Source organism: Lampris incognitus, chromosome 2 (genome assembly GCF_029633865.1).
Source record: "Lampris incognitus isolate fLamInc1 chromosome 2, fLamInc1.hap2, whole genome shotgun sequence".
Taxonomy (NCBI): Eukaryota; Metazoa; Chordata; class Actinopteri; order Lampriformes; family Lampridae; genus Lampris; species Lampris incognitus.
The window spans coordinates 114,629,940-114,747,219 of record NC_079212.1 but is presented as its reverse complement, the minus strand read 5'-3'; the positions used below and the strand labels follow the sequence as shown (position 1 = coordinate 114,747,219).

Here is a 117,280-nt window from a genome sequence, read left to right as displayed (position 1 = left end):
AGAAGACCATAAACTGGCATTAAACGCTGATGATATTTTGATTTATTTAAGTAAAACCCCTAACTCATTTTCTGAATTAATGAAACTTCTAGAAACATTTGGTAGATATACAGGATACAAACTAAATGTAAAGAAAACAAATTTTGGCTTTTAATTATACACCCTCAAAACACCTTGGGGAAAAATTCCACCTTAATTGGGATCAGAACTCATTGAAATATTTAGGAATATTCTTCTTCTTCTTTCGGCTTGTTCCCTGTCTCCCAGGGGTCGCCCCAGCAGATTTGATAGTTTCCATTGGTACCCTGTGACGGCACAGCACCGATGGCGGTCTTGTCAATCCGCATAATAATTTGGCAAAATGTTAGGTCGGATGCCCTTCCTGACAACCACTATACTTACAAAAAAAAATCTCAATACTGGCAGAGATAAATTAATGGCCCCTCTTAACAAAAATTAAAGATGGCATAAACAGATGGAATGCTCTCTTCCCTTGGTCTCAGTCACAGAATTGAATCTGTAAAGATGAACATCCTTCCGAAATATCTCTACTTATTTCAAGCACTCGCTGTAGAAATTTCCTCAAAACAATTCTCTGAACTGAATACGATCATTTTCCGATTTATTTGGCAGGGGGGAATAAAAACAGGGTTAAACTCAAAACTCTACAACAGGGTTTGCCCAACTCCAGGCCCCGAGGGCTGCAGCGTCTGCAGGCTTTTGTTCCAACCATGCACTACACAACCTGACTTAACTAATTAGCTCACCTCTTGGACCAAGGAGGGAAAGGAATTAGTTAAATCAGGTGGTGTAGTGCATGGTTGCAACAAATACCTGCTGACACTGTGGCCCTCAAGGCCTGGACTTGGGCACCCCTGCTCTACAACTACCAAGGGAGGAGGGAGGACTGTCATTTACTCTGTTTTAAGGATGATTTTTATGCAACCCTGACTAAACCCTAATCAACATACGTAACCCAACATTTCATGCCAGGTAGAAAGATATTAAACTCCACTGGTAAAAAAGCACTCACAGGGCGTTGGTTACTTCCTGAACCCCTCACAATACAGGAGTGGATAGCTGCGGCAAACAGTCAGGGCCTTCTAGGCCTTCGGTGAAGGCCCAAGACTCCACAGAAAAAGGAAAACACTTTCATAAATATAATACAATCTTCTAATCAATTTGTTAATATCGCATTACATTTCGATTTCGACAACACGTACGAATTCGGGAGGCTCTGCTTGCAGTCTCTCGGCCAAAAAAAATCATCCAATCAGCTTTTTCCCTCTGTTGTAACCATGTGAGAAGACTACTCCTGCCAGCGCCTTCAGCATCTCGAGTGAAGGTCTCCGCTATCTAAATAAATTAGGCGTTAATACAGGATTGACAGATTACTCAACCAATCAGTTTTTGATGTGTAGCGGTTGGGCGTATTCTTTTATACTTGCACAGCGTCACAGGACCTTTACTGCATACAGCCTACGTGACCGATTGTTCAGCCAATCAGCAGCAGCACCTAGGTCGCGGTAGTGGGTGGCTAATGTTAGCAAGCATTTGTGTTTTTGATCTAGTTAGCTAAGCTAGCTAGCCGTGAATGAGAATAATGTCTCAAGGAGAACTCGTGAATGATGTGGTGGCAGATTTATTAGTCACACCATTTTCAAGATGATCGCTTGGGGAAAAGCAAAGGATTGTGGAGATGGGCAGATCAACCCCATAGTTAGCGGCTCTGACCCAACCGGGGAAGACGTATGTGCAGCATTTCCAGGCAAGCACCTATGAAAGGTCCCCGTGGCTCACTGGATCCGAGCAAAGCGGAAAATTTAACTACTGGGCGTGCTTGCTTTTCACGTCAGAGAAGGGGTCATGGAACTACACAGGCTTCCAAAACCTGGCTTGTCTCATTTAAAAGCCAAATGAGTGCTCTATGACCGTATAATCGACCGTTTCATCCAGAAAGAAAGGAGAATGGATTTTGTCTTCAAATAGACAACACTGGTGAGTCAAATGTATTTTTTGTACAGCTATTTGATTTGCTTAATGTTTGATTGCTTTTATGCCCAGCGGCCCGGCTGGGATGTGTTTGTTGAGTTTCTTGATAGCATATTTATATGCCCAGCGGGATTACTTCCAGTAAGGCTGTACGTTACACCATGTTGCCACACGATGTCGCTTTTTTGAAAGTGAAAAGTGTCAAATAACGATAATGGGGATGATTGTGATGATAAACACTTTTGCGACTAAAGCATTATAACACGGCGATATGACGGCTGTCTTTGGGTAATAATGAGGAGGTGACGTCTCACCGAAGGCCTAGGTCTGAAATGCATGGTCCGCTACTGGTGGATAGATATAGTAAATGACATTTATGTTATGGAAAATATAACTTTTTCCCTCTGTCTTCAAAAAAACAAGTTCGTTAAATTCTGGACCAAGTAGGTCAAATATGTAAGGCCCTTATGGCCAGATTTTGTGGAGATCAGGCACGGCTCCAGGATTTCAATTTTGGGTGGGCCAGGCCAATTATGGATGGACCTGGAATTCCCTAGGGGGGTCCGGGGGCATGGCCCCCCGGAAGAAATTTTTTCAATATTGACAATTTAAATGCATCAATTTGGTGCATTTTGAGACCAAAATCGAGCTAGATAGAATAACAAATGTAATCACAAAAACCCCTCATAATTCATGCAACATTGACAAAATTAGCCAAAATGGTAAAAATTACTCAGTGCAAAATATATATTGCTTGAACAGCAGCAGTACCATCACTTGCCAACGTTGAAAGCCAGTGAGTGACCATTTTGAACTATAATTCTATCACTGACCGACCAATAGAGGGCGCAACAGGTATGTGACCAAGCAACCACAGCCCAATCAAAGGCCCTGTCCCTATACCCACCCTACGCGCTACCTAGAGTGATGCAGTTTAGTATTGCAGCGTTGCGTAGGGCATGCAAAGTCCCCTTTGGGAAGGAGGTTTAAATGAATTGAATTGGGACGCCCGAGTAACGCGAGCAGAGCAGCGAGCCAGTATTCAGAACTCGCTCATAACGTTATCTGTCATGTAAAGACATGCTACTAGAGTTAATTATCAATCACTATCAATCACAGTCTACAAATCTCTATGATCACAAGACAATGGGCTATGCTAGATGATTTCATTAACACCGTTTTTTTTTCGATTTCATAAAGGCACATAGAGAAGATGCATTAAAAATGTATTGTCGTCACAGATTAGGCATCCTGTAGTAATGAACATCGGCCTTTCTTTTTTTACATGGTTCAGCCTCAGACCATCTAGCAACAAAGTCGGCTGCATTGCAAATGTAGCCGGGTGGTAAATCTGTTAAATATGTTAAATGATTTTCCACTTAAATTTAGTATAGTTTAACTGTTAATATATGTAATTGTTACACTGTCAAGCCATGTAAAATGTCATTTGATGTAGTTAAATTGTGAAGCAGATTGTGAGTGTATTTTTATAGTTTTGGTTGTCATTGCATGTTTTGACCAGTAAGTGGCAGTGTTGCGGACTTTTATTGTAACTCCGTGCAAGTTATCCAAGTGCATCTTGGGTATTCTTTCTTTTTTTTTTCTTGTGTGGAGCGCCTGAAGATTGCGGTGTGACGGTGCTCTGACTCTGCAGTAAGTAAGGACGCTACTGGAGTTGATGTTCGGTGATTTTGGGCGCGAGCCGTCGACCACTGTTCGCCATTGCAGGCATGACAAGGTAACTGACAGAGTGAGAAGTTGCGCGATCTACAGGAAGTTCCACATGTCTTTGTTAAACCCTGTTTAACGTACATAGTCCACTGCCGTATTTTGCACCGTATTTTGTATTTATTATTTCCCTTTTTAAAATCTTTTCTGTTAAACTTGCCACATCTGTGAACATTTATGAGCTGTTTGCTCGAAAGACACAGGAATGTATGCACTCAGTAAAACGATCTGCATGCGAAGGTTCAAACAATAAAATTAAAGCTACAAGAACCCCGGAAGTAATTGTGTCCTGTGTGGTATCTAATTCCACGGGCTACATTTAGAAAAACTATTTTTAGCACAAAATCATGCGATTATTGGCTGATTTCGAATCATTTATGAGTAAATGAAAATTTGTAAAAAAAAAAAAAAAATTTGGGTAGGAAAATTGTAGGGTGGGCCTGGTGAAAAGTGGGCGGGCCTAGGACCGTCAGGCCCACCCATAACGCCGTGCCTGGTGGAGATATTGGATTAAATACATTTTAATACGCCCTCTCTCTCCCTCTACCCTCACACTCCTTTTCCCTAACACATATTGGGAACCTTCACACTTTCCCTACCATAAACTGAGAATCCTCATATCACCTCTCTCCCGTAAAGTCTTATGTACACACTTTATCTCTCCCAAATTGTATACAGTTCTTACAGTTTGCTTATATATATATATATATATATATATATATATATATTACTTTCTCTTGTAAGTTTAAAAAAATAAACCTGAACGTCAGAAGATAAAACTGTTTTTGTTTTGATATAAATTTTGTAATATATACTGCTGTGAAAAATAAAGAATCATAAAAAAAATGATTCCAACTTAAAGGCAATGCTTTTGATGGCACAACAGCAGGACGGCAGCAGATGAACTTTCTGTGCTCTGAATGTGCTGAAATATAACCTCCTGTGTAGCTGTCCCCACCTCCGCTACTGCCTCCTCCTCTAGGGGTCGGCGGATCGATCCTAATATATTGATACTAAAGATACTACGTCTCGTTTTTGAAGATCAAGGAGGAGAAGAAGAGTGTGCAGGCAGGTGGAGTGGGTGGAGAAGAGTGTCAGGAGTGATTTGCCACAGAAGAGTACCAACAAGAGTGAAAGGGAAGGTTTACAACATGGTATTGAGACCAGCTATATTGTATGGTTTGGAGATGGTGGCACTGACGAAAAGACAGGAGGCAGAGCTGGAGGTGGCAGAGTTGAAGATGATAAGATTTGCATTGGGAGTGACGAAGATGGACAGGATTAGGAATGAGTATATTAGAGGGACAGCTCAGGTTGGACAGTTTGGCAAAAAAGCAAGAGAGGTGAGATTGAGATGGTTTGGATATGTGCGGGTGAGAGATGCTGGGTATATTGGGAGAAGGATGCAGAAGATGGAGCTGTCAGGCAATAGGGAAAGAGGAAGACCAAAGAGGAGGTTTATGGATGTGGTGGGGCAGGACACGCAGGGGGTTGACATAACAGAGCAGATGACAGGAAGAGATGGAAATGGATGATCTGCTGTGTCAACCCCTAACGGGACCAGCCGAAAGAAGAAGATCCAAAGTGATTCCATTCATTGCACATTATATAACCCAGACCCAGTCAGAGTTGATGCAAATTACCTCTCGCGGTGTAACATCTAGATCTTCTCCGGATAGGTCCACAACATTCAAGTATTTCCTGGTAGCGTCCAGCACCATCTTGATTCTTTCCAAGTTCCCCCTTATTTCAGCAGCGCAATTTATGAAAATAACAAAATAAAATATATCGGCAGAAATACAAATCAAATGGAAATAATGAATGTGTTTTGCAAACTCTCTGTTACAACACAATTAATAACTAGTCCATGTTCGAAAAGGGTGTAGGATGAAGTAAAGAACTTTTCTGGTCCAATAAACATAAAGGTGCCTTTCATGACACTCAGGGTCACCTTACATCAAATACAATAAAACAAAGCAGTAAAAAAACATTAGTGCAATCAATAATAAAATACGCAATAAGCAATAGAGCATACATCAGCAGGGGTTAAAAAAACAGATGAGTTTGATGATGTCAGCACTGTTAAAGTGAGCATGCTAGATTAAATACACATAGTACACATGGCCATTGAAACCCTAGTTAATGGTCAGGCCTATTTGGAGATGAAACTGGTTGTTGGTTTCGATTATTATGCAACTGTATTGTTTATAAGGGCTAGGGATACCTGCAGTCAGTTTAGACTGAAGCGGTCACTTAGATGAGTGATGAAACGTATCTGTCGATAAACGTATCCAGATGAACTGATTCATCCTTCTTTGAACTGCAGACGAACGTTTCGGCCTGCCTCAGCAATGCAAAGGCTCCACCGTCCAACATTAAGTAGAGATGAGAGGAATGCTCTCATGACTCTCAGTAAGGAAAATAACATCTTCATCCTTCGGGCAGACAAAGGCAGAGGCACTGTTGTATTAAACCAGGCAGACTAGCATGAGAAAATTATGATGTTACTTAGCGACATGAATACTTATGAGATCCTGAAATGAGATCCAGGTAGTGGTTACAAGAAAAAGGTGATATATTGTCTGAAGCTTTTAGAACAGGACAATGCTATTGACAGAATTTTGTACCATTGATTATACCCAGGGGAAGCTACACCTAGTTTGTGTGGTTTACCCAAGTTACATAAACAGGATGTGCCATTATGGCCTATTGTTTGTATGATTAACTCAGTGGCATATAACATCTCTAAGTTTGCAGCATCTATTCTTAACCCGTTGGTAGGCAGTAACGAACATCACATTCAGAACACTATGGATTTTGTGGATAAGGTGAGGGACATCATTATGGAGGAGGATGAAACAATGGTCACTTATCATGTTGAGTCTCTCTTCACGTGCGTTCCTGTTGATGAAGCAGTGGAGGTAGTCCATATGAAATTACAAAACAACCTCAACCTTAGCAATAGGACCACCCTTAACACTAAGCAAGTGTGTCTGCGCCTTCCGCTGTGCCTTCAGTCCACGTACTTCACATACAGGAGGTAATATTATAGGGTGTGCTATGGGTTCCCCAAACTCACCTGTAGTGGCCAACTTGTATATGGAGGAAGTGGAAAGAGGGCTCTGATGTCCAATCCAGGGACACCACCTAACTACTGGTTCAGATTTGTGGATGACACCTGGGTTAAAAAAAAAATCTCAGGATGTACCACATTTCACCAACCACATTAACTCTGTGGACAACCACATCAAGTTCTCCAGGGAGGATGTCAAAAATGACAGGTTAGACTTTTTAGACTGAAATTGCAATTGGTGATGCGGGACATTTGATTGTTGATGTTAACCATAAACCAACACATACTGACCAGTACTTAAGGTTTGACTCTCATCAGCCACTGGAACACAAACTAGGAGTCATCAGGACACTTTACCATCAAGCTGACAATGTCCCCCATTGACACTGCAGCCGGGGAAGGGGAGAAATTCCACATTAAACACGCCATGGTTAAGTGTGGTTAACCTAACTGGACATTTATCAAAGCCAGGAAGACGCCCAAACAGTCTGCCAGCCGATCAAAGAGAGAAGGACAAAGCTTCCTAAGCGTAAACGAGTGGTGATTCCGTATGTGGTGGGAGTGTTGGAAATGTGAGATGCATATTTTCCAAACATCGCATCACAGTTGCTTTCAAACCCCAAAACACACTGCACCAGAAATTGGTCCACCCCAAGGATCAGGTCCCCCAGCACAAACAGAGCAATATAGTGTATACTGTTAAGCGCCAGGAAGATTGCTATGACTTGTACATTGGAGAAACTGCACAGACGCTGGCCAAGAGGATGGCACAATACAGAAGAGCTAACGCGTCAGGCCAGGACTCCGCAGTCTATACCCATCTACAGGCCAGTGGCCACTCTTTCAAGGATGAGGATGTGCACATCCTTGATAGGGAGGAACACTGGTTTGAACAGGAAGCAAAGAGACCATCTATGTGAAGAGGGAATGACCATCCCTGAATGGGGGGGGGGGCTAAGAATACATCCGTCGCCATCTTACAATGCTGTGATTGCAAACATTCCCAAATCCTCTGTGAATAGTACACATGGCCATTGTAACTCTAGTTAATGGTCACGCCTATTAACATACGAAACTGATCATTGGTTTCAGTCATTATGCAACTGTATTACTTATAAGGATGGAGATACCTGCAGTCAATTTAGACTGAAGAGGTCACTTAGATGAGTGATGAAACGTTTCTGTCAATAAACATTGTATCCAGATGAACTGATTCAACTTTCTTTTGAGTCCTGCACAATGTTTTTTTATGTCATAGTCTATCTAAGGCCACCTCACACTGCCTTTAACTAGGGCTTTCATTAGGCAGATGCCCTGGTGTTCTGCATGCAGGTCCTTCAGTAGTCTCCATCTCTGAGCTGGAGGAATGACTACCCTAAGTCACCACACGATACACCTGTGGTCTTCTGACAGCTCCAATCTTTTCCTGTAGTAAGACTTTAATGGCTTCTCTCTAACATCATCTGACCAGCCATTCAAGATGTAACCCCTCACCTTGCAAAGAATGGCATCCTTCTTTGTGCTTTAAGCTATTTCACTAGCTTGCATGGGCAGCTCGTCCACATAAGAAAAGTCAAAAATTTCCTGCTCCACTGCTGTGTCATCTTTATGTGCTCTTGACAACCTTGACAGTGCATGAGCATTGGCATTGTCTTTTGATTGCCAATATTCAATGACATAAATGTAAACCACCAGGATCAGTGCCCAGCACTGCATCTGCAGTGCTGCCAGTGTGGGGATGGCTGACTTCGGTCCTAATATGCCTAACAATGGTTTGTGGTCAGTAGTCAAGATTAACTTTCACCCATACGGGTATTTGGGAAACTTCTTGACCCCAAAGATGATGGACAGCGCCTCTTTTTCTTTCTGTGCGTATTTTCTTTCAGCCTGTCAGCATGCATGACATGAATGCAACTGGCCTTTCCTCACCATTCTCTAATACATGTGAGATGACTGTTCCCATACCATAGGGAGAGGCATCACAGGTTAACCTCACCTGTTTTGTTGTGTCATAATGCTCTAATGCTGTTCTTTGCAGTAGCTGTTCTTTTCCCTTTTTTAATGCTGCTTCACGGGCTGTTGTCCACTGTCATGGTGCATACTTTTGCATACTTTTTTTTTTTTGCAAAATCTTTCAAAAACTTCCCATAATAATTTAGGAGGCCTAGCCAGCAACACAGTTCCCCTTCATTACTGGGCCTTGGGCATTCACTATGGCTGTGACTGGATTGTTCACCATGCATCAAGACACTATGGCAGTGATTTTTTTCTTCTGTGGGGTGCAACCCCTCTCCATCAATGAGATTCCCTAAGTACTCCACCTTGTCTTTCAAAAACTGACATTTGTCTGATTTCACTCTTACTGTATATTTCTCTAACCTGCTTAAAACCTCCTCCTGTCTCATCACGTGCTCCTCCTTGGTGCTTGCTGTTATAAGGATGTCACCTAGGAAGCATGTGACTCCCTCCAACTCTTTTAGGATTTTGTTCATTACTCCCTGGAATATCTACGGTGCACTGGAGACTCGATATGAAAGGTGATGGTACCAGTATAGACCTCTGTGAGTATTAAATGTCATATACTTTTCTGCTGGTACACATGTGACAGGTCTAGTTTGGAGAATAGTTTGCTTCCTGCCAATGCTGCAAACAGTATTTGGCAGTAGGTAAGTTTCTTCCTCCACAGTCTGATTAATGGTGACTTTGTAGTCTCCACAGATGCGGATACTTTGGGTGATGCCCATTCGCTACAGTCAACCTTAGAGATATGCCATACTTTCCAACCCATCTAGCCCCTTATTCACTGGTTCTTTTAATGCATAGGGCAGGGGTCTGGCCTTTTTAAAAATAGGCTTGGCATTAGGTCTGACTCGGATGAGAGCTGTGAACTCCTTTTTGGTACTAGAGCCTTCCTCAAACACTGACTGATGTCGTTGCAGCACAGCCTCCATGCCAGGTTCCATTATGTTTCCCAGTTCTCACCACAAAGATGTTTGCCCAGTTTAGCGTAATTTTCTTCAGCCAATTTCATCCAAACAGATGTCGCCCTTCACTATAACTAAAGGCAAAGTCTCTCTCTGTTGTTAGTACTTTACTTCCCCCAGCAAGGGAATCGGCTTCCCTGAAAATGTTCATAATTTCAAGTTGCACTCTTTAATGGATAAATGTGCTAGAGCCTCTAGCCTGACACTAATGCTACAGCCACTCCTGTGTCTAACTGCAACTCCACCGCTTTGCCTTCAAAATTCATACAGTGGAATACCACTGTTCTCATCTGTAGCTGTGTACACTGTAGCCTACACACAAAGTTCATTTCTGTCTTCCCAGCTTCTACTTGCAACTCTTTTTCGACATACTGAATTTTCATTACTCTCTTTTTGTTTCTGCAAATTTGTACAAGGTGTCCAATTTTAGCACAACGATAGCATTTTTTATTTTTAAATTCGCAGACATTTGCCGCATGCTTGCCACCGCATCTATAACAGGGCTGCCGACTTACATCTGCCTTATCTTGTCCATAATTTCTCACGTGGTTTAGCACTGGAGCTCCTGGGCTGCTGCTGAGTTTTCTGACAAAACACCGTGTTCACATTTGCTATTTTTCTTTCCTTTCCATAGAATTCAATTGTTTTCTTCAAATCCATCTCCATCGACAGAGAAATGTCACAAGCACCCTTGACCGTGCGTTACCGTTCAGTTAGCAGTTTCCTTTGGATTGCTCCGAGACCCCTTTTCCACTGCATGGTACCGGCTCGACTCAACTCTACTCGCTTTTTTTTGGTTTTCCATTGGGCAAAAGTTAGGGATAGTACCTGGTACCTTTTTTTTCTTTTTTTTTTTGGTACCACCTCTGTCGAGGTTCCAAGTGAGCTGAGACGATACTAAAACGTGACATGAAAATACCACTATAGATAAATAACTAAAATATAAATAAATATAAATATATGTATATAAAATCTTATAAAATTAATAAATAAAAATATTTAAATTTAAATATAAATAAATGAATAAATAAATATAAACAAAAATATAAATAAAATCTGACCACTGATTGGTCAGAGAGAAATTTCTACCGGAGATTCATTCGCAACTACAGCCAGCTGGCAGAACCGCTTACTGCGTTGACCTCCCCAGCCAAACCCTTCATCTGGTCTCCTGCTGCCAGCTCTTCTTTCCAAGTCCTCAAGACAAGGTTCACCTCGGCCCCAGTGCTGCTCCATCCTGACCCCAAGAGACAATTCGTGGTAGAGGTTGATGCCTCGGATTCAGGCGTAGGGGGGGTGCTCTCCCAGCGGTCGGCTGAGGACCAGAAACTCCATCCTTGCGCCTTTTTCTCCCGCCGATTTCTGCCGGCCGAGCAGAATTATGACGTTGGAAACCGGGAGTTACTGGCTGTAGTGGCTGCTCTGGAGGAATGGCGCCACTGGCTCGAGGGCGCTGAGCACCCGTTTCTCATCTGGACGGACCACAAGAACTTGACTCACCTGAGGGCAGCCAAACGTCTCAACAGTCGTCAGGCTCGGTGGGCTGGCTTCCTTAGTCGTTTCAACTATGTTCTGACTTACCGTCCTGGGACACGCAACGTAAAGGCTGACATCCTGTCTCGGCTACACCCGAAGGAAGGCGCGTTTGAAGAGCCTGAACCCATCCTCCCTGCGGCTAGAGTGGTCGGTGTGGTCACTTTTGGTCTTGAGTCGGCTGTTCGCACTGCCCAACGTGCTCAACCCGCTCCGAGTAACGTGCCACCCCGTCGCCTCTTCGTCCCAGATGCTGTTCGGTCTAGAGTTCTTCAGTGGGGTCATAGCAGTCGTTTCTCCTGTCACCCAGGAGTTAGTCGTACCCAGTCGTTCATCGCTCGGCGCTTCTGGTGGCCAACTATGCGGGAGGATGTCAAGAGCTTTGTAGCGGCCTGCACTGTTTGCGCCCGCAGCAAGGCCTCTCACCAGGCGCCATCTGGTCTGTTGCAGCCACTCCCTATTCCTAGCCGCCCCTGGTCTCACGTGGCTTTGGATTTCGTTTCCGGACTACCACCTTCTCGGGGAAACACTGTGGTTCTCACCGTCATAGACCGTTTCAGCAAGGGCGTCCATCTGATAGCCCTTCCCAAACTTCCTTCGGCTGCTGAGACCGCGGACCTCTTGATGCAACATGTCTTCCGGCTTCATGGCCTGCCATCAGATGTAGTCTCCGATAGAGGTCCTCAGTTCACCTCACAAGTGTGGCGTGCATTTTGTAAAGGCATCGGAGCCACAGTAAGTCTGTCTTCGGGCTACCACCCCCAAACAAATGGTCAGACCGAGAGGGCAAACCAGAGCATGGAGACAGCGTTGCGTTGTGTATGTAACAGCAAGCCCTCCACCTGGAGTGACTACCTACCGTGGGTAGAGTACGCCACCAATTCCCTGGTCAGCTCTGCATCTGGACTTTCTCCATTCGAGGCATCCCTGGGGTATCAACCTCCCCTGTTCGACCCACAGCAGGATGAAGTGGCCGTTCCCTCCGTACAGCTCCACTTGCGACGCTGTCAGCGTGTCTGGAGGACCATCCGGACAGCACTGCTCAAGGCTGGGGAGCGCGCTCGCAGAGGGGCTGACCGGCGACGTACCCCTGCGCCGGAGTACAAGAAGGGACAGAGGGTCTGGCTGTCCACGAAGGACGTTCCCCTACAGACAACCGACAAGAAACTCTCGCCCCGCTTCATTGGTCCTTTTGAAGTCCAGAAAGTCCTGAGCCCGGCAGCTGTTCGGCTGAAGCTGCCTTCCTCCATGCACATTCATCCTGTCTTCCACGTCTCTCGAGTTAAGCCCGTCTCCAGCAGTCCTCTTATGCCCCCGGTTCCTGAGCCTCCGCCTCCGGAGTTTGTAGATGGTCATCCTCAATGGAAGGTCCGCCGGCTGCTTAAAGTCCGGCGCTGCGGCCGCGGGTTCCAGTATCTCGCGGACTGGGCAGGTTATGGACCTGAGGAGCGCAGTACGATTTCGCGGAAGCTCATTATGGATCCCTCTCTCCTCGCCGACTTCTACCGTGCCCACCCGGGGGCGCCAGGTCAGTCGCCAGGTGGCTCCCGTAGAGGGGGGGGTACTGTTACGTCTCCCCGCTCCACACCCGCTCTGCAGTGTAAGCGTACCCGGAGCTCTGCCAACTCCACCTGATGCCTGTTTCCTCGTTACCCCTCCACTCACCTGTTGGCAATCACCTCCCTATATCTGGCTGTGTCACTCTCAGCTTGTTGCCAGTTCGTGCCGTTCCCTGGGAGAGTACTTGTGCTTGTCCTGCTCATCGAAGTTTGTTTACTTACCTGGATCTTCCCTGGAGATTTCTCTGTTGGACCTTCCTCGTTGCTCCCCTTCCCCTGTGCGCTGTTTTCCGTTTACGAAGAGGATTTCTTCACTCCAGCGTTGCTGTGATTTTCCGTTCTCCTTTGGTATCCTCCTGTTTACCCCCCCCCCCTCCTGCCTGGATTAAGGGCCGACTCCACTGTTCCCGGATTAAAGGGCGACTCCACGGTTCCCGGCTTAAAGGTGGACTTCGCGTTTCCTGGTGAGAGGGGACTTCCTGAGTTTTCTCTTCAATAAATTAGCCTGTTGGTCCCGCTATATTGTGCCTTCTGTGTTTGTGCTCTTGGGGTCGGGTGCAAACCCTAACACCTGAGTTTCTCGGAGACCCCAGAAACATACGGGATGACTGTGCTATTCCTTCTGTTCCTTTTCTCCTCGTCGCTCACCTGGTTGGTCTTTTTGGAACGTGTTGCAGTTTTCACAAAGGTCCAACTGGGGTAGCCGCAGGTTTTTAAAGCTCCCCTCAGGTGTTTGTGTTCTTCTCGTTGGGCCTGAGTGCTGCTGGGCACATTGTCAGCTCTGTGTTGCAAAGTTCTGATGATGCTCAGTTTGTGTTCCAGCGGGTGGTGTGAGTGGAAAAGTAAATATTGGTCTGTGTGTGTAGGTTTCCTGTAAACCCCAATGTGGAGGCTCCTGTCTTCCCCAATGTGGACGTCACAGTCCAAGAAGGGCAAACTGTTGTTCTTTACGTCTTCTCTTGTGAACTTAAATGTTCTTGTCCACTGAGTTGATGTGTTTGATAAATGCTTGCACCTCTTGTGTTTGGATTTTGACCCATGTGTCGTCCACATATCTGAACCAGTGGCTCAGAGGTGTTCCTCTGAAGGAGTTCAGGGCCCGCACAGGGCTTGCGGATGTCTGCTTTTAGTCCGCCGCTTCTCATGAACCGGCGTCTTACCATGGCCTTTGATCGCCTTCATCCTGATTATGAAAATGAGATGCACCTCAAGCAAGAGGTGAGTGCAGAAAAGCTTCAAGGCCCAAACCGATGTTTTAGGCCACAGGACATTGTTTACATGAGGAGCTACACTGGGGGACACAAATGGGTCCTTGGCGTGATAGCCGATCCTACTGGCCCAGTTTCATATAGAGTGCAGACTCCTGATGGGCAAATGCATCAATGCCACGTGGATCAGCTGCGTGGTAGAGCGACTGCACACACGGATGTGGTCGCTGGAGAATCCATTGTTCCTGATGAGCAGTCACCTGAAGATGGGCCGCTCGAGTCTACCTCGTCTGAAACGCCACGACCAGAGACCAGCAGGTCTGTTGAAGATCCCTCTGGTCCTGTGTCCATTCCTGTGCCCACTACCCCTCTACAACATCCGGCAAGAGACCGGCACCCTCCTCGCCACTTGGCAGATTTTGTTGACTGGGGGAAAGGGGTGTAATGTATTGGGACTTATGTTAATGCGCATGCTCTCTGGTTAGTCTTTGATGAGGGGGCTCTCACGAGACGAGACTAGGAAGTAATGTTAAGTATGAGCCGAACTGGAGGAAACGCAGATGTAGCCTGATGGCTGAGTATCCTAACTTTGCTAAGTTCTAAGTAAAGAGTTCATTTACAACCAATGTCTCTCTCATCTCTAAGTTGAATCTTACAAATGGGACCACCGAAAACGAATTATCGTAACACTAAGTACAATTAGATTTACATCTGAAATGTATGGTGCCTCTCTAAAACAAAAAAAAAACACCAGACAGGCACACTTAGATAGATTTTCTCATATTTTAATTCCAACGGTTTAACATTTTTGTCAATGTCTCAAAAGATAAAAATGCCATCAAATTTTCTGTCAGAGATAAACAGAGAGAAATAGTGCATTGGGGTAGGAATGCCAGTGCTAACTACTGATTACTCAGTAATCAGTACATGAGTTGTCAATATAAAAAAAAGACATAACATAAATAAATTAAATAAATCTTCCAAAATTAACTTCCACTCCTAAAACTAGAGACGGAATATGCAAAGTCTGGAACTCAATGTGTAGTCTTTAGTCTTTACTTCTGCTCCATCCCACCGCCTCACATGTAAATCCATTTGTTTGGACTGTAAATGGTGGTTTAGGCTTTCATCAAACAGCACTACATATGCCTTTTGTTGGGACACTTCTGTAAGATTCTTTTAAAGTGCGGAGCAAGCCCAAAAGTACAGACATAGGCACACTTGTTCTCACCACAGGTAAATTTCGCTGCAATCTGGCTGTCCGGGAACATGGCGGCGAAAACACGGGTCGTGTCCTTGGATGACTTGAATGAGTAGTGTGAATTCATGATTTTTAGTGCCCGCAGTATCTCCGCTTTGAGGACTTCATTTTTTGCAGAAACGTCCAAAGTTGTATGCTTTGTTGCTGTGGAAACTGTAGTAATGTTGCTGGATGTCCTCACAGCATCCGCGTTCATAAACTCACCTATGGGTATTGCGCTGCTAGCAACTGCGGCTACAGTCTTGTGTTTTTTTTCCCTTCAAGTGGCTAACGAGCGCTGATTTGAAATGTCAAATGTTTTACAGCACAGTTTGCATTTAGCACGTCTTAGGTCAGTGTCTTTTGCCAGCCATAATTGGTATTTACCCTTAAAAAGCCATGTATTGTTGAAGTTGCACTTCCCTGGCATTTTGTTGAAATCATCCGTTTGCTAGCAAAAGCAACTGCAGGCTAGTGGGCGTGCCTGCAGTTCCTAGGCGCTTGCATGCCGCATGCCCAGTAACACAGACTGAGCCAGACTGAATAAACTTTTCACACCACCAAAATATCACGACGGTCCGTGGCAATTTACATTTTATTATGACACATCGATTTTGTTTGGATTAATTGATGAAACTTTAGATATATTTCCATGACTTTTCCAAAACTTCTGAAAAAATATTATTTTCCATAACTTTTCCAGGACCTGGAAATTGCATTTTAAAATTCCATTATTTTTCCAGGTTTTTCATGACCGTACGAACCTTGTCAAGCTAGTGTTTGCTAACTAGCTCAGTGCTCACAGTGCAGCAGACAAGTCGACCTGTGTTGCAGGCGGCAGCCCAGTGTTGTCCAGTGTCGGCCGCCTTGGTTTGCCTGGACAGAAGGCAGAGGCTAGGGAAGCCAGGTTACCAACCCAACAGCACTCGGTACGTTTGGTGCTGGTTGACTAGTATGTTTATTCAATTGACCTTATTTAATTGCAATGTTTTATCACTTGTAGCGACTGTCTCCGAGCATGACTGAATGCATAATGCATCAATGAAGACGGGTTACGAACCCAGCAGCTCTGGGAACGTGAATTAGTCTAGGCTACACATAGTTAATACTAATAGTGAATACTGATGATGCTTTGTGAATTGTGCAAATCGCTAATTTTAATCTCTGGCCACAGGTAGTGTCCAGCGACTGCCACTGTTTTTCCCAACCTTAGTTTTCCTAATTTGCTTTGCCTTTGTGCCTTGCCCTGTTTTGTTTGTTTGTATGTACGTGGGTCTGCGTGGGTTGATTTGGAGCCACCGCTTGCCAGAGCCTTATGCCTGGCTTGTTAACCATAGGAGAAGTGTGCCACTGATTGCAGTGAGTGTGTCTATTGATTCTATGAACAGACAGCATGATATTTGATATTTGGTGTGATATTCTACTATTCTAATGTTTGCTGTGATGTACTATAGCGAACATGATATTTCTTATTTATTGTAACACTTGCTCTGAGGTAGCCTAGACCTCAGGTTAGGAGCTCACCAAGCTAAGGAGCCCTCCAAGCCAACAGGCCCACAATCACATGCTCTACCCCTGCCTTAGTGTATGTTATTTTTCTGATTGTGTCCATATGGGAAAATCTGTGTCATTTTAAAAACAACTGTATGTAAATAAACACTGTCGTACATTTTTGATACCACAGCCTCTGTCTAGGTTCATTTAGTTGGACAGGACGTGTGTAGGCAACCCAGCCTTAAACTACTTGATGTATTTGAGGGTCTCTCACCCCTGTGTGTGAGAGTGGCATTGTCAAACAGCTAGCATATGGTCGTAACTTGCATAGTAGTAGACATAACTTTCTAATATACTATACTCATCAATTCTTCTCCCCGCCACACTTTAAGGATTTGAGACTCATGGACTGTGAGTACGCTGACCCAGATGACATGTTGATTGACACCATAATCACAGGAGTTAGAGAAAAAAGGGTCTCATAAAGACTGCTGGACAAAGGTGAGGACCCGACACTACCTAAAGCTATAGAAATCTCTCAGCAGTTTGAAATGTCATAGAAACAAATAAAAATCGTCAGAGAGGACGATTCACAAGTATCAATAGTATCTGCGAAGCAAAGTACCCAGCACCTCATAAGTTAACATACAGTTAAGGACAGTCAAAACTCACACATCAGAGGCAGGCATCAGTCAACCAACCCAAAAGCTGCCCAAGTTGTGGAAAAGACCCCCAGCACAAGTAGCGCAAAGGAAAGTGCCCAGCTAAAAGCTCAGTATGTTCCTACTGTAAAAAAAAACAAATCACTGGGTGGCTGTGTGTCGCAAACGTGCAGTAAATTCAGTGAGTGTTGAACCAAGTCAGGATTCGCTAGATGAGGACATTCTACACATAAATCTGACACAGACTGATAGTCCTGCAGATGACAAATGGAAAGTAAACTTGGAAATTATGTCTCAGGAATTACATTTCAGGACTGACACAGGTGCCAAATGCAATACACTGACCCTAGACAGATACCAGTTCCTCATACACACAGGGGAGCTAAAATGCTCTAGCACAGTACTTCGCTCTTATTCCAACCACAAGCTAAAGCCTTTCGCTGCAGTTGATCTACTGATCAAACACAAGAACTGTGAAGTGAGCGCAGAGTTTGAAATTGTGGTGGACATTGCACAGGAAAATGTGCAATGTGTTGGTACAGCTGAGGTTTTAGGCCTGATTGTTTGTCTGGACTCACTAAAAACCACTACTGAAAAAAGAAAAAAATCGAGCAGTACTGATGTCGCCATTCCAACACAGAGTGTACCAGCTGGACTTGATGAGTTCCCAGAACTGACACGCACCACCGGAACCCTCCCAGGTACATACACAATCAAAATTGATCCAGATGCAAAGGCCATGGTACATCCTGTCTGCCGCCAACCAGCTGCATTCAGAGAAAAGATAGTGGAGAAACTACATGAGATGGAGAAAGATGGCTACATCACCAAAGTTGACCAACCTACAGAGTGGGTGAGCTCTATGGTAGCCGTAGTGCGTAATGGTAAGATAAGAATCTGCATAGATCCAAGTGATTTAAATAAAGTCATAAAGAAGGAGTACCACCCCATGCGCACCATAGAGGAGGTTGTTTCCACCATATCTGGTGCCAAAGTCTTCTCAGTCCTGGATGCTAAATCTGAATTTCTTCAGATAGCGCTGGATGAAGCATCATCCTTTCTCACAACCTTCAATACACCGATTGGAAGGTACAGATGGCTGAGACTCCCATTTGGACTAAAATGCACACCGAACATTTTCCAACGTATCATGGACGAAATGCTCGAGGGCATCGGTGGAATCATCAGTGTGATGGATGATATTCTCATAGTAGCCCCCACAGTGGAGGAGCACGATGCAATCCTGCGCAGAGTAGTCAAGACAGCAATCTGAGGCTCAACTTCAACAAATGTCACATTTGTCAAGCAGCAGCGCACAAAAGAAGAGCTAAGCTGTCTCCAACAGACAGTTCAGCATGGTTGGCTAGAACACAGACAGGAAGTGCCAATTCCTGTTCAGCCATATTGGGACTCGAGAAGCCAGCTTGTGTTATCTGATGGAGCTGTATACAAAGGACTATATATAGTAGTGCCCCCCAACATGCGAGAGCACATGCTAACGCTTATACACCAATCTCACTTAGGGGTATTGAAGAGTAAACGGCGAACCCATGAAGTGCTATACTGGTCAGGCATGAGTGCTGAAATCAAAGAAATAGTCAGAAATTGCAGCAAGTGTGCTGATTTCCAAAATAAACTGCCCAGACAACCACTCAAGCCAACAGAAACGCCAGAGCTGCCATTTGAGCAGGTGGCATCAGATCTGTTTGAGTTTGAAGGCAAACAGTATATTCTCCAATGGATTACTAATCAAAATTTATTGAAGTTAATGAACTGAAAGACAGGCACAGTCACACCACCATAGAGACTCTGAAAGCTCAGCTCAGCAGGCATGGCATCCCTGTCACTCTACAGACAGACAATGGTCCGCAGTATTCTTCAGAGGAATTTAAAGACTTCTGCAAGAGTTATGGTATGTCACACAAGACATCTTCACCACACTCACCACCTAAAATACCTTTGAGCCCCACTCAAGCCCGGCCAGCTGAACAGCTTACTACTAGGCAGGGCAGAGTCGTGAAGCCTCCTAATAAACTGAATCTATGTGTTTGAGTTTGAGCTGAGTTTGATGTTTTGAGTTGTTTTTCTCACCTTGATAAAGTGACGCGCTGGTAAACACTCCTTCCAAGTTATTGTGTGTAGAATCACATTTAGACATAAAACAGGTGGTTTGTTTATTGACACAAGTAAATTTCCGTAAATGTTTATTTTTGTTTAAGCGGGGAGATGTAACATATTGCGTTTGCATTCTGTAGCTGCAGTGTAATGGAGGATTGATAGCTTGGACTGTAACTGTAGCTAGTTGGGAGTATGTGACCACTGTGGTGCATCTGCAAGAATGCAAAGATGTTATCTTCAACGATGTTTATTGACGTGTGTGTGTGTGTGTGGTTCTGAAATGAAACAATACAAAGTAATCATTGGCAACATTATACATAAATTACAACTGGTAAATACTCTCGGAAGCATAAGCACAAATGTGAAAGCTGTTAGCTGCTAACCGTTAGCTCGGTGCCTTTCTACTACTCATTAATTACAGAAACCTAACAATGCAGCGACGTTACATCCGGTACGTAAACAGCACAACTTGCATTTCTCTGGACGCACACGAACACAACAGGTCTTTCGGGAGACAGGAGGGAAATATAATCGAACTCTCCCTTAACTTCTACGGTAATCTACGGTAAACAGGTCCGACGCTCTTGTAGAAGTTAAAGGAAAGTTCCGCCCCACCACGGGAGGCGGTAGCAATGGGGATCGACACACACACCTATCTGGAACCTTTCTAAACTGCGGTCTGTTCTGTCCCTACACAGCACCCGTACCGCTGTTCACATTTCGCAATAAACAAGATGGCTCCCAACTGAGACATGTGTCCCGTTTTAAGTACATTATAGTTCATGGAGCAGCGCGATGTTGCTCTCGCTGTTGGTTGAGGAAAAAAAAAGACACACGCGTTAGTATAGTCAGTGAGACAGATTGTCCGTCTCTAATTTACTGCAACTTCTACATCGGTCCAGCAGACGTTCTGGACGTTTCCAGAAACTTTCAGAACATGACGACTAATGGAGTTTCTCTCGAGCTGCGCCGGAGTTCTGGGAGAGGTCACGTCAGCCTCGGCTTGGTTCGCCCAGACAGAAGCGCAGTTCGCATTGCGGGAAATCACCGCCGACGCCACAAAATACTATTATGTGGTGTCAGCTCTCGGCAATTCAACAGCAAGCAACCAGAGTGGTGAGCCTCCTCAAAAATCCTCCGCAGCAGGATAAATACGAGACATTCAAGACTCACCTGTTGAAAACTTTTGAACTTTGACGCTGAGCGGGCCAGTCGGCTTTTCTCTCTACAAGGCCTCGGTAACAGTAAGCCGTCTGAACTTATGGACAGGATGCTGGATCTCCCTGGAGACCACAAGCCCGACTTCCTCTTCATCCAACTGTTCCTGCGACAGCTGCCTTCAGGCCCACGGCCTGCGTTTTGACCACTCAAAGTTTGGACCCAAGGCCAAGCGGTGCCGATCTCCATGCATTTTCAGCGCGGCCGGTGTTAAGTGATATTAAATATAAACCGAGTGTATTTGTATTACTCTGTATGAAACCAATGTATGTAACCAGAACAGAGGGTGAAGAAGACACATTCATGTAGACGAAATATATTGCATGCCTCGCACTGAATGTGGGTAGGGGGTTGCCCCCCCCCCTGGGGCCTTGGGAGAGATACCGTGTCTGGTGCAAGGAGGGCCCCCGGCTAAGAGCTGCAGATCCAAACAGGATGAGCACTCCCTAAAGCTCAACCATGAAAGGGTGCATTGACCAAGCATAGTGGACAGGAAAATCAAGGCCATGTCTGATGAATGAACAAGGGAGGTTTAGCATATAAAGAAGCTCACACACAAAGAAAGTCAGACACACACGACGGATTGGCAGTGTGTCTCCAGATCTGTACTCAATAAAATCATTTTAATCTCCTAAGACGTGGTGGCTGTTTTCTTCACATCAACGGACTCGGGAACGAGGACCACGAAGGTGATTCTCGACAAATTGGGGGCTTCGTCCGGGATGTGAAGAAGCGGTCCTAATTGGACAGTGTGGCTGCCCGCCGACACCTCCCGAGCTTGGGGTCGACCCATAACACGAATAAGGTAAATGTAATATATTCGCTATATTATCTGGATGTATCCTATACTGCTAATATATCCATAACAGTGATTTGAGCCGAAGACCAATTCCCAACGTCTTGTCCTCTTTATTGTAGCTCTCCGACTGTCGCAGCCGTCAACATCCGGGGTATATGAGAGCCTAGCTTAACCACCACTAGGTAGCGCTGTTGGTCTACTACAGTAAGCAGAACCTGTTTTAACGAAATCTGCATATTGGACTGAATGACTAAATTGTACTAAGCTCGGGAAGGAGAAGGCGGCCAGTTTAACAAAAGAGGAGGGGTTGAAGTCCCCTACGGTAGAGTAAAAAGGAGATAATCGGTAGAAGAGGTTAGAGTCCTCTGTCTAAGATCCTAGGTAGTGGCGCACCCACTCACTCTCTTGACGAGGGGGTGAGGTTAAGGCTGGGAAAACTCTCCCAAAGGAGGTACACGTCAAATAGAGTAAAGGGTTGGAGTCCCTAAACAATAGGTTAAATAGAGTAAAGGGTCGGAGTCCCTAAACAATAGATTAAATAGAGTAAAGGGTTGGAGTCCCTAAACAATAGGTTAAATAGAGTAAAGGGTCGGAGTCCCTAAACAATAGATTAAATAGAGTAAAGGGTCGGAGTCCCTAAACAATAGGTTAAATAGAGTAAAGGGTTGGAGTCCCTAAACAATAGGTTAAATAGAGTAAAGGGTTGGAGTCCCTAAACAATAGGTTAAAGAGTAAAGGGTTGGAGTCCCTAAACAATAGGTTAAATAGAGTAAAGGGTTGGAGTCCCTAAACAATAGATCAAATAGAGTAAAGGGTTGGAGTCCCTAAACAATAGGTTAAATAGAGTAAAGGGTCGGAGTCCCTAAACAATAGATTAAATAGAGTAAAGGGTTGGAGTCCCTAAACAATAGGTTAAAGAGTAAAGGGTTGGCGTCCCTAAACAATAGGTTAAATAGAGTAAAGGGTTGGAGTCCCTAAACAATAGATCAAATAGAGTAAAGGGTTGGAGTCCCAAACAGATAGACAGGAGACGTAAAAGGTAGAATGGAAAAAGAAGAAGGAGAAAAAAGCGGGGGCGGACCGCAGTGGAAGTCCCTGCAGAAGCAGAGCGACATACTGATACAAATGATGACGAACCAAAAAAAATGAGGGTCCCAAGGCAAAGGCGAGACGAAGGGAGGAAGAACAAAGGAGGTTAGAAGAAGCTATTATAAGGGGAGAGAGAAAGGCGGAGGACGCCGTTCTGTTGGGGAGGTATCTGTGGAAGCAGGAAAAAATTTGTAAGGAAAAGCGAGTAGGGGCAGAGAAAAAGAGACAGACATGTGGGTTGATGTCACAGAGGAAATGGAATAAGACTATAAGGCAAGCTGAGGAAGATCGACTAAGATGGTATAATTATGCCATCATGTGGCAAGGGCTTGTTCATTGCATGAAAGAGGAAAAAGAGAAAAAGACAGGGGGACCCCAGATAGAAAAAAATGATCCTCCTCCATACGAGGTGGGAAGATGTAGCCCACAGCCACAGGGACAGTGTGAGGGCGGATTATATCCGGTATTAAACATTACGGATGGTAAATTTCAAATTGAAACAGCAACGGTGCCCAGCGCCCCCAAGATAGCAACCCGATCACGGGGGAGAATAGAGACTGTGAATGAAGGGCCTAGCTCCCCGGAGGAGGAGGACGAGGAAGAAATCCCGTTTAAACAGTGATTAGCCAGACAACGGGGAGCTAGAGGGGCGCGGCCGAAGCCGAAACAGCGGAAAAAGGGGGAGAGGCCAGTGGTCATCACAGGCTCATTGTGGGGGTGTGTGAAGATGATAATGAGATATTAGATACCTACCATGTGGGAGCAATGGGCGTAGCCCAGGGACGCTGGGAAGACGAGGGAGAGGGAGGTAGAGAGAGAGGAGTGTGTGGCGGGGGCTTTACTAACCTCCGCCACTGAAGCAATGAGAGAAGCAGAGTTGTTGTTATCCCCAGGGAAAGAGAGGGGGGGCAGGGCCCCCTCCTCAGACACGGGCTAGGTCCCGATTGCAGTGTCCACTCGTGCAGTCGCATAGGGGTCAGGGGAGCCGATATAAACCATGGAATTTGGGTGATGTACAAGCCCTAGTGGATAAGATGCCCCCGATAACTGATGGAGGGGGCATATGGTTGGGAGAGTTGGATAAACTCACACAGGGAAAGACATTGGCTACTAAGAAGTATGAGAAAATATAATTGTATTGTGGCATACCATGCAATGAATGTGTTTCACATGTAATGTTTAAAACACATAGAGAAACACCACAAGGGAAAGAAAATAAGTGTCCTAGTTTAGTACAGCAAAACCATTTGGACAAAATAAGACGTAATCAAAAGAACGAGTCTGGGACCGTCTTTTTCTTTCCTGTAAAAACGGAGAGTTGTCGCAAATTTAGGAAGAAATAAGTAAGAGAAAGAATAAGGACACAGGGAAAGATTTGTTGTTTTTCACAAACTGTGGGGTGGTTTCCTGGTTTTCGAGACTTTTCTGCCTGTGTGGAAGTTTGAAAAAAAAAACAAACACACACACACACACACACACACACACCAGGCTCCGAAACCAGTGTGTTTGCTTGTCAAATGGGGTAGGCCTAGAAGAATATAAGGGATAAGAGATAAGGTCAGGGACCTAGAACACTGTATAGTGCCTCCAGAGTAAAAGGGGGACACTCGGGGAGTGATACCTGAGCGAGATTTGAAGTGAAGGTACAGCCGCCCCGTGTGGGTAGAAGCCTGCTGTATTGTTCTCGCTCGAGGTGATCAGAAACCCGGCGGTTGACATTGGGTGACCCGACAGGGCCCCAACCTCTTCCGTAGCTGAGTTCCCCGCCCTCCCCCGGACCTAGAGTCCACTTGGTTGGCGCGTCAGTGTATGTGAACAAAGTGTGTCTTGAAAATGTCTGATAAAATTAAAGCAGTGATAGATCTGGCAAAAACTACCCCATTACACATTAGGCAGGGTCCTGCACAAAGCCCTAATGTTAAGAGTATACAGGACTCTGCCCGGAGAAATAAATAAATTGGCAAAGAAAAATTAATTAGTGATTTGGGCACATGAAATGCAGGAAGAAGGCCTGCTAGGGGCGTGGACTGATCCACCACCCAGCGCACAACTACTAGAACAATATGAGGCACAAGCCCACATTAAAGCGGCTAAGGTGGGAGAAAAAGTTGGACAGACGGGATGTCTAACAAAGAAATCACAGATACGAAAAGCAGAACGAGAGGCAGACAGACAGGCCACCATGGCCGTCTGGTTTTTCGAAATGTTACAGACTATGCCGAAAACGCTGAAACCAACTCAGCCAGAAACAACGCAGAAAAGCAGAAAAGAGCAGGATAAAGCAACCAAAGTAGAGGAGGAAGAAGCTGAAAAAGGGGGGCCCAAACTAGGGGACAAGATATACAGGCCCCTCTAATGACTGTTAAAAGCGGGGTCATAGGTGTAAGCATCGCCCCAGACAATGCAGAAGACACTCCCATCACTCAAGCAGACCTGGAGCAGAAACTCGCGCTGATAAGCAAACACATGAACGAGACAGAGAAGAAAAAAAAGAAGATAAAGCAAGAAGCAGCAACTAAAGCTAAGACTGGGAAAAAGAAAGTTGTACAAAATGTAGACAGTAAGAGTGAGGATAATACAAGTGATTCAGAAGGAAACAGCACAGGAAGTAATTAAATGGCTGGTTAAAGAACTCATGCCCAGATATGGGTTGCCAAGAACCATCAGATCAGATAATAGTACCCACTTCACAAGTGAGGACCTTCAGAAGGTTGAGGAAATGTTTGGGATCAAACACAAATACAGCTCAGTCTATCACCCTGCCTCCCAGGGACTGGTGGAAAGAGCATATAGGACAATCAAGGAACAATTGGGGAAAAATATGTAGCGAACTAAACCTGAAATGGCTAGACGCCATACCATGGGTACTGTTCAACATGAGATCTAACCAAATGCAGCACATGGGTTAACCCCTCATGAGGTGCTAATGGGTAGAAAAGTGCCATGTCCATTCACCACTTGCCCTACCACAGACGGACACACTCTTATAGGACAAAGAAAAGAGATTGGTGATTATGTAACAATGCTTAACATAGCGGTGAAGTGTTTGTCCTCACAGGTACAGGAAGCACTTCTGCATGATTCAGACGACGTCGTCCCACCACCGGTGGAAATGGGGGAATGGGTGTTGAGGAAACAACACCGAAGAAATTGGAGTGAACCACGTTGGCTCGGCCCATTCCAAGTGGCCCGAGCTACTGACTACTCCCTAAAAGTCTGGTTGCAAACAGACAGACTAAGCAACTGGTGGCACAAGACTCAGTGCAGCAAGACAGACGCTCCGACCGAGCTGACACTGACTGACATTAGAAAAAACCTGAAGGACCTCGACAGTGACTATGACAACCCCGACGAGACCTAGACATGACACAGGAAATCCATTTAGGCAACTCGGATGTGACAGACTCCAGGGACTGATCACCCTATGGTGTCTCTCACTGATGATAGCAGGACCACTGTTGTGGTGGAAAATGGCTCAGGCCTTACGAGAACGATCTAACCTAGAGTCAATTCATATTAAGAGACCTGGAACCCCACTAACTGATATCGCTAATGATACCAATCTGACCCAATTACACCACCACATAACTAAAAGAGCAGTCAACACAGCCCTAAGGGATAAATGTTTATCAATTTACGGGGGAATAGAACTAAATTGTACTACAGGGAAAAGCTACACTTTCCAATTCGACCTATGTGATGTAATTAACTGTGGGGGGAATCCCCAGGCATGGAGGGGTTATGACATATACCTCTGTGGAATGACGGGGCGGCACCCGACATTCGGGAGGTGTGTGTGCAATGTTCGGCTCTCAGTGTTGTACTTTTATCCCAAATAACACAGTGCCTGATGGCACACTTACCAGGGCATTGACAGGTCTAAAGATGCTCTCAGACGAGCTCCAGGAACATTCGGGAGTAAATGACCCATTTGGAAACTGGATGTCAAAATGGTTCGGCAAATGGGAAAATTGGCTGTCCTCTCTGGCCGGACCCATATTGGTCATAATATTAGTGTTGATTATTGGAGTTTGTTTCTGTATACCTATGTACAAGGCCTTATGCATTCGATGCATGGACAAACACATGAAATCTAGTATAACATCCCTCCCCCTGCCCTACCAGATGACAGAAGTAGAATTGCTCAGGCCTCTCAACCCAGAAACCCAGACGGAGAGAGCCTGTTAAACGGTGAGATAGGGACTTTTAGGGAGGATAACCACTCTCTCAACAGTTACCATTCTGGGATGTTCGGTATGGACCATCCCCCACGAGACGAAGGGGGCCTAGAGGGACTGGACCTCAGCGAGTTGGATTCGGATGACCCAGACAGCCCACTGGACAGCCCTGTCTGAAAGAGGATCCGTAAAGCATGCATTCTGCGTTTATGTCTCTATGCTTGTAGAAACGACCTAGCCTCCCTCAGTTAACTACACTTTGTTTACTTATATACATCTCTGCTGTGTGCAATGAAGAAATGCTTGCTGCTTGTATTTCGCACCTATGTACCCACACGCTACACATAGGCCTTGCAGGTCATTGAGGAAGCCACAGTGGTGCCTTGCAAGGATGCCTGGGGGACATCCCACCCTGGGGTGGAACCAATGACCGAATACTGATATAGATACCCATGCACCACACTTAAAATATTATGTGAGGTGATAAATCACCTCAACAGGGGGACTAAAGGAGCTGGGCCTGAGAGTAGGAACATTGTACACCGGCCTGATAGAGACGGCCTTGGAGTAGAAACACTATGTGCACCCACCTCATTAGGACGGCCTTGGAGCAGGAACGCCATGCACATAAATCTGATTAGGACACGCGCTACACCTGCAAGACATATAGGATGATCTACAAGAAGCGTCCACCTCTTCGGATGGACTCGAAGGTTCACCGATCCTCCCCAAAGCCGACACTGTTAGCAGAAGTCAGGGTGAAAGTGCTGGTAACCTCTCCCCTAGGTCATAGATGAACTAGCCGGACGATCACAATTCCCGGCCAGAAGTAGACGTAGACGGAGAACTGAGGGGCGGACAACTAGACAGACCAACGTATTAACAGATATAACTACGAATGTCAGTCATGAAGACAAGGGGAACAAGGGTTATAATGGGGATAATGACTATGATGGTATGCCTTTGTTTAGGGTTGTGAGCCCTGGATCAGTCCCTTCTAAGAGCCAAAAGAGATGAAGTGAAAAGGGGGGAAGAGTTCAGATGCAGTCAGTGCCCAGGCGGGAAAAGGGGGTGGTACAACTCGTGGGTTAATTGGACCCATCCAGTAGGCACCACTGCCACATATCAGGTAAGGCTTTGCAACCTGTTCCCGTGTCCAGAAGGTCAGGAAGATTATTGGAAAAAACAGCCAGTCTACATATGCCGGAAGGTGTTGTGGCCCAGCTGTTATAAATGGTCTTATGTAGACGCATACACAGGGGACATAGGGAGTCACCGCAAAGAAGATTACGGCAAATATATGAAAGTTCAATTAGGAGGAGATGGTAAGACCATTATGGTCTCAATAGAAAAAACAGTTGACCGACAGAAAGCGATATAGTTCGGATTGGCGGGGCACACTGCCAGTTCAGGGTATAACGAAGGGCCTGGCCTATTAAAAATGTGTCCGCGTAAAGGAGTCAATGACACCCTGTATACCATAGGCCTAGACCAAGCAGGGTTGGATACACAGAGTTTTTTCCGTGTCACATGGGTTGCTCCCCAGGAAAGCCAGCACGCCAACATCACTGGTGAAGGGGCGGGGCCAGACCAATATGATGTAGTAAAAAGGGTCGACCCCGAAAAGATAGACCCGTCCGACATAGTCTACTACGCCACGGGGTACGCGGGTAAAAATATGTGGTTGGAATGGCTGGCCGCAACAGCAGCAGAAAGAGGGATGGAGGGTTGCGTGGCCTGCTCTTCGGCCCGTCCTGTGCTGATTGCGGTTCCCACGCCAACTTATATCCATGATGCCATGGGTTTCTATTGTCTGATTGCCATAATGATGAATGCAGCCCCTGACAATTGTTCTAGCCTGAACCGTGTGTACCCATTGGTCCAGGCAAAAGGCAATCAGGATGTCATACCACCCTCCTTCGTTCCGGTAAAAAGTAACTTCACCTGTTTTCTAAATCACAATGACTCAGGCACTAATGTCGGCGAGATCCCGATAGACTGGTGTAAACGCCTCATTAATATGATGGGATGGACCAACGTCACCAACATGCACTATCACCGGGCCGATTTGTTTTGGTATTGTGGAGGCACCGTGCTTAGGCCCCAACTCCCAGCCGATTGGGTCGGACAATGCGCCCTTGCCCGTCTCTCTCTCTACCTGTGACCCTGATTGGGCCGAGGCAATAGAGGGGACGGTGGGGGAGGCGACGGAGGCAAGCAACGGCCCATAGTTTTGACTTATCACAAGGGGGCCCCATGTAGTATGTTGACGCAATAGGTGTCCCCCAAGGAGTGCCGGATGAATATAAGCTAGCCGACCAAGTCGCTGCCGGATTTGAGAGTATACCCATCATCAGTGCCCTTTTTCCCGTCTCTCCTAATAAAAATGTTGACTGGATCAATTACATACATTACAATATACTCCGCCTGGCCAACTTGACGCGAGATGCTGTGGCCGGGTTGTCGGAACAATTGGAGGCCACTTCTTTGATGACTATACAAAATAGAATGGCTTTAGATATGTTGCTGGCTGAAAAAGGGGGCATATGCTCAATGTTCGGAGATCAGTGGTGCACCGTTATCCCCAATAACACGGCCCCCGACGGTTCAGTGACCAGGGCCCTAGAGGGTCTACGTACCCTTTCAAAAACTATGCACGATCATGCGGGTAGTAGCAATCCTTTTGAAAAATGGATGACTCACTTCTTTGGAAAATGGAAGGGACTGATCATGTCATTATTTGTATCCCTAGCCGTTTTTATGGGAATTTTGGTTACCTGTGGCTGTTGTTTCATATCATGCTTTAGATCGCTCATTAACCGACTAATGGTTACAGCAATTGAACGTTGAGAGGGGGACTTTCCACCTCCCATGATGCCCCTTCTGGTACCGACACCTGTGGAAAGGTACCTAGATGAAGATATTAAACGTAGTTAGTGATCTCCTTAGAGGAGATCAAAAGGGGGAATTGTTAAGTGATATTAAATATAACCCGAGTGTATTTGTATTACTCTGTATGAAACCTATGTATGTAACCAGAACAGAGGGTGAAGAAGACACATTCATGTAGACGAAATATATTGCATGCCTCGCACTGAATGTGGGTAGGGGAGGGGGTTGCCCTCCCCTGGGGCCTTGGGAGAGATACCGTGTCTGGTGCAAGGAGGGCCCCCGGCTAAGAGCTGCAGGTCCAAACAGGATGAGCACTCCCTAAAGCTCAACCATGAAAGGGTGCATTGACCAAACATAGTGGACAGGAAAATCAAGGCCATGTCTGATGAATGAACAAGGGAGGTTTAGCATATAAAGAAGCTTACACACAAAGAAAGTCAGACACACACGACGGATTGGCAGTGTGTCCCAGATCTGTACTCAATAAAATAATTTTAATCTCCTAAAACGTGGTGGCTGTTTTCTTCACATCAACGGACTCGGGGACGAGGACCACGAAGGTGATTCTCGGCGTTCAGTAATGGTCATGTGCGTCGGCCAAACTGGCAGGCTGCTCTTCATCAAAGACACAATTTCTGGACGGCGGTACCTGTGCGACACGGGCGCGCAGAGGAGCGTCCTGCCCGCATCGAGAATAGACATCCTGTCCTGCGGATATGCCCCCCAATGAAGCTGCTAACGGCAGCCCCATCCGTACTTATGGCACTAGGTACGTGGAGCTGTGTTTCGGAGGACAGCGGTTCGGTTGGGATTTTGTCAGGGCAAAAGTGGCCGCCCCCTCCTCGGCCGGATTTCCTATGCGCCTATGGGCTGCTGGTGGATGTCAAAAACCGCCGCTTGATTGACTGTCACTTTCTGCTCGTATGGGTGTACTCTCAGCGAAGCGGACTCCATCACACTGTCTAGCATGCTCTCCGCCCCAGACAATTTTCTCCGGCTTCTCACTGAGTTCCCGGTCCTCACGCAGCCCACCTTCTCGTCTTCCACCGCCAAGCACGGAGTGGAGCACCACATCGCCAGTCTATGCTCGCCAGTCTATGCTCGGGCTCGGCGCCTCGACCCGGCCAAGCTCACCGCCGCCAGGGAGGAGTTCGAGAATATGGAGCGTCTTGGCGTCATTCGCCGCTCCAACAGCCCGTGGGCTTCACCCTTCCACATCGTCCCGAAGCCTGTCGGCGGGTGGCGCCCATGCGGTGATTACCGCCAACTCAACAATACAACGACACTGGACCGCTACCCAGCCCCACACATCCAGGAGTTTTCCACCCACTTGACAGGAAAAGTCATCTTTTCCAAAATGGACATCGTGCGCGGATACCATCAAGTGCCCGTCCACCCGTTGGATGTCCCCAAACGGTGGCGATCACTCGATTTGGATTGTTCGCGTTCCTGCGCATGCCGTTCGGCCTCAGGAACGCCACGCAGACATTCCAGCGCCTCGTGGATTTGGTGCTACGGGACCTGCCTTTCGTTTTCGTCTATCTAAACGACATCCTCGTCGCCAGCACCTCCAAAGGGGAACACCTGTCTCACCTCTGGACTCTTTTCGGGCGGTTCAGCCAGCATGGGCTGATTGTCAATCCAGCCAAGTGCCAATTCGGGCCGGCAGCCATCGACTTCCTCGGACACCGAGTCACCAAAGAGGGGGCGGTACCCCTCCCGTCAAAGGTGAGCGCCGTCGTGAACTTCCCGCAACCGCTCACAGTCAAGTTCCTACAGGAGTTCCTTGGCATGGTGAACTGTTACCACCGCTTTATCCCCCGAGCTGCTCAACTCATGCGACCACTGTAAGAGACCCTGAAAGGCAAGGCCACCGAACACACTGTGGACTGGTCCGCGGAGAGAGACAAGGCGTTTGTGGACGCTAGGACTGCTCTGGTTGCTCTGGGTCTCAAAAGCACAGTGCCCTTTGCACAATTCTGTGATTGCATCACAGAATTGTTGTCTCACAGACATTGACATGGGTGGACTAGATGAGGAATGTGGAGTTGTGGAGATTTCTCAGTTCTCTAGAACTAGTGAATCACCGCAGTGAGGACAGATATTGCAACCACATCCTCCTCCACATCTCTTTAGCTCATAGCAACAAAGATGTTCAGAAGGGACATCCAGAGGATTGGCTGCAGTAGCCAGTCCTTTTGGCCCTTCCCCTCTCCTCTGTCCCATTTAGACAAAACTGGAGAATGCTGAGTCATTGCCTCAAAGACAGCCTTGTAAAACCCAGCAGTCAGCATGGAGGAGGTCAAATCAACAGGAAAGATTGTGTATAGTAAGGACCAAGGTTCGAGGATGGTGCCCCAGGAAGGGGTAGAAAAATTAATCCATCTGTCCCTACAGGCTAAAGAGCATGCCTACTGCCCCTATAGTAAATTCAGGGTAGGAGCAGCTCTCCTGGCCCATGATGACAGAGTGTTCACAGGTAAGGTGACTATATATTAGATATGTCAGTCAATTGTGGTTTATTTTTTTTGCGATTTTCTTATTAACTCTACTATTCCTTCCATTCTTGGCTATGTAGAATTATGTAAATCCAATGGGATATACATTGGACTGTGTAGAAAAATCTGTTAAAAATTACACATAACACATTGTTAATATATACTGAAGTCACGCTGACCAGTTAAAGCAAATGCATACTGCAGCTATGAATCAATGAAGCAAGAAGGCAAAAGAAATTGTGAGTTAAAGAATTATGTAAGGTGTGTTTGAGTCACATTTGATCTTGTTTTGTTGTAGAAACTCCCAAAGAAATGAATTGAATGTGTCAGAGAATGTTGTTACTAAGAATCACCAGTGACGGATTTTCTTGTCTGACCGTCATAAAATGTTTTTCTTCTATAAAAGCTACATAAAAACGTACCTTGATCTGATGTTGTTTTTGCACTATGTTAATGATTAGCAGATAGCAAGCAAACCAACCACTGACCAACCAAATGACTGAACACAATACCAAATCCCTGCCTGCATAGGTTTTTGTGGCTCAATTGTGGATCAATTTCTTAAGTGTTGTTGCCTGCACCCATACGTGCCATCTTGAAGAAGATCATTCATCATTATTTCTATTGAATTTACAAAATCATCGTCCTCACTGTCAACACATTTTGGTCTCCGGATGAACCCTTTAACTGGCGGTGACATTTTCTCATTGCGTCATTCTATGCTAGCAACACTTTAAATCTGTGACACTGGCGGGGGGCTCCAAAGGTTGTCAACAGCGGACCAAAAAAAGCAAAGCTATCCCATCCGCCATGGGATGTGTAAAGTTTAGAACTACACTTGGCATGACACATGTCATGCAAGAGACAAATCTCTGTCTGGGTGACAAACATCCCCGAATGCAAAGGGACCTCCCAAAGAAAATGGTCATCTAGTCAGGACTGGATAAATAAGTAGACAGGATGTTTGCTCTGTGAACCTTTTGCATGATTGTTGCAGTTAAATAATTTTCTCCAGTAGGAAAACCTCATTGCAGTGGCAACCAGCCATGAGGACGAGAAGTGGGGAGCTGAGAAATAAAGATGTCTGGTTTACCTAACTCACCATGTTGTGTAACTTGGCAGGCTGCAATGTGGAAAACGCCTGTTACAACCTAGGGGTGTGTGCAGAAAGAAACGCCATTTCAAAGGCGGTGTCCGAGGGCTACAGGAGTTTCAAGGCCATTGCAATCGCCAGGTAAAGTCTATCCAGGAGAGAAACTGCCTTTCTCTCCTCCAAACAGGAGAAAAAAAGCAGGGCAAACTTTGAAGCAACGGCCTGATACACCCTTCTGTTGAAATTCCATATGTACCCCAAGTGTTCCTCCCGGCCCACCACAAAGCACACCTAATCACATTAACATCTACCACCAAAGACATGTTTCCTCCACCTTGGTGCTGAGGCTGCTTTCAACCCAACACAAGCCAATCTTCCCTCCATTAACTAATAGTTGAAACAAGTATTTTTCCAACCTCCCTCTAAAACAAAGCTTCTCACTGTCAGAATAACAGCAAACTTTGAAGAAAACCAGAAGATTTTTTTTTTTTTTGCTCATAGCTCAGTGATGAAATAACCACACGACAAACTAGGGAGGGGGGAAATTGAGAGAGTGTGCCTCTGTAAAAGTGAAATAAACATATCTCTGTTTACGATGTACTCTGTTTAACCTGTTGTGGTGCACTCAATTATGAAAAATTGCAATGACTCCTTGGCTATGCCACATGTGGAACAGAGTAAATCTACAGAGGAAATTGGTAACAGAGTGAATATATTCCCAGCAGGAAATGGCAGGATGCTTGGCTGAGTTGGAAAGAGCAACTACATCTATTGGCATCTCCAGCTTAGACTGGCTGTTGGGGCAGTCTGTGATGGAGGCCCATCTCAGTCACTCCAAAACCTCAACCAGTGGCTTGGCATAAGCCTTTCATTTTCCATGTTCCCCATGTACTGACGTTCACATGTCAGCTACCTCAGACAACACTGACCCCTGGCTTCAAGTTAAATGACTGCATATCACATCCATTCTTTAATTATATATAAAACAGGCTGTCTCTTTAATAATGTATTATGATATAATCTTTGCAGTGACATGAATGACCAATTCATCACCCCATGTGGTGGCTGCCGTCAGTTCATGAGAGAGGTAGGCTACATGATCTCTGTTGCACCATTCATTTTAAATGAAAGTTCAAATGAATATTTAACTGAAACCCAAGATTTGTCCTCCGTAAAAATTTGTTCCTTTTCAATTTGCTACTTAAACAGTGGTCACAGTTAAGGGATAGCTTGACCATAGGAAAAATACACACTATTTGATGTAAATATTTCAGGACAATTTTCAAAGAGGTTTGTTATATGGTGTCATTGTTCCCTGGATTGCTTCAACATTGCTATCTATATATGTCCATAAAAGACCCCCCCCCCCAAAAAAAACTTCTCACAGAACCTCAAGCATCCATATGTTTTGAATCGGTTGAACGTCTTGACATCCTGCATCTTCTCTTTGCTCTTCATGTATTCCCTTACAGTTCGGGTCTAGCTGGGATGTTTATCTATCGAAGCCTGACGGCTCCTATGTTAAGATGAGTGTGAGTGAACTGCTGCCGGTGTCTTTTGGCCCAGAGGACCTGTCACTGCAAAAAGTCTTCAACACTCCCAATACCTTTTGAGACACAACCACCCCTACCAAGTTACTGATATTGAGACACTTGACAAGCATTTCATTTGATGTCTGTAGTAAAGAGCTTGCCAAATATTTCCTGTAAGCAATAGTGACTGTTAATAAGGTTACATGAAATATTTAGCAGGTTGGTTTATATATTCACACATGCCAAGTTAACTGCATTATTGTTACTGTGCAAATAATTGTCATGATTTCACTTGACTGGCTCATTTTCTACACTGAAACTCATGTTGCAGTTAAAAAGAACAAGGATTTATTAGTTTTACAAAACGTGAGCAAAATGAAATAAATATCTCTCGCAGAACTTTTTGTTTACGTAATTTCATAAATAAACTGCAAATAAAAAGCATTTCCAAGCAGTTCCTTTTCATGATCATTTCAATTCCTCCCTATTAAGTATGACATTCCAAGGACATACAAGCAAGATACATTGTTAAGAGCTTTAATCTACTACAGCTATTTGCTGAGAACCAACTTTTTTTCCCCAATACGTGACAAAAACAAGAAGTGTTTAGAAGCACTTAAGTGGTGAAAAGTCGAGTACAGTTGCCAGCGCAGTTAAACTACTGGTGTTCAGTTAACCCATGCATTAAGATGTACAGTAGTTCAATGGCACAGACCAGGAGACTAGGACTAGTAGGACATGTAGGGATTAGTTTGCCCCCCCCCCCCCCAGAAATGGACGGTGAATAAAACTAAAATAAAAAGACAAAAGGAGAATACAGTAAAATTAAAAAAGTAACATCTGAATGGGTATAAAAGCAGATTTCTTAAATTCTGCATGTCACTTCTCTAAATCTAACCTATTTGGAACCTGGCAGTATACAGTTTGCTTACTTCCTTAAAGGCAGCAGACATGGCACGAGGGCTGAGCAGCATGGGAAAACATTTAAAAGAACCCCATTCAAATGTAGATCATAGAAAACTGACTTTTGCAGATCACTGTTTTAACATATGTCTGTAACTTTGAAATTCAAAAACAGATGTATTGGTGCTTTTCATCTGTGAAATTAAATTATTTGTCTGAATGGGGTCCTAATATACATATATATATATTTAAAAAAATACTCAGTGCAATAGGTTTAATTTTTCCAAGATGTGAGTCTTAGTTATTTGCTTCTTGTGAACTTCCATGGCAAGATCAAAGCATTTGAACCAGTATGATCACTCAAAAGGCTGTAAAGATATGACAAATGATAAAAGGCTCTCATCTGTTTGTTACCTAGCTTCAAGTTCTCCCATCATTCAATATTACAATGTTTTATACTTAAATGTTGGAAGACCAACATCAAATTTTGATAAAACATGACTAGCAATTGGGTAACAATAGCCTCAAATTGTTCAGTGGGCTATCATTAAGAAATCCCCAACATTGTTTAGATAAATCCAATGCATCTTGCCAAGGAAAATAAAAAAACTTTTACAGAATATCTTGTTGGTTCCATACTTTAGGTGTTATGGTACACGTTGAATCTCTACAGTAGCTTCCTTCTTCCTCTACATTATCAATGTTTAATCTTCACTACTCAAGCCTACAGAAAAAAAGATGACATCCTGTAGAGACCTCTAGAATTCAGTGTTGTAAACCTATGTGTGCATTAGAGATTGGATGAAAACACTGAAAAACCATTAAGTTACACTGCAAAGTTCTTACCGAGGAATCTGATGGGAAAGCAAAACTAAAATGACTACCCTTCCCTTTCACACTTTCCGAACTTTTACTTCAGCTGTCTGTGGAGGCATTGTTAGTGGCTGTATCAAGAGAGGGCCAGGTGGGGACATGCAGCCTGGGCAGGGTGCCCTCCATCAGTCTCTCCATCCAAAGTCCCAGCCTGTCAAGCTTGTGGTGGACCTCTAAGCTAGTGGCCCTGGTGGATCCTCTCTTTCTGCTGTCCCCATCCTCCCTGGAATGGGATCGAGATCGAGACTGGGACCTGGACCGAGAACGCGACCTTCTTCTGGTGAAGGAGATGGACGAGGACTCGAAGGAAGAGGCATCACTGGGATCATCCCCAATGAAGACTGGTCTGAAAAGGCAGAAGTATTTCTTGTGGCCATTGAGGGCCAAGACGTGGCCCGTGTATTCCGGGGACTCATCATCATCATCGGAGTGGCCCAGACTATGTTCTGTATCGGGGGTCAAAGTCAGGAGCGAGGGCATCCAATGTGGGTGCTTATTGGCATTGAGGAAAGAGAAGTGAAGTGTCTGAGTTCTATAGGTAAAATAGCACAGAGATGGGGCATCAGCAAATAAAGTAAGCAATGATCATTTAAAAATATGCCACAAAAAACAGTATATCTTGCTAAGCTATAATAGCAGCAACTAACTAATGTGATGATATGAATATTGAAAAGGACAAAATAAGAGACAGCAATATCTGACATTCAGAGCACCAAGACACCACATCAACAGAGCTATTTTTCCTCAAGCACATATGCAATTTATGCAGGGTTAAACTTGGAATAGGCCTTACCCTGAGAAAGAAAAGACCTCTTTGGCAAACTTCCTCAGCAAGGCATTCTTGGAAGCATCAGTGAGCACCAGCACAACATTGATGTGACCAGGCCTCAGCTTGACCAGGTTACTGGTGTATGTGATGTCCGTCAGTTCAGTCACCTCCACAAAGTCCTTCTTAGGAGGTCGGCTAATGAATTAGGCCAATCAGATTGTTGAGAGATGGATAAAAAGATGAAGGTTAGACAATGTTGAAGATAGAAAAATCGAATTAAGCACAGCATAACCCAGAGGGATATCAAAGTGCTTTGCTAACCACACTGAACCTGTTTCCCCTGGACATGGTTACAGCTGCAACCAAGGATTCTCTTAGCACATTAATTATCACTATGTGAAAACAAATCCGAGACTCCAAGCTGAAAGATGAAAAATTCCCTTCCAATCCTAAAATACAAAAGGATTCCAATGGTTGCAAATAAAAATTTGTGACCCTTACTCAGCAAACCATACTTGGTTGTCATTAAAAAGTACAAATATGGATGTCTTAGCATTCTGTCAATTCATTCAGAATGAAAAAGTGTCATTAATCCAGTGTTTTGTGTTTCACTGGCCAATTTTGTGGTTTGGTGACTGGATTAAAGATACTACAAATAAATTCAGATTTTGTTCCTTTGTTGTACGCAAGTCAACTACAAAAGGATAGAATAATATATCATCATAATTGCCTTGAGGTGCTGGCTCTACTTGAAGCATCTTCCTCTGTTTTTGGCGACTCCTTCTGTTTTGGTTTCTGGGGCTTATCTTCAACTGACTCACTGAGGATAGAAAAAATAAATCCTTAATAAATCCCTCGAATTCAAAATCAAACTACAGTCTGAACATCTTAAGAGATCAGCATCAGGCTCATGTTTTATAAAAGTTGACACAATGAACAAAAAAATATTTTTTTAAAATGACCGGTGAATGTCTAAAGCTAATTTCTGCAGTATATACACTCAGGGTTGGTTGATAGGTAGGTAAAACATGAAAAGCAAATAACTGAAAAGATACTTGGGGGAAGAGTGGGTGGGTGCAATAATACATCTCACACCTGAAGGCCTGGATGATGACAGTGCCGAAGAGAATGAAGAGAGCCGAGAAGATCAGTGACAAGATGGGCATCATCTCTCGCCTGGAAGACAGACAGTTTAAAATCATAAATTTGCTGGTTTCACCTCTCATCTCCACAACAATTAAGAAAAATGTTAATGTAAATGCATTTCATCATCCAGGTGGTAAAATATCCAGAGGAGGTTCCAAATCTGTTCACTAAATACTAAGGTCCAGTAAACAGATTTAAACCTCTTCTGGAACCAAGAAAACATTGTGGAAAAGTAAAAAGGTAAGTTACTAATTCAACTCAAACACTTCCAAATAGATGTACCATAATACATCTATTAATACGCGGCAAAGGCATCACGTGAACTACCTGACTGTCATAGTCTTGCCTTACCAGTTTGAATAGAGAAGGTCATCGTATATTTGAAGTAAGTATTCATAAGCAGAGGTCATCCACTGGATGAGAAACATCTGGGGATTGGAAGATAAGACAGTTAAAAAAATTTGAAATTAATAAAACATGCTCGTTAGAAACATGCTCATCCCCACACACTGCGGTTTGTGTGTGTGTGTGTGTGTGCGCGCTCCCCAAAGAAAATGAGAACCTGTCTGACTTGGCACCTTGCTAGGCATATGCATGTGTCTTTGTGTCTTACAGGGGCCAGCTCATTGTTGAGTTCAGGCAGGGTGGTGTCGGAGGTCAGGTAGGCTGGGTCTCTCTGAAGGAGCTCCAGCTGCTGGTGGAGGTGCAGTTTATCCTCCTCACTGCCGTTCCAGCCGCCAGTTACAGAGCGGTACAGGACCTTGCCAGCTTGGCTACGCCTCTCGAGAATCACTACCTGTCAGTCATCGGTGTTCAAAGTATTGTAAATAGCAAGTAAAAAGGATATGCAGAATCTCAGAAAGGAACATGTTGTATTTAAAAACATTTACCACTTATAACATTTTATAACTGTTACCGTTTATTGATTAAACTTTTCACATCTATGGAAAAATGAACAGAGAAGGGTTTTAAGTATACCAAGTGCATATTATTCTTGATGTTTTGTTAACATGAAATTAAAGCTGATGTGTTTATGGTCCAGGGTAGGGTTTAGCCTATTTTTCTCTTCATTAAAAGGGCCATATATATTTATGCTTTTCATCAGCTTTCAGGGGCATATTTGTGGGTTTTTGTGTGCAATTATATTAAACTATGAAAAATAAGATTAAAAAAATAATGAGATAATCTAAAAATTGAGGCATCTAAAAATAAACAAAAATTAAATACTGATGATAGACTCATACTAAAATAGTTGGAGACAAAACATTTTTAAAACCTGTTCAGTGCGTGTAAGTCTGACAATGACCTTTTCTTTAAACAATTTAAAAGGAAATACACTTTGCAACAGCTGCATTTATTAGCTGTTGCAGGCAACATCAACTATGTATTTTACAAGTGCATCTCAAAAAATTAGAATATCATGGAAAAGTTCAATATTTCTGTGAAAATTTTATATATTCTAGACTCACACAGTCCTGAGAAGAGCTCTAATCAGCTAATTAACTCAAGACACCTGCAAAGGTTTCCTGAGCCTTACATCTCTCAGTCTGGTTCAGTACACACAACCACAATCATGGGGAAGACTGCTGACTTGACAGTTGTCCAGAAGACAGTCATTGACAACCTCCACAAGGAGGGTAAGCCACAGAAGGTCATTGTTGAAAGGGCTGGCTGTTTGCAGAGTGCTATATCAAAGCATATCCATGGAAAGTTGACTGGAAGGGAAAAGTGTGGTAGGAAAAGGTGCACAAGCAACAGGGATGACCGCAGCCTCGAGAGGATTGTCAAGCAAGGCCGATTCAAGAACTTGGGGGAGCTTCACAAGGAGTGGACTAAGGCTGGAGTCAGTGCATCAAGAGCCACCATGCACAGACGTGCCCAGGAACTGGGCTAAAGGTGTCGCATTCCTAATGTCAAGCCACTCATGAACCAGAGACAATGTCAGAAGTGTCTTACGTGGGCTAAGGAGAAAAAGAACTGGACCGTTGGTCAGTGGTCCAAAGTCCTCTTTTCAGATGAAAGTAAATGTTGCATTTCATTTGGAAATCAAGGTCCCAGAGTCTGGAGGAAGAGTGGAGAGGCACAGAATCAAAGTTGCTTGAAATCCAGTGTGAAGTTTCCACAGTCAGTGACGATTTGGGGTGCCATGTCATCTGCTGGTGTTGGTCCACTGAGTTTTATCATGCCCAGAGTCAACGCAGCCATCTACCAGGAGATTTTAGAGCACTTCATGCTTCCATCTGCTGACAAGCTTTATGGAGATGCTGATTTCATTTTCCAGCAGGACTTGGCACCTGCCCACAGTGCCAAAACTACTAGTAACTGGTTTAATTACCATGGTGTTACTGTGCTTGATTGGCCAGCCAACTCACCTGACCTGAAACCCATAGAGAATCTGTGGAGTATTGTCAACAGGAAGATGAGAGACACCAGACCCAACAATGCAGGCGAACTGAAGGCCGCTATCAAAGCAACCTGGGCTTCCATACCACCTCAGCAGTGCCACAGGCTGATTGCTTCCATGCCACGCCGCATTGATGCAGTAATTCGTGCAAAAGGAGCCCAGACCAAGTATTGAGTGCATAAATGAACATACTTTTCAGAAGGTCGACATTTCTGTATTATAAATCCTTTTTTTTTCAATGGTCTTATGCAATATTCTAATATTTTGAGATACTGGATTTTTGATTTTCATGAGCTGTAAGCCATAATCATCAAGATTAAAACAAAAAAGGCTTGACATATTTCACTTTATGTGTAATGAATCTGGAGTATATGAAAGTTTCAATTTCTGAATTAAATTATGGAAAATAATGAACTTTTCCCCAATATTCTAATTTTTTGAGATGAACCTGTATTCCTTTGTAAAGTTATATTTTGGTGTGCAAAAGACAGTGTGTGTGTGTGTGTGTGTGTGTATGTTTGGAGCTGACCTGAGGTGAGAGCACACCCTGGTTGCGAAGTAAGGCCTGACACAGATGCTGCTGCTGACGTTGATAGACGTATGCAAAACGCAGTACTTCTTTGGAGTTGACTGAGGCAAAGTCCAGGAAGGCCTTATTTCCTGCAACAGAGGCTTCCTCCTCACCTGTGATCAGCAACACACAGTACCTGGGGACAGCATTCATTTATCGATGTCAGATACAACACTAAAGGGGTCGGGATCGTCTTCTTAAACCTCTACCAATGGAATGTGGTCAGAAGCACATTTATGCTTATATAGCATATTAATTCTGTCAAGAAAGTTCTCTCTCACAGTTCCTTTAGGTCTCTGTCTTTGGTTGGAGAAGGAATATGACTGATACACAGAAAGGATGATTTACTGGCACAAAGTTGCAATGATCCAATCAATGTATCAATAAATCAAATTAAATGCAAAGCTATCATTTTGAAACTCATCAGTAAGGTAGAGATTTGCAGCCCCTTCTCATTGGATACTTAGTGCTGATGTATGATGTTATTAAACAAGTCTAAGTCAGAATCCACTGGACTTGAACATAATTTTCCTTTACACTCTGCACCATCTCTACCCGAATAGATAAGCAGAAATTGGGCAGAAGGCAGGCCTAATTTGATCTTGTGGTGTTCATGTGAGTCTGAGAGGCTGGTGCTAAAGGAAGATGAATCTCTTAAGTATAAAGGACAGGACCAAGGACTGTTGCTCTGCCCGAATTAATTCTTACTTCCTGCGTCGGTGGATCTGCTTGACAGGACACAGTTCATCAAACAGCTGCTGGTTGACCAGCCGAGGCACTTGCAGGAACTTGTTGTTGGAGACAAATTCATCCATGATCTGTCGCTTCATTCCTCTGGCCTGGGACGGACAGAAGATATAAGGTTGTAAATAGGGACAGAAAATAAGTAAGGCAGACAAATAAATTGTGCTCAGATTATTGGGGCGTCCATGACTAAAAACCAAATAAAATTTAGCAGAACAGAGGTTTCACAGCAGGTTAACTGTTATGAGCTATGTTAACCATCATGTCATACTTCCATAACAAAATTAAGACTTAGAGGTCTGTGTCAAAATTGGTTATTCCTGTCTGACAAATGTAAAGTGGATATTACACTAGCACAAATGAATCTCCACCTTTGACCTGTACATACCATCAAGCTAAGATACCAATAATGTTTCGGGCCCAATTTAATGTCACTTAGAAAATAAGCATTACTGCTATTCAACCAGACTCCATATGCGGAGTCAGACGCTGTATCAGAAGAGGTCCAAGCTGCCGGTTGCGTTTGACGTACCTGGATGACATCAGCAGGCTTTTCTGTATTCTCTTTGAACAGCAGCATGCTGGGGGCATAGGTGTTAATATTGAACTGACGCAGAAGTCGTGTATTGTACGTCTCACCCTGATCCACGTAGCCAAAACGCACATAGTCCCTGAAGGCAAACGCTGTTAGCTGAGGAGGGGTGTTAGAAAAGTGGGTTAGATGGTGGCAAATCCAACATAATTTTTGTAAGCAAACAAAGTGACAGTGCAAAAAAGTTGTCTAAATCAGCAGATACTTCCTTCAAAGCAAACCTAGCCAGTGACCTTTTCATGGGCTTGTAAGTGTTGGCTAATTCTGACACCCTATCATGTTTAATGGCTTTTTCACGTTACCTTTGTATAATGCATCCCCTTGGTCCATTTCACTTCTTTTTTTGGCTTTTTTTCCCCTCTTTTTCTCCCCAATTGTTCTTAGCCAACTACCCTATTTTCTGAGCCATCTCGGTTTTTGCTCCACCCTCTCTGCCAATCCGGGGAGGGCCGCAGACTACTATGTGGAATGACCAGCCTCTTCTTTTCACATGATAGTGAGGAGTTTCGCCAGGGGTACACAGCGCGTGGGAGGATCACGCTATTCCCTCGAGTTCCCACTCCCCCCCGAACAGGCGCCCTGACCGACCAGAGGAGGCGCTAGTGCAGCGACCACGACACGTACCCACATCCGGCTTACCACCTGCAGACACGGCCAGTTGTGTCTGTAGGGACGCCCCAACAAAGCCGGAGGTAACACGCGGATTTGAACCGGCAAGTCCCATGTTGGTAGGCACCGGGAAAGACCGCTACGCTCCCCGGACGCCCTCCGTTTCACTTCTTTAGCATTCATTTTTTTACTCAAATTGTGATTTGATGGCTTTGTAAAAATTTATCACCATCCAATTTAGCTGTGATTGTGTTGTGTGCTCCATCCCAAAAGCTCTTCCAAAGGAATCCATCCATCCATTATCCAAATCGCTTATCCTGCTCTCAGGGTCACAGGGATGCTGAAGCCTATCCCAGCAGTCATTGGGCGGCAGGCGGGGAGACACCCTGGACAGGCCATCAGGCCATCACACACACACACACACACACACACATTTATACCTAGGGGCAATTTAGTAATGCTGGTTCACCTGACCTACATGTCTTTGGACTGTGGGAGGAAACCGGAGCACTCGGAGGAAACCGACGCAGACACGGGGAGAACATGCAAAATCCACACACAGGACGACCCCCATGGTTGGACTACCCCAGGGCTCGAGCCCAGGACCTTCTTGCTGAGAGGCGACCATGCTAACCACTACGCCACCGTGCCGCCTCCTCCAAAGGAATACACTATCCAAATGTTGAGCAAGTTATAAGTCAATAGTGTGTGAGTTGCTGTGTGTGGGCCCTGTGATGGACTGGCAACCTGACCAGAGCATCTGGTCAGGTTGCCAGTATAGCTAATGAATGAATGAATGAACGGAATTTTCTTACTGTCTATACATAAAGATTGATATAACATATAGGCGGTGGGCCAACGGGAGATTTCGTTCATTTAGATAATCCCTATTGAGGGAGGACCCAATTTTTTGGTAACAACTTCAACAGTTCTCAATAAATTTAAAAGAAAATTTACCACTCGTACTTCTTGCACATTTTTTTTGTTAAATCAGTAACTTCGTCCAAGTTACTTTTTCTGGAAAAGAGAGCGGGCAGCTATGTTTGGGGGTCCGACATACATGACGTATTTGTAGTTATCATCCAATAGCGTGCTTGAAAAAATGCCGGATTGAGTTAAATGCCTCAATTCCAGTTATTAAATCAATGAGTGAACTCAAAAGACCGCACTAACAGGTGTAGTTTGTATTACTGAACATTTTGAAATATACAACCACATTTTACTGTCAATGAAGCTAAGATAAAAATATATTTGCATTTCAACCACAGACTATAAAATGCAACATTTCGTATTCAACTTTTGTCGTTCTAAACATTAGCTTCATTGCACTTGTTTGTTGTGACATCTTTGTCCTGGGGATTTTAAACTCACATGTTCCCTGAAACTTCAGGGTTCTGTAAAAAGAGCCAGAGGAGAAAATTAACACAAGTTAACAGTCTCTCTACTTCGTTATTCAGCTTGATAAAACACAAAAATATTAAGTATTTTAGCGGTAGTCCTCACTGTCATCCTTACTATTTTATGCGAGAACTTACATCTTCTGTCGTAACATTACTGATGTCCTCAAAAGTTTTTTGTGAGCTTTTCACATAATAAATATCTGAATTCATAAATGTGAGGTCAAATCATTTTGTCAAAATTATGATTATAACGTCATAAAAATGAGCCACCCACTAGACTACCCACGCTTGCTAGCAAACATCACATCTATAAAAATAAATTAAGTGCTGTATGCATGTAGTTGAGAAAAATGGACCCATAAGTCCTTTTACAGACACAGGAGGAAAAAAAATTAATTCAGTGTTTCTATGGAAAGATCTTGAAAATAGAGTCTTGTACATGAAGAGGCAGTGCAGATTCAACTTGGAAATCCAGGAACCTGCAGCTATACCAGCTAACACTCGCTACCACAGAGACTGCTACAGCCATTTTATTAACATCACAAAGATATATCAAGTCTAGCTAGCAAGCGCTAGCTATCGTCAATTGTGTATCACCAGAGTATCATTATTTGTAAGAGCTAACGTTACCTTTAGTCTTACAAAAGGTTGCCATACGTTTGAACAAAATGTTGTAAAAAAACAAATTGCATAGCTAGCATTTCTCAATAACATGAATACTTACCCTCACATGTCCAGTGGTGCTGCTACCATGTTCTAATGTTTTCCGTTGTGTGCATCAGCTGATTCCTCAGTTCCTCATAGGCCAAACAGCTGTGCTCAATGTAGCTAAATCTGATAGGTTAATGATATCCCTCCATCAGTATCTTAGAGCTATTGGTACGACTGATACAGTAGGCTGCAGCATTTGCCTGCAAATTTAACGAACTTTAGACTATTATTTTGGAAAAATGTGCAAGAATCGAGTTGCAACTAAACCGAATCTGATTAAGAATGAAATAATCTTCAAAACTTTAGAAATCCAAGTCCTCCCTCAATGGAGATCATTATTTTCTAAAACTAAAGCAGATACGCAACCTCCATCCACCACCCAGTACCTTTGTAGAGAAGGTATGTGTGTGAGGATTTGTATTGTGTGTGTATATGTATGAATGTATGTAATATATGTTTGAAAGAGAAATTCACCTTGTAATGCAAAAGATGTGTGTGTGTGTGTGTGTGTGTGTGTGTGTGTGTGTGTGTGTGTGTGTGTGTGTGTGTGTGTGTGTGTGTATGTACGTTCAAAAGAGAAGCTCACCTTGTAAAGCAAGGGAATCACAGGTACTTGGTCAAATAAGAGAACACTTGGTTTGTTCTCTATTTGCCATCTACTGAGAAAAGGCAGGCAGTTGTTATCTGTGATCTGCAGAACACGAAACACATTAGCTTGCAATGTATCGATCAAAATAAAATGTCAGCACATTTTCAAGTAAACAAGAAATAACGGATGCATGAGAACTATGACTGCTATGCCCACTGAGCTAAACAGCTTGACACCTCAAAAATATAACTATTTTCAAACGCACTTTGAAGCAATATTAATTCTCATTCTCTATTGTTTGATGAAATACACAACAGCAATGACACATTAAATAGCTGAAGCATTCGCTGTTTTATGTTGATGCAATTTTTATATGATCCATTAGATAATGGGACACAAAACAAAAAATTAAGGCCAGCTTCAAATACCTTTTCCACCAGCCTCTGGGGCAGCAGGTCTTCAATGAAGTGCCGTAGGTACTCCCTCACTATGGCCTGGTGGAAGAAAGTCACCCTTCCATTCACCAGCCCAATTATAGAGGGTGCACGGTGAGCACCAAGCTGGTTGGCCAGTCGACGCTCATAGCCCAGATCCACAATGCCAATGCCAACCCCTGGTAGTAGCACCCAACAGCATATCAGGTTAGAGCCAATGCATTAGCCCTTGTTATAGCCAAGCAACTATGTAACAGTTCCAGTCCAACTTCAAAGAACCGAGCCTGAGAAACTCTCCAAGATGAACTACACTGCGCGATTTTCAATCTTTGAATTTTGTTTGAGATTGACTAATTGAATAGGTTCATAAAAGACGCATGCATCTGTTTGTAAATGTCTCAAAACTTTGCATACCAACTTCAAAAGGGTTAACATTGCAGCAAGTTAGAAAGAGCAGCGAGTTGGCTTGTTAACTGAGGAGCTTCATCTATGGCCTTGATGTATCTTGAAGAAAATATTGAGGCAAGAGATGAAGTTCGAATTTGTTTTGATACTAGTTTTGCAGTGGCTTTGTCATTACAGAAGTGTTCATTGAATGCAGTATCTGTGATAATGGCAAGCTGCTAAAAGTACTCTACAATATCTATCAATCAATCATAAATTGAGCCTAATTGCTCCCAAGCCTTCAATTTTCCTAAGCAACAACAATGAACAAGCAAATCACAATTAATAATTTAAGAGACTGGGCCTCCCACAAGAATCTTAGCTCCTAGCAATAGAGACAACATGAGGCTCAGTCATGCTTGAAGGACAACCATATTTTCAGGAGTTGCTTAAGAGAGAGACCATGGAGAGGAGACAATGTAAAGTATACATTTAGCAACCACATCAACCCCCAAAGACAGCAGCCTTACCAAGGGGCTCAAGCTCCTGGACGATCTCCCTCCACACTGGCTCAATGTGGATGCATGCAAAGCACCAATCAGACATCACCTTGATTAGATATGGCCTTCTGTAGCTGTCCGGTAGCACATCACTATTATACTGTGCATGATGGAGCAGGTACTTGCTATCTGCAAAGTCCCTGGACCTGGAAGAGGTGCAGAGGGAGAAAAATAAGCGGCTTTTGAGCCATTACAGGCCATAGCATAGGGCCTCTCTAATAAGCCTGAATGGGCCAATTTAAGAAAATGGCCTACCATAAAATTAAGGGGTTTTATTTAAATCACAATTTCATTAAAGTTCTCATAATCAAATAAAGTGCCAATTCTGTAATATAAAAAAAACTACAGTCATTGACAGCTTAATTTTTCTGAGACATGTCTCTCAATTTTTCTTTTTTACCTTTTTTTTAATCATTGCTTTTTTTAAAGCAAGTTAGTCTAACTAGATGTATAACAGTCTACACGTTTCCTTTTTTTTGGGGGGGGGGGTTCTCCCTTTTCCTCCCGAATTGTACTTGGCCAATTACCCCACTCTTCCGAGCCCTCCCGGTCGCTGCTCCACCCCCTATGCTGAGCCAGGGAGGGCTGCAGACTACCACATGCCTCCTCTGATACATGTGGAGTCACCCGCCGCTTCTTTTCACCTGACATTGAGGAGTTTCGTCAAGGGGACGTGGCATGTGGGAGAATCACGCTATTCCCCCCAGTTCCTCCTTCCGCCTGAACAGGTGTCCCAACCGACCAGGGGAGGTGCTAGTGCAGCAACCAGGCCACATACCCACATCCGGCTTCCCAACCGCAGACATGGCCAATTGTGTCTGTAGGGACACCCGACCAAGCTGGAGACAACATGGGGATTCGAACCGGCGATCCCCGTGTTGGTAGGCAATGGAATAGACCACTACGCTACCCGGACGCCCAGCCCATACATTTTTTTTTCCAAAATGAGTTTACTTTTTATCCAGGGACCCATTAACACTTGTACAACAGAGAGGAGGGTAATTGGGCACATCAAATCAGCTCTAAAATATAATGAAATTAGCTTTGTTCAATCCATTTTAACTAATTTAGGATAAAATCAAAATACAGCTAATTTAGCAAATATTTTGGGAAAAACATACTGATCTCTAATCTTTGGCCAGTTGTCATTCACCTTCGTCACCAATTGTGTGACGAAGGAAGCTGAGGAATGTAGAATGGACACATGCAACCTGTGCACCTTCACCTTTTCAGTAAATAGAGTACATACACAAGATGCACATTCTGAACATAAGTTATTCAATAATTTAATACACACAAAATGCTAAAAATAAAGATGGGGCTGTGAAATCATACTTCATCACATTGTTGTATGTGGGTGGGCTTTACTACTGTATTTTTCTTTGCCTTTGCATATATGATATGCAAATTAATATACTGTAACCTATTTCGGTATATGATGCCGTATTACATTATGGCTTTGGGTTATTTCAAATTAAGTTAATATATTTTTCAAAATCTTTGAAGTGTCTTCACATACACAATGTAACATTTTACATACCAGGTGCAGTTGACACAATCTGGACAGCATGTTCTATATTTTCAAGTTGTATTGCTTTGCAAAAGACATTGTGGAAGAATGACTAGTCGGAGACCTCATACCCACATTACCTTTTACACAACATGCCCCTAATGTTACAATGTTAGTAATGTAATATTATAAATTCTCTTTGCCAATTACTATTGACATTTTGACTTATTGTCTTTATTTTCTCCTAGTCATATGCCATCGTATGCTGCTTTAACAACTCGCTTTCTCTATGATGATCATGAAAATGTTATCATCAGGCATGCCGTCTGTTTGGACGGTTTTGTGCTCATTTCTCTGGAGTATCACAAACTGCTCCATCCCTACTTCAGCTCTGGCAAAGCAATCGCATCTATCGTTTTTCCAAACAACTTTACATCCAGTTTCCATGACGCGTTCACATGCCTCTGATTGGCCAACCCTAACTCCACCCTAAACTTAACCTTAACCAGTCAGAGGCAGAGTTTGCTGGTTGAAATAAAACATATCACTTCCAGAGTTCCAGCGCGGGAATGTCGCCCCAGGCACCAGATTTAAAACTCTGGTATACTGCGAAATACAAAGATTTACCAGGCACTGTTAGACTTGATCAGCATTGTGTGAACCTGTTTGGCAAGGGCTTGAATGTAATGGGCGTTCATTTATATGTAAAAGTCCCGCATTCTAGCTTTAACCTAATCCATTATAAAACAAGTGGGGTAATGAGCTCTCACTATAATATAGCTATTTTTGTCAAATAATTGCGTTTGTGCGAATGACACATTAACCAAGGTCGTGTGTGGAGCTCCGTTTACCTGGGGAATTGGAAGAAGGATTCCTCGAAATAGAAGCTGTTGTGGAAGTTGCGGAAGCCATGGTGCTGTGACTGACCAAATGCTTGGTTCTCATCCATTTGTCCATAACGGTCAAAATTGGCCCGCCGTTCCTCATTAGACAGAACCTGTGTGAGAGACAAAGATGGAGAGAGACAGAGATGGGACAGGTAAATTAAGCATTTTAATAAGGACAGGGGGAAGCAATATAAGAAGTCCTATCTCTTCATAGGTCAAGTCAAGTCAATTTTATTTGTACAATATCACAAATACAAATTTGCCTCAGTGGACTTTACAGTAACAAAACATCCTGTCCTTAGACCCTCACATTGGATAAGGAACAACTCCCTAAAAAAAAACCTTTACAGAGAAAAAATAGGAAGAAACCTCAGGGAGAGCAACAGAGGAGGGATCTCTCTCCCAAAATGGACAATGTGCAATGGATGTTGTGTTTACACAATTTAGAGAAAACAACATTGAAAGAGGAGAACAGAATTATAATGGAATTATAAAATATATGTATATATATATATGATGCGCAGGATGCCAAGCAGTGTCCAGATGCCACTGGAACAGCCCAGGACCCAAGCACGCAACCAGCATCACCATGTAAAATAAATAATAATAATAATTAATCACACATCTTAGTGAGAGAAGGATATAACATTGAAACAGGATAACAACATTTATGGATTTATAAGATATATAAAAAGAAAATGTGATGAGGGGAATGCCAAGCAGAGTCCAGTTGGCGACCACCGTCACCACGGAGACCTGGGAGGAGGGCCGACTGCACGTGCACACAAGGGAGACTCACATGACACCATTCACACGCAGAAAAAGAGAAAGGAGAAAACATCATTCAGAGAGAGAGAGAGAAAACGTGAGAAGAGAGCAGTTTGAAAAAGTCATTAGTCATAATCAGTTAAATCATAAATTAGTCATAAGCTATACGTTATAATCTCCTCGGTGAGGTGAATCCTTAATAAGTTGTGAGGCAGGTTGTTTTACTGAATATGTCTGTGTTGAATACAATTCACCAACCTCATAAGACTTTGTTATTTTAATGAACATGTCCTCAGCTCCGGGATCCTTGTTCTTGTCTGGATGCCTGCAAAAAGGTTTAGAGCACTGTAACTTACAGGTGGACTGTAATGTGTTTCGCATGTGAGAAAGAATCTATAATAATAATAATAATAATAATAAATCCAATTTATATAGCGCTTTTCTAACACTCAACGTCGCTTTCCAATATCAGCAAAAAAGAAAAAGAATACACACACACACACACACACACACACACACACACACACACACAACGCGCGTTTATATCTGCAACTATCACTCACCATTCTTTAGCAAGTTGCTTGTACGCCTTCTTGATTTCTGCTTGAGTGGCACTCCTGCTGACGTCGAGGACCTTGTATGGATCCTGTTCAGGTGCAGCTCTCACCAGCTGCTCACCCAGAATTACAAGAACGATGGCGACGAAAACTGGTGATATCCGAGACTGTCGGCAGAATCCCCGAAACGTCATTGCTAACCACTGCTTTCTCCCTTGGTGTGTGAGCAAGCTAACGTCGGCTAACAAGCTGCTGTCTTCAGTAGCGTAATTCAAATATTCTTCATTGGACAAACGACGTCACGCTATGAACTTACATGAGCGTTCAGTTGGTTTCTCGAAAAGGACGTGCATAGTTAGCCGAAACGACCATAGCCGCATCGAAAACATTACAAGCTGGTCACATTACGGGCAAGCTACCAGTATCGCTCGTTAGCTTAGTTATCGGTCACTGCGCACACTCCGACCAAAAACAGGTGACGCCCACAGCTGCCGCAACTCCAAGAGTGCCTTTTCGCCTAATTAAATGTCTACATCTAAAGTATGACAGTGTTACCCCAATCTCCCACCACTCATTACAAGCAGTTGTTGAAAACCGGGGTAAACTTTGTTTCAATTTGAATATTGGATATTAGACGTTCAAGAGAATTTAAGGAACTGTCTCCAAAGTGCGGTTTTGTATTACAAAAACTTCATCAGCTGCCCATAAAAATGTCCAACTCATAAAAAACCAAATGTGCTAGAAAGTGCATGACAGGTGGGTCAATCTACTGTAATTACATTTTTGGTAAAAAAAATAAAAAGCTTGGATTTTTCAAAATGTTGTATTACAAAAACTTCAGTAGCTTCCTGTATATAGGGCAGGGGTGGGCAAACTACGGCCCGCGGGCCACACACGGCCCGTCGGGCTGTTTAATTTAAATTAATACTATAATTAATTCAAATGACTGGTATTCGCTATTTTTTCCCCTGCAATACGTTAGGGTTGGTTCCATTAGATGGCGCGCTGCAAATACAGCCGGCCATTTCTAATGTAGAAGCCAAGAGTCACTCATCTCTTCACCTGACCTGACCTTCACTTTTGCCTCTTGCACTGAGCATCAGCGCATGCAGCAATCGCCTACTTTCACAAAATAAGCGGACCAAAGAAGTGAAAAGCCAACAGCGAGTGCCGGGTTTTTAAGAAAGAGTGGACGGCAAAATATTTTTTCACTGAAGTCCGATCAAATGCCATTTGTCTGACTTGTCAAGAAAAGTTGCGGTATTCAAGGAATACAATAGCAACCGACACTTTTACACCAAGCATGCTAACTACGCTAGTAACTTGTCAACCCAAGAAAGGGCGAGTACAGCTTCAAGGTTAGCAGCCAATTTACAGGCTCAGCAAAACGTTTCAGCGAATTCAGGGGCAGCCGCGGGAACCGTTTCAGCTGCGACGCGAACCCGTAGCTCCCGTACCGCTGGCGACAACGTTAACCAGTCAACTGAAAGATCTGATCCGATAGCCAAGGACTAAGCCAGTCTACTTGTAATGTCTCTAGAAGTGTCTGCTCAACATAAATAATATTTTCCCAATAGAATGAGCTAACTCCGTGAGTTCTTTTTAACAAGTGTAACTTTTACTGCTACTCGGCATGTTTTTATCCAGCACACTCTATTTCCGTCTACCTCAACAACTAACTGACATGCGCACTTCACGTCATGGTAATAGACTACAACACTGACACATACTGGTCATATGACTTTCACCTATCACATCTCCCCCCTTAAGATGATTTCTCCAAACTAGAATAACAACATTCTTTCTTGTACTAACACTTTAACAAAAATAGCAAAGACACCAAATATCACTGTCAAATGCACTCTATTTAACAAATTAACCCTCAACTGAGCATTCTAAATAAACAACTGAACCATTTTCATATTATTGCTACATTACACCTGTCATACCCCCCCCCTTTCAAAAAATATAATCCCACAGTCCATAAATCCACACGCCTCACAAATCCAGCTTTATAGCTGGTTTATTCACTCTCCCTGAGCGAGTGACATTTGTCCCCCGTGCAAGATTAACTGGTGTCTTTGGAGCTGGGGTGACCTCAGTGTCTCCATCCTCTTCCGGATCGACCCAGTCAGGACCCTTGCTGATGGATGTGGGTGTTTTGGGTGTGGCCAACAGATGACGCCTGTTCCCTCTGCATGTCTCACCTTGAGCTGTGTCCACTATGTAAGACCTGGGAGTGGAGCTGGGACTGTGGACGACAGCTGGCATTGTCCATTGTTTTTGTCCGTCCAATTTTGTGAGCAGTGTCCCCTGGGCTCAGTGGGGGCAGAATCCTCGCTCCATTCCTGTGGTATGCCTGCTTCTGTTTAGCTGTGGCATCGGCCTTTTTAATTTCATCTTCGTCGGGCCAGTTTGGTTTCAGATTCTCCTGCAGATAGGGTAAAGTGGTCCTGAGTTTCCTACCCATAAACAGTTCGGCTGGACTGGCTCCGGTAGAAGCTGAGGGTGTGGCTCTGTACGTTACAGAGCGAGGAGGGGGTCTTCCTGTCTTAGTATCCCTTTCGCTATCTGGACAGCCCTCTTTGTGTGTCCATTGCTCTGAGGGTAGTGTGGGCTTGACGTTACATGGACAAAATCATAGTCCTCACTAAACTTCCTCATCTCTGCTGAAGCTAGTTGGGGCCCATTATCGCTCACTAACACTTCAGTGATGCCATATCTTGCAAATATAGCTTTCAGTTTAGCCACTACCTGACTGCTAGTAGTTGTTGGCAGATTTAGGATCTCCAGGTATCTAGAGTAATAGTCAGACACTATCAAGTAGTTTTGCTTTTTAAACTCACATAGGTCTATGGCAATTTTCTGTAACGTGCATGGATAAGTAGACACGTTGGTCTTTGACTAACGGGTCGGGCCCTTTAGTCGACTGGTTAACGTTATCGCTTGCGGAGTGGGAAATACGAGTTCGGTTCCCGGGCTATCCCCCCCCCCGAATTCACTACAATATAAAGAAATACATCATATCACTGAACGACCTGCATGGAGAATTCTGTCGTCAATTCTCCGATTTTGAAAAGATTAAGAAGTCACTGCAGCTAGTTTCATGTCCCCTGTCACTCGACTATTAGACAGCACCACAGGAACTGCAGTTGGAGCTAGTTGATCTCCAGTGCGACTCTGTCTTGAAAGAGAAGTTCAACTCCACCAAACTGGATGACTTTTATGCCTCACTGAACGAGACCAAATTTCCAAACATCCAACAGATGGTACAGAAGATGCTGGTGTTATTTGGCTCTACCTATGTGTGTGAGCAAACGTTCAGTGTGATGAACATCAACAAAGCATGTCACAGAGCCCAGCTTACTGATGAACACTTGAGCTCTGTCCTGCGAATTGCCACAACAAAATTCACACTGGACTTTGATGCGCTCGCAAAAAAGGGTGACCAGCAACACTGTTCTAATTAAATCAAGCACTCGGAGTGAGTTTATTTTCATTACTTTTTCAGAAATAGATTTCACGTTCATGTAATTTATGCAAGTTAATCCCCCCCCCCCCCGCCCCATCAACTAGTATTAGTGGCCCGTCTTTCAATTTCTAAAACCTAGTGTGGCCCTTGAGCCAAAAAGTTTGCCCACCCTGATATAGGGCCTACTCATACAAAACCAAGTGTAGCCGGTCTAGGCCTGTCCCTGCTGATGGCCCGCACTACGGCTCTGCATTGTGTAAAGATGATAGGACTCTGAAGTTTCACTTCATCCAAATTGGTGGCATATTTATTCCTCTCCACAGGTGGCTGTTAGCAGACCGTGGAAGGAGAGTGCAGACTCTGCTGATGACATCATCACAGGTATAACAGGTATATGGTGATAAGACTCCAAAATAAGAAATAAAATAACAAAATGCTCCCCAAACTATTTACTGTTGAAAACGTTACAAAATAATATGATAAAAATAATAATAAAACACGAGGGATTTTTGGTGGAATGAATTTTACTTTTACTTTTTTTTATCTGCTACATTCACCCCTCCTGAATTACACCAAAATCCTGATTGAGTATCTGACAGGATAAGACATCTGCAACAGGGACAACTAACATTCCATTAAAACTGGCACAGGGACACCCTAAGAATGCTATCTTTATATTCAGCTGTATAAACTATCTGGTAAACAGGTTCAGAGAAATCAAAAGGGTGATCAAGCCTCAGTTTCTCATAGAACAGTATGGTGCCGTGTACACCAAACCACTCAACCTACTCGAGTCCCAACTCATACTCGTAAGCACATAGACACACTACTTACATTATCACACCAATGCCAGTAAAACTAAAAGAAACAAAACAACCTCTCTAAAACAGAGTAAGAAGAGACTGGGGATTTCTTACTGATTTGAGTTTGCAAACCCCCTAATGCTGAATGGCTTCTGAGCCATGGTCTCTACCAGATGGTTGACCTTAACAACCCTACCAGCACATGACCTGACTCCACTTTATGTGTCTGCTAGTGTGTGCGCTTGGCTGTCCCGGTTCTATTCTTAGTCAACTGTTGATACTGTGTCTGGAATAAGAGTTGGGTCATGGTCTCTGTCAACTGCTGGTGCTGCAGCTAAACTGTCACAGTCTGTGAGACTGTCAACATTAGTCTGAAGTCTGAGGGAATTCTGAATTTCACTATCTTTGTCACAATTCTCTGCTGTTGACTTCAGCTGATACCCGACATGACTGAGTCTGTTCTGTATCAACATCATCCCAGGATTTATGACTGATAGTGTCTCCTGTTCCACTCAATATCAAAGCACTTGTCCTGTCCTCTGAATCCTGCACCTCCAAAGAGTTGATGAAATCCACCTTCATATGAGGCTTGTCCTCTGAATCATCAAGAATGCACTGAATTTTGGCCATGTCTCCATCAGCGGACTCTATGGGCAGCATAAGATTGCGATGTACTACTTTTGTGTTCCCTCTGTCATCTTCCAACTTGTATATGTTTGTGGGTTTTTGTCCATAACTGTATACACTGTTGCTTCCCACTTGTCTGCAAGTTTCTTCTTTCCTCTCCCACCTTTGTTGGCGAGGAGTACTCTGTCCCTTTTATTCAGATAAGTTCCCTCGACTTTTTGATTGTAACCTCTGGCTTGTTTGTCCTGTTCTTTGATGGCATGTTTCTGAGCAATGTTTGCCGCCTCCTGGAGGTGGGATATAAGCGTTTTCACATAGCTGCCATATTCAACAACCACTGGGCCCTGTAACACCTGTTTGAACATCAGATCCACAGGATGTCTTGGGACGCAACCAAACATGAGGTGGAAAGGAGCGTATCCAGTCATCTCATGTACTGTTACATTATATGCAAATGTCAGCGTTTGTATTTGTTGGGGCCACTTGGCCTTCTCTCTCAGTGGCACCAAACGAAGCATACTCTCCAGAGTCCTGTTAAATCTTTTAGTTCCTCCTTTCCCCATGGGATGGTATGCGCTAGTGTGTGATTTAGAAACTCCTGATAGCCTAAGTAGTTTTACAATGACCTCACTCTCAAAACTGGCCCCTTGATCTGTATGAATACACTCTGGAAATTCATACACACAAAAGATGTTATTCCATAACTTCTTAGCAACTTGCTTCACCGTTTGATTTGTGTTTGTTTACTTGGATGACATTCTCGTGGCCAGCGCATCCGTGGAGGAGCACCTGACGCAGCTCCGGCAGTTGTTCGAGCGGCTCAGTGCGCATGGACTCATAGTCAACCCAGCCAAGTGCCAGTTTGGCCTGTCGTCCATCGACTTCCTCGGCCACCGCATCTCCCCGCAAGGAGCCATTCCGCTCCCTGCCAGAGTGGACGCCGTCACCAGTTTTCCACGCCCCCGCACTGTGAAGTCCCTGCAGGAGTTCTTAAAGTATTTAAAGTTTAAACATTTCAAACGTCACAGAATTTAAAACGACTTCCCCTGAAACTAAACTAAGATATTGATATTATATTAATTTCTGGTGTTAGGTGATGTTAGCTAATTTGCGATTGTTGCTCAGACATGTTGATAATTAAACAACTTTAATGTTGGTGAAAATTCCTCTCAAAAGCAAATGAAGACGTCTGATCCTTTTTAAAGAAGAACCAAAGTGTCAGTAACAGTTTACACATGATTAACTAAGAATGTTCTGTAATTAATCCAAATATTAATCTTTGATATTAGTGTGAGAATTATTTACAATTTAATGCCAACCCGTCCTTTTCCATTAGTGGCTCAAGAGCAGAGTTATTATGTGACATTAATGTGCTGCTACTTGTGTTGTAGTAAGACATGAGTATTATTTATAAGCTAAACTAGTCACAGTTTGTCCAACTGATTTGTTTGACTATCAGGCATCATTTTATTCTGAAAATCCTGTCCGCTGCAGCCTGAGCGGCACAGAGACACACAGACTGGCGTGCTGCAGCCTCTCAGGTGAGCTCTGATGTCATAGTGAAAGATCTGAGATCTTAGTTCAGGAGTTGAATGAAAGAAAAATAATACAACGTTTTTGAGATAGTGTGAGCATCACTGTGGGTCTGTGTCATGAAATACACAAACTGAAAGCCAGAATCTCTGGTGAGGTTAGAAAAGCTCACAGCAGCTGTTACAGAGCAGCAGATTACCTACAGGTTTCTATGCATTTATGTTTTTATAACATTTCATGTGACAGAAGTTATGTTATTTTTAAATATTAAGTGTGGTCTCAGATTTAAGTATTCTATCAAAATAAAATGTAAAAATCAGAGAAAAAGCCATGATAATTATTTAATATGCAGGTCAGCACATGCATATTCATTAGTGAATATGTTGCAAGTGAGACTCTTTATGTGCCTGGAAGAGAAAAGAGACAGAGAGCAGTTAAGTTAAAACCAAACCTACACCCACAGGACCATTAAGCATGTATTTAAATAATATAAATAATAATTTTCTATCCATACAGAGGAGGCCTACTTTAAATATATTCAAATTATAAGGTATCTTTGAGTAAACTCCGAGTATCATTGAAGTATCTCGAGGCTGGAGGCAAAGTGTCCTCTTTTTTTTGGAACGCAAAATATGGTCACCCTAAGCTAGCTAGTTGAATCCCTGCAAATTTCAGCAGCTATACTGACACTTGTTTTTTTTAGTCTTAGTTCAGGACCCATTATTCATAAAGCTTTTCTCTTAGGCCATCACTAAGAGTACTTATACATTGCACTAAAAGTTTTTAGTTTTTTCTTAAGAGTAATTCATTCATTTCTTAAGAGTAGTAATTCACTTCATATAATTTACTGTTGTTTTTTCTGGTTGTTATGAGCTCTCCACTTCCATGGAAATACATTTGGAATATTCAAAAAAGTGACATTCATGAGCTTGGTGTTTTACTGTAAAACAGATTGTAACCTGACATCAACCCTGTCGTTTGTATTCACAATGAACATGTATATGGGCTTACTGCGCATATTAAGTGACACTCCTGTTCTCGTTCAGGTCACAAGTTCTACCTGCACTAAAAAATGATGAATTAAATAAATATTTTTATTTGTATGAATTTATGTGTCATTTATCAGATCAGACCCCCGTCCCCACCCCAACCAAACCCCCACCACCGCCGCCGCCAAAATCTCACTCTGAACTCAGTTCAAAACTTGAGAGCCCTGAGGCAGAGATTTTAGAGTGCTGACGTAGGCACTGCTTGGGGTTTCCGGGGAGCCATGTTTGCAGCAGCCTCGCGGTTAGCTGGTTGCCACGAGGGATTGTGCTGTATCGGTGTTGTTATGCGTGGCGAGTAAACGGATTTGACTCGACTCGGTCTCTCCGTCTCCTCATTCCTGCACTCCCACAATAGAGATCCTTTGTCCCGTGAATTCACTGTAATGCCCTCAGGCCGGCCGCCGGCGCTATAAAGCGCCCCCTAGGAAAACGAATCGCTATTCTAGGTCCTTCATTCCTTCTGCTATCAGGCTGTTAAATGCCGAGAGTAGTCATTTTAAATAAATGCTTTATATTGTTTTGAACCCCAATAGTTGGTTTATACTCTTGTCTGTTTTTTTGCATGGCTTGTGGGCCTGTACGTTCACTGAATGTAGTGGGGGGATGTAACGTGCAATGCATCTTAGAATGCTCCATTTATTATATTATTTAACTTGTATGAATTTTTACCCTTCGCCTGGTCCTCGTGTGAGTCCGCATGCAAGGCCACACGAGGGTGACAGTGTGCATCTCTTGCCCATGTACTGATCTGTCTATTGTCTCTGACATACTGATGATTGCCACTTGTCTGTGAGTTTGTGTAAGGTCTGGGTAGATTGTAAAACTGAATTGCTCTTCTGGGATAAATAAAGTTGTCTGAATATGAATCTGAATATATATAGTATGTGTTCTAGTTTGGATATATGTGTTCTTGTAGTTTTTGGATATGTGTTTTTGTCTTTGTGTTGCACTGCTGTGGGCTGGGGGAAATTATATTTCGTTTCATCTTATGTACACAAGTACATGAAGTGAAATGACAAAGAAAGTGTTCCTAACTCCTGACTTCCTGATTTGATCCTCGGTATTGAGGGTGTACACCCGTCATCTTCCATGAGATCAAACTTTAACATTTTGGACATGACTTCTACCTTTGCCGTATCCACAGCGACCCTTACCCTTACCATCTATGATCTGGCCCAGAAACTTGACCGACACTCGCATCAGATGGCACGTCTTAGGACTTAACTTGAGATTGTGGTCTCGCAGTCGCTGGAAGATGATCTCCAGTTTCTGTATGGCCTCCTCCTCAGTTGATGCAAAAAACGAGCAAGTCGTCCAAATAACATAACAGGCTGCTGAAGTTCAGATCTCCAAATATACTCAGCATCATGTGTATGAACAAGGCAGGACTATTGCAAAGTCATTGCAGCATCCTGTTATACTCGTGTAGGCCTATTGTTATTTGTCCGTCGCAGCGACGAGGACCATGTAGTCATCCTGTGATGGATGACTGATGACTTGCGCAATGATTAAAATGAGGAAGAGTTGTGCATCATCAACCCCACTCTCGTCCGAGACCACCTACTACGAGTGGCAAGACGACTGGCAATGGAGACGGATGCAAATTTTTCCTCAGGGTTTCTTCCCGAAGCCGAGTCAAACCCCCAAACAACAACACATCCCAACATGAACCAAACATTTGAACACATAAATTAAAACAATTGCAACCCGAATATTAACAGCGCCATGAGCCCCTGCATTCCCCCAGCGCAGAGCCACCGACAGTCATAGCGACGGTCGCTACAATACTATTGTAACGTGCATGGATAAATTCGCTACACTATGTATAGCCTTTCACAGCAGTTGTGTTAAGGTGTTTTTTGCTATACTGTATAAACAGTGGAATTTGTTCCCCGTGTCATCTCATCAGACTGTCTAAAAAAATAGTAAAAGTGCACGTTTATTGGTTTTATTTTGAAGCTACACTTTTCATTTTGTCACCGGAAGTGATCATTTTCATTCGCTCTCACTGTCATCGTTAGCAATGCATGTAAGCGGTCCGCAGGGTCTCTCGATTTAACCTGCTTCTTACACTTACCCGGCGCTTCTGGACTTCACATATTTTCTTTTTGGCATATTGGACTCAGGGTGACTGACGATGTCGCACATTTGGGTCTTGAGCAAAGGATCCAGCCTCGGTAGTACACGTTCGCTTCTCAGCCGTGTTAGCTTATGCTGACACCGTCACGGTACAAAGCGTCATTCACTTAGCAGGTAACTTCATCTAAACCTTGTTTTTGACGTTGTGCACAGTATTACCCGTCACACGTCCAGACAACGTGCGGTTTAAATGCCCGCCTTTTAAAGTGGTGCCCAAAACAAAGGATGTATAATATTCACAAAGCTAACCCTGTTTGATGAAGCGCTTCATCGGCTAACGTAGTGCGAGCTTTATTAGTTTCGCTGGCTTGCGCATGAAGCAAGAATGATAAAAAGATGTGTATTGTTTCCTATTAAACATGTGCATCGTTAGGCTGTTTAAGCCTGCGGATTTTGAGAGAATTGCTTTTTTGTGCACCTCAAAATTTGGCTATCCAACATTTAAAGCAAAGTAGGTGTCTCTCTTCAGCGGATATGCGGATGTGGTTAAAAAAAAGAATCAGTTTCAAATTTGAATTCATTTATTGTTTTTTGTTATTGTTTTGTTTTTCAACTCCAGGCGCAGCACCATGAACCTGCTTCGCCTCGTGTGCCGTCATAAAACAGCCCTGGTCATTGGGAGCATTTGCGGCTTCGCTATTGTCCTCATCTTTCTGGCTAAATGTACCTCTGAGACCCTTACACAGGGCCAGCATGGTCTTCCGGGCCTAGCCCCTCGTGTCCATGCCTTTCAACCCCGTCCAGAGTACCATGACCCACCCCCCCGTCTCAAGGATTTGTCAGCCTTTTTAGTGGTCCTCATCACAACTGGTCCTAAGTACACAGAGCGCAGGAGCATCATCCGCAGTACCTGGTTGGCTAAGAGGGAATCAGATGTTCTGGCCATGTTTGTGGTTGGAACTGAGGGACTTTCAAATGAGGACCTTCAGAACCTCAACACAGAGCAGGGACGTCACAAGGACCTGCTCTTGTTGCCTGAGCTGCGGGACTCATATGAAAATTTAACGCTCAAGCTGCTGCACATGTACTCCTGGCTGGACCAAAACGTGGACTTTAAATTTGTCCTCAAGGCAGACGATGACACCTTCGCTCGCTTGGACCTCCTGAAAGATGAACTGAAGGGAAAAGACCCCAGTCGGTTATATTGGGGCTTCTTCTCAGGCAGGGGACGAGTGAAATCAGCCGGGAAATGGCGAGAAAGTGCTTGGGAGCTTTGTGACTACTACCTACCCTATGCACTGGGCGGTGGCTACATCCTCTCAGCTGACCTAGTGCACTATGTGCACCTCAATACTGGCTACTTAAAGACATGGCAGAGTGAGGATGTGTCACTGGGAGCCTGGCTGGCCCCAGTTGATGTGCGGCGGACACATGACCCACGTTTTGACACAGAGTACAAGTCGCGTGGCTGCAGTAACAAGTACTTGGTGACACACAAGCAGAGCTTGGAGGACATGCTGGAAAAACACCAAACTCTGCAGCGCGACGGCAGGCTCTGCAAGGAGGAGGTCAAACTGCGGTTGTCCTATGTGTATGACTGGAGTGTCCCACCATCACAGTGCTGCCAAAGGAAGGATGGCATCCCCTAGTCTCTTGATGTATTTTGATCTTTATTATCCCTTTTTTGGCCTTGTTTTGTGGAACCATGGTTGTGTATGTGCTCTCCTTATCATCAGTCAACAATGTTAGTGGCCAGATCCTTTCCTCTGCCTGTGGTCTATCTGCGTTAATTGGAGCTTTTAAAACACTGACAGATGTATAGGTACACCATGTCAGGTGGCCCTTTGCCATGTTTAGAGGTCGACAATGGAGGGTAAATTGATACTTGTCTGTCAAATATCTGTTGTCTGTCAGGATTCTAACATTTGTTTCTGTAATGTCTGTTTTTTTTTTGTTGTATTTATTGTTAATTTATTCTGGACCTGAGACAAAAACGCACACCCGTTCTGTGGTTGAACACAAGCACAGTGGAAGTAGTTGTTGCTTGAAAGCTGACTTTTTTAATTTATTAACATGTTGGGACAGTAGCAGTTACAAAACAGTTCTCACAAAACTAACAGAATATGAATGATCGTTTTAAATGCAAAGCCTCTGTTTAAGCTCAGTCGTATAGAGGATGTGAGACAATGGAGTGGTTACCAGGAACAAGGCGGAAATATGCAATGTTCTGCAGGCAGCTTTTGTCTTTGATGCTAATCTCATGCAGGGAGTAAACAGTTAGACATTGAGAGTCATGGTCAATTTTTTGTGTGTTTTTCCTTTCCAAACGTAGTAATTTTGATTAGACGTTATTTGTGAATGCTTGTCCCACCATAATGCAGATTCCTAAAGAGGAACCTAATATAGCCTACCAGCTGGCACTTGGTCACTTTTTTCAACAAGCGATGTATTTTTAATGTCCCTAAAAAAAAAAAATTGCTCAATTATTTTTCCTTCCATTAAGTTCTCAAGTTTAGTCTTGCCCTGCATTGTCAATAGCCATATCCCACAACTTTGAGATTTGTACAACAGCTGGGACCAGCAGGTATCCTGAGAACTGGTTGAATATTTGCAGATGCTGCATAGAAAAGCCGCTTTTATGCTCATCTTCATGACTGATGCTTTCCTTTTTCTATAGTGAACAGGTTTCAGTGTTTGTTTCCAAATGGTCCACTGCCTGAATGTTTTATTAAATGTTTTTATTTATCTTAATGCACTCTAACTTGTATTTTCATCTTTTAGGTTTTTTCGGAAACCCTTTAAATTTTTAGAGGCAACGTTATATTGCATTTTTAAGGATAATCTGACTAAATGTTGTGGAGGGGCATTATATATTTGACTCAATGTCATACGAAAAGTAGTGTCTCATCAACGGGGCTTGATCAAATACTCTTCAATATTACAGAATAGAATATCTTGCTCTCTAATCACAGCCAGCCATATGTTGTCGAGATAATAGTTATATAAAGATGGGGGACTGTTGATTTGATGTCATTACACATCCCCTAGTGCAACCAGTATAGAAAAAAAAAATTTTTTTTTTTAAGAAATACTTGGGTCATATTGCTCATCGAAATGTTCTGGGAACACAACTCAAAACAATACCAAGCTAAGAGGCTAAAATGTTTAAACTACTGGTCATTTTTGTTACCTGTGCTGATTTGAACGTCACTTTTGATATAGGACTTGTGTTTGTTGGTTGTTTTAGTCTCAAATCAAATCTATTTACTGACCAATTACAAGATGTAGGGACCCAGTAAAAGGTAATCGGTCTTTCCCTTGGTGACCGACTGGCGGCTTCATCCTGCTCTTGGTAAAGAAAACGATGCAACAACGCAAATCCTGCTCTTGAAAGCCTCTGCTTGTCTAAGATGCTCCTCCTGATAACCAAGTCACATCAAAACATGAAATGGATTCATCTGTACTCCCTGCCATTGTGAGAAAGTGTGGCCTTTATATTGCTTTTTGCTGAGAGAAACAGCTAGATATGCCTCAGGTTTCTTCTCACGTGAACAAACTCTGGAATAATCTGCAGCTTTTCTCTCTTCTTCGGCTCATCAAGTTCATACTGCAAGAAAAAAAAACCTCATTATCTGGCATCCTTCTTGAAAATAAACCATTAAATGTCCCGGCTCTCTTGGATGCTTGAAAAGTAGATGAAATTATTTCAAATGCACTGTTTCCCTAGTTGTGTACCTTTTCCTTCTTTGTTTCCAGTGAATGTACTCGTGGGTTTACAGAGCTTACGGCTTCTCTGCTGCCTCTTGTGTATCTTTGACTCAAAGTCGGAGGACGGCTATAGTGTCTCCTCCACCTTTCTGCATTGCTCCTTCCGCCTGTGTTCCATGACTCGCTGCAGCTACGGCTTCTCTCTAGGCAGTATACCACTGCTGACATATCGAGACAGAAAACATTTTCTAGGAAGGCAGCTGGAAGCTTTTCAGGTTTTTTAGTAACCAGACAATTTCTGATTATACAGGAACGTTCTTATGAAAAAGAGCAAGTCCTTTTATTGGCATACAACAAATATTGATCAGACATGGGGTTTCTGAGACATAATGGGCAAAGAAAAATGTACTACTTTTTATAGTGTGCAACTAAATGGAGAGATGCGATTACGATGCTTTATCACGGCTAGAGTCTCCCGCACGAGATGGTGAGATCACTGGGTCCCCTGTAGAGAGGATTACTGCTGATCGGTACCAAGGTGTTGTGCTTCTGACTTGATCAGTGTTAAACATCACCTAAGTACACTGCTTATCCTAATCTGATGCACCACTGGGAGTGAGTTGAGCTAGTGTAAACCTGACTGGGGAGAATGTGGCCTGGATGACAGGTGCTTGGAACATTCCTACCAATACGTCGTCTCACAGTAGACAGAAGTCCCGTCAGATTTTTTGAGATCACCTAATGGTAAGATTTGTATTTGTAGTTGAATCCATTGCTAATTTGTTGGTTGATAAACTGTTTTGGTGATGCCATGTATCTGACAGCACAGTCAAAGGGTTATGTTTTGGGAATGATTTTAGCATATCTCCCAGTAACTACAGTTGAAATCTTCAGAGTTAGTATACTTCACATACGATTAATATCCACATACGAATAACAGCTGATCGTTGCCCTTGAACTATGTCTAACAAGAAAAATTAATCTACAGCTCTGTTTCAAATTTGTTTCCAGATGGGCTTCTGTAACTACTGTACTTTGATGCTGCAACACGTAATTTAATATTGGCAAGTGACATCTTCATTAGATGCACTGGGTGAAAAAAAAACACTCTTGCCTTTTTTTACCTATAGTTATCCATGGAAAATAATTTGAGAGCTAATTGTGCTCACTCAGGAATATCCTGCTTTACCGTCACGTACCAACTGCCTAGTACATCCATCAGTACTCTACCGATGGCCATCCAACAGCTATGCTGAAAATTTGGGGTAAAATACATTTTTCAGAGAACACCATTTGTTTTTTTTTATCATACTTTCCCAGGCAACCCAGCACCGTGCCTAATCTAATGACCATTTCCCTTTAGCTTCCAGGCTACTGTTGTCCTTTGATTTGCCTCACAGTGTTATTGGCAAAAGTTTGTGTGCATGAAACCATGAGAACACAAGTGTCTCCTCACCATCTGTGGCTGAATAGCAGCTCTCGGTGAAGGGCTTGATGTTGGTGAGATGCCAGCCTCTTGGGCTTTATAAGGTCACCATCCTGCTGTTGTTGGCTCTCACTCACCAGGCAAGATAGGCCCATCCGCCAGCGATGCCTCTCAGTCATGCAGAGACACCTTCCAGTGCACACAATCACATATCCTTTCAATGCATTTACCAGAAAAGGAAAAAAAAAGTTTACCTCACCAATCAAAAGCAAGGGGTTCCAAAAATGCATTGGTTACAACCAGGATATGTGACTGCTCTAGAAAAATGGGCATGATAAATGTGTGATTCTAATTGTTTCTACGAGGAATTGTGTCATTCTCCAACATCTATTGGGTCCCCATATGACTAAGGTAGCTGTGTTTTCATGAGCTTTGGTCCAAGACCAAATGCAAAAATTCTAATGTGCCTTCTTGAGTGAAAATTTTGAACAACCTTACTCTGCCAAGTACTTGCTATAATCCAGTTTGCCAAGATCTCCAACGCCGCAGGATTTGTTTGTGCATTATGATTTTCTCTTGCCTCTCTCATTTTTTTTGATCCATTTCCTGTGATACCCAAATAGAGTGGTCAATAAATTTTAACATACCATTTTCAAAATACCTTTTAATGAAAAATGTTAATTATATACACACCCACACACACACACACACACACACACACACACACACACACACACACACACACACACACATATATATATATATATATATTAAAGAACTTAACTTAGATCTGTTATTAGAAACAATCAAAAAAGGATTTGGATAACTAACATTTTGATGCCCTAATTCATGCTAATGTTGATGCTCATTGATAAAAGATTTTCTCAAATTGTACTTGTCAGACAAAAAGGATTTCCTTATCATCTAATGCATACAAATGTATCTAACTTTGTGTAAGAGAACCCTTTTGTATTGTTCTCAGTCCTTGACTTTTACTGAAGTGGTGTCATTAAGCATTTCAAAAGGTAATTAAAAGTGAAATTAAAGAAAAAATAATAATTGGAGCAATGTTTGATTTAGCCGAAGGTTTGAAGATGTCGCCAACAGTCTGAAGGAATTGTGCGGACTAGAGAGAGTTAATGTTTAATATAATGACTCAATTTTTAAGTCTTCAAATGATAAAATTATATCTCCTTAGACAACACCTTCTCCAGAAAAAATTAACATTTTTATGTATTTTGTATTTTCCAATGCCTTTGTGTTATTTAGGCCAGTTGACCTCATTAGTAATTTTACAGGGATTTTTAGGATATTGGAAGTGATGGACTGACAGCCTGTCCAGGGTGTCTCCCCACCTGCTGCCCAATGACTGCTGGGAGAGGCTCCAGTATCCCCGCGACCCTGAGAGCAGGATGAGTGGTTTGGATAATGGATGGATGGATGGATGGAAGTTGCCTGTTCTGAGCATCATGTCAGATACAGTGAATTATAAAGATTACACACTGATAATGTCAATGCATTTATTTTATTGAGCAACTGTGTATATCGCCACTCTTTCTGCCTCAATATATGCTTTGCTGGTATTTCACAGACAGTGTCATCAAATCAGTGGCATCAGTGGAAAGAGTTTAAGGTTAGAACTGCCTTAACTGGTGATATAAATTATTTGTTCTTGTGTTAAAAAGCAATGCAGCGAGATTGTTTGTTCATATGCATATGTCCTGTATTTAAAAGCATCAAACTTCAACATCAGCCAACAAAGTTCCCCATAACGGTAGTCAATTTCATATTACACAGCTACAAACAAAAACCTATCTGTGTGCAGCAGTACAGATGCATTGCTGAAGAGCTTTTTGTACCCACATACAGGCTGAGAGAGGCAAGCTGAAGTGTTCCCACTGAGACATGCAGAACCTAAAATCCAGCAGAAGCACAGACAAGCTGCAGTTGCGGTAAAGTTGAGCAGGTGTGTTCTGCAATCCTGTGGTCAAATCTTATTAGCGGTCTAATCAACTCTTGTGTATTCTATCTCTCAGCAAAGAAGTACAACATATGGAGGGAGTAGGATAACACAGCATAAATGGAAATTAAAATCTATTTGATGCTTGGTCCGTATTGGACAAACATTGCCTCTAAATCTCACTGTACCCTGAAGACATGCCGATACTCTAATCCTCTATTATTTCTAGGTTATTTTAGATATACTTGAAGATTCTGCCCACATCATTTCAGCCTCTGCTTTAAATAACGAGGCAACCTAGACCATCCCTGTTTGGGGCCTGTCTAAGCATGAATGAAATGATGCGAGCATGTTTGAAGGACCGCTATGAAAGCTAGAGCCCCACCCTGACAGAGGAAACACCAAAAAGCCACATGGGAGCTGAACTAATGCTAACATGGCCCCACTATGACTCTGAAAGGGGCTCTTCTAATAAATATACTGTAACATAATGTTTTTGGTCAAGTCACCGCATTACAAATTAAATTCTTATGTAGCTGGTGAAAAAAATAGTGAGGCGAAAAGTTTTATTTAAAAAAAAAACACAAAAACACGAATACGTTTCTGAATTGCATTGCCCTCCCAAATTGTAGATGTTTGAATTTAAAAGTTAAATGTTCTTTCAGTCTAATAAATAAAATTATTTTGAAGGGTAAGCTGAAAGACAGGAAGTTGCTGATAATTTCCAGTGGTGGGCAGCAGAGTGGTCACGCAACAACCCGGATGCCAATTGCAATCAAATGTAAACGAAGAAGAATCAAAACTGGCGAAACCGGAAATGTCATCCATTAGTTGGCGATCCATACTGACCCGGGAGACAGAGTAGAGGGTACCAGCTTCACTTCAAAACATTAACATGAATTTTTAATAGTCAGGAAGAAACACTCACACAACAAGGACGAACACCAACCTGCGAATATGACAAATGGTATGTTTATGGGTTTCCGATACTAGTTAAGAGACTAAACGTAGGCTCGGCGACTTCTTTGGTGGCTAACGTTAGCATGGGAACTGACTTGTAGACGTGGCTCAGGGACTGTTTAGTTAACTGGCTGTATTATTGGTACTCGACAATGCTGTAACGTCAGTAGATTGTTAAAGCACTTTACGATACGATGTTACAGTGTTAGTAATTTGAGACGTCGAGCTCTGAAGAAGTGGTGGTCTGGCGAAAATTTTTGCTCGCTTCACATCACAAAATTGTTGAATTTAACGTTCGCTAAAGCTACCATTTTCTACTGTCAATTCACAACACGGTAAACAGAAAGGAGTAAAATTGTCGAAACAGACTGATCTTGCGTTTGTGTGTAAGCGGCACACTATCTTCGGAGCTGTCTTGTTTCTTTGAGCCGTCTTGTTTTTCTGCCCGTTTCCTGTCGTCATGGTTGCATTAGCGTTGAATGGCTATTGCTAGCAGAGACGACGTACAGCCTTTAAATAAAAGTGTAATATGCGTTTCTTTTCACAAGTGCATAGTTAGAATATTTCCCTTTGTGCTTGATATTGAAAGACCCGGGATTTACCTCATGGATTGGTCTCTTGCAAATCATTAATGTATCCGGGTATTTTATGGAAAAAGTTAATTAGGTTACCAGGGTTCACAATGTGTGTGTCAATGTCATTTGAACCCTTTATATACTCGTTTTGTTTGTTAATAGCAGATCCCCGACCATGGATTTCATGTAGACACACTGATGTGTTACAGCTGCTAGGGGGGTGGGGGCAAACTTTCAGTGGCCCACGCATCAGGATAGCATGCCAAATTAGATGCATTACTAGTTGGGGGCCCTACATCATACTTTGTAAGGGGACCCCGGTTTTCCAGCAGCACCCCGGGCACCATGAGCAGTAGACCACCTCTACATAACTTTCTAAAGGCAGACAGCTCTGCGCTTGGCCAAGTTGGAAAACAATTGAGGGTTTGCCGTACAGTACAGCAGAGTAAGAAGTCCTTGAGTTTCCTATTTTTCTAACAAAGAGTGGTTGGATTGTTAAAAGGTCCGATTCAGACAACTTTATTTATCCCAGAAGGGCAATTCAGTTCCACAATCTACCCAGACCATACACAACACACACAGACAAGCAGCAATCAGCAGTATGCCACAGGGGTGGGCAATCTTATCGAGAAAGGGCTGGTCTGGGTGCAGGTCTTTGTTCCAACCAAGCAGTTACACACCTGTGTCTCCTAATCAAGTTCCTCAGCAAAGACTCTACTGGTTGATTAGTGGGATCAGGTGTGCAACTGCTTGGTTGGAACAAAAACCTGCATCCACGCCGGCCCTTTTTGGATAAGATTACCCACCCCTGGATCAGCACATGGGCAAGAGATGCACACTGTCAGCCTCGTGTGGCCATGCATGCAGACTCAGATGAGGACCAGGCGAAGGATAAAAATTCACAAAAGTTAAAAGAATAGAATAAATATTTGGTATATATACCAAGTTCAGTTATACCAAGTCCAGTTGCACTTGATTCAGTTCCTTTGGATAACCATGACCTGGATGAATGAGAACATTCACAGACAAATAGAATAGATAAATAAATGAAGCATCCTAAGATGCATTGCACGTTACATTCCAGTACAACATTAAGTGAACATACAGGCCCACAAGCCATGTGGAAAACAGATATGGTATACACCAACTATTGGGGTTTAAAACAAAATAAATTATTCATTTAAACTGACTACTCTCGGTATTTAACAGCTTGATAGCAGAAGGAATGAAGAACTTAGAATAGCGATTTGTTGTCCTTTGCGGCGCTTTATAACGCCGGACTGAGGGCATTATCGTGAATTCACTGGACAGGACGTGGTCCATTGAATTCAGTCAACCCAATAGCATTCTTTTTGTTATGAGGTATTGATTTACAGTATTTTTTAAAAATTATTTTCTTGGTAGCCGTTCTAAGCTACTATATTCATAGTGATGCCGCTTTTTGATCCTTTGATGTCAGCGCTTCCTATCATTATGAAGCAAAATTCACCAAGCGTTGGATTGTTCACCCACTAATAGTGAATGTGAGCAGGGTTTAGACTGTCATGAGACAGGTTAGTTTTACTCTACTGATAGATTGTTGCAATAGTAATCCTGCTCAGTACGAAAGGTTCAGGCATTTGGTATGTGTGCTTGGCTGAGGAGCAAATGGTGCAAGGCTACCATCTGTGGGATTATGAATGAATGCCTCTTAAGTCAGAATCCCCGCTAGACACAATGATATCATGGTGCCGCGGCCTTCATTTGGACCGGGATAGCCAGCTTCAGTCTGTGAGCAGGGCAATTCGTGACGGGTTTGGTGTGCAGCCGGACGGCGGTCACCCATCTCTTGACTCGCAACGCGTGTTTGTGGAGAAAAGGGTGCTAAATCACCTGTCGATGACCTTAAAATTAAGACTGTCCTCCCTAACCAGAACAAATCTCATGCAATTTTTAAATGAAATATGTCAGTCAAGAATAGTTACAATTGTCATGCTTTAATAATAGTTACAAGGACATTCCATGTAAACAACAATATAACACATAGCTCAGGCACATAAGTGTCACTTGCTTTAAAGCATCGACATATTTCTCTGAACAATACACAGGATGTACCATAAAAAGCTAAACTCATGAGGAGAAAAATACATCTTCACAAAACAGTGAACACACATTAAAGCTTTGGCTGAAGGTTTAAAGTTTGTTTGAGAAATCATAAACCATCATAAACTCAAACTAACATTTCACTCCCTGAAATCTTATGTCCATGCAATCTGAAAACAAGAAAAAAAAATGGACACAAGCGTAGCTAAAGACAGTACAGTACAGGACATGTAACTATCTATCTGGCATACATGTTAAAAATAAATAATCCTTTCAATGAATCATCCTTTTCATGATTTAAACTAATGGTAACTGTACAGTGGCAAAGTAACAGTGATGCAACCAAAACAAAATGATATATTTTCAAGTGTAAAAAAACTAAATCTTAGCGATACTCTTAACAGATGCTGAATTTTTTTAAGTTATATGCATGTGGCGGTGGAAGACATTACACATTTGACCTGTGTGTGACATGGTGGAGAGTTGGCAATCCCATGATGCAGTGGGATTTGGGGATGCATTTTTTTGTTTTATTTTTATTTTTTATTGCTTTTATTGTTGTTTTTTTATTGAGTCATTCTGAGATAGATATTGAGAATGACATACTCTGCTGTATGAAAAATCAAGTTTATTATTTAGGTTTATTAATTGAGCATTAGAGAGGGCATGGAATTATAAGGTTAACTTGCTCCTACTCCTTTTCGGACATATATTTATTGGATTCTCTATTGAGAATCCTTTTGTTTAATTATTCTTGTTTTATTTTTATCATTTGTTGGTTTTTTAAAAATGTATGCTTGGTCATTTTTCTTTTATTTTGCATGTTCGAAATAAAGACATTTGATTTGATTTGATTTGGTTAACCACTGGTTGTGCACAATGGGCAGGAGGCTACTGATGCTGCACTGTTTCCAGAAAACATTCAGTCAGAGGAATTGTTACTGCTTAAACGAAGTGTAGGAAGGCTGGCCATATCGTATGATAAGTATTCCCTTCTTTTTCTACAGTGTACTCTTTCGACGGCATCCTGGTGTTTGGGCTGCTTTTCATTTGCACATGTGCATACTTCAAAAAGGTGCCTCGCCTTAACAGCTGGCTACTCTCTGAAAAGAAAGGAATATGGGGGGTCTTCTATAAAGGTATGCTTAACATCTTATAACAATGTCATAACTTGGCACATAACTATGACCGCTACCCAAAATAAATCCCGAGATATTCAAAAATGAAATGCTTTGCTTTTACAATGACATTTTTTGGTCAGTGTGCTATTCAAAAATGCTTTATTTTATTTCCGCCGGTCAATATTTGTGATAAAAACAAATGTTGTTTTTTTTACAACATTTAAGAACACTTCTCAAACTACAACAAATGAATAAAGCCAATTTAAGGTATCACACAAATAAGTGAGGATGTTGTCACTCTTTTAAGGGGAGGGATTTCTCCACAGAAATAAAAGCACAGATTCTTCTACCTGACATCAGAATGAAGGAGGCCAAGTGGATATGCAGCAAAACGTTTTCAGATTTCTGTTCCCATTCCAATTGAGAGTATCATTTCCTTGTGTGAACCCTTAGCTGTCTGGATGATTGAGAAGAATTTACAGATATTTAGGTATATTACAAGGTAAACACAACAGAGACAGAATAGAACATAGGGCAGTTAAGTACCAGGATTGTTATTAAGGCTTAAAAAAGTGCCCTTCTTCTAAGATGGTCCTGGGGAAAATGTTACTCTTTAGAAGAGTGCATGTAGCAATCGACCATTCATAATAAAGAGGATGCAGAATTTTACACTAGAGATTGGAGATCCTACTCTGCATTATCATCTGCCTGCCAAAGATAATGCATTGAGTCTTCACTTTGCCTTAGTTCTGCAAAATACTAAAAAACAAAAACAGTGCTTGAAACCGGTACATATACCCACTAGTCATACACATGGTTTTCCTTTTTTTTAATAGATACAGAAAATGCTGTAGGTTACCATCTATTGAATACAGCATCTTAACATTGTTGTCGAGACAAAATATGTTGCCCCATCCCTTCAAATTTTTTCATAGTGTCATATTCAGCTCAATGTGCAATTAAAGGAGTATTGTTTTTTGAACAATATAGCTAAAAGTTTGAACATGCGTTTTAGTTCTTTGGTTTTAAATTTGTGGATTTTTTTTTGTGACAAGATTTAACAAAGTGCTAACATCACCAATATGTTGTTTGCCACCCCCGTTCTGTGTTTCACATTTTGTGTTTAACTATATTGACTTATCCTCTATCTCATCTCAGCTGCAGTGATTGGGACACGACTTCACATTGCTGTGGCAATATCCTGCTTGGTGATGGCTTTCTATTTGGTCTTCTTAAAATGAGAGCGTCAGCCTGGGCAGGACTGGATGGTTATAAGCTGGGGATGGACTTTTCTGAATGGTCATGGACTAAATCTCACTATGGACACCACTTGATAATGTGACCAAGGAAGCCCCACTGCCCGCTGGACCTATTCGAAAGACATGACAGTGCTGTCCCCTTTTGGTGACTGGGTTTATGACTTCTCTTCTCCCATGTCGGTGCACATTGGACATGAAATTCATAATGAATTTGCCCAACAGATAAGATTAAAGAGAAGGGCCCGATCACACTATGATTTTAAGATTTTGTCGGTTGGATAGTCAACATTTCATTTCTTTCCTGTCTAGTTATTTTTGGAGGGCATAAAACATGCAAAGGAAAAGTCTTACTGGGGTCAAAATCTGTGGTAACACTTTATTTGAAGGGGTGTGCATAAGACTGACATGACATCTGTCATGAACATGAAGGACTCTACGAATGTTTGACCATTGTCATTAAGTGTCATTCGGTCAATTAGTTCATTTTTATTGCAAAGTTGACATCGTTTGAGATGTGTGTTTTTGAGCTACAGACACAAAATTTATCAAATTGAGCAGCTCGGTCTCACTCACTATAACAAAGACATCTCAAACAATGTCAACTTTGCATTAAAAATGACATAATTGACCGAATTAATGAAAACAGTCATAAACATTAATAAAGATTCCTTCGTGTTCATCACAGGTGTTATGCCATGGTTATGACAATGTCATGTCAGTCTTATGCACACCCCTTCATATGAAGTGTGACCAAATTGGCATACTACCTTAATCCTGTATAGAAACTAAGAGCAACATCACTGTATATATTTGAAAGGTGTGACCAACAGAGATTTACCAGAGTTTAAGTGTGATTAGATTAAATATGGTCAATACTGCTTGGTCCCAGCTATGCTTTTTTCCTGTATCAATCCCTTCAGTTGAGGAGGAAAAAGAAACAAAGCTAATATATAAAAGTTTTCTTGTCTACACTTTATATTTTCCTTTGTATTTCTATTTTCTTTAACTTTTTGTAACTGTGCTTTCAGCTTTTTCAAGTGCTGGGATTTTTTTCAGCTTTGAATGACACATTTTACGCTGGTGCACAATGTATTTACACTGGCACAATGCATTCAGCTGTATACTGGACAACATTTTAACATTTTAGATGTATGTATGGTCACTGTAAGACTGTTGAAGAAAAACTGCACAGTGTTACATGGAGAATACTGCAATAATAGTCTTGAGAACCATATCAAAATATATTAGACGCGGAATTGGGTAACTGTACGTTTTCTGCCTGGCGTTTTAAATGCAACACTAAGTGGAAGTGACGCTAATCGTATTGTCCTAATCATACACTATGTTACTCTGGGATTGAATGGCGATGAAGGGAAATAATTGTAGACGAGTTGCTAAACTAAGATGTCAAATTATTTTTTTTATTATCATCATGCTTAGAGTAAAGGTTTTTTTAGCGTTGATTTAGGGATTTCCTCTTTGTTTAGTAAAGTACAAATCATACCATTTCCGTTTTTCATGTCTTTACTGAAAATGATAGAAACTAAAAACTATATCTAACCTACTCAGTTTTACATTCAGATAACACAAAACGGTAGGGTTTTTTTTGTTGTTGTCATTGTTATGTCATAAGCTTACAGCTGAACGCCGTCCAAACGATTAGAAGTTTGTTGGAATCAACAGAATAAACAGTTTAATGCAAGAACAACAGAAATTCCCTCTCACACACACCGCCGTGAATTTCCGGGATCCTCTCCTCCTCCCCCGTGACGTAGGCTCCTAGCGTCGTGACGTTGCCGTACGCCGAGTGAAGCAGCAAGAACAACGTTTCGCACAGGGAGAAATCGGGAGAGCGCCTTGTTTTCTGGACCACAGCGTGTCCCGAGTCAGGTTTCGCCTTTAGCAAAGCCAACACGGAGCGTATTTCGGGTACAACGGCACCAAACCTGCACCGCACTACACTACACAGCACAGCTGGAAACTGGAGTCTCTTTTTGTCTTTTCTTTTCTTTTTTTTTTACACTGCGCGGGACTTTTTGTCGCTCATTGTTAGTTAACAACAGGACATCAGCCAACCACGCACCAAGCGCGGAAAAAAAAAGGAGAGGGGGAGATTAGAAGTTTCGACTCGCTTGTTTTGTCACTTGGGGCAAGGCAAGGCAGGAATGTCGCAGAAGGAGAGACCCACTTTTTATCGACAGGAACTCAACAAAACGATATGGGAGGTTCCCGAGCGGTACCAGATCCTGTCTCCCGTGGGCTCCGGTGCTTATGGCTCCGTATGGTAAGCAATTTTGCAGAGAAGTACCAGTGAGACATTGCACAATGCCATTGGCTGGCAGAACGCCTAGCTTCAGCGTTTTGCTTACAGAGGCCCGTACCACGCGGAAGAATTGCCTTTAGAGTTAATTGGCGTGCAGCGGTGACGAAATTAAGGGTTAAATTATATGCCGCCTTTGTTTGCATAACACAGTGTAACAAATCGCTTGCACGTCGTGCACGCTTCGGAGCTACTTGCATTTCTTCGACAGATGGGGATTATTTTTGTTTGTTTTTGGTTTTTTTTGCATGTTCTGCTTTCCCGTCACATTTGCAATTGCAAATTGTAAACCTTAACATAAATGTCGTCCACGAAGCACAACGGAAGCGTCACAACGGCGTGTAGATGCCTTTTATGCAAAAGCGAACCCCCCCCCCCACGTTCAACTTGACCTTTTTAGAAAGAAGGAATCTCGTCACTGGCATACGTTGGATATATATGGACTGATAATGGCGACCATGCACTTTACACACAGTCGTAACGGATTTGAACCAGAGTCGTAAGGATACATGCCCTGTGGCTTTTCGTAAGCACTATTGCACGCATTGTACACTTTCCAGTTGGGTACAGAGCACCAGAAAGTCACATGGTTTTCTGAAAACAGCCCCCCCCCCACACACACACTCATACTTTGTGGGCATTTTCTATAGGAATCCACCCGACAATGATGAGTCTAGAATGATGTCACCCCTTCTCCCTTTCTGTTATCCCCATGACTCATAGTCCCGAGATTAGGTCGTTGCTTTAGCCCTAGAGTCGTTTAGTCATCACACATTTCGTAGGACATCTGACAAAAAAATCTCTCATAGAAACGTCATTATTCTTATTTGTGATTTTATTTTCTGCATCAGTGATGAATTGCCTATCAATTGCTGCATGTGTCTTTGGGTTAAAGTTTGATTGCATCATTCACTTATTTTCTGCTGCTACCCCAGTTGTCTTTCAGGGAGTTGTAGCATTAGAAAGAACTGTCACATGTATACTTGTAAAGGGAATCTTTCCGAGGTTCCCTTTACAATGCCTTCGGGAAACGATTGCTTGTGAGCCAGCATTAATGAGGTGGCGATGTGGTGAAGGCAAGGTGGTCTAAATGGGAAGTTATTAGAAATGCACAAACAACGTCATGGTGCCAGCCCCAGTGTGTCAAGGCTTTTTGTCAGTTTGCTTTCAGTTTACTAACCAGCCAGCCTGTTCATAGCGTCTGTTGTTTTCATCAGAGTTCCCTACTTGGACTCTGCAATTAAAGATTGTATGAAGTGCTATTTTTGTTTTTTATTCATATTTCCCAATTTGCCCCTCAATAGCCACTACCACCTCCTCTATTTTTGAATTGTGTCCATTCTTGGAATATCGTGTGCAATATTTGGTTGTAATAATCTCTGCTTAAATGGCAGTTGGTTTTTGTCTTCTTTAATTCACGTTTCACAATTTCATAACAAATTGCTTACACATTCTCCACGCTTTGGAGGAATTGTCATTTTTTCATCAGAGAGGAATGATTTGGCTTTTTGGGCACAAACTGTCTGCCTAGCAAAAAAGAGCCTCGGGTTTAAAATATGTTATTCGATGGAGATTTGAGGTTGAGCTTTGAATTGCATTGAGATTAAGATGGTAGAACCACTCATTGTGCATAGAGTGTAAAGAACAGTGCTGTGTGCCCTAAAAGCATCCTAGCACACATGGATCATTTGTGCTCATTTCCTCACTCACAAAGATGGCATTGTTGAGGTATTTTTGGAAAACCCAGGTCAAGGCACACATAGCCGAAATAGAGCTTGGGTCTTTGGACCTTGCTTTTCATAGAAGGTGAAAGAGAATATTCAACTCAACTTTGTAAATCCCAGCCCTCAGGTATTTCAGGCTGAACTGGAGAAGGAAATCTTTGGAATGTCGTAATGTAGGCGGATAGACTTTCAAAGCAAAAGCCTATTCAAATAATAACATGTACATGTGCACACATTCCTAAACTGTATTTGTCATCATGCAATAGCAATAGTTTCAGATGCATGGCGCCCTAATCTGATACTGTCACAGTAAAGGAGGAAATGAGCTCCGGCAGCTCATCTTAAACCGTTCTCACATTGGGATATCTTGAACCAGTCAGCACATCAGAAATGTGTTAACGCTTGTAAGCTCCATGTTGATGCTGAACTTTTAATGTTCTTTTTACAGCCCACATTTTTATGGTTCTTCGTTATTGCACTTACACTCATTACTAGCTATTTGGATGGTGTGTGTGCTTAAACGTTCATGTTTGTTCTGCTGATTAGCAGCTGCATCACTAACACTGTGTTTGTGTTGCCAGATATATGGGCTTGCTTTCTGAATGGTCTATATGCACTTGATTATGGGGTTTTTTCCACTTATATGAGAGGAAGCTACAAGGATTTCTACAAAGCTACAGCATAGACCAAGTACTGGAACTTGTCCTAATAAAACCTTGCTGTTCTGAATGCTTTGCATTTGGGACAAAACATCGGTTTCGAACAAAAGTAAGTGTCACTCACATTCATGCATTGGGGTATTGTAAGCTGATATATCACATAGGGCTGGCTGATATTGACTAAATATTTCTATCAATAATGTGATAGAAACAGAATGATGATATTTTGGAGATGGTTTATGGTGATTTCGTAAGATGTTTACTTATAAGAATATTTCAGGAAAAGATCATTATAGTAGTCCGGGTATGATGACCAAGCAGGTGAAGGCACTCGTCCAATTCACTCAGCTAAAAATAAATTCAGAAATTTTGTTGCACTCACTTTGCCGTAATGTAGCCTTAAAGATCAGGAAATCATAACGTTTAAGTTAGTTATGTCATGATAGCCAAAATCCTACATGATATCCATTCTTGTATCATGATGTCGGTATTAGGCCTATATAGATATGTATTGCCCAGCTTTAGCATCATACAATCTGATGAGTACATGGATAGCTCAAGAAACAGAGGTTTTGTAGTTCATTTCATTTTGAAAGTTTGAAAGCTCAGATCCCTTAACCTTTTGGTAAAATTTGGGCGAAGTGTATGACTAACCTCTCTCTTGCATCCGGTGCCCTGGTGAAAGTCAACCAACCTACTGGCTGGGGCTGCACAATATATCGTTTTAGCATTGTCATCGCGATGTACACATATGTGTGCATACACATGTACACATACACTATGTGTATAAAAGTATTGGGACACACCTCTTAGTCATTGAATTCAGGTTTTTCCATTCAGACCCATTGCCACAGGTGTATAAAATCAAGCAGCTAGCTGTGCAGTCTGCATTTACAAATATTTGTGAAAGAATGGCTCGTTCTGAAGAGCTAAGTGAATTCAAGCGTAGGTCTGTCATAGGATGCCACCTTTACAATAATTCAGTTCATGAAATTTCTTCCCTGCTAGATATTCTACAGTAAACTGTAAGTGGTATTATTGAAAAGTGGAAGCGTTTAGGAACAACAGCTCAGCCAATGAAGTGGCAGACCACGTAAAGTCACACAGCGGCGTCAACTAGTGCTGGGGCTCATAATGCGTAAAAGTCGCCAACGCTCTGTTGACTCAATAACTGCAGAGTTCCAAACTTCCTCTGGCATTAATATCAGCACAAAAACTGTGCGCCGGGAGCTTCATGGAATGGATTTCCAATCCATGGCCGAGCAGCTGCATGCAAGCCTTACATCAAGCACAGTGCCAAGCGTCGGATGGAGTGTTGTAAAGCACGCTGCCACTGGACTCTGGAGCAGTGGAAACGTGTTCTGTGGAGTGATGAATCACGCTTCTCTGTCTGGCAGTCTGATGGATGAGTCTGGGTTTGGTGGATGCCAGGAGAATGTTACCTGCCTGACTGCATTGTGCCAACTGTAAAGTTTGGTGGAGGAGGGATAACGGTATGGGATTGTTTTTCAGGGATTTGGCTAGGCCGCTTAGTTCCAGTGAAGGGAAATCTTAATGCTTCAGCATACCAAGACATTTTGGACAATTCTATGCTTCCAACTTTGTGGGAACAGTTCGGGGATGGCCCTTTTCTGTTCAAGCATGACTGTACCCTAGTGCACAAAGCAAGGTCCATCAAGACATGGTTGGGTGAGTTTGATGTGGAAGAACTTGACTGGCCCACACAGAGCTCTGACCTCAACCCCATCGAACACCTTTGGGATGAACTAGAACGGAGCTTGTGAGCCAGGTCTTCTCGTCCAACATCAGTGGCTGACCTCACAAATGCTCTTCTGGTTGAATGGGCAAAAAGAATAAGCTGTTATAGCTGCAAAAGGGGGACCAACTCCATATGAATGCCTATGGATTTAGAAGGGGATGTCAAAAGCTCCTGTAGGTGTAATGGTCAGGTGTCCCAATACTTTTGTACATATCGTGTATGTGCACACGGACGATCCGCTGTGACAACCCCTAAAGGGAGCAGCTGAAGGTAGTAGATCGTGATGTGCACATGTACAATAGTGACTTGCAGGATGTAAGGCAAATTCACTCAAACATCTTTTTGTTGCTTGATACAAAAGTTAAACTCACACGGTTATCATTTTTCATGACTAATCTACAAGAGAAGTCTGTCTGATATCATTTACTCCGATTTAAGGGTTCTTGGATACACTGAATTTGTTGCTAGTCAGTGACATTCAAGCGCTGCATTCACAATCATTCTCGATCAGTTTAACAACCAAAGCAGGCCAGTCGTCAATCACGACCTGAAAATGAGCGAGGAACAGGAGAAAAACAGCGAAAAGGTTTGGTTGCAAAAAAGAAAGGCAACATCAGTTGCACGGATTTTTAAAAGTTTAAATTATCTTTAAGATCAGGTGGGGTTTTTTCTTCTCTCATTGTTTTTATTTTTGTGAAGTGCAGACTACATAGTGTGAATTTTTGACAGTGCATATTTTGGTGTTTATTTTTAAAAAGTATCAGGATGCGCGTTTGTCCGTTGTTGATCTTTCACTGTCTGCTGTGCACCAGGCACACAGAAGTTTCAGCTGTCATGGTAGGATGGCCACGTTTACACACATACACTGCGCTACTCTTAAAACTGAAATCTCTACAATTCTGGTTTCTTTATTTTTGCTTTCTATGCAGATGCACTCCCCTACATAATTACCCCAGTCATTCTGGAATGATTAATTCTTTCCAAATGGAGCTATTCAAATCATCTGGTGAAAATTCCTGCATTTTTCACAATATATATATATATATATATATATATATTTAAAAAAGCGTTTTTTTCCCCCCAGAAACCAATGGTGTAGATGAAAGTGCTAAATAAATGAGAGGAATATTAAGACAGATGTGGGGGGGGGAACTAATGCATTTCAGTACAAGCCGTTTCGTGCGTGACGCACGTTGGCAGCCGAGTGCGTGACGCACGAAACAAGCTTGTACTGAAATGCATTAAAGTTATTTTCCCCCTACATCCAACACACACACACCTCCATCCATTATCCAAGCCGCTTATCCCAACCGGGGTCGCGGGGACGCTGGAGCTGTTCCAGCAGTCATTGGGCAGCAGGCGGGGAGACGCCCTGGACAGGCTGCCAGTCCATCCTAGGGCCGAGACACACTCACCTAAGGACAATTTAGTATGGCCGATTCACCTGACCGACATGTCTTTGGACTGTGAGAGGAAACCGGACCACCTGGAGGAAACTCAGGCAGACACGGGGAGAACATGCAAACTCCACACAGAGGACGACCCCCAACGTTGGACTACCCCGGGGCTCGAACCCGGAACCTAGCCATGAGGCGACTGGACTACCACATGCCAACTCCGATACATGTGGAATCGTCAGCCGCTTCTTTTCACCTGACAGGAGTTTCGCCAGGGGGGACATAGCACGTGGGAGGATCACCGACCAGAGGAGGCGCTAGTGCAGTGACCAGGACACTCATATCCGGCTTCCCACCCACAGACACGACCAATTGTGTCTGTAGGGATCTTCGACCGAGCCTGAGGTAACACGGGGATTCGAACCAGAGATCCCCATGTTGGTAGGCAATGGAATAGACCGCCACGCCACACTGAGGCCCCTTCCACTGACAGTTAAATCAGTACATACATATTTTTATTTTCATCCAATAGATGGTTAGCAGTCATTGTAGTTGTCCATTTGGGCTGCAGCCAGATTTGTTAACCCCGGAGAAACACGGTTTATCATCATCATTGGGCTGTTTGCTCACAGAAATACAGGAAATATAACTGTCATGCGCGGGAGCAGGAGAGGACCCTAATGCAGACAGCAAGGACAGGCTGGGTTTGAACAAAGCTTTAGTTACAAAAACCACTTACAAACAGCAGGAACAGACAGCAGTGGGGAAAGCACACAAAATGGTGCAGCGATCAGGTGACCAAGAGTCTCCATAAGTGTCTCGGTAAGTGTGTGAGACAAACCGACCAAGACCCCGAGTAACCAAGGGGCATATATACCCCGGGAGACCAATCAGTGAGATTGAGCACAGGTGCACAGGACCCGTACAGCCAATCGGAGAAAGGGGAGGTGAGTGAAGCCGGGCAATCGGGGTCACTCAGGCACACGGGCGCAGGTGAACTGAAACACCAATTGGGATGAGAGAGCCTCGATGACCCAGATCACACACCCATGACAAGGTCCATCTGCCTCGCTCTCTATTGCCTTCATACTTCTTCTGTCTCTGTGTCAGGTTGAAGGTTTCGTAGTATTATATTGGTACAATCTGAATTTGATAAAAGTTGAGTTGCACATTTCGTGTTTGAGTGTTACTGTGTGTTTTCCTTCCTTTTTGTGAAGGATGGGACTGCTTTTCAACTCAGATATGCAGATAGGCCTTCTACTCTCTACATGTGTACACACACACACACACACCAGAGTAAACACAACCATGCATGCATTTCACTTGTACCACCCCAGTAGAACTGCAGAGCAGTTGCTGATTTGCGCTGGCCTCGCTCTAACGTGTTCTGTGCTATTTATAGATTTTCCACATAATGGATAATCATGCTGAAATTGGTTATTGCAGTTCAGACATATTTGAAGAAATGGGAGCAATGGGGTCACGTTGCTTACATACTGTTGTTTGTGCATTGTGTTAGCTTTTGCCATAGATCCAATTTATTCTCATTAATGGCTTCAACATTTTCAGATATTTTTTTTTCCAAATATTCTGTGTCTCATAATAAGAGTATTGTCCTTATACTGATCTTACAAGTCAAAGAATGATTTCATAAATGTAGAATAATTCACTGCTGTACTCTAGGAACTGGTACTACTGGCATTTTTTGTCTGTTGCTCTGCATGCTGTTAACTACTTTATCTTTAACTTCGATAACTAACAACTTGATAACCACTTGGTGGATTTTATTTGATCATCGGCTCCCGCACTGACTTGATTGCACTGAAACCGCCGATTCTGTAACACGGGGTCTGTATGTGGCTTTTTCTTGCCTCTGGCTAAGCTAACCAAACAATTATGCCAACTTTGCCCTGTGAGGACTGTATGCTATTAGAGAAAGCAAATGGAAAGATTGCTGACCTTGAAAAGGATGTTTGACGGCTTTCTGATGAACTCCATAAGAAAGACTCCCTTTTGACCTCCTTCATGGACATGGCTTCTGGGCAGTCCAAACAGATTGCCTGTCAGTGCAACCATCCAGGACACAGTTCTATGGGACCCCTCCACTTGTCCACAGCTTTCTTCCTGCTCAACACCTAACCACCAGTCGTCCTGGGCCGAAGTGGTGGTCCGTGGTCGCAAGAGAGGCTCAGATGGGGCTGCCTACCCCCCTCGCCTAGGCCTCTCCAGCTGCTACACGATCCTGTCTGACAACACTCCTGTCCACCCAGCAGATGTTCCTGCAGTTCTGACACATCTCGATCAGGGCCCTTTTACGAAAATGGCGCCTGCCGGCACTGCAGCTACCCCACTCGTGGCTAGCAGTATTCAGGTGACTCTCCATACCGTCCATCCATTCATCCATCCATTATCCGAACTGCTTATCCGGCTCTCAGGGTCGCGGGGATGCTGGAGCCTATCCCAGCAGTCATTGGACGGCAGGCGGGGAGACACCCTGGACAGGCCGCCAGGCCATCACACAGGGCCGACACACACACACACACACACACACACACACACACACACACACACACACACATTCATACCTCGGGACAATTTAGCACTGCCGATTCACCTGACCTACATGTCTTTGGACTGTGGGAGGAAACTGGAGCACCCAGAGGAAACCCATGCAGACACGGGGAGAACATGCAAACTCCACACAAAGGACGGCCCCCAAGGTTGGACCCCGGGGCTCGAACCCAGGACCTTCTTGCTGTGAGGTGACCATGCTAACCACTACGCCACCATGCCGCCCATTTCCACCGTGCTGCCCATTTTCCACATTCCACGTGCCCACCGTGCTCTCCATACCACTGGGAAGCCAAAACAACAGTCTTCATCCTGGGTAATGATCTCCTCTTCCCATCATAAGATCTTGAAAGAGGCCGTGATTAGACGCTCTCGAAGTCTTCTGTGCCCTGAGCTGGCGGAGAAATCCATTCTAGGACCTGATGTTGCTGACTCATTACAACAATTGCTTGCTTGGACACCACATCCCCAGTCGGCGATTTTTACACACAGTGTGGCTCGTGTACTCTCTTGCTATGAGTACCCACAGCCAACATCTCCTCGTCCCCTTTTCTCCCTAGTTACATTAATAGTTGGGGATTTCATAATCAGGAACATCCCTTTTCTTATGCTGCCACTCACTGATTCCCTAGAGCCACAGTCCTGATATCTTTGATAAGCTCCCAGGATTGATCCACTCACTCCCATCCTCCACCAATCGAGTGATTCTTCATGTGGGGGCAAACAATACAGCTCATCAGCAGTCTTGAATTAACCAAAAAGGATTTTATTGAACTTTTCAGCTTTTTAAGTACATGTGAAAGGCCTGTTTTTATTTTATCTCAAGTCCTATTCCAACCCTAGCCCGTGGAGCGGGGCGTTTCAGCAGCCTGCACACGAGGCTCATCTCCACCTGCAGAGCTCACAATAATGGTTTTATTGACAATTTTAATCTGTTTTTGGATCGTCTGTCCTTCTTCAGAACTGATGGAGTCCATCCAAACAGGTTGGGTGGCCGGATGGTAGGGGCCAACCTGCAGCATGTCGTACAGTCCTCTCCACGTGACTGACTGTTTACACCCCACACTTCTATCCCGAAGCCTCCGCTTGTGCCTGTGGTAGCACCCCATGGTACTGTTCCACCCACTGGCTCCCTCCACTGGCCTCATCTGTCATTGACCCTCTCACTGGGAGTTTTCCCAATACAGACTATTAGGCACTGTGCCTCTCATCCACACGACGTATCTAATAGTAGTAGAAACAACAACAGCCGAATATCTGGAGCAAATATCTGCAATTTGCATCTTATTTGCTGTACTCCAGTTGGTTTTAACTCTGCTTTGACATCAAATACTTTTGGCCACTTGAATGTGAGCTCTCTTGGTAATAAGTCCTTTATCATTAATGATTTTATTGTCTCTAATAATCTGGACTTTTTTATGTATACTGAGACACGGCTGTCCCCAGTGGACACTGTTCCCCTGATTGAAGCTAGGCCCCCTGATTTTGCATATTTTCATATTCCTAGGCCCTCTGGAAGAGGGGGTGGCTTAGCTGTTTTTTATGAGTTAGGTCTTAAGTGCCATCCTGTTTACTTTTGGTAATTTTATCTCCATTGAGGTTTTATGTTTGTTAATCACTGCCCCCCCTCTTTACTCTGCATCTTAATTTATAGGCCCCCTAATTCTGTTAGTTTTATTTTTGAGTTTGCTGACCTTCTGTTTTCATGGCAAAATATGACAGGGTACTTATTCTTGGGGATTGTAATATTCATGTGTGTTGTTCCTCCCATTCCCTGGCTTCACATATTTTGAATCTTATAGACTTTTTTAACCTTATTCAATCTGTTAAAGGGTCCACATATTCCAAAAGTCACATTTTAGACTCATCTGGTTTCTCTCTCGGGTGTCTTAGTCTGATGGATATGCTTGTAAGTGACCTTAAAGCTGTCGTTTTCAAAGTTCCGCTACAGCTTGCTATTCCTAGTCACTATCCTAAAACATGCTCTTGCATTCTCAGTGCTGGCTCTGCAGTGTAATTCTGTGATGCTTTTAATTCATCATCCTTTAATCCCTCTATGCTCCCTCTCAATCCAGATGGACTGGTAAATTCATTCAATGATCAGTGACTATCCATCCTTGACCAAATTGTACTGTTTAAAACTAGGAAACAAAACTCAAATAATCTCCCCTGGGTGAATGCTCACATTCGTGCCATTAGAAGACTCTGTAGAAAATCAGAACGACAATGGAAGGACAACAAGTCCGAATTAGCACATAGCACGCTTAAAAACTAAATGTTCATTTACCAGAAGCAGTTAAGGATGCGAGATCAGCGTACTTCTCTGAACTGATTTCAAGAAATAACCGCAATCCTAAAGTTCTCTTTAGTGTAATTGACTCTGTTATTAATGGTCGCTCCACTTCTTCTTCTTTTTTTTTTACCTGATGTTTTTTTTACCCAGTTTCAACCAATTTTAGAGACTACAGTCTCCAATATGAACTCCTCCCCCTGTATCTTAGACATCATTCCCATTAAGCTGCTCAAGTAGGTATTTTCAATTGTTAGTCCCGCTATTCTGCAAAATCTTAATAATTTTCTGGCCTCCACCATCCGCTGTCCTTATGTAACTACAGACCAATCTCCAAATCTTTTTTATCTAAGATTCTGGAGAGACTTATTTAATCTAAATCGATTCCTTTATGAACACTAATAGTATTTTTAACAGTTTCCAGTCTGGTTTTAGAGCACTTCATAGTACCGAGACAGCTCTAGTTCATTCATTCATTCATCTGCAGCTGCTTCTCTGGAGTAGGGTCGCAGTGGCAGCAAGCTAAGTAGGGCACTCCAGATGTCCCTCTCCCCAGCAATGCCCTCCAGCTCCTCCTGGAGGATCCCAAGATGTTCCCAGGCCATACTGGACATGTAGTCCCTCCAGCGAGTTCTGGGTCTACCCCAGGGTTTCCTCCCAGTTGGCCATGCCAAGAAAACCTCCAAAGGAAGGCACCCAGGAGGCATCCTAATCAGATGCCCGAACCACCTCAACTGGCTCATTTCGACACGAAGGAGCAGCGGCTCTACTCTGAGCTCCCTCCGGATGGCCGAGCTCCTCACCCTATCTCTAAGGCTGAGCCCAGACACCCTATGGAGGAAACTCATTTTAGCCGCTTGTATCCGCGATCTCACCTTTTCGGTCACTACCCAAATCTCATGATCATAGGTGAGGGTTGGAACTAAGATTGACTGATAAATTGAGAGCTTTGCCTCCTGGCTCAGCCTTCTGTTCACCGCAACGGTCTGGTACAACGTCCACATTGCTGCTGATGCTGTACCAATCCGCCTGTCAATCTCCCGCTCCATCCTTCCCTCACTTGTGAACAAGACCCCAAGATACTTGAACTCCTTCACTTGAAGCAACAACTCATCCCTAACCCGGAGGGAGCAATCCACCATTTTCCAGTAGAGAACCATGGTCTCAGACTTGGAGATGCTGACTCTCATCCCGGCCATTTCACACTCAGCTGCAAACGGCCCCAGTGCGTGCTGGAGGTCGCGTTCTGATGAAACCAACAAAACCACATCATCTGCGAAGAGCAGAGATGCATTTCTGAGGTTCCCAAAACAGACACACTCCTCACCTTGGCTACACCTCGAGATCCTGTCCATGAATATCACAAACAGAATCGGAGACAAGAGGCAACCTTGGCAGAGTCCGACACCCACCGGAAGTGTGTTTGACTTTGTGCTGAGAATGCGGACACAGCTCTCACAAAGACTGCATGGCTTGTAGCAACTACCCCGGTACCCCATACTCCCGCAGTGACACCCCACAGAGTGCCCCGGGGTACACGGTTGTAAGCCTTTTCCAAATCCACAAACCACATGGAGACTGGCTGGTCAAACTCCCTTGCCCCCCTCAGCACTTCCACAAGGGTAAAGAGTTGGTCCATTGTTCTACGGCCAGGACGGAATCCTCATTGTTCCTCCTGGATCCGAGGTTCGACAATCGGTCGGAGCCTCTTTTCCAGCACCCTAGATAGACTTTCCCAGGGAGGCTGAGCAATATCTCTCTTCCTGTCGAACTAAGACAAACCAAGTCTCTAGCTTCTTTTAAATCTCATCTTTTTATGAAAGCTTCAACGAATGTTTGATATTTGTTTTTATTTATTTAAATAGTTTTTATTTTGACTCTTATTTATTTGGTCTTACTCTTATTTTTGCCTTGTCTGTTTTTTTTTTTTTTTTGTAAAGAACTTTGTAACATTGTTTTAGTAAAGTACTATATAAATTAACAGTTATTATTATTACTGCCAGCCAATCAATCTGAACTCATAAAATACTCCTGAGGAGGAAGAGGAAGAAGGGTGTGTATCAAAATGCAGCAAACCAGGCTTTTTGGTAGGATTTAGGGAAATTGTTTTGAAAGAACTGCAAAAAAAACATTAAGATGTGATGCATTAACTAGAGATACTTTGAAAGGGCCTGTAAATACTCTAGATTTTTTTTTAAATCTAGAAAAAAATATTAATTTCAGTGCTCATAATGTTGAAATGTTGTTTTTTTTTTTGGCTGGAGCGGACCAGCCCTACAAACGCGAATGCCGCTGACTGAGTGACTGACCTACTGAGGGATCATGTTTGACATGGTTGGGGCAGTGGATCAGGTGACCAGCAACGTCACTTAAGTGCTTTTACAATAATTCAATAACTTCACTTTTTTTTTTGGGATCCCCCCCTTTTTTTTTCTCCCCAATTGTACCTGGCCAATTACCCCATTCTCCAAGCTGTCCCGGTCACTACTCCACTCCCTCTGCTGATCCAGTTGGAACAGATAATTGGAATAGGTATATTTACAATTAAATTAAGTTCTCTTTCAAATCAAACATCCCAAGACATGAGTGAAAAAAAGGTTTTGAGTGCAGTTGCAAGAACTTGCAACTGCATTTATAACTTCTTTTTTTTACTCTAACATAGCTTAACCATTTCATGTGATATGTTACTTCAGTACATTTAATAATATTACTGGGACCACTACAGAAAATTTCAGATGAGCATTTAATATCCAGGAATTCATATTATAGACACTACACTGACTACCCCTGTAACAAACTGGTCACATTTTTGAACATTGACCATACATGGTCTAGCCGTATACTAGGTTTTGACCTAGTTTTGTTAATCGTCTTCTGCAATTGGTCATGTCAAAATATTGTTCTTCACTTGCATCACTTGCGGCACAGTGGTTAGCGTGGTCGGATCACAGCAAGGAGGTCCTGAGTTTGAGCCCCAGGGTGGTCCAACCTTGGGGGTCGTCCCGGGCCGTCCTCTGTGTGAAGGTTGCATGTTCTCCCCGTGTCTGCGTGGGTTTCCTCCAAGTGCTCTGATTTCCTTCCACCGTCCAAAGGCATGTAGGTCAGGTGAATGGGCCATACTAAATTGTCCCTAAATGTGTGTGTGTGTGTGTGTGTGTGTGTGTGTGTGTGTGTGTGTGTGTGTGTGTGTGTGTGTGTGTGTGTGTGTGTGTGTGTGTGTCGGCCTTGTGGTGTGGTGGCCTTTCCAGGGTGTCTCCCCACCTGCTGCCCAATGACTGCTTGGATAGGCTCCAGCATCCCCGTGTTACTGAGAGCAGGATAAGCAGTTTGGATAATGGGTGGATGGATGGACTTGCATTATTTTTTTATTTTTTTTATGGCAGCTGTAATTTGCTCTTTGTGCATATTCCCATTTATGTATTTTTTGAGACCAGCAGTTATGTGAACCACTCTAGTATCAATGGATAAAGTAGCTTTATTCCCACTCCCTGCCAAGTATCTGTAATTCCGTATGCCAGCAAATTGGGGCTACATGGGGGTGTTTATTACTTCCCACACCTGAACATCTAAACATCATCTGTTACTAAGCAGACATGGCGTGGCTGTTTATGAAAGATTTACTCACAGTAATGTCGTGCTAAATTCAGCAGTACAGCATGCCAGTCTTACTTAAATTCCATGCACTACAAAATGATTCAGAGTAATAGTCTTGAGAATTTGGTGTCAGTGTTGTAACCAAGACAATTGCTTTTCACCAACAAACTAATAGAGGGTGGCTCTCTTTACTCCTAACTGTGTCATACCACAACAATAAAGCTGATATTTGACAACAAGCTTGGTCATGTTCGGCAAGACTGCTTCGTGTTGCAGTGTATAACATGAAGTGAAACTCAAGACCTCAGTATTATGCAATGATTTGTTTTGCTCACTGGATTGAATCCACCCACTCACTCTTGCAAAACACCTTTTCCCCAGCTGAATTGAGGAAGGCTTTTTTCTAATTTGTTCCGAGAGTTATTTGCGTGTGATAAATGGGTCTCTGACTTATCACGCAGGTCTTATCCCTTCCTGACGCTTTCTCTGTTCTATGTGTGTCGCTCAGCTCGGCATATGACGTGAAAACGAGACGGAAGATAGCAGTGAAGAAGTTGTCAAGGCCCTTCCAGTCAAACATCCACGCAAAGAGGACCTACAGGGAGTTGCGGCTGCTCAAACACATGAAGCATGAGAATGTAAGTCAGCTCACTCGTATCTTTCAACCCCTGATCGCAGCAGGTTCACCCCCCTGCACTCTCCAATGGTTTTGTGCTTTGTCATATTCAGATGTGCACACACACACACACACACACACACACATACAAATCTTCAGGTCTGAGCCTCTTATTTTGTTTAACTTTTCTGGAAGCTATAGTCACTTTTACATCACCAAGAATTTGCCAGTGTGAACCAGAGACCGCAAACAAGTCTTATGTTCATCTTGTGTTCATCATCTTTTTCCACTGCTCACCATGGTATACTGCATGTGCCTATGTTGAATACTCGGTTATGAGTAGGCCCACACCGAACTCTGATGGGAACTCTGCAGAATCAGAATGTAAACCAACACCCCTCACTTTAATGTTTTTGTGTTTTCCTGGCGCTACAGGAGAACGATGAGGCAGAATAAGTGCTACACACACACACACACACACACACACACAGGGGGGAAGGGAGATGGATGAGCCATTATAGAGCTGTCTGAAAGGTACAGACAGTACAACAATTGCCGTCAGCACATTTCATTTTCACTTAGAGACGCAATGGAAAATAATCTGACTGAAGAAAAGAACAAAATAAGAAGAGGGATAGTAATCTGATTGAATAAAAGTACAAAACAAGCAAGTAGTATGCACACACACATACACACACACACACACACGATTGTATTTAATAAACTGCTTTTTTTTAAAAAGGCACTTTATTTTTGTCATTGTACAGGTTACAATGAATTTTTTCTCTGCATTTAACCCATCCTATTGTATAGGAGCAGTGGGCAGCTGCAAGACCCGGGGACCAACTCCAGTTCTTCTTTCCATTGCCTTGGTCAGGGGCACAGACAGGAGTATTAACCCCAACATGCATGTCTTTTTGATGGTAGAAGGAAACCGGAGCACCCGGAGGAAGCCCACGCAGACACGGGGAGAACATGAAAACTCCACACAGAGAGGACCTGGGATGCTGTCCCAGGTCTTTTCTGTGGGACGGCCTGGGGTTCGAACCCAGGGCCTTCTTGTTGTGAAGCAACAGTGCTAACCACTGGGCCATCGTGCCACCCATGAAACAAATTTTGCCTTGGCAATATTCATTTTTGTTCTTGAAATTATTTCTTAATGCTACTTTTACTATCAGCTATTTAAAAGTATTTAGGGTATTGATTGTGTTTACACTTGGGTTTACACTGACAAACGCATACGAGTTTAAGTACTTGGGGTCAACTGTCCAAAGTAACGGGGAGTGCAGGAGAGACGTGAAGAAGAGAGTGTAGGCAGGGTGGAGTGGGTGGAGAAGAGTGTCAGGAATGATTTGCGACAGAAGGGTGCCAGCAAGAGTTAAAGGGAAGGTTTACAAGATGGTTGTGAGACCAGCTATGTTATATGGTTTGGAGACAGTGGCACTGACGAAAAGACAGGAGGTGGAGCTGGAGGTGGCAGAGTTGAAGATGCTAAGATTTTCGCTGGGAGTGACGAAGAAGGACAGGATTAGGGATGATTATGTTAGAGGGACAGCTCAAGTTGGACGGTTTGGAGACAAAGCAAGAGAGGCAAGATTGAGATGACTTGGACATGTTTGGAAGAGAGATACTGGGTATATTGGGAGAAGGATGCTGAATTTGGAGCTGCCAGGGAAGAGGAAAAGAGGAAGGCCAAAGAGGAGGTTTATGGATGTGGTGAGGGAAGACATGCAGGTGGCTGGTGTGACAGAGGAAGATGCAGAAAACAGGAAGAAATGGAAACGGAGGATCCGCTGTGGCGACCCCTAACGGGAGCAGCCAAAAGTAGTAGTAGTAGTAGACTGTGTTTACACTTTACAGTTTTTCTTTTTCTTATCATTATTATTTCAAGGAAATGTTTCAAATACTTCACAGCCATTGTGCTGCCCCTCTCAATTTTCACAAATACTGAAGCACTCAGATTGCTGTTGAAGATATTCTAAAATGTCTAAAAGTCTGTTTTATACCCACAATGAAAAAAGATCCATTCTGCAGAATAATGAAGATTTTAATCAAGAATAGGTACAGAAATATCCAAAAACTTGGAGCAGATTCCATTTGAGTCTTGTAATGAGTCTGATTGTATGCTGCTGAAGGAATACGTTGTTCTTTAGACCTGCCCTCTGGGATTTACCTAAGGTTATTTTGACCCTCATTGGGTTGGAGTTAACAGTCAGAGTCCTCTTAATTTTGAAACCTAAGTAAGTGCACTTTGTGTAGGCCTAGTGTTGTATAAATATCAGGGAGAACTCATGTTGCTGGTTTACATGTGCGGAGGAAAAAGGGCCAGTTAAGAGCTTTTCACTTACATCGCATCATTTATCTATATACAGGCAAAACCAGTGAAAATACCAACTACATGGGTGCCCTTTTTACACAATCTACAACTAAGACCACATTTAAATTTGTATTTAAAAGAGTTTTATATGACATTTGGGGTAAGCCATATTGGGGAAAAATCCAATTTTCTTCCAATGATGAAACTAAATCTTATTCTAAATCACAACTGAAACTGGCTGTGATCAAGTGTATATTATATGGGTACATGCTCAGCACTTTCACAATACTGCCTTTGCTGGATCCTGCTGTGAGTAAAAAGGGCCTTTAGGTTTATTTACAATACCTCTGCATGTCACCTTATTATTGTACAGACATCCTCTCTGTAGCACACTGTCCAACAAAGTAGATCCAGTCTGCACTGACTTGTATCCTGTTCTTGCACTTTGATTTCTCTAAGCACTTTTATTTCCCACTTGTGTGTTGAGCCAGCAAAACAAACATTTCATTATGCGAACAAGGGCAAACTTGCTTTCATATATGACAAACTTGAAGTGTTGGAGGTACTCGTAGTGCCTATAGTACCTGGTTACATCCATTTACCTTTTTTTTTTGTCTCTGACTGTAGTTTTTCAGATCGAGTCAAGGTATCACAATAAAATAAAATAAAATTACATAAATGTGTGTCAACCGCACATTTGCAAAAACAGCAGACTTGCCAAACTTACTGTAGATAATTTCAGAAATGTATTTATAGTTAAACACACAAAGACCACAACGATCATATTGCTAGAAAATAGTTTTCCAAAACGTAAACAAGTTGAATGTGAATTTTTGTCCTTTGCCTGGTCCTCGTGTGAGTCTGCATGCAGGGCCAGGCGAGGGTGGCAGTATATCTCTCTTGCCCATGTACTGATCTGTCTGTTGTCTCTGACATACTGATTGCCACTTGTCTGTGAGTTTGTGTATCGTCTGGGTAGATTGTAAAACTGAATTGCCCTTCTGGGATAAATAAAGTTGTCTGAATCTGAAGTTGTTCATGTAGTCACGTCCTGCTTCATGTAGCGAAAAACGTAGGATCCTTTATTGATCAAGGACACTTATTTTTCTACAATTCTCAAACTGATCTGGGTCTGCATATATTGCCTCCTTTTTAATAGTAGCCTATAGATTACATAGGTGGAATTGAGGTTTTTTCCCCCCACAAGATTATCTTTTCACTGTTGCTAGGAGACATTGTGGGTTTTTGATTTCTGAAAGCCTGAGTTAACCAATCAGATGTTTGTTTTGGCCCAGGCCCACCAATAATCTGTGGGTTTGTGCCTTGTGTGGGTGGGCTGCTGCTTAGTTTCTACAACACATATCCACCCCAGTTGCTCTTCGGGGGTGTCTTTGCACTGATGCCTGCTCTCAACCAGCCTCTGCCTCCCTCCCCCTCTCTCTCTCTCTCTCTCTCTCTCTCTCTCTCTCTCTCTCTCTCTCTCTCTCTCTCTCTCTCTCTCTCTCTCTCTCTCTCACACGTGTTCTTTCAACCTCAGTTTGCTGCTCTTGGTCTCATTTTATTTTTTTGCGATATCCATTTAAAATTCAAACCGGACAGAACATTACATTATCTCATGAATACTTAAAAACACACAAAGGGTGAGCATATTACATCCACTGCCACTGTGCTGTATAACATGCAGTGGTATGCTATGGTTTTTACACATTGTTTTTTGGCATTTATCGGTTCCTCATCTCTGCATGGATTTCCTGTTGTGCTGTCAAAGACTGGCTTCCTCATTAGGGTACTAAAAGTAGAGAAAAGGGTTAAAAATGCCATAACTGGCATGTACGCTAACATGAAATGAATCATTTTTATTGCTTTTGAAATGCAGCGTTTACCATCTTAAAACAAGTCTTAATCTGCTGAAAACAATTTATTAAGGCAGTGAATAAGCATTATGTATTTTTGTCAATGAATTTGATGAAGAATGTTAACCATGTCACTTTTATTGATGTTTTCTGACCTTTGGCCTATCCATTTGTCTTCAGGTGATTGGTCTATTAGATGTCTTCACACCTGCAACCAATTTAGAGGAGTTCAATGATGTGTAAGTGATACTTGTGCCGCCCCCCACACACACACCTCCCCTTCCTGTTTTGTTTGTTCCCTTTGTCATCTACTTCCTGGGTGTTCGTTTTTCCAGTCTCTTTCGCTGCCTCTCTCCTGTTTCACTGTTTTTCAGACCTATGTATAGCTTGTGCCTGACTTATCCTCTCGCACAATGAAAGCATTCATTTTAGTCAAAGTCAAAATGATTACTACAAACACATAGCTATAATTATATGGTTAATTCATGATACCTTCAGCTCATAACCACGAGTCCACCATGTGACTAGTTTTATCAAGGTAAATGTAGGGTGAACATGCATGCTGCACACTAGAGCTCATCTCCATGGTTACCGCCTTTTTGGCTCTCATGAGGTGTGCACATGCCTGTGTGCATTCACACATAGAAATACTCTGTTGGCAACCTTGAATTTCTCAGTATCCTATGACGTCATCCTTATGTGCGCAAAGGCTGTAGAATTATGTGATGCAAACACAGACACAGCACTGTGGTCTGGTGCTGATGTATGCAGCCAATGTGCCAGTGTCTCTTTCTTGTAATAAGTTATGGAAACAGTGGGACAGTTAGTTCACTTGTCTCAGTGTTCTCAGCAGAAGCAGCTTTGTGAGCACCTGTTGGTTGGCCATGAAGTCTCCTTCATACTAGGAATACTGAGAAAATGTAACATGCATGTACACAAAATGCTTATGCCCTTCTTGGCTTATATTAACAAATATAATTCACTGGACTTAGATGATGTTGAGATTCGAGATTTAACTTTCAAGCCAGTTAGAGACTTTTGTGGAATAAGTAAAACAAGGGCATGGCTCCATCCATCTTTTGGTTTCATCATAGTGATCAAATTATCAACTTTACTTGGATTGCACTTAAAACTCGTGCTTCTCAAGCCAAAATAAAATAAATAAATAAATCAAGTTGGCAAAATTAAGACTTTGAATTCAAAGCTTTCGGTTCAGACCGGCTTTCGGTCCTCCAAGTGTTTTTCATGACATCAGTTACATCTTTGGCTATTTGACTTGCAGGTACCTGGTGACCCACTTAATGGGAGCAGACCTTAACAACATCGTCAAGTGTCAGAAGCTCACCGATGACCACGTCCAGTTCCTCATCTATCAGATCCTCAGGGGGTTGAAGGTCAGCTCATCTCTCAGTGCACACAGTTTTTTGAGCATACTGGAATCTATCACCAAGTCGCTGGCCTTGTCTAAATTCTCCACTGTTGTAAAATACTGGTGATGAATAAGCTGGTTCACTAGACGGATTTTGCATTGGGAAAGATGTTCACACTTAAATCAACACAGTTTGCATTTATTAAGCCAGGCTTTTATTCTCTATGCCTTCAAAACCATCAAAGTAGGTTTTTTTTTCTGGAGAATTAAAGCTTGCCTTAATAAAAGTAAAATTCATCAATCTGAGTGTGATTTTTTTTGCCCATGCAAATTCTACTGGTAACTCCAGCTCCTTAGGAAAGCGTACAGTTTGCTCTTAGCATAAGCTATTTTTTTACAGCGTCATTGTTCAAAAATTCCACAATAAACTTTCAGCATATTGTAATTCAAGTGGTCTGAGAGAAAACTAGACTTCTGCACCTCCTCTTGGCTCTGTATTCAGGGTTTAAAAAAATAGCCTGGGATGGAAGAGTTGAGTAAGTAAGTAAAGTTTATTTATATAGCACCTTTCACAGACACAAGTCACAAAGTGCCTCGCAGTCAGTAAATAAAACAAAGATAAACAACAGATAAAACACACCAGAGAAACCAGGGATAAATACAAGTTAAAACATAAAATACCACATTCTGCCTAAATGCCTGTCTGAACATATGTTTTTTTTTTTTTTGGAGCTCTTCAAAAGAGTCCACAGACCTAAGACTTACTGGAAGACTATTCCAAAGCTTTGGTGCTGCTGACTGGAAAGCATGATCTCCCCGGAGTCTTAAAACATGTCCGAGGGACACTTAGAAGGCACTGGTTAGAGGACCTAAGAGCTCAGCTCATGGTGTGGGGGTAAAGAAGGTCCATGATGTAATGGGGAGCCTGGCAGTGTAGGGCTCTATGAGTGAGCACCAATATTTTAAAATTCTAAGCTTAACAGGAAGCCAGTGCAGAAAGGTTAAAATAGGTGTAATGTGTGCCCATCTGTTGGATCGTGTTAAAAGGCTAGCAGCAGCATCTTGGACAGTTTGTAAATGGTCCAAGGAAGATTCATTAAGGCAGGTAAAAGAATTACGATAGTCTAAACATGATTAAATAAAAGCATGTATTAGCATCTCCATTTCAGCCGTTGACACAACAGAGCTGAGTTTGGCTATGTTTCTTAGGTGGAAGAAACATGATCGAGTCAGTGTCCTAATATGAGCATCAAAACTCATGGATTGGTCAAACATCACACCAAGATTAAGCAGACTAGATGAGGATAAGGCACCAGGGTTCTGCCTGATCACTGAGTGAAGGTTATCAGGAGCAATAATCAACACTTCAGCCAGGCACCTTCCTCATTGGCAGCAGAAACAGGAGTGGCGGTCAGTCGCTCTGAGCTCAGTGTTAAGGGCAGAGACTCCCTGCTTCAAACACACCCTCCTCTAGAACAACAGGAAATGAATGAACATGGATAATACACAGACAATTTTGGTGACAACCCACAATTTGACGTATTTTGTGATGAAGAAAGTGATTACTCGCTGGTCAGGGAGTTTTTTTAATGAGGCCACAGGGGATGCAACAGAAGGAAGGAGGCCGTCTTGTTCATATTCGATGGCAATGGCTGTATTCCCATCAACCTCCTTCAGTATTAACAGGTGGATTTGGGGAAGTTCAAATGATGGCTCCAAGTTCCCTCATCTCAGCCCGTCAGTGACAAGAGCAAAGTTCTCCACCAGACCAGTGCCAAGGAGGGACTGTTTGTCTGTAGTTATTGCGGCAAAGCTTTTTAACTGTCCCAAGAAGGTGGAGATTCACCAGCATATCCACACAGGAGAGAGGCCCTTTCACTGCTCCACATGTGGCAAAATGTTCTCAGAGGCAGGGAACCTGCAGAAGCACTAGCAAGTTCACACCAGATGAGAAACCATACAATAGCGAGCTGTGCGGTAAGGGGTTTGGCTGGATACGGAACCTCAAGATGCACCAGTAAAAAAGTCACAGACCTGGGCATAGAACTGAAGTGTGCTGGTATTTTTTTTTCTTTTTTGGATTAATTTTGAAACGTCCACCTCAAGGTTTGTAAATTGTAGGGATTGATACATGGAAGCAAACTAATTCAGATCTGACATGGGATTCTTGTTCTACTGGCCCTGCGTGACAACTTAGTTGGAAAAAATCCAGTTGCCCCCTTGTTAAACAATTGCACTGTGGTTAATATGGCTTGATTATGTAACTATCAACAAAACTTGAATAAATTAACCTTAAATCCACCTTTAAGGTAATGGTAAATGTATGGCTTTTTTAGGCAACACTTGGATCAGATATCTGGCCAAACAATTCCCCAACATTGGATTCTGATATGAATGGTTTGCAAATTGAAGCAAAGAAACTCAAGTTTTGTACCTTTTTCTGACAAAGAATCTCCAATGAATTTGAACTATTTGGTTAGTGGACTTGTAGCTGGTGGTCAATCTATTCTATAAAAATAATTATTGATGGTATGGTAAACTCGCCCCTGGTTTAAAATACTATTGTCTCAGTTACAGGGCAAATGCCTGTCTAAATTATTTCAATAAATTGTATGTGGATCTGTTGTTCAAATGGGGAAACCGCTGATGTGAATTTAGGCAAGTCTTGTTAAGTACAGCCGTCTTTGATTCTGAATACAGGTTATACTGCTCAACATGCCAGTTATGTGGTTGCTTGCCATGACGTGGTACAGTGGCTCAGTGGGTAGCACTGTTGTCTCACAGCAAGACGTTTCTGGGTTCGAACCCCAGGCCATCCCAGGTCCTTTGTGTGGATTTTGCATGTTCTCCCTGTCTGCGTGGGTTTCCTCCAGATGCTTCAGTTTCCTCCCACCGTCAAAAAGACATGCATGTTCAAAACATCTTGGGAGCAGGATATATGTAGGTGAAGAAATTAACAATAACCTATGGGATCATGTTCTTCTCCGGGTCCACTCTTCATCTATACTTAGCACAAAAAGTAAGGAAATTTGTGTTTGGTAGATTATTTCTTTGTTGTAACAATGCTTCTTGGCAATAAATCTTATACCGTTGGAAAGCCTGCTTATTTCCCTTTTAAATGGTGCCACATTTGTAAGGAACATGCATTTGTGGGATGAGCAGCAGAGCTGAGTATGTGGGTTGCGCCCATGAAAATTTGCCAAATCTTCTCTGCCAATGCCAAGCAGCTTATTTTGCTGTTGCTATTGACTCTTGTTTTGAGCTTCTGGTACCCCAGGTGCTGACAATCAGCTGCCTGATATAAGATTTATTGCCAAGAAGCATTGTTACAACAAAGAAATAATCTACCAAACACAAATTTCCTTACTTTTTGTGCCAAGTTTATATGTGCCAAACATGGTTTAATCCATTGTAAAATTGTACACTGCACTCACTGGACAAAACTCAAATTTTCTCTCACTTTAAGATCCTGATAATGAAACAGTGGCCTACATGATTTGCATGTCCATGTAGATTAATTTCAGTCATCCAGGTAAGGAAATATCCTGGAGTGTAACACCATGTATTTGGACCCAATTGTAGAGAAGAGGCAGAGGGTTACAAACAAAGTTGCTTTACTGGACTTCAGCAAAACACACAGTGACAAAAAACCCACTGCCAAACAGGGCAGGCCATAAAACAAACTTGAATAAACAAAAATACTAAACGAAGCACAACACTCTCATACACAGAGGAGGCAGATGAGGGTTCAGGATACAGGCGCGTCCACAAACCGACACGAAGCCTCTCCGAGACTCGACAGAGAATGTCTGCAAAACTCCCCATTAAATAGTCCCCAGCACAGGTGCACATAATCACAAGCCAACCAGTATGCAGGTGCAACGCATACTGGCTGATTGCAGGCCGATAGGGAAATGTCACCTATTGACTGCTGGTCCTCTGGCCAGTGATCGTGTCTTGGAGAGGTTCAAATCTATTCACTGTGCATTAGTTTCCAGTTTGATGAATGTTGGTCATTCAACCGGATGGCTTTCATAGTTCTGACACTGGGTGGAGCAAATTCGCTATTTATCTATTTGTCCCCATGGTAGTGCCATGGAGAGGAACAGGGCACAGTTGTTTGCACTAATTTACAAGAAAAGCAACAGGGTTTTCAGGACCAGGACAGGACGTTCACATTCTAGACAGGGAGGATGGGTGGTTTGAAAGAGGAGTCAGAGAGGTTATATATGTTATACCGGAACAACCCTCCCTAAGTGGAGGGAAAGTTATGGCATCATTTGTTCGCTGCTTGTAACGCTGCCATAACACACACTACTTTTGTGGTTGCCCTGACACACCACCCTAGCCCTGTCACATGAAAGTGGGGCAGAAGGAGCGGTCACAGCCTGGGTCACCTCTCTGGCCCTGTTCAGGGAAAGGGGAGAAGTGGCCCAGATAAGTGATGTGACATTCAGAGTGAGCCAAAAGAACTTGGGCTCTGAATGGCTGTCTTCACCCAGGTCCTCTTTCAAAAAGAGGTGTGGCACTACCTCAGAGATGAATAGTGAGGCTACTCCACCCAGCGTCACAACTGAAAAGGCCCTCCAGATGAATGGTGAGACGTCTTCAAACCGAAGCATTCAGAGACTAGATTTAAACCCCACCTAGATACATGATTTGTAGATTTTTCCGAAGCGCTGTAATTTGTGATAAAGTTAGAAAGTGCACACGTATATAGAAATAACTTGTCCAACACCTGACTCGTAGACCTGAACTTGCCTAGACACCCATGGTGCTATGGTAAAATGGAGAAAAAATTCAGTTGCCAGCCATGTTGAGATTTTGGAGATGTAGCCTTATATCTTTCTTTTTAAATTTGACAAAACATCTGATTTGAGGACATTATTTCCCTGCTTGCCAAGTTGATTTATATATTTTTTTTCTTTTTATTACAGTACATCCATTCAGCAGATATCATCCACAGAGTAAGTCATCTGCCTGTCTATATGTGCATGAAGAATACTATTGTTTTAGAGACTTGTAAATCTGATCTTTGTGGAACGGATCTCCATTCAAACTTCTGACTGGGGTCAGGTAAAAGGTTCCACATGACTATCTCAATTACTATGATCTGAAAGCTGAACGAATACCAGATACACTGTTCTTGTTGAAGAAGTTGCATAAACACGATTTTATGGATATCGTCAGCTCACTGTGACATTGCATGATATGATATGATAACGTACCCGCAACAACTAAATATTCACTCTCCTATCTTCTCTGGCTCTCTCTCCAGGACCTGAAACCCAGTAATTTGGCTGTGAATGAAGATTGTGAGCTGAAGGTAGGAAAAGGCGAACATAGTCAATTTAATGAGACGCCTCAAAGAGGAAAAAAATTGGTTGTGCAAATGGATGGTGTTTCTTATACACGTGTCCCAGGGTATGAAATTACACTCGCCTCCTTGTTACAGACCTAGTGATGAATACTGTCTTTACAGCACTCGTTCTCTGTGATGAGTGGAGAAATCCCCCCCCCCCAAAAAACAAAACAAAACAACAACAAATGATCTGATACAAAAGCATGGGGAAATCATGGGGAAGTAACTTTTCCTATCAAGCCCTCAGTTTGTAAACAAACCACCTTGTACCTTCACGTTGCGTGCCACACCACTTTTCCACTATTATTGCGTGTTGTGGAAGAGCACGTAATAATGGAAGTTGAGGAAGGAAGACTGTTGTGTGGAGTTCAGGGAGGAGTTAAGACAGGCACTGGGTGGCAGTGAAGAGTTGCCTGACGGCTGGGCAACCACTGCAGAAATAGTGAGGTAGACAGCTAGGAAAGTACTTGGTATGTCATCTGGACAGAGGACGGAAGACAAGGAGACTTGGTGGTGAAATGAGGAAGTACGGCAAAGTATACGGAGGAAGAGGGTGGCAAAGAAGAAATTGGATAATGGGTGACATGAAGAAAGTAGACAGGAGTACAAGGAGATGCAGTGTAAAGTGAAGAAAGAGGTGGTGAAGGCAAAGGAAAGGGCATATGGTGAGTTGTGTGAGAGGTTGGACACAAAGGAAGGAGAAAGGATTTGTACCAATTGGCTAGACAGAGGCATCGAGCTGGGAAGTATGTGCAGCAGGTTAGGGCAATGAAGGATAGAGATGGAAATTTGCTGACAAGCGAGGAGAGTGTGTTGAGAAGGTGGAAGGAGTACTTTGAGGGACTGATGAATGAAGAAATGAGAGAGAGAGAAGGTTGGATGATGTAGGGATAGTGAATCAGGAAGTTCAGTGGATTAGCAAGGAGGAAGTGAGGGCAGCTATGAAGAGGATGAAGAGTGGAAAGGCAGTTGGTCCAGATGACATCCCTGTGGAGGCATGGAGGTGTTTAGGAGAGATGGGAGTGGAGTTTTTAACTAGATTGTTTAACACAATCTTGGAAAGTGAGAGGATGCATGAGGAGCGGAGAAGAAGCATACTGGTACTAATTTTCAAGAATAAAGGCAATGTCCACAACTGTAGTAACTACAGAGGTATAAAGTTGATCAGCCATAGCATAAAGATATGTGAAAGTGTAGTAGAAGCTAGGTTAAGAGGAGAGGTGACGATTAGCGAGCAGCAGTATGGCTTCATGCCACAAAAGAGCACCACAGATGTGATGTTTGCTTTGAGAATGTTGATGGAGAAGTATAGAGAATGTTTGGAGGAGTTACATTGTCTTTGTGGATTTAGAGAAAGCATATGACAGGGTGCCAAGAGAGGAGGTGCGGTACTGTATGAGGAAGTCGGGAGTGACAGAGAAGTATGTAAGAGTGGTGCAGGCTATGTATGAGGGCAGTGTTGACAGTGGTGGGGGTGCGGGAGGGATGATGGATGGGTTCAAGGCGGAGGTGGGGTTACATCAAGAATTGGCTCTGAGCCCTTCCTTGTTTGCAATTGTGATAGACTGGTTGACGGACGAGATCAGGCAGGAGTCTCCGTGGACGATGATGTTCACAGATGAAATTGTGATCTGTAACAAGAGTAGGGAGCAGGTTGAGGAGAGATGGAGGTATGCACTGGAGAGAGGAGAAATTAAAATCAGTAGGAGCAAGACGGAATACATATGCGTGAACAAGAGGGAGGACAGTGGAACAGTGAGGATGCAAGGAGTAGATGTGACAAAGGAAGATGAGTATAAATACATGGTGTCAACTGTTCAAAGTAATGGGGAGTGCGGAAGACAGGGGAAGAAGAGTGCAGGCAGGGTGGAGTGGGTGGAGAAGATTGTCAGAAGCGATTTGCAACAGAACAGTACCAGCAAGAGTGAAAGGGAAGGCTTACCGGATGGTCGTGAGACTAGCTATATTGTATGGTTTGGAGACGGCACTGACGAAAAGACAGGAGGCGGAGCTGGAGGTGGCAGAGTTGAAGATGCTAAGAATTTCGCTGGGAGTGATGAAGAAGGACAGGATTAGGAACAAATATATTAGAGGGACAGCTCAGGTCGGGTGGTTTGGAGACAAAGTAAGAAAGGCAAGATTGAGATGGTTTGGACATGTGCAGAGGAGAGATACTGGGTATATTAGGAGAAAGCTGCTGAATATATAGCTGCCAGGCAAGAGGAAAAGAGCCAAGACCAAAAAAGAGGATTATGGATGTGGTGAGGGAGGACATACAGGTGGCTGGCATGACAGAGGAAGATACAGAGGACAGGAAGAGATGGAAACAGATGATCTGCTGTGACGACTGCTAATGGGAGCAGCTGAAAGTAGTAGTAGATGATTGAAACACTGCAAGTTACATGGGTGATACTCTGAACCATGATATTTATTATGTCCGTCACAGTGTGACGATTAAATGCTAGATGATGATGATTTCGAATGTAACCTGTGATGAGTGGATTTTCCTCAATTTTTCTCAACTCTGTGTCCTCTTTCCGTTTCTTCAGATTCTAGACTTTGGTTTAGCACGACACACAGATGATGAGATGACGGGATATGTAGCCACCCGGTGGTACCGAGCCCCAGAGATCATGCTCAACTGGATGCACTACAATATGACAGGTACACGTATAGATGTGTGCATACTCCACTATGGTATGAAAATGATTTTGTATTCAGATGAAATTGCTATATTGACCCGAGTATAGGATGATCCTGACTATAAAGATGACCGCCCCCCCCTTTCAAAACTCATTTTTGGAAAAAGAAATTTTGAAGACCAAATCTTGTTTTTATTCTTAGAAAATTTGTTTAAAAATAGTGATAATAAAAACACATTGGATAAAACAAGATAGGCTGTTGTTTTTAACATTTTTTAAATAAAATAATGTTTTCAATATCTTTTTGATGAAATTGTCCCATTTGAATTATAAAATGTAATTACATTTGTAAATGAACAACTTGTGGTATTTAAATACCATAAAAATGAAAACAAACTAGTCTATTGGTATTTCTAATATCAATTAGGCTATCCATGAAGTGAAAAACAACCAGGTAGCCTATCAAAATTTCAATAACTCAATTAACCATTGAAGTGAAGTCTAATTATAGAACAGTCTGACAAAGAGAAAAAAACAAGACTAGGTTAAGTACGTATATGGCTTGACCACGACTACATTTAGAAAGCGGCTGATTTTGCGCGACTACGCTTAAAAAGCGGCTATTTTGACAATGGTTTTGTGAACAGCAGCTGTACTGGACAGCAGTTTTCAAACCCTGATTGTTTATACAGTTAAATAGCGGCAGTTAATTTTTTTTATATGAAATAATTACCTGGCTACAATCACTGCTGCCACAATCATCGGAAAGTCTGGACGTGATACCCCTTATAAATGCAGTTCAGTTACCACCAACTCTGAAGACGCTAATAATTTTCACTCTATAACTGTACATGGCTATTTGTGCTGGTGTTTGTGAATTGGACATTCTTTTTTTTTTCTTTTTTTTTTTTTGCAATGAAGCGTTTCCATAGTATCCGCAAGCAGCAATATATTACGTTCATTAGTGTGCGAACTGCTGTGCTAATTCACGGCCTATAGGGAAACTCTTACTTTCATGTTTATCAGCGACGTCATTGATCAACAGACCAATCATGTGACTTCAGTGACGTTGTTGGTTCCCCGATCCAGCAGTCCAATCGTGTCAAACTGATCACTCAGTCACAAAAGCCAAAAACAGGCTCGCTTCAGTCAGGTGGGGAAAACTCGTTTTACAGATATTTGACGCCATCTGTTGTTGTGAGTGTATATTGACACTTTTTCAGACGCATTTCCAGAAAATCAAAAAACCAGCCTTATATTCAGAATGATACAGTAAATTCAGCAGACCAGCCAAAGGCAACCATGTGCCATGGAGTGCTAGGAGTATGCAGATTTTCCTTCCAGTCAATCACTACACCAGCTGATTTCACTGTTTGGTCTGTGCCCTGTTGCTAAAGGTGCACTAATAAATGAAATCACCTTGCTTAGTGTTTGGTTAGAAAGAGAACCTGCATATTCTTGGCACTCCATGGCACGTATTTGCCCATGGCTGTCTTATACCTGACTTGAGGTGATTGAAGCTCATGAAGTAGCAGTGCTGGCGAGTGGTTAGTGTTATAATATCTAACCGCAATCAAGGTGTGATTGATATTGCCCATAGCTCTATAGTTGGAGTTATAGGCCACCATTGAAAATGTATCTGAACAGGTGTGAAATTTAAATCAATAATGATGTCTTACTGTGCAAAGTTGTATTCTGTTCTAGTCTATTCATGAAGCTGTTTGTTGTGTTTTCTGTGTTGTAGTGGATATCTGGTCAGTGGGCTGCATTATGGCTGAATTACTTACAGGACGAACTCTGTTCCCCGGCACAGACCGTATCCTTTCATCACTGTTGTTGCCACAGAAAGAGAAAAAATATCTCTCTTAGAGTCGATCCTTGTAGATCAGTGGTTGATCTTGAAAAGGAAGTAGTCGGAGTATATAAAACAATGTTTCATGGAGATCCACTTCAACTTCTAAATGCTAATTTGTGCAATGCTCAGCAGGTTGTTTCGTGAATGTGCCATTAGATTTTCACAATGGCTGCATGCTATTCATCATCCTCTTTACTGCACAATTCTTGCACAGACTGCTACTTTGCTGCTGCCGCCACAAGCTTTTCAAACCACATACTTATGTTCAAATTCAGATTGCATAGTTTTTAAATGTGCAATGTGTAGCTCAGCTTGTATACTGACCTTCAGCAAGACAAATTCAAATTGAATGTTAGTTGATAAACAGCATGTTAGCTGACATCTGGTTCTTTTGAATGCCCTTAGTAGATACTGTTTGCTGTGATTGCTGAATAGTTTTTTGAGGACAACAAGTATGAGCTCAGTCTTTTGGAGGATGGGCTGTCAAAAAACAACAACAAAACAGCTTGTCCAGCTGCTGTGTTTTCTAAATGCAGAAATCTGGAGAGTGAATAGTTTACTTTGTTTCATTCACTACCATCCAGCTACCCCTGCTTATATTTACGAGTCATATTGTGCTTCAGGCAAGTCAAAATATCATACAAAGCATCTTAAAGTGATGCAGTTTTAGACTTGATCACCTCATTGGAGCAAGTTTTTTTTTACAAGTTTTTGTAGATGCACATTTCAGTCAGTGCCATACTTGGCACATTGTTGACCCTTGAGCAGGATAGTATCAGTCATGTTTGATTAGTCGACAATTTTGAGTGTGCACACATAGCTGCATTTGTGTTAGCATTGGGAGTTCCCTGTGGTTTCTGACTCATAAGCAGTCCAATGTTGTCTCTCATGCTTCTGCATAACACAGTTGACCTTTTTCACACATACAGCGCCAAATACACATAACACAAAGTATACGAAGTGATAAAGTGTAACACCTACTTTAATACAAAACAAAAAGAATCGGCATACTGAAGACACACAGAGCAACACGAGCTCATAGAATGGCATAAGCACCCTTGTTTTTGTGTCTAGCTTTACATTGCCAATTGGGCAATGCTTTGTGCACGTCTGTGTCTGTGCATCTTTGCACACCTTTTCCCCAGCCTCGGATTACTTGTTGGGAAAGATAGAACTTTCCAACGACAAGGCTTACTTGGACCTTCAACACTTATTTTCATGTTACCAGTTTCCCCTCTTAATTTCATGATTACTAACTTTGATAATGCAGTAATACTTAAATATGAGATGGCATCTGTTAATTGTCATCCAGTGATTTTTGATTTCTTATCAGTGTCTGATTAAGCCTACCACAAAACTGGCTAGCTACAGGCACAATAGGCGCTAGAGATATGTTGTAACATAAGAAAGCGTTATGTGTTTCATATATCACAGGATGCAAATTCAGTTTAATAACACCATTCTGAGTTGTAATCCTTATGATTACATTCACTCAATGTGTTCTAGATTGGTCAATAATAAGTAGTATCTTTTAGGGTAACTTAAATTCGCATTGATGACTGATTGCTGTACTTCGCATGATCTTTAAGGTCGGCCAGGTGGGTATTATTTGTTGACAGTCCCATGTAAGCTCTGTTCAGAGATGATGGGACATTTTGTGACCCTACTCTGATGTACTGAGCCAGCTTTACTCAAAGGTTAGAAACACAGCTGTATCTACTTTCCATTCATCCATTTTCTGAACTGCTTATCCTGCTCTCAGGGTCGCGGGGATGCTGGAGCCTATCCCAGCAGTCATTGGGCGGCAGGCGGGGAGACACCCTGGACAGGCCGCCAGACTGCTATACAGGGTCGACACACACCCACACCCACACACATTTATACCTAGGGACAATTTAGTATGGCCGATTCACCTGACCTACATGTCTTTGGACTGTGGGAGGAAATCTACTTTCAAGGATCACATTGTTCTTCCATTACCTAGCACGGAGGTGTTTTACACTTAGGTAACTGCTAATTGTACATCAAATATGTCAACTTTAATAGAGGGTAAAACATAACAGACAGGCGCCCTGGCATCAAACTATCCATTGCCATGTCTGGAGACAGCTTTGCTCTTTGCTTACAGTGTGTACAGAAAATTTAGTTAATTAAGTGAAGAAATGTCACTTAATGTTGGTCTACATCTGTTATATGAAGCCTGTATTTTTGTCATTCAGAGCCACAATTAAGGATGTATTGAATTTATGACAAATAATCTGGGCATAATCTGAAAGGACTGGATGCTTTTTGCTTCATTAATTAGCACTGCAGACAGTATAGATGTCATGTTGAGTATTACCATAAAGGCTGTGTTGGAAGTAATGGATCATGACTCATCTGTCCTTTCACGGAATGTCACATGTTGTGCATCCTCAGCATACTGTATATTTACATCAGGGCAGTGAGGATCTTGAAATACATTTTGCATTTACAAAACCATAAAAGAAAAAGGACAAGAGGCACACATGTCCCACTCTCATATCCCTGACTGTATCTTCCTCTCCCTACATGTCTGTCTCCCCTCTCACATCCCTCCTGTTTTCCTTCATATGTGTGCAGTAGACATTGATCAGTTGAAGCTTATAATGATGCTTGTCGGAACTCCAGAGCCCGAGCTCTTGATGAAAATCTCTTCAGAGTCTGTGAGTGTTGAGTCTAATCCAGCTCTGTCTTGTTCCGCTACCCACCTTGCTTGCATTTGGGTTTGCCTGTTTTGTCAGTCAGTCTCTGCTACTTTAACTTTTTTTCTGCTACTCATACTCTTTACCCATTTTGCTCTGAAGTTGCAAAGTTTCTTAACACCCATATTTGCTCTTCAGCGTAAGGTTTTTTCATCACATCTCTATTTAGTATGTGTTGGTAAACTCCAACTATCCACCAATTGATTCGTTTTTGCGTCATAGTATAGTACATAGTACAGTATCTGGACTTCTGAGTGGATAAGTGAATACTTTGGTTATACTGAAGTCACCTACATATCCATTCATTAACTTTTTAACGTGAAAGACATCCATCTTTCTCACTTTCATTGTGTTCAGTCTTTACCCTGTCATTTGCTCCGCTCATTATCGCACAGAGACATATCACATCCCCACCCCAGCACACAGACTCACATAACCAACAACTGTACCATCTGTATGTTATGGACATCCCTTGACTTTAAAACTTAAGATATAAACCAGCTGCAGCAGATAATGCGACTGACAGGGACGCCTCCAGCATCCCTCATAAGCAGGATGCCCAGCCATGAGGTGAGGCAGTTCTCCGTTTTCCCACGCGCCCAGGCTCCTACCCAAGAGGAGGGATGTACTTAAAGTTGTTGATGTATCACTGCAAATATTCCAGTTTCACACTCTGGACACATAGTTAGTCAAGATATATTGTCTTTAAATATTTAAATATATCATATCCTCCCACTTTCTCCCCTTATCAACAGTTATCTATTTCCTCTCCATGCATGTCACCTCAAGGCTCTTAGAGTGCTTTGCTAGGGCAGTGTAACTTGATGACCTGTCTGTGGCCTTGGTCCTCCCCCTCACTCATGTTTTTACATTTGTAATGTCTCATCATAATTAACTGTACTCTAAATCGCTAATTTGACTCATGTCTCATGGTTAGAGTGTACACATGATGGGAGAATTTCAACTGCTCAGGATAGCACAGGAGAATTTAGCTATTATTTCAAAGATTTATAGCTACATTTTTTAAATTGTATTACCACAATATGCAGCCTTATTTTTGGTAGGATTTCTCTGTCAAAAGTTAATGAGGTTTTTGTTTTTGTTTTTTGTTTTTTTGTTGAAGGCAAGGAACTACATCAACTCACTTCCACAGATGCCGAAGAGGAATTTCGCTGATGTGTTCATTGGTGCCAACCCCCTTGGTAGGTGTCTGAAAAGAGGTTTTTGGTTATCGTGCAATGCTCCACTTGGCTCATAGAGTGTCTCTACTAGTAATGTCTAGTAATTTCTTTCGAAGACTCACACCGGCCGGCATGTGCAGTTTTTATAGGGGGCTAGAGTGGTCTTAAGACCACCCATATGAGCAATTAGGCCACCCTACAAAGTACAAAGTTGATGGCGGGGGGTTTATTTATATGGGCCCATGTTAGCCTGATATACACACGTATAGGGGTAAGATGTGTTGACCAGCTTTCAACATAATTTCACGCTACTGATCTGCTCATACCCGTTCTTGTACCCAGAATTTCTCAGGGGTTATCTGGCTAACACTCTGGTAAGTTTCATTATAAATGCCCACATTTTTAACCGGCAGGAAGAGGGCTCAATTCTTTATTCTCCCTTCTGTTTCGATTGTTGACTTGTCTGGCCTTATTTTTGGCCGGTTATGTGGTTATGTAAAAAGCCTACCCCGCATGGTGTTCATTCAAATTTGATTGTTAAGATAGACCACACAGATCACAGCTGCCTTTTCTTTTTTCTTTTTTCTTTTCTTTTCTCTTTTTTTTTTTTGCTCTGTGATGGCCTGGCGGCCTGTCCAGGGTGTGTCCCCGCCTGCTGCCCAGTGACTGCTGGGATAGGCTCCAGCATCCCCGCGACCCTTAGAGCAGGATAAGTGGTTTGGATAATGGTTTGATGGATGGATGGATGGATTTTTTTCCCCCATTTTCTCCCCAATTGTATCCAGCCAATTGCCCCACTCTTCCAAGCTGTCCTGATCACTGCTCCATCTCCTCTGCTGATCCAGGGAGGGCTGCAGACAACCACATGCCTCCTCCGATACATGTGGAGTCACCAGCCGCTTCTTTTCACCTGACAGTGAGGAGTTTCGTTAGGGGGACGTAGCGCGTGGGAGGATCACGCTAATCCCCCCAGTTCCCCGTCCCCCCTGAATGTGCACCCTGACTGACCAGAGGAGGTGCTAGTGCAGCGACCAGGACACATAGCCATATCCGGCTTACCACCCACAGACATGGCCGATTGTGTCTGTAGGGACGCCCAACCAAGCCAGAGCCACGGGGGTTCGACCAGCAATCCCCATGTTGGTAGGCAACAGAATAGACAGCTACGCTACCTGGATGCCCCCACAAGTGCCTTTTCTTATGGGTGTTTTGCCTGTCATTTCCCAGTCAGTCTTTCACTGTCTTTTTAGCCTACAGCATAGCACAGCATCATGTTTATTGTGGATTTTCAGTTATTACTGTATTAGAACTAATATTTTGGGGTGGCATTTAGATAATTTTCAGCTGCTGTGCTTCTTGCATTGTTCAATAACCTTCCTTTTGAATGAGTTGACGTTTGTGAGGGGCACCGAGTCTCCCCCAATTACCCCCCCCCCCACCCCGTGTGGTCTCAAACAGCAATTCTTAACTTTTATTTGTTCAAAAATCACTAGAAATAACTCTCAACTGTGAAATTAATTAATGCTTGCTTTTGACAGTATATTGAATAAGCAGATTTCATGAAACAATAATTTCACCACATCCAGCCATGCTCCCAAGTAGTGCAGGCGTTTCTATTTATTTATTAATTTATTTATTTATTTTCACATTTTTGATTGACACAGCCAGGAAGTCAAACTCTAGAGGGCAACATTGGAAAAGTATTCCCATTTTATAATCTGCAACATCGTTGTAATCTTGAAGAATATTTCACTATCTTTTTCAGACCTGTTTGTAATTATAATAACAGCAAACAGTGTTACCACCACTATTATGAACCTAATGGTAGCAACTATACCACAAAGCAGTCACACAGCACAATCGCTTTGTGTGACTTTGCAGTGAAATAGAGCAATATTTGTATAAGATATTTTGCCTGATTTGGTTCTGAGACATATTGGTGTGAAATTCACAGTATGCTGAGAATGAAAGGTTTAACAGGTCATCAACTACCACAGAAAACCTCAAACTGTGGTCACCAAAACCATGTTCAAACAACATCAGATAAATCTCAAGCAGAAAAGTGCCAGATTATCATAAAATTATTGACGTGAAAGTGATGGAAAATATTGGGGTATTTTCTTTGCCTCAACTCCCCACCTGTTACTGAAATGCATAATATTGATTTTTAAGCACACTAATATGCCCCAAACTACCTAGATAACTGGAAAATTGCGTTTAAGATGCTTTTCATGACCATGGACCCATTCAAGTAATAGTTTGTTGCTGATTTCTGTGGTATTAATCGGAAAAAGACTACCAGTGACCTGTTTATCCTTTAGGGGGCTATTCAGACATTCAACCACAACTCCTTAATTTTTGACTGTGCACTGTACCTTTTCTTTCCTTATGGTCTGGTATTTTCTTACATGTGAATTATTGTTCCCTCATGGTAATAGCGGTCGACTTACTAGAGAAAATGCTGGTGCTGGACACAGACAAGCGGATTACAGCGTCAGAGGCTCTGGCCCATCCATACTTTGCCCAATATCACGACCCAGATGACGAGCCTGAGGCAGAACCTTATGACCAGAGTTTTGAAAGCCGTGAGCTGGAGATTGAGGAGTGGAAGAGTAAGTTGACAGATGGTGACTGGGTAGAGGGATTGAAGGGTTGGCTTAGTGGTTGGCTTGGAAATGCATTGTTTGGAATAGGTGGGGTCCTTGAGTGGAGGAGCAGGTAGATTTTTTTTCCCACAAGCTGTGTGTCTTATAGATGAGAAAACTATGCCACAGTGTGTATTAAATCACTTTCCCCACTCTTTCTTGTCTTGTAGGACTAACCTATGAGGAAGTACTCAGCTTTGAACCACCATCGTTTGACGGTGACGAGATGGAGTCCTAAGATGATCAGGGATGCTTTACTAAACATCTGCATCCCTTCTAATCAACACAGTCAATCAACACAGTCATGACACTCTGAAGACTGTCAATGTCGCAACTTGAACACACTCTCGCAAACACACACAAACACACGCACACACACACACACACACACACACACACACACACACACACACACACACACACACACACAACCGTGACATTCAAGTGCCTGCCTTTATTCTTTTCTGGTAGTCAGAGATTTCAGGGGTGAAAATGGACTTCCTACTATGTCCCCACCAACTTTTCTGTTTTTATTGTCTTTGCTTGCCAGCCATTTTGCTGGGAAGACCTTTTATTTTTTATTATTGTGATTTTTTTTTTTAATGCTTTTTCCCCGAGTGAGCATTTCACTTTGAAATATCTCAAAAGTAATCAGGCAATTTGAACCACTGTTTTGTATATATGTAAATTTTAGAAGCTGTTTTTCAGTAAGCTAATATAACTTCCCTAACAGGAAAATCTTAATTGAAATTGATTTAGATCACAACCATATGTATGTATGTATGTATGTATGTATGTATGTATGTATGTATGTATGTATGTATGTATGTATGTATGTATGTATGTATGTATGTATGTATGTATGTGTATATATCTATACACACATACACATATGTATGCATGTATGTGTGTGTATGTGTGCGTGTATATATATATAGATTTTTTTCCCGAAACCATCAATGGTGTTATAAGTGCTCAACTAATGAGGAGCAGAATATCAACACAAATACAGGGAAAAAAAAGTTTTAATACATTGCAGTACAGGCCTGTTTCGTGCGTCGCGCTCTCATCAGCTGCTAATGTGGTTCAACAAAGAATCATACAGTTTACGTTGCCCAGTGTCACACCCCTAATTTAGGTTGGACAGCAACCAATCAGGTTAGATGATACACATATGACATTTATTAGAGGGTTTTTTTTAAATATTTTTTAAAATATTTTAACTGCCTGTTCTTCCAGCTGTGCCCCAACACCACCCCACTATATGATTCACATAAATTAACTTGTTATATTTTTAATGTACACCATTTCAACAGTGCCCTGGTCCCTAAATGCTTTTCAAAACAAGCCCCAGTCCCTTAACCCATTGGTTGTAATGTTTTCTACCCCTCCATTGGTTGCTGTGCATCATAAATCCCTACCCCATTGGTTGTTATAGTTTAAATGTTTCCTAATCTGATTGGTTGCTGTCCAACTGAAATTAGGGGCGTGACGCTGGGCAACGTAACCTGTATGATTCTTTGTTGAACCACATTAGCAGCTGATGAGTGCGCGACGCATGACACAGGCCTGTACTGCAATGTATTAAAACGTTTTTTTCCTGTATCTGTACTGATATATATATATATATATATATATATATATATATATATATATATATATATATATATATATATATATATATATATATATATATAGGGAGAGAGAGAGAGAGAGAGCCATATAATGGCCTGGTGGCTTATCCAGGGTGTCTCCCTGCCTGCCACCCAATGACTGCTGGGATAGGCTCCAGCATCCCCGCAACCCTGAGAGCAGGATAAGTGGTTTGGATAATGGAGGGATGGAATGGTATATATATATATATATATATATATATATATACACACACACATATACACACACACACACTTTATATATATATGTGTGTGTGTGTGTGTGTGTGTGTGTGTGTGTGTGTGTGTGTGTGTATAAATAAATAAATAAAAATTTTAGAAAAAATTTATATACACACACACACATACCCTGTGATGGCCTGGTTGCCTGTCCAGGGTGTCGCCTTGCCTGCTGCCCAATGACTGCTGGGATAGGCTCCAGCATCCCCGCAACCCTGAGAGCAGGATAAGCAGTTTGGGTAATGGATGGATGGATTATATTTCCTGAGATACTGCGTCTTTTATACATACACATATATATATGTGTGTGTGTGTGTGTGTACACACATATGTATGTATGTAGGTATATATATATATATACACCATTCCATCCATCCATTATCTGAACAGCTTACCCTGCTCTCAGGGTCGCGGGGATGCTGGAGCCTATCCCAGCAGTCATTGGGTGGCAGGCGGGGAGACACCCTGGACAGGCTGCCAGGCCATCACACAGGGCCGACATACACACACAGCGCACACACACACACACACACACACACACACACACACCTTCATACCTAGGGACAATATTTAGTACGGCCGATTCACCTGACCTACATGTCTTTGGACTGTGGGAGGAAATCGGAGCCCCAGGAGGAAACCCACGCAGACACGGAGAACATGCAAACTCCACACAGAGGACGACCCCAAGGTCGGACTGCCCTTTGGCTCGAATCCAGGACCTTCTTGCTGTGAGGCGACCGTGCTAACCACTGCGCCCCCCCCCCCACACACACATATATATATATATATATATATATATATATATATACACATCCATATTTTTATTTATCCATTTTCCAAGCTGCTTATCCCAATCGGGGTATATATATATATATATATATATATATATATATGTGTGTGTGTGTGTGTGTGTGTGTGTGTGTGTAAAAATGTTGACTGCACATTTGTAAATGAATAGGTGCACCAGTAATAATAAGTTACCATATTTGTGTAAAAAGTCACATTTTCTGAGACAGACTTAACTGTTCCCTTTCAGTGTAATTGTGAATTTTTAAGGGCAGCTCTTTGCCCTAAAATGTCAAATCAAAGACATGTAATTCTATGAAAACATTTTAACTGAATTAATATAAAGCAGGAAATAGACCTTGTAGTGACAGAAAGGATTCTAGGCTTTGTGTATTGTTAAAAGTGAGGACTTAGAATGTATTTGCTTTTCTTTTGTCTTTTCTTTCTCGTGAGAGTTGCACATTTTGCTTCCATATGTCTTGAGCTGTTCCATCCTCTAGATATCCTTTTCTTTCCACTCCTCTCCTTGATTTCATTTGTTTCCAAGCACTTGATTTTCTGGAGTCACAGATGAATGTTTTAGAAAGGAGTCGTCATCCTCACAATTTGTATACATGAAGCATGCCAAGGCAAGATTTCGAGCTATTGTAAAAAAAAACGGATGTTTCCAGCCACATGCGTACATGTACTTCAGTCAAACTAGATTGTTAGATTTTTTTTTTATCTCATTTCTTCAACTTTTATTGAATGTGGGGGCACCAGTCTGCCCTGTATTTATGATCTTTTGTTATGTCTTTTGCATATCAATATAAAAGAGTGTATTATTGATGTTAGAATTTTTCCAAAAAAAAGTTTTTATTTATGGAGAGCTTAAACCTATGTCAGCAACAAAACTTTCATCGAGGTCAACACTTGTCAGCTCCAGCCATGGGGACTGAATTCAACACTTGCATATCCAAACTCTTGTCTTCAGCTCAATCTGCAGGGGTAGCGGACAGCCACGTTCACACATTCAGTGCCTTTGGTCAACCACTCCAAACTGTGCAGCTGTTTTTGTTAGAATCTGAGGAGGTCCCCACATTTGAATTTATTCGCGTTATATTCCCTGAGATACTGCGTTATCCATAAATACAAATCAAAATTATTTTAAACAAAGGCAGCTCAGGGGTCAACAGTAAACAAGTATATCTATTGAACGTTTAATATTTATATGAAAATATTTAATATATCTGGTTTACTTTAAAAATGACGCACATGATTGAGTGAACTGAGCTCGTTCGAGAAAACATGGTCCTCTGCCCATCACTGGGGGTTCATACCTGAGTTCACCTCAGCCATTGAATGGCTTAGTGAAAGGGAACCGAAGAGCAGTCTTGTTTATTTTCTCCCCTGGAGGTCTGGGCGTGAATAGCATTACGTATGATACACTAGCTATACATCCATATGCCATGGTTAATGTTAAGGGAAAATGCTTAAGAAATTGCTTTTTTTCACACACACACACACACAAACCCTCCCATTTGCTCTTCGTAATGTATGAGTTAATTCTGTGCGTGTTAGCGCAAACACGATCCGATTCTGTCATTCTGTAATACTTGGACTGTTTTGTGAGTAATGCTCAAACCATATTATATGCAGATGTGGGTTGTGTAGGGATTGATCTCGTTTTTTTTTTTTCGTGGAAAGGAGCGTATATACACACTAACACACACAGATTTTTATCCGACGATATGCTGAAGCCTCAGTTCTTCGCATGCGTTAGAATCA

At 42.7% G+C, this 117,280-nt stretch overlaps 5 protein-coding genes across 5 annotated transcripts; 4 read left to right on the top strand and 1 right to left on the bottom strand.

The window, feature by feature from the left end:
- Positions 1-31,876: 31,876 nt before the first annotated feature.
- Positions 31,877-36,684, top strand: LOC130106931 (cytidine deaminase-like). Its single transcript, XM_056273254.1, has 4 exons — positions 31,877-32,246; positions 33,388-33,499; positions 34,388-34,445; positions 34,831-36,684. Exons 1-4 carry the CDS (start codon positions 32,060-32,062, stop codon positions 34,969-34,971), a joined length of 498 nt encoding a protein of 165 aa, XP_056129229.1. The 5' UTR covers positions 31,877-32,059; the 3' UTR covers positions 34,972-36,684.
- A 10-nt stretch (positions 36,685-36,694) lies between these two features.
- On the bottom strand, positions 36,695-51,722 carry LOC130106929 (dnaJ homolog subfamily C member 16-like). Its single transcript, XM_056273253.1, has 15 exons — positions 51,308-51,722; positions 51,003-51,069; positions 49,941-50,086; positions 47,550-47,725; positions 46,630-46,814; positions 46,199-46,303; positions 42,833-42,991; positions 42,265-42,395; positions 41,515-41,692; positions 39,195-39,377; positions 38,933-39,009; positions 38,531-38,611; positions 38,166-38,255; positions 37,460-37,630; positions 36,695-37,198 (listed from the first exon to the last, which is right to left on the bottom strand). The coding sequence occupies exons 1-15, from the start codon at positions 51,493-51,495 to the stop codon at positions 36,709-36,711; spliced, it is 2,427 nt and encodes an 808-aa protein (XP_056129228.1). The 5' UTR covers positions 51,496-51,722; the 3' UTR covers positions 36,695-36,708.
- A 9,085-nt stretch (positions 51,723-60,807) lies between these two features.
- On the top strand, positions 60,808-63,611 carry b3galt6 (UDP-Gal:betaGal beta 1,3-galactosyltransferase polypeptide 6). The gene is made up of 2 exons (XM_056275010.1): positions 60,808-61,038; positions 61,484-63,611. Exon 2 carries the CDS (start codon positions 61,494-61,496, stop codon positions 62,511-62,513), a length of 1,020 nt encoding a protein of 339 aa, XP_056130985.1. The 5' UTR covers positions 60,808-61,038; positions 61,484-61,493; the 3' UTR covers positions 62,514-63,611.
- Positions 63,612-68,797: 5,186 nt separating this feature from the next.
- On the top strand, positions 68,798-74,926 carry tmem167b (transmembrane protein 167B). Its single transcript, XM_056274425.1, has 3 exons — positions 68,798-68,925; positions 72,583-72,714; positions 73,855-74,926. Exons 1-3 carry the CDS (start codon positions 68,916-68,918, stop codon positions 73,935-73,937), a joined length of 225 nt encoding a protein of 74 aa, XP_056130400.1. The 5' UTR covers positions 68,798-68,915; the 3' UTR covers positions 73,938-74,926.
- An 880-nt stretch (positions 74,927-75,806) lies between these two features.
- mapk14b (mitogen-activated protein kinase 14b) lies at positions 75,807-113,839 on the top strand. The gene is made up of 12 exons (XM_056274496.1): positions 75,807-76,239; positions 90,778-90,907; positions 95,236-95,294; positions 96,338-96,449; positions 101,362-101,391; positions 101,703-101,750; positions 104,336-104,450; positions 106,173-106,244; positions 109,497-109,576; positions 110,130-110,208; positions 112,626-112,799; positions 113,003-113,839. The coding sequence occupies exons 1-12, from the start codon at positions 76,121-76,123 to the stop codon at positions 113,068-113,070; spliced, it is 1,086 nt and encodes a 361-aa protein (XP_056130471.1). The 5' UTR covers positions 75,807-76,120; the 3' UTR covers positions 113,071-113,839.
- Positions 113,840-117,280: the final 3,441 nt, after the last annotated feature.

Coding starts and splice junctions, on each gene's coding strand:
- LOC130106931 (XM_056273254.1), top strand. CDS start 32,060: ATGGAGGAGGTCAAATCAACAGGAAAGATTGTGTATAGTAAGGACCAA. Junction 32,247..33,387: donor TGATGACAGAGTGTTCACAG/GTAAGGTGACTA, acceptor GTAACTTGGCAG/GCTGCAATGTGGAAAACGCC. Junction 33,500..34,387: donor AAGGCCATTGCAATCGCCAG/GTAAAGTCTATC, acceptor TAATCTTTGCAG/TGACATGAATGACCAATTCA.
- LOC130106929 (XM_056273253.1), bottom strand. CDS start 51,495: ATGACGTTTCGGGGATTCTGCCGACAGTCTCGGATATCACCAGTTTTC. Junction 51,070..51,307: donor AAGCAACTTGCTAAAGAATG/GTGAGTGATAGT, acceptor ACCTTTTTGCAG/GCATCCAGACAAGAACAAGG. Junction 50,087..51,002: donor AAATAACAAAGTCTTATGAG/GTTGGTGAATTG, acceptor TCTCTCACACAG/GTTCTGTCTAATGAGGAACG.
- b3galt6 (XM_056275010.1), top strand. CDS start 61,494: ATGAACCTGCTTCGCCTCGTGTGCCGTCATAAAACAGCCCTGGTCATT.
- tmem167b (XM_056274425.1), top strand. Junction 72,715..73,854: donor ATGGGGGGTCTTCTATAAAG/GTATGCTTAACA, acceptor ATCTCATCTCAG/CTGCAGTGATTGGGACACGA.
- mapk14b (XM_056274496.1), top strand. CDS start 76,121: ATGTCGCAGAAGGAGAGACCCACTTTTTATCGACAGGAACTCAACAAA. Junction 101,751..104,335: donor ATGAAGATTGTGAGCTGAAG/GTAGGAAAAGGC, acceptor CCGTTTCTTCAG/ATTCTAGACTTTGGTTTAGC. Junction 106,245..109,496: donor TCTGTTCCCCGGCACAGACC/GTATCCTTTCAT, acceptor TTAAAACTTAAG/ATATAAACCAGCTGCAGCAG.